This window comes from Aethalodelphis obliquidens, unplaced genomic scaffold (assembly GCF_003676395.1).
Source record: "Aethalodelphis obliquidens isolate GAN/ISIS:26980383/991018 unplaced genomic scaffold, ASM367639v1 scaffold36, whole genome shotgun sequence".
Taxonomy (NCBI): Eukaryota; Metazoa; Chordata; class Mammalia; order Artiodactyla; family Delphinidae; genus Aethalodelphis; species Aethalodelphis obliquidens.
This window is the reverse complement of record NW_020837980.1, coordinates 18,548,647-18,654,509: the sequence shown is the minus strand read 5'-3', so window position 1 is coordinate 18,654,509 and position 105,863 is coordinate 18,548,647. Positions and strand designations below refer to the sequence as shown.

General features: G+C 44.2%; 1 protein-coding gene across 6 annotated transcripts; it reads right to left on the bottom strand.

Moving 5' to 3' along the window:
- Nucleotides 1-2,195: 2,195 nt before the first annotated feature.
- DUSP16 (dual specificity phosphatase 16) lies at nucleotides 2,196-87,206 on the bottom strand. 6 transcript variants are annotated; one of them, XM_027129571.1, is made up of 9 exons: nucleotides 86,566-87,206; nucleotides 79,615-79,734; nucleotides 74,515-74,577; nucleotides 48,548-49,138; nucleotides 47,417-47,555; nucleotides 30,213-30,376; nucleotides 14,955-15,114; nucleotides 9,520-9,643; nucleotides 2,196-5,993 (listed from the first exon to the last, which is right to left on the bottom strand). In XM_027129571.1, exons 4-9 carry the CDS (start codon nucleotides 48,773-48,775, stop codon nucleotides 4,823-4,825), a joined length of 1,986 nt encoding a protein of 661 aa, XP_026985372.1. In that variant the 5' UTR covers nucleotides 48,776-49,138; nucleotides 74,515-74,577; nucleotides 79,615-79,734; nucleotides 86,566-87,206; the 3' UTR covers nucleotides 2,196-4,822. The 6 variants fall into 6 exon arrangements, with proteins under 6 accessions (XP_026985372.1, XP_026985376.1, XP_026985374.1 ...); XM_027129575.1 differs by lacking the exon at nucleotides 86,566-87,206 and adding an exon at nucleotides 86,006-86,280; XM_027129573.1 differs by lacking the exon at nucleotides 86,566-87,206 and adding an exon at nucleotides 85,500-85,996.
- Between the last annotated feature and the right edge of the window lie 18,657 nt (nucleotides 87,207-105,863).

Genomic DNA, 105,863 nt, shown 5'->3' with positions numbered 1-105,863 from the left:
AGCTGTGAACAAACACGTATTAAAATCCTAGAGTAATTGAAAATTTTGTCTTCCTGTTTTGTTTACACCTCAGCTAAACCCAGATATGTAGTATTCAGTCGGAAATTACTTAACATGTTGATACTAAAGATTGAGGGGCAGCATGGAGAGAAGGGAAATGTTTTCTTCTTGTGGAATTTTTAGGTGTATGTTTTTTCTTAATTGTGAGAGAAGTAATTTTGCTTTTCTTTCCCCTACCCTGACTTTCATTCCTTTGTTAAGAGCTACATAGTGCCTCAGAGATGTCATTGTTGTTTATTGGTTTATAATAAGTAACACTGAATTTCTTGCACACACTCAAGGCATGTACCTTCCATTCAACTGTTGTGACTACAGAGGGAAAGGGTAACCAGATAACTTAATTATTCACATGCTTCAAACCATAACATTAAAACTTTTTTGGCAACTAAACCTAGTTGCTTATTAGTATGAGCAGTATCTCACGTGGTGAGCTGCGTGTATGTGTCCATTGCTCTTAGGAATTTGTTCAGGGTCATCAGTGTCAACATAGGACATGATAGAATTGACTGACGATTTGATTAATTTTCTTCACCACATCAAGGCATATTCCTACAGCTACCTGTTCTATATAGTGAAGCATGATTTATGCTAAAAGCTTCTGTGAACCAAGTATTTTTAATTCAGTCTTTGAAACTGTCATACTTCCCCTGACCAGAGAACCCAGGCCACAGCTGAGCTCACCCTCTCCCAGTTATCCTGTTTGCCTACGACACCCTCCTACGAGGTAACATTCTGCATGTCCTATGGGAAAGCATTTCCAACTGACTCTGGTGTGTTAGCCAGAACCAAAGGAATGAAATTTGTTTTTACATAAACCCAGTTTGACATCTGTATGCACAAAAACTGCAACAATATGCTTGACTTGTAAACGTCTTCCAAGATGGTGGTGTCATCCTCTAGTTGATTTTGCAACATTGTAAAGATATAACCAAGTATAATTTTGCTGTACAATGGGCCCCACAGAATGCAAGAAATACCTTGCTTCCCTCTTTCATTGATAGAGGTGGAAGAGTCATATTCAGAGAAAAGCACCTAGACCTAAATTTTGTTTACTAGACCTAAAACATAGCTGCTTAGTGTCAGATAGCGAAAACCACCAGACAGGAGTATCTAAGACAAAATGACGGTGAAGGTTCTGAGGATAACAAGGTCTTGTTCACTTGTCCCCGTATCTATACCTTCCCCGTTTCCCCTTAGCCTGAGCCCTGGTCTGATGATGTCAGACCCAAACTAGTCCTTTGACACCAGCCTGCTGCGGCTGGTGGTCCCCAAGAGGCCCTCAGATCTGTCTGCGTTTAAGTAGTAACTGGCTTGACTTCCGGGCCTTCCAACATCTACAGCTTCCCACCCAAAGCCTCTCACTGAGACACCTGCTCCCTCTTGCCACCTCCCATCTCGAGGCAGATTTATGCCATATGCCCTCTCTTCCTTTATCCCACGCCCACCTCCAGTTTTTGGTAAGGTCCTGGTCAAGACAGCTCTTCTGGTCTTCACTCACCCCGTCCAATCCTTCTTGTTTTTAAATTTCCTTACATCTGACTTCAACTCAGAAGCCTTTCACAACCAACTTAAATGATGTCGCCTGTGATTCTTCTTATCGCCACTATCCCAGCTGCTTGCACTGAAGGTAAATGCTTTATTCCTTTAATGCCTAATTCTTTACTAACAACCTGATGAGGCTGAGCTTCTGTTCTCATAAGTCATCATGCCCAGTGTCACTTACAAGCATTATGCGACACTGGGCATGACGTACACGGCAAGGATGGAGAACAGATCATTAAATAACTACTCTCCCTCAGTTTTTCCTATAAGGATTATAAAACCGTCCACATATTACATTAAAATGCACCACAAATGTTTACCTGGTCTTTTTTCTTCCTACCTTGTACCTATTCTGGTTTCAGTCAGTCACCAAACCTGAGGTCATCGGCGGTTTCTACACCACGGTGTGCGTCTGGCGTACACATTAAAGAATGAAGGCGATGGCCATAGACTGTTAGCGCCTGAGCGTGTTCCCTGTGAATGATGGATCCCGTGACACAGCTGATGCCTCCGGCGGGAGGACAGCAGGTCAGGTCCCACCAAGGCCACCTTCACCACTCGGACATGCTGTAGAGAGAGGTCCTTTCTCATACTTATGTATAAACAGGTACCAGTTTTGATTTTATTTCATCATATTAACATTCATGACACATCAGAATGAGAAATGCACAATTCAACCATTCAACAGCTTGCCTTACTACAAAAGAACACTATATTCATATTAAACGTTTATACAGTCTTCCCACCTAGCTTCACAAATGTCCTAAACCATTTTCCAGCATTTCTCACGTAGAGGTCTAGTTCTGTCGTATAAAATCACCATCCCGTATCATCTGGTAGGCTCCAGGGCTCCCCCTCGGATTCCACGCTGCAAAGAGTCAGCCACCGCCCTGCCCGGCCCTCGGCCACCCACGTGGCTCTGGGGCTGGCCCGAGAGGCTGCCCCTTCGGCAGGGCAGTCTCCATTCCAAGGGCTGATTACTCGACGTTAGTGATCAAGGACCAAAGGGTGTAGTACAGGACCACATTGGTCACAGGAAGGAAGGGGACCATGGCCAAGAGAAATCCCAAATGATGGAAGGCCAATTCTGCCCAAAGATCGCATTAAAACCAAGTCCCACAACCCTCCTGAAACATACAGCATTGGAGCTATTAATTTCATTTCTCAAAAATGTTCCACAGTTGTGACCAGACTCTGGAAGCAGGGAGCTGTTACACATTTGGTGCATGTGTACATAACACATCAGAAATTACTGTGTGAAACCTTGATAATATCTGATTACATCCAAAATGTACATGTATATAGAAAAGCTAAATCACTCTTAACAGAACTTCTCCAGTATGGTAACAACGCACTCCCTACGCAGTTCTCTCTCCATTTAATACCCATATCGTAGCCCATTATTTGTGCATAACCAGTTATGGTCTATGAAGCTCATAATCGCCACAATCAAGTCAGTTTTGAATCGTGTCATCTATGCTGGCTTTAGCATCACCATGGGAAACACGGAGTCACATCCAACTCAAAGGACTGTCCATTTCTCACACGTAGAAAAACCTGAGATATGAGTCAGCAACTAGCTACACTTACAGTAAAGAACAATGCTAACACCCGCCCACCACCCTAAAAAAAAGCTGCTGACGTGAATTAAGGCTTCAAAACAGGACCAGACTGTAGCTGACAAAACTCAAGCCAGGAAGTTTAAAAGCAGGTAAGTGCTGTCACTTGTGGACTTGTTCTAATCACCTCCTATTTTCAGCTGCCGGGATTGATTCCATACAGTGATTGTAGGTCACGGACGGAGACCACTTGGTCCCACTCCACTCTGATATGTCCGTTCTACTAAAAAATGCTGGGGTTAGTTTCTGAGAACAGCTTGGCTGTGTCTTTCCGCTCTGCTCGCAACGAAGCAAAATTCAACCGCCTTCTCCTCACCTTCCTACACTGTTTCTCTCTGAACGTTCGTTGCTTACCAAAGCCTCTCTCAGCCCTATCGGTATGAAAGTCTAATTATAGAAATACCACCTTGGTCGCATGCTAAGGGAAAAAAACCACTGAGAAAATAACAGTTTCCTGCTTCGCCTCAGCAATTCCACCTTCTCTAATCCTTCCGCAGTTTTCTGCCTCTTAGTAGTTTCCTATAAAATTCTGCCTTACCGTTCCATTTTCACAAGATGCATCTGCACGATGAACCCGAAATGGAAGCCGTCTAGCGCGGCTGAGGACGAGACGGTGCTGCTGCCCTGCTACCGAATAAATTCACGTCTGGCTTGAAATTAACCTTCATCGAAAGGGTTGACAGCCCCATCTCGGACAACTCTTTGACTTATAAAGAGGGAGGTAGACTTGTTCAGCCTCCCGGCCTTAGCTTAAATCATGATGCTGCCAGACTCCTGGCTGTTAAGTTGATCCTAGATCGCTTCCTTCCTTCCTTTCTTCACAAAGCTGAGAAGAAGAAGGAACAAATGAACGCCCTCCATCCAGGCCCGACTGGAAATGTGTGCAGAGACCGTCTGAATTGGTCTGAAAGGGGTGACTAGCTACCTGCCTGTTCACAATGCCTAGAAAACGGGCCACCAAACCTGGTAGTGGTGAAAGCCCCGACTTTCCGTCTGAGGTACTGGGGTTGCTCTATAGTAGATCTTGGCAAGGCCCCTAATGGTCGGTCAGCAGAACGATGCGCTCATCGCTCGGCTGTCAGGTGCGCTTGGGTTTGTGAATCAGCTTTGGATGTGGTCATTTCTCTTGGATTTACCATTAGGTTCTGTTCCTAATAGGTTCTCCCCGCCCGACCCACAGGCTGGCTCAGTCTCAGCACTAAGGTGCACTATGGAAGGGACCGGACAGGACTAGTATTTGAGATCTCTTTGTAGCACGACAAGAAAATGGTGGGCGCTTCTGTCCTCTGACACCAAATAGAACTCGATTTAGTAAGAATGATGAGAGGATGTGCAGTCCACTGCATAGAATTGTTTCGTGTGCCTGGGGGGAAAGCTAGCCTCTGCCCTTCTTCCACTTGTGTTGAGAGAAATACTAGCTGCTCTCTCAAGTGCAGATATTAAAAGAGAGCAGCGGTGTTGATCCGTGTTTTGCTTTTACACCATAGCTCCATTTTCCAAAAATATATATGTATGTACATATATATATTTCAGATTTACAGGGAATATTTTTTTGTGAACAAGAAAAAAGCTGTCCATAGAAGTCACAAGTGTCTTTCTTCTCAGGAGACCTCGATGATTTCCATGCTGCCTGAAAAGCTCGACTGGCTGCCCACCTTCCCCAGTTCCTCCCGCGACCGGTTTTCGGACATGATGCTCTCGCCAAACTCCATCTGGCAGCTTCTGCGTTTGAACTGCTTCTCGAAGGGGCTCTCCTCGTGCCAGCTGCGCCGGGAGTCGGCCCTGTCGCTGGGCTTCTGCCGCCGGCGCACGGAGTGGCCTGGGTCGCCGCCGCAGGCGGGCAGCTGGCCGCAGCTGAAGGCGGGGGGGCCGGCGTGGCCTCCGTAGACGGCCGAGGCCGAGTAGAAGTGAGGGGGCTCGGGGGCGAAATACCAGCTCTTGGCCAAGGAGGGGGCGGAGGTCTGGGGGGCCAGGATGTCCGAGTGCCAGCCCTCGAGGCCCAGCCCGGCGGAGGACGGGGCCAGGTGCTGCTGGCTGGCCGAGAGGCCGAAGAGGAAGCGGGGCTGGCAGTGGTCCTCCACGCTGCCGCTGCGGGGCAGGGGCGACAGGAGCGGCCTCCCCGCGCGGGGCCGCGCGCCCTGGCCCTCGGGGGCCCTCGGAGGCTGGGGGCCCCGGGGGGGGCCGGCCTCCTCCCGCTCCGGGCTGGCCTCGGACGTCTGCTCCGACACCTCCCGCACCGGGGAGAACTGGCACGGCTTGCCGGCGCCCTCCAGGGCGGAGGAGGGCTTGTAGGGCTCCGGGGCCGCCTCCGGGGAGGAGAGCCCGCGCAGGGGCGCGGCCGCGCCGGCTGACGGCGACACCGCCTTGATGTCCAGGGAGAAGGAGCGCTTGAGGCGGCCGCTGTCCTCCCGCCGGTCCGCGGGCAGGTGGAGCCCGTTGAGCGCCTGGACCAGGGGGCCGTCGTCGGGAGGCGAGGGCTGGGCGCCGGGCGCACCGGCGTGGGGCACAGGCCGGGGCCCCAACGCCTCGGGGGGAGCGGCGGCGGCGGGACGGGCGCGGGGCGGCCCGAGGGGCGGCTGGCCTCCCTGCCCGCCCTCCGCGGCGGCGACGGCGACCGGGACGGGCTCGCTTGGCTTCTCCAGGTGCAGCAGCTTCAGTTTGCTCTTGGGCCCCGCCGCTCCGGTCTGGCTCTTAATCCTCTTCTCGTAGTCCAGGAGCTGGCCCAGAAAATTGAAGTTCGGAGATATAGTAGGTCTTTTTTCTTTCACAAATCTATGAAAAGAGGAAAAAACCTAAAAGGCTTGAATTTGACGACTACCTGTTATTCTAAGAATGTTACTAAGCTACGGCAAGTGAAGAGCTGCGACAGGGAATCATCAGAGAGACCCTTCCAAGACCTCTGTCAGGTGGCTGGTTTAAAACTTGGGGCAGAGGGCCAAGGAGGAGATGAGGGCCTCTGCGTCGGGGAGCTTTATAGCCCGAGCCCGGAGGTGCTAGAAGGCGGGAGGCCAGGCCCCTAAAGTTCTAGGTTGAGCCTCCTTATTTTCAAGGACCCAAGGCTTCCAGTGCAACTGGTAAGAGATGATTCTTCCCTCACCACCTGGGATGACACCGCCCCTCCCCACCGGCGCTGCCATCAGAAGTACAGCTTAACAGCCATGCGCCACCTTCAGCTTCCCAACATCAAAGGCCCCACAGCCACTTCAAGACGTTGCACATTTTTAATTAACGATCAGAAGAGAGAGTATCAGATGGCCAGGGCATCAAAGCACACACTTCCGAGTTCCTTCCCTTTGGATTCGGTGTGACAGAGTAACCAGCTACACAGTGGGCTCTGTCTGCTAAGCATTATGCGAATGCACTAACGGGAGTATTCTCTCATTCAGCTCTCAAAACTACCCTCTGCCAGGTGGGTGTAATTACCCCCATCACAGAGGTACACACAGTCCTTAGGTGACTTGCCCTAAATCACACAGCTACTAAAGGACGGTGCCGGGATTCAAAACCAGGTCTAGGAACTTCCCTGGTGGCGCAGTGGTTAAGACTCCACGCTCCCAATGCAGGGGACCCAGGTTCAGTCCCTGGTCAGGGAACTAGATCCCGCACACATGCCGCAACTAAGGAGCCAGCAAGCCGCAACTAAGGAGGCCACCTGCGCAGGTAAGACCCAGCGCAACCAAATAAATAAATTAAAATATTAAAAAAGAAAAAAAACAGGTCTGATGTCTGGCTTCATTTCTGTAACCACCTTGTTTAAAAAAGAGTCATCAAGGGATCAAAACTAGTTATAAACAGCTTTTCTGTTTCATTGTAGAAACAGAGACTCTTTAGAAATAGTAGATACATTCTTTAGTGGCCCCTGACCCTTAAGGCCACTTCTCAGAAGATGCAGGAGTGAAACTACACTGAAAATTTATATTTGGATAAGGAAGAAAAGAGAAAAATCAAAAATAAGCTCCTTGGAAATCAGTAACCTAAAGCAAATTAACGAAGCCAGAAACAACTGCCTCAACTGTGACAAGTGTACATGCAGGACCCTCGCGATGAGACCCGGCAACAGGATGGAAGGGCGCCTCTCCTGCTGGTTTCTACTGGGCGCAGGAGGACCTTAGGGAGCAGCCAGACTGCAGGACGCGGCGCGGTGCGGACACAGGGAGGACCCACCGCCTCAGCTCCTTCCTCAAGTGAGGAGCTGTTCAGGTAGCTCATTTCTTTTCTCCAGATTTTCCAATTTGAGAAGAAAGTCCAATTGTTACAGCAGGCCTGGCTCCACGTGCCTGTATTTATCGATCCTTTATCACACGCAAACTAACCACCTCTATCCAACAAGATACACAGGGGACTCCGATTCAGGCGTCCCTGAACACAACCCCAGTCCTTGGTGCTGCTGTCACTGGCTGCCTTCTGTCTGGAGAAAGGCGGGGTGGAGGCAACCCCCTCAAAATTATATACTTAAAAATCTGGGCAACTCTATGCACAGCCACATGCAAATCAGGTTAGAGCACACCCTCACACCACACACAAACAAACTCAAAATGGCTTAGAGACTTAAGTATAAGACATGACACCATAAAACTCCTAGAAGAGAACATAGGCAAAACATTCTCTAACATAAATTGTACCAATGTTTTCTTAGGTCAGTCTCCCAAGGCAATAGAAATAAAAGCAAAAATGAACAAATGGGACCTAATCAAACTTACAAGCTTTTGCACAGCAAAGGAAACCATAAATAAAAAGACAACCTATGGACTGGGAGAAAATATTTGCAAATGACGATGTGACTAAAAAGGGCTTAATTTCCAAAATATACAAATAGCTCGTACAATTCAATAACAACAACAAAAAACCCAATCAAAAAATGGGCAGAAGACCTAAATAGACATTTCACCAAAGGAGACATACAGATGGCCAATAGGTACATGAAAAAGATGCTCACCATCGCTAATTATTAGAGAAATGCAAATCAAAACTACGATGAGCTATCACCTCACACAGGTCAGAATGACCATCATTAAGTCTACAGATAATACGTGTTGGAGAGAGTGTGGAGAAAAGGGAACCCTCCTTCACTGTTGGTGGGAATGTAAATTGGTGCAGCCGCTGTGGAGAACAGTATGGAGGTTCCTCAAGAAAACTAAAACTAGAGTTGCCATGTGACCCTGCAATCCCACTCCTCGGCATATCCCCAGACAAAACCATAATTTGAAAAGCTACATGCACCCCTGTGTTCACAGCAGCAATATTCACAATAGCCAAGACATGGAAACAACCTAAATGTCCATCAACAGACGAATGGATAAAGAAGATGTGGCGCGCACGCACACACGCACACACACACACAATGGAATGTTAACCATAAAAAAAATGCCATTTGCAGCAACATGGATGGACCTGGAGATTATCATACTAACTGAAATAAGTCAGAAAGAGAAAGGCAAATACCATATGATATCACTTATGTGGAATCTTAAATACGACACAAGTGAACATATCTATGAAACAGAAATAGACTCACAGACATACAGAACTGACTTGTGGTTGATGAGGGGGCGGGGAGAGGGAAGGTCTGGGAGTTTGGGGTTAGCAGATGCAAACTAGTATATCTAGGATGGATAAACAACAGGGTCCTACTTTATAGCCCAGGGAACAATATTCAATATCCTGTGATAAACCACATGGAAAAGAGTATGAAAAAGAATATATGTATGTATAAATGAATCACTTTGCTGTATAGCAAACTTAACACAACACCGTAAATCAACTATATACTTCAATAAAATTCTTTACAAAATCTAAGCAACTCTAGATTGCAGGAAATTCTACTCAACGAATGGAGTTTTTGGTTATTATTTGGTTTTATACTTGCATATATTGGGATTTTTCCTCAGTGAAAGAGACACAGAATCTGAAGCACAGTAGGAATTCTACAATGAGTTTCTCCCGGAGCGTTTCTTTCTCGTGTGTAAATTAGAACAAATGATATTTCCCCAACCAGGCAAAGATACAAACTCAAGTAACAGGATGGAGATCTCTGTATTTGCTCTTCCTTAAACTTAAAAAGTAGCTGAGGATGAACTTGATCTATGTGAGGGCAGAATTAGTCCTAAATTATAAAAATGCATTTCTCTCCAATCTTTGAAAAACCATTTAAAAATCCAGTCACCTGTAAAGAGTATAACTAAAATAATCATGATCTGCTTTAACGTGGTCACCACCACCCTCTCCCCCACCCACCATGTCTTCTCATGATTCAGGTCAAAGGAGAAGCCAGTCTCACAGGGCATGTTCCTGTCCTCACCTGTAAGCTTCATCCAAGGACATATCCATCCTCTTCATGATGTAGGCAATGGCGATGGTGGCAGAGCGAGAGATCCCTGCCAAGCAGTGCACTAGGACACATCCATTGGAGGCTTTTGCTTTCTCTATGAGTCAAATTCAGAAAGGGTCACTAATGACAACTTTGTTCAGCAGTGAAATCTTATTTCCATTTACTCACACAATGGCTTTCATCTGGCAACTCGAAGTAAATCCCATCTATTTACCTATTTTTCCTTTCAATATTCTTTTAAGGAGGTAGGGGAAGATGATTTCCCCACAATTTACATATAGAACAATGAAGGTCCACATGTGTTAATAAGCAATGTGTCCCTAACTCAGGTTGCCTCTTATTCAGTACTTTTCACCATGTATTTTTTACATTATTATTTTAATAACTTTCCCTGAGTATAAGTCACACATTGTGATCATGTGATTCTACTTGTTCAGTGTAGAAAACTTCAGAAATACAGAATAGGATAAAGAAAACAACATCCCAAATCCTAAGATTTAGCTAATATTTTGTTTACCTATGTTGTCTGATACTTAAGTTTTTTACGAATTATGTAAGAGATACTACGTTTTTTCCAGCTTTGAGATATAACTGACATATAACATTGTACTTCAGGTGTATGGCCTAATGATTTGATATATATGAGCGATTAAATTAAAAAATTTTTTTTCATTTTAAACATATGTGACACATTAACTGTAAAAAGCAGGGAGGTGGGGATGGGGAGAGACTTAATCACAGTGACACCACATCATGACGCAGGGACGCCAAGTCAAGCAATTTGTAAAACGCCGACTCAGAATCCACCTTCCTATAATTTCTCTATTTTTCTCTGGGAGACTTTTCTGTGTGTCATAAAGTGGCTCACTTTACTTGCTGAATTTAAGAAGCCGCCATGTGTGGGCCATGAATCAATTTCAGGAGGTCACCTTAATGAGGACCAAGGGAACTCTGACCTCTTCCTTGATCTCCAGGAGATACTGTCTGACTGCGTCATGCTAACTCCCCATAACATGGTAGAAGGACTCGTGAACACTGTTAGAACCAAGAACCAAGGAAATTTGATCGCACGGTACTGCCATCTCTCACTGTAGATGAGCTTTAAAAGCTTTCTCGTGGACATGGATGAAGTTATCCCACAGCCTGGAAGCAACTACCATTTTAGCCAGTACAGTGACTACCTTATATCTGAACAATTACGTATGTGCTTACCCTTTACCTACATGCTGCTGCCATGAGCTAAATTCTTCCCTTTTCATCCTTGTTTTCATTGATAACTACCAAAAGTTTACCAAACCTTATGGTAAAGTTCTCGTAATTAACAAGGTATCCAGGGAATCTGCTCTGGCAGCTGAGTAATACAATATACAATAATACTTCAATCTCACCGCCTCTGTTACACATATAATAAATTCCCAACGTATAGGACTTATTGTTTGTTACGTACAAAACACCGTAGAGCTTTAAGGTACTACATGAACAATCAAGCAGCTTCCCTTTAGACAGGGAAATCAAACACAATAAAACAATAACAAACGAACAGAAAACAACATTGAAACAAAGAAAAAAGGACACGCTATACAACCTAACAGTATATAAACACATGTACGTCAAGTCCAAGCCTTCCTGGGCTACACAGCTCTCTTCCTCCTCTCAACTATTCAGTATTTAGCCTATACTGCTCTTAGTATTTCCTCTTTCACCTTGGCTGCTAAGAAGCTCAAAGCTAAGGTGTTCACTCAATTTCACGAGATAACTAATTCCGGTTTTACTGTGCCTTTCCTAGTCCCATATTACCTGGTTCTTGCCCTTCTGTCCTGCTTTAATGGGTACGTGTGTGAATGTGTGTTATCTTTTGATCCCAGCCTCTTACTGTAAGCTGCTTCAAATTCTTCTTGGAAGTAGGCTGGCTTTAAATATTTTTTTAATGTTGACAGTACTCTCTCATCATTTTTAATAATTATCACGAAACTAGACTAGGAGGACCGAGAAGGGTCTTGCTTCTAACACTCCCCCAAAGCGTTTAACACTGAGCACACAGTGTGAACCCAGTAAATACTGGCTGGCTGACCGATACATACTTTAAAAGGTAATCTTTACAAAAAATTTGAAAAAGGCTGGAAGGAAATAAAGCAATGATGATAACCGATGTGTTAGGATGTTGAGGTTACAGGTTTCTTTTTCAAATGTTCTGCGTGGTACTTACACTGTTCTTACAACCGCTTTGATGATATATTTTAAAAATCTAAAGTGATTATACTGAAGTGGGGTTCATTAGAACACATTTCTTGGCAGAACTGAGTGCTAAACTGAGTCTCTTAAGGCAGAGGAAGTAATACCTGTCGACCTGGCGGAGAGGAGAAGGGAAACATTTGAGAAAGACCCACGGTGGGGCTGGACCACCACTCAGAAAACAGCCTTGGCTGGCGCATGCTGGGCGGGAAGTGACCGGAGAGGAGGGTTCGGAGGTGGGAAGCAGGTGTTGGAGAGTCTGGGAATGTTGGGCTAGGGACTCGAGGCAATTAAGGAGCCTCTGCAGGTTCCTGAATAGGGGGCAACAAGAAGGCGCTGACGGGGAAAACTGGAAATAAAAAAAAAGCAGGCTGCCACTACAGCAATCCAGGAATTAAACAAGATGTATCTATTTTTTCAATTTTATCTATTTTTCAGTTTTTTCTATTTTATCAATTCTAGGATTAAAAAGAGAGAGGGGATAACAAATGCAATGGGTTAAGAGGGAGTCAGTGACGGGGAGAAGTTAAAGAGGCTAAAAAGAAGGAAGAAATAACTGAGGTGACAGAGCACAGCTCCAAGGAAAAACAGAAAAGGACTTAGGTAATTTTTAAAACAGTTACTATTTTTTTTTTTGCAGTATGCGGGCCTCTCATTGCCGTGGCCTCTCCCGTTGCGGAGCACAGGCTCCGGTCGCGCAGGCTCAGTGGCCATGGCTCACGGGCCCAGCCGCTCCGCGGCATGTGGGATCTTCCCGGACCGGGGCACGAACCCGCGTCCCCTGCATCGGCAGGCGGACTCTCAACCACGGCGCCACCAGGGAAGCCCCGACAGCTACTATTAGAGCCAATTATGAGTCAGGCACCTTGCAAGGCGTTTTACATGCATTATCTATTTTAATCCGAACAATATCCCTAAAAGGTAGAAACATTATCTTTAGTCTCCAGATCAGGAAACTGAGGCACAGAAGTTTTAGTAACTCACCTGGAGTCACTTAACCGATAATCAAATACAGTTTGGCTCCGAAGTACATGCTCTTAATTACCTCCCTGGATTGCCTACATGAGCCCTGAGTTTGCGCGGGCGAGTGAAGCAGGAGCCCGTGTGAGCGGCCAGCTGGGCCGGGGGCCCTGGTCAGTGACTCGGGGCGCTGACGGGCAAACGCGCCCGCCGCGGCCTGCATCCACTAGAAGTAAAGGCAACACCCCATGAAAACTGCGTCCTTCCAACAAACTCTACTGAACAAACTTACTGAAATTTAACCTGAATAATAAAAAGAAAAAGTATGAGCCTATACGTTATTAAGTCCTGGTATGAGGGTATGTCTTCAAATTATATTCTCTGGCATGATTAACTATAGCTTAAAACAGCCTGGACGAGACTAGCAACTGTAGCGAACATGGGCTGAATTCCACAGTGGGCTGGACGTGTTGCCCTGGATTGTGTGGGTGGGAAAAGGATGGTGGCCCTAACCGTAAACAGGGCCAAGCAAGCGAACTACTGGTAAGTAAAAGTATCTTCAGATATACAATAAATCATGATACGTATTTGGGTGGGTATTTCACCAACCAGCAACATGATAAAATTCCTTTTGCAGGAATTAAAAGTGGCCAAGAGCTCCAATGAAAGAAGAAAGTAAGCTGGGGCAAAGTTATTCATATTCTCTCTTTTCTACCAACCTCCTAAAGCTTAGACATTGCCATGACTTAACAGAATCAGGTTCTATTCTAAATAGATACTGAAATCGCACTTTTAGCTGAAATTAGAGCCAATCATCTCTGGATCAATGTGACATGCAATGGGAACATTATAACTGTCGTCTTTTAAAGAGGCAAACATTGGGCTTCCCTGGTGGCGCAGTGGTTGGGAGTCCACCTGCCGATGCAGGGGACGCGGGTTCGTGCCCCGGTCCGGGAAGATCCCACATGCCGCGGAGCGGCTGGGCCCGTGAGCCATGGCCGCTGAGCCTGCGCGTCCGGAGCCTGTGCTCCGCAACGGGAGAGGCACGGCAGTGAGAGGCCCGCGTACCGCAAAAAAAAAAAAAAAATGGAACTAGTTCTTTACTTTTAAACTTTCAGTAACCAATTCAGAGTATTTAATTGTGGACGAGGGTGCTCAAACTTGTGTGACTAGGGGGAAAAGTAACGAAAACTCCTCCCACGGACGTCAAGAGTCACACCTTCTCGTGCTGGTCACGAGCAAAGAGCACGTCTCCTTGGTTTAGCCACTTCCCACCAAAACCACATTTCAAATACGCACCATCGATCTCCTACCAGCAGATCTGATCCCGGGGCACCAAAATGTCACAACAGCGCCAGAAGCTGGGAGTCGGGGAGGCTCCAGGGCTGACGGGCCCAGTGAGCAGAACAAAGTACGGTATGGACCAGACCCTGTCACAGACAACGCCAAGGAACGACCACACACGTATTAGAGTGTGTGTGTGTGTGTGTCTGTGTGAGAGAGAGAGAGAGTGTGTGTGTGTGTGTGTGTGTGTGTGAGAGAGAGAGAGAGTGTGTGTGTGTGTGTGTGTGTGTGTGTGTGCTGGAATTTCATTAGATCCGATACTACTTGAAATTACCGGCACACGGACTGAGGCTTAGGAATCTTGTGACATAAAGACTTTAAATGTAATGGGATTTGTTTTCACAGGATTTGACTTTTCTCTGGGGAAAACACAGCAGCAAGGCAGAACCAGGTTAAGGAATGCCACCACAGTTTCCAAAAGTCTTTTACAGGATTTGACGAAGTGGGTAAAAAGTTTAATCCCAAAAGTTTAACCGATTTTCAAGCACTTGCCAATACATAATCACAGCTCCCATCAGGCTTAACCCTGGTCGTGTTAAAGTCAGCGAGGATGTCACAAGGCTAGTCCCTAGGGAGGGCATGGCGCGCGCACACACACACACACACACACACACACACACACACACACACACCACCTTGGCCACTAAATGAGATAAGGAGCATCATGTGTTTTCAAACTTTTGAACTGTATGAAATAGGTTCCTTGGCCACTAAATGAGATAAGGAGCATCATGTGTTTTCAAACTTTTGAACTGTATGAAATAGGTTCCTTTTCTCTAATGAAAAAAAAGGGGAGGAAGGGAGGGAGGGATATACCTCTACATGAGACTATAACCCAAAGGGCTTGTAATATTACTTGAGCTACTTACCAATGAAATCTACTGACTTGTCCAACCACGGCAAAATTTTCTCACAGAAGCTATCATTCACAGGCACTCGCAGGAAATGAGATTCAGGGATAAAGTCAGGCTTGGGACAGGTGTTGCTGGCATTTAACACATAACCAATCCCATTCTGTTGCATCAGCTCCTAGGGACGGAAAGAGCAATTAAAGTAACTAATAACATACTAGCATGATCATTTTTAAAGAGAAAAGTTTAGCATGATTAAAATGACTAGTTTCCTTGAAACAATCAGACTACATTCAATCAGTGAAAGCCAATAAACCTAGCAAAATGACATGTAAAGACTTAAGTTTAAAGCAGAATCTAAAACTGAAGTGTAGTTAATTTACCATGTTGTGTTAGTTTCAATTGTATGTCAAAGTGATTCAGTTATACATATATATATATTTAGATTCTTTTCCATTGTAGGTTATTATAAGATACTGAGTAGAGTTCCCTGTGCTATACAGTATGTCCTTGTTGTTTATCTATTTTACATATAGTAGTGTGTATATGTTAATCCCAAATTCCTAATTTATCCCTCCCTACCACTTTTCCCCTTTGGTAACCATAAGTTTGTTTTCTATGCCTGTGAGTCTATTTCCGTTTTGTAAATAAGTTCATTTGTATCCTTTTTTCTTTTGAGATTCCACATATAAGTGATATCATATTTTTCTTTCTCTGACTCACTTCACTTAATATGATAATCTCTAGGTCCAACCGTGTTGCTGCAAATGGCATTATTTCATTCCTTTGTATGGCTAAATAGTATTCCATTATATTATATATTACATTATATTATATTATACTATACTATATACACCACATCTTCTTTAACCATTCATCTGTTGATGGGCATTTAGGTTGCTTCCACGTCTTGGCTATTGTAAATAGTGCTGCAATGAACAGTGGGTTGCGTGTATTTTTTCAAATTATGATTTTCTCCAGATATATGCCCAGGAGTGGGATTGCAGGATCATAAGGTAGCTCTATTTTCAGTTTTTTAAGGAACCACCATACTGTTCTCCGTAGTTGCTGTAACAATTTACCTTCCCACCAACAGTGTAGTAGGGTTCCCTTTTCTCCACACCCTCTCCAGCATTTATTATTTGTAGACTTTATAATGATGACCATTCTGACTAGTGTGAGGTGATACCTCATTGTAGTTTTGATCTGCATCTCTCTAATGATTAGCAATACTGAACATCTTTCCATATGCCTGTTGGCCATCTTTGTGTCTTCTTTGGAGAAACGTCTATTTAGGTCTTCTGCCAACTTTTTGATTGGTTTTTTTTTTTAATTAAGCTGTATGAGCTGTTTATATACTTTGGAAATTAATCCCTTGTCAGTAGCATCGTTTGCAAATATTTTCTCCCATTCTGTAGATTGTCTTTTTGTTTTGTTTATGGTTTCCTTTGATGTTCAAAAGCTTTTAAGTTTAATTAGGTCTCATTTATTTATTTTTGTTTTTATTTCCATTACTCCAGGAGACGGCCCGAAAAAGATACTGCTGCGATTTATGTCAGAGTGTTCCGCCTATGTTTTCCTCTGGGAGTTTTATGGTTTCCAGTCCTACATTTAGGTCTTTAATCCATTTTGAGTTTATTTTGGTATATGTTGTTAGAGAATGTTCTAATTTCATATTTTTATATGCAGCTGTCCAGTATTCCCAGCACCATTTATTGAAGAGACTTCTTCTCCATTGTATATTCTTGCCTCCTTTGTCATAGATTGACCATAAGTGTGTGGGTTTATCTCTGTGCTTTCTATCCCGTTCTGTTGATCCGTGTGTCTGTTTTCGTTCCCAGTACCTTACTGTTTTGATCACTGTAGATTTGTAGTATAGTCTGAAGTCAGGGATACTTATTCCTCCAGCTCCATTCTTCCTTCTCAAGATTGTCTTGGCTATTCGGGGTCTTTGTGTTTCCATACATACAAATTAAAAAAATTTTTTGTTCTAGTTCTGTGAAAAATGCCATTGATAATTTGATAGGAATTGTACTGAATGTGTAGATTGCCTTGGGTAGTATGGTCTTTTAACAATACTGATTCTTCCAATCCAAGAACATATATATATCTTTCCATCATGTTGTGTTCAATTTCTTTCACCAGTGTCTTACAGTTTTCAGAGTACAGGTCTTTTGCCTTCTTAGGTACGTTTATTCCTAGGTATTTTATTCTTTTTGATGTGATGGTAAATGGGACTGTTTCCTTAATTTCTCTTTATGATATTTTGTGGTTAGTGTATAGAAATGCAACATATTTCTGTATATTAATTTCATATCCAGCAACTTTACTAAATTCATGGATGAGCTCTAGTAGTTTTCTGGTAGCGTCTCTAGGATCTTCTATGTATAGTAGCATGTCATCTGCAAACAGTGACAGTTTTACTTCTTTTCCAATTTGGATTCTTTTTATTTCTTTTTCTTCTCTGATTTCTGTGGCTAGGACTTCCAAAACTATGTTGAATAAAAATGGCAACAGTGGGCAGCCTTGTCTTGTTCCTGATCTTAGAGGAAATGCTTTTAGGCCTTAATTATGTGGAGGTACGTTCCCTCTATGCCCACTTTCAGAAGAGGTTTTTTTTTATTATTATAAATGGATGTTGAATTTTATCAAAAGCTTTTTCTGCGTCTACTAAGATAATCATATGATTTTTACTCTTCAATTTGTTAATGTGGTATATATCACGCTGACAGATTTGTGGATACTGAAAAGTCCCTGAGTCCTTGGGATACTTGATCATGATGCATGATGCTTTTCATGTATTGCTGGAGTCGATTTGCTAGTATTTTGTTGAGGATTTTTGCATCTATGTTCATCAGTGATACTGGCCTGTAATTTTTTCTTTTTTGTGTGATATCTTTGTCTGGTTTGGGTATCAGGGTGATGGTAGCCTCATAGAATGAGTTCAGAAGTGATCCCTCCTCTGCAATTTTTTGGAATAGTTTCAGAAGGATGGGTGTTAAGTCTTCTCTAAATGTTTGGTAGAATTCACCTGTGAAACTATCTGGTCCTGGACTTTCGCTTGTTGGGAGTTTTAAAATCACTGATCCAATTTCAGTACTGGTAATTGGTCTGTTCATATTTTCTGTTTCTTCCTAGTTCAGTCTTGGGAGATTGTATTTGTATCTTTCTAAGAATTTGTCCATTTCTTCTAGGTTGTCTACTTTATTGGCATATAGCTGCTCACAGTGGTCTCCTATGATCCTTTGTATTTCTGTGGTGTAGACTGCAACTTCCTTGTCACTTCTGATTTTACTGATTTGGGCCCTCTCCCTTTTTTCCTTGATGAGTCTGGCTAAACGTTTATCAATTTTGCTTATCTTTTCAAAGAACCAGCTTTTAGTTTCATTGATCTTTTCTATTGTTTTTTTTAGTCTCTATTTCATTTATTTCTGCTCTGATTTCTTTCATTCTACTAACTTTGGGCTTTGTTTGTTCTTCTTTCTCTAGTTGCTTTAGGCATAAGGTTTAGGTTGTTTATTTGAGATTTTTCTCGTTTCCTGAGGTAAATTTGTATCACCATAAACCTCCCTCTTAGAACTGCTTTTGTTGCATCCTGTAGGTTTTGGATCGTCGTGTTTTCATTTTCATTTGTCTCAAGGTATTTTCTGATTTCCTCTTTGATTTCTTCAGTTATCCACTGGTTGTTCAGTAGCATATTGTTTAGCCTCCACGTGTTTGTGCTTTTTGCAGTTTTCTCCCTGTAGTTGATTTCTAGCCTTATAGCGTTGTGGTCGGAAAAGATGCCTGATATGATTTCAGTTTTCTTAAATTTATTGAGGCTTTAAAGCAGAATTTTTTAAGGGCAAAATAGGCTGTTTAAAAGATCACACATCACTAATATAGTCAACTCTCTATTATCTTCATTACTAGAGAGAGAAGTGGAACAAAGAACAGAAAATAAAACCGCGACAGTTTACTACGACTTGCCCCTCCTGGGCAACTATGTCAATTTATTATGACCATGTTAGATGTAATCCCCAAAATGCATGAATAAGTGCATTGATTTACAAGATTTGGGAGTATGCTAGAATACTTTTGTTTGTTTGTTTTGTTTATTTTGTGCTATGACTTCAGAATATATGCACACACAATGAGAACATTTTCTTCCTAAACTGAACATGCTGGTTGTTCTCTAAGATACAGTCCTAGGCCATCTTCTGGCTGTAAATACTCTCTCTGAAGGTTGACTCTGTTTCCGTAGTTTCTTTTTGTTTGTTTTTTTGGGGTTTTTTTTTTGCGGTACGCCGGCCTCTCACTGCTGTGGCCTCTCCCGTTGCAGAGCGCAGGCTCCGGATGCGCAGGCTCAGCGGCCATGGCTCACGGGCCCAGCCGCTCCGCGGCACATGGGATCTTCCCAGACGTGGGCATGAACCCGTGTCCCCTGCATCGGCAGGCGGACTCTCAACCACTGCGCCACCAGGGAAGCCCCCTCCGTAGTTTTAATTATCACCTCTACATGCTGATGACTCTTAAATAAATACACACACACACACACACACACACACACACACACACACACACGCCCTCTTTAATTTCTGACGTCATTTCCAGCCGCTTCCTGGTATCTCTATTTGGATGTTCCTCAGGACCTTCAAACTCAAAATGTCAGAAACACAGCACATTCTCTTTCTCCCTTCTCTGCCTCAAATTCTTGTTTCCTCTCTGTAATCCAAAACCGGTTTTTGGTAATAACATCCACCCAGACACTTGAGCTAGAAAATGGGATCATTTCATCCTGTTTTTCTTCCTCACCACCCCCATCCTAATGTTGCCAAACCCTCCTGGTATCGCCCCTCCCGTCCACCCTTTCTCTCTATTCCCAGTCGCTGCTCAGGGGTAAGCCCTCACCATGGTAGCAAAAGAGCCAACAGGGAGCTCTTGAAGTTTGCGGTGTTTTCCTCTCCAAACAACAACCGGAGTAATCTTTCTTGTAATTAAACGCGAGCTACGTGCTTTCTCCACACTTAGTTTCATCATGTCTCACTGCCTGCTCCTGTTCCATAGCATCGCCAAATCCCCATCACAGCGCATCCCCATTCCCCGATGCTGCTCGCACCGTTTCTGAGCTCAGCAGGCCCTGTTCCTCGTCCTGATGACTCTTCCACTTTTCTACTTTAAGTTAACCTTACTATGAAGCCCTCCTACGGGTGCATAATTAACCATTCTGTTCTCTGCCCGTCCGAAGGACTTTGGACATGCTATTAGTAAAGCACCGAGCACATTAGCAGGTTCCCTCGTCTCTCCTATTAAGCAGTGAAGTAGTGAGGTCTTGGCCAGATGCTTGCCTGTTCTTCTCCCTTCAGCACCAGGTACATAGCTGCACTCGGTACGTGTTTGTTCAGCTAACATCCCGTCCACCATCTTCCAGGCAAGCCTATACAACCCACTCCATTTAGTCATCCATTGCTGCCTCTCAGGAAATGTCCCTGGCCTGAAATCATTCTCTTCGAAGCAACTCTGGTCACGTCTTCCTTTTCTTGGAATGCTACCTCCTCTACAGATCTGTTCCAACTCCAACTCCCCGAAGGACAGTTGGTCATTTTCTCCCTATTTTAGCCTCCTGCCAACGTGCTCATCCCTTCATTTACCACATTCAGCGCAATAAATATATTGTTTTACAGAAAAGTAGACTGAGTAAATCCAGATCAGGTGTGCGGCCCTCTCGGCTATCAGATGACAGAGTCAAGAAACAGCTTGTGGAGCTGGGCGAGCTTCTTAGAGTGACTGACCCTCGCCTTCCGAAGGTCTCGTAGGCTCCTGTTAGATCTCAGTGGTGTTTACAACTTTTAAACGTCTGTACACGAGTGAAGGTCACACTGTTTTCTACCACTGTCTGATCACCACAGCGTTTCCCACGCAAGAACGGCAGCATTACTGGAGATAAAAGTCTTTCATGCCTCTCTCATGAACGCTCCTTAAAGAAAGGAACCTTTTTACATTTCCATCTCCTTTCCATCAACAGTGTGACAGAGATTTATTAAATTAAAAGTAGTACGATAATAAAGACACAGGAGTTTCTGAGGAGAGAGGCTGACACGGGCAGCGTTACCTACTCTACACAAAAGACCACAGGCGATGCTCACAAATGACAACACTAACGTGAGACAAGTCAGTAGTGAGCATCAAATGTGATTTCCCCACACAAAGTCTAGAATAATGTACACTTCTGACAATTAGCCTAATAGTCTACATTCTGTAGAAATGACCACTTAAACCTAAATTCAATGAAAAATGTGTTGGGCACCTTTGCTACAGGTGCTATGTTATATTAACAATATACTACTATGGTACACGTTAATAAACAACATCTAACGTTTACCGAGTGCCTACCGTGTACCTGGGACTGTGCTAAGCCTTTAAATGCACCGTCTCATTTAATCCTCACAACCACCCTTTGAGACGGATACTATTCTTCTTCTCATTTTTAAAATGAGGAAACTGAGGCTTAGAGAGTTCATGGAATGTTTCCAAAGTTATACAGCTAACAAGCGGTCCAGAGTAGAAATCCAAATCCAAGCATATTCTCATCTCCAGAATCCGTCCTCTTAACTGCCATTCTCTACTGAAGTTCTTTTTAAAGCAAATTAGATGGAGCAATAAGGTAACTCGCCTACAGACAGACTTTCTTTTTAACCAAATGAAGTAACAGAATATGAAGTTTTAATTGCATCCTTTTTCACCCTTTTTAACTGTAACCGGTTAGGAAATAAAGGAGCACCCCTCTGGGCATGGACATAACTCAGGACACTCGATGGCTACTGGAGGAGACTAATCAGTCCTGTTTTACCTCTTTCTTCCCTGATTGTCACCTCAGTTGCAGCCACGGGCATCACAGCGTGGCCCTGCTGCCGTGTTCACACTGGCATCTGCTGCTCCCGGCTGAGGCCTGGCTGCCCACGTGCACGTCCCCCAGCCTCACGCCACTGCTGCCACGTGCCCAGTGGTCATGGCCCGATGGAAAGGAAACACGAAAAAGGGGCAGTTCTGACCTCACGTAAGAAACATCAGTCATCCAAGCCTACAACGCTGTTTATGTCTCAACAATATTCTCCACGTATAAAACGGTGTGCCACGAAGAGAGGCACTTAAGTAGTAGCTTTATTTTAGACAACTGATGTAAGGGGGGAGGGGACATTAATGTGTTGAAATGGAGTGATAATAAAATAATTTAACCGCAAAATGAAGTGAGAAAAAAATGGTAGTTATACATCAGTGGAAAAAATGAGTTAAAAGAGGAAACCGTTAAAAATGTTACATATATACGTAAAACATTTTAACTCAAAACAAATAAATGTACTTTAATTCACTGATTTCTTGGTGTTTTTTTTAAAATAGGTTGGCTGACTGGAGTTCTTAAGAAAATCACAACCAAATGCATCTACCACTTATACTTTCCATTCTTTAAAGAGCAAGAACTAGTAAAGCAATAAATCAGGACAGAACCTTCTAGATGATGACTGTCCCCTAAATATTCTATGGCTGCCTTCCCCTGCCTAGTAAGACAGAAAAAAACATAGAGCAATCAGTCTTTCCTGAATCTTTTTTTTTTTTTTTTAACATTTATTTATTTATTTGGTTGCACTGGGTCTTAGTTGCGGCAGGCGGGCTCCTTAGTTGCAGCTTGTGGGCTCCTTAATCGTGGCTCGCCGGCTTCACAGTTGAGGCACATGGGCCCCTTAGTTGTGGCGGCATGCATGCGGGATCTAGTTCCCTGACCAGGGATCAAACCCCAGCCCCCTGCACTGGGAGTGCGGAGTCCCAACCACTGCGCCACCAGGGAAGTCCCTTTCCCGAATCTTTTGAAACCATTTAGCTTAGGTCATAGAAAAACAACTCTCTTTCCTCATTCATATTTCATCCGTGTATGCAATATTTTAACTAACGTACGTCGTTATGATAACAAGTACATTGGCCTAAACAGGTCCGAGAACAAACACAATTGCGTCCTGGTGAGTAAACTGTTCAAATGGGGTTAGTAGCCCTGCGACGGCCCGGAGCCCACTGCTGCCAGGAGACAGGCGCCCACCTGCCGAGGGCGGCAGAGCAGAGGGGTGGGTGGGGGCTGCAGTCAGCTAAGGCGTCACGTGACTGTCATGTGACTGTTCTGTTCCCTTCTCTCCTGATGATGTTCACGGCCGGGCATGTAAGTGGCCAAGAGGGCATCTTATGTCAATGCTCCTGACGGCAAGAACTGGGATGGAACCACAAGTATGAAGAACGGGTTTGTTTTATAGAATCATGACTGCTTTTACTCAGAGATGGAGGTCTGTGACTTCCTACCACATTTTAAGGAATTTACGTAATGCGTTCAGCGTTGTTTCAGTGTGTTGTGTAAAGCGTACACAACTCAGTATGACTCTGTCCCATCATTAAACACCGTAATCCTTAGGCCTCCAGAGAGCCTTCACGCTGTTGCATATCTGGCTCAACTTTGTGCTCAGTCGGCTAACACGTGCCTCCTACTGATAACGTAATCTTTCTTCTCTGGCCTTCAAATATCCTTCCGACACTGTGGCCTCTGGGTTCTCTGAGCGCCTCACCTTGAGCACTCCCTCCCGAGGCCCGGTCCGGTCTCTGCCATTACCAGTAACCATAACCTCACACAACGCGCTGCAGGACGCCGCCTCCTTCCTTCCAGCTTACTGCCTTCCACCACCACTCCTGGCGTCCCTCGATCCCCCCAGGACCTCATTCAGCCTCCTCTCTGTCCTTCATCCTCATGACGTCTGTCCTTGCTTCCTGGCCCAGCTTAAATTCTGTGGCCAGTCATTACACGGTTGACCCTTGAACAACTCAGGTTTAAACTGTGCGGGTCCACTTATACGTGCATGCTTTTCAACAGTAAACACTACAGTATTACAGGGTCCACAGCTGGTTGAGTCCGAGGTTGCAGAGGCCCTGCGGAGGGGGAGGGCCGACCATAAACGATACGAGGATTAACCCCCTCACTGTTCGAGGGTCACCTGGAATCCCTCCCTCGCTTTCACCCTCAATTACGGGGTCCCTCCGTCACCTCTTCACACTCACGTGGCAAGATCACAGCCCTGGATGAACCTGGCTCGCCACCGAGTCTGCATCTGCACGCAGGCAGCTGAACGTGGCCCGAGAAGAACACTCAGCAGCGCTGCTGCTGGGCCCCCTTCCAGCCACGCTCCCCAGCGGGCACTCCAGGCCCCTGGTCTTCACCTGGCCTCTAGCCTGGATGCCATTCCAGCCCTTCCCCGTTCTTTTCAAACCCTCCATATGTCCTCCCTCACCCTCTCTCTCTGCTCATGGAAGAAACAGAAACAGTCAGGAGGAAGTTTTGATAAACTTCTACCACCACTTCCCTTTCTGCCAGCACACGTGCCTCTAAACCCTCCTTCCTCCTGTTACTGTGGGTGAACTCAGTGTGCAGGACAAGCACACGGGCACCAGTCCCAGAAAACTGGGAGCCCGGCTCAGCACGTGACTGTCCGCCACCTGAATGACCTTGGAGGGGCTACCTGACCTCCCTCAGCTTTAGTTTCCTTACCTGTAAAACAGGGCTAACGATCTCTATTTTGTAAAGCTGTTATGAGGATAAAGTGGCACATAATATACAAGAAGTTTCAATAAACGTTAGTTCCCTTACTTTACCTTATTTTTAAAATAATAGTTTGTGGGAATGTAAACTGGTACAGCCACTATGGAAAACAGTGTGGCGGTCCCGCAAAAAATTAAAAATAGAGCTGCCGGGCTTCCCTGGTGGCGCAGTGGTTGGGAGTCTGCCTGCCGGTGCAGGGGACACGGGTTCGTGCCCCGGTCCGGGAGGATTCCACATGCCGCGGAGCGGCTGGGCCAGTGAGCCATGGCCTCTGAGCCTGCGCGTCCGGAGCCTGTGCTCCGCAACGGGAGAGGCCACTGCAGTGAGAGGCCCGCGTACTGCAAAAAAAAAAAAAAAAAAAAATAGAGCTGCCATCTGATCCATCAATTCCACTGCTGGGTATTTATCCGAAGGAAACAAAAACACTATCTCCAAAAGACACATGCACCCCCTTGTGCACTGCAGCACTATTTACAGAAGTCGAGACATGGAAACAACCTAAGTGCCCACTGACAGATGAATGGATAAAGACGACGTGGTATTATGTACACAATGGAATATTATTCAGCCTTAGAAAAGAAGGAAATCTTGCCATTTGCGGCAGCAAGGATGAACCTTGAAGGCATTATGCTAAGCGAACTAAGTCAGACAGAGAAGGACAAATACTGTATGATCTCACTTACATGTGGAATCTAAAAAACAAACAGAAACTGAATTCATAGGTACAGAGAACAGAGTGGTGGCTGCCAGAGGTGGTGGAGGGGAGGGGTAAAGGTGGTCGAAAGGTACGAACTTCCAGTCACAAAACAAGTAAGTCATGGAGATGTAATGTACAGCATGCCGGCTATAGATAATAATAGTGTATTGCATATTTGAAAGTGGCTGAGAAATCTTAAAAGTTCTCATCATAGGAAAAAAAAGGAGTCGCTATGTACGGTGGTAGATGTTAACTTAGATTTATTGTGATCATTTAGCAATATATACAAATACTGAATGTTGGATATAATGTTACTTGAAACTAATATACTTGAAATATGTTATATGTCAATTATATAATGACGTATAACATATACGTCATTATATATATGTTATACGTCAATTATATCTCAATTAAAAATAACTTATAAATCACATGGTATATAAATTATATCTCAGTAAAGTTGCTGCCCACCCCCCAGCCTGTAAAGTATATCTTTCACTAATTCAAACTGTCCTTTCTCCTAATTGGCCTCAAGTAGGGAAATTACACTGAATGTAGCAGGCTGGGTATAAAAAAGGGTTCAGCTGTAAAGTAGAAAAGATTACCCCCTAAGAAATTAAAAAATAGATTCTGGTTTCAAAATACAATCAAGAAAGTGTTCAAAAATAATTTTTGTGAGTCAAAAAATAAATCTTAATTTTACTGCTATGATTTGCATTCACTTTTTTTCCCCCTTTGTTTCCTTCTCCTAAACCATGAAACAACTTTGCCCTGTAGTTGGACTAATTTCTAAATATGGGCTCTATGCTCTGTTGATACAGACTGTGGAGTAATATATGGAATACAGCTTTAATACAACGCTCTGTTTGGTCAGGTTGCCCATGTTCATTTAGGCCGAGGACAGAGGTCCCATTAAATCACACAGGCACTGCAAATGTACATAAAGGAGTTGTAATTTTTCTTTCTGAAGTCAATTTAATGAGTGAGTTTGCATTTGCCACTCCCCTTGCCTTCAGAATTGACCTACTTCCTCCAGCCAGCCTTCCTCAGCCAGCCACGCCCAATGTACCCACCACTCACCCCAGACCCTTGTACACCCTACCCGGTGGTGACAATAACAGTGTCCCTATAAACCAGGAACTGCTCTTGGTGCCTGGCGTAAGGCCACGTCACAGGAGCCTCACAAGAACACTAGGGGGCAGGAATCATTTCAGTTTGCAGGTGAAGAAGCTGATTCGGGGCACGTGGCTCCAGCCGGTGAGGCGAAGACCTGGCATGAGAATCCTCCCGGTCCGGAGCCGGCTCTCGCTCCTGCCTGAATCACCTTGTTTGCGAATTACCGTCTCAGGAACAGGTCTTGTCTAACCAGCCTGCACTCTGTATGGCGTTCTACACACCGTGGACCCTGAATAAATACTTTCACTGATCATTTTGACGACATGAGCCTTTGTCTTCCTAGATCACAGAGAAACCTGAAAGCAGTATTTGGCTATACAGTGTCCAGGCTACAGCCTAACTCTCGTACGAAAACACCAGAGAAAGTGGCAGTAGTCCTGGTGACGGGCAGAACAGCAAGGCAGCCCAGGAAAGTCAACTGTGCGTGTTAGAAGACTGAAATAAGAAGCTACCCCCAAAAACACCAGAGAAAGTGGCAGTAGTCCTGGGGACGGGCAGAACAGCAAGGCAGCCCAGGAAAGCCAACTGTGCGTGTTAGAAGACTGAAATAAGAAGCTACCCCCAAAAAGCTGACTGCACCCTGTTTAAAATGGGGAAGGCGCGGGCACGGCAGCTTTAGGGAAGAAGCCGAAGAGGTCCCGGCTCAGGAACGACTCGCAGTAGGGAATCCCATCGTACACCCCGTGTGTAAGTGGGAAACAAAAGTCCATTTGAAATGTTAACTGGTCAAGGAGAAAAAAACATCAGGAACTTGTGTCTGTCCCATTATAACTAGAGATTCTGGTTCAAGTCCCACTCAGTCAGATGTGAACTGTGGGCACCAGCAAACTGCTTTAGTGTAACAGCTGTACAACTCCAGTTCAAAGACCAGAGGAGGACAGATTGTGGGAAACAAAGTACAGATGCGAGGGGAAAGGAAGTGTGTTCTTTTTGCTACCAGTGCCTTCTTACAGTCTTTTACAGAAGAGCTATGTCTTTGAGACCTAAGTAAAAACAATCACATGCTGAGAGTATTGACCTGCACCGTCTGATCTGTGGAAGCACAGGCACATGTGGCATGTCCACAGTGAGAGGTGCAGAGTCCATAAGACACACACCAGATTTCAAAGACCTAGTACCAAAAACTGTAAAGTGCCAATAATTTTTTATATTGATTGCATGTTGAAATGGTAATATTCTAGACATATGGTGATGAACGTCATTAAAATTAATTTCACTTGGGTTTTTTTTTAACTTTTTAAATAAGGTTATCAGAACATTCTAGAGTATATATGTGGCTTGCATGATACTTCTGTGGGATGGTGCTGCTATAGAACATGCTGTAGACAAAGCAGGAGGAAACGAATCTCAGCTGTGATTCAACAGACTGTTAGGACTTGTCAGTCCTTCGTGACAGCCTGTTACAGAGATTTCAATTTCCAGACGATGGGGATTTCTGGTGTTCTACAAACACAGGACTTAGAGCCAGAGTAGTTTGGGTTTGAGGAGGTCTCTGTCACTCACTAGCTTTGAGGTCAATGACTTTCTAGCCACAAAATCTTGGGTAAGTAAGTGACATAACTCAGAGCCAACCTACCTCCAAATCCTATTATGAGGGTTAAATGCAGTGACATAAAGAGCCTAGCATTCTAAATGATAAACACTATTATCCTCCCCAGAAATTTTCCGTGACATGCTTTTAACATGTTTTAGTGGCACTTTATTACAAATAAATAAATAAATAGGAAGATGACTAATAAGATTAGTGGTCTTGTGGTGGTTGTTCTTAGAAACTTCTAAGTTTGACTAAAAAGGAACGTACTATCAGGGGAGATTACAAAATCTTCATCTCTGGAGATCTTCCAGAAGAAGAGAGCACATTATTTCTCCTGGGAAGTTTAAACCAGAGAGTGGAGCAGGGAGATGAGTTTATGCTGTTTTCGAAAGAGAGGCACATCCAGTTCTAAGACCCAGCAGCGGGGTGAGGTGGTGGAATTTATATAACATTTCTGGAATTACGATTTCCTCATTATTGAACGAAGGAGGCTGACTAAATGATCTGTAAGATCCCCTCCAGCACTAGGACTCTTCTCAACAGTGAATCTAGAGGTTACGTACATAGAAATTTCTACTCGCCACCTTGAAAGCACTCTTCTCACCACTCCCTAGTCTGCACGTTGGCAGCTCCCAAAGCAGCTTTCTCACGGTCTTCCCCAATGACTCCTTGCTCAACCTGTTTCCCCGTGAGCTTGCATAAGCCCATTCTCCCCCTACAACCATTTCCTTTCAAGGCATCTGTGTGCCTATCCTGTTTAGCACACAGACATGTAGAAGCCAATTAAAAACAGAAAACTATCAGCCCCCGGCACACCTCAACTTCAGGTTCCAGTTTAACTGCTCTCACCCTGCAGGCCTCACTTAGCTGTTAACTGACACATTTGTTAAACCTGGAAAAGGTATGCAGCAAAGTCAAGGTACCACTGCGCTGAATGTCAGAAGTAACAGAAAGGACCTGTCACGTAACTACTTGTAAATCACCTGCCAGTGACCGGTTACGTTTTACTGGGGGGAATTCTGAACAGGATCCTTAACTAGGAATTTTATTTCATTTTGTTTTATTTGCTGATCTAAGGATTAAATAAAGCACCTCCGGGTTTGCCCCAGGGTTGCATGTGACTTTAGGAAATTAATTTTGCTTTCTGTGACATAGTTTGCTTATCTCTCAAAGAGAACGAATAAAATGCACGTGCTCAAAGACATCGTGACCCCACCAGAAAGGCTCAGTGCAAGCATAAGCTATCAAATTTCAAATACCTCACAGAACGAGCAGACATGTTAGCAAAAATGTCCAGGCAAAATTCTGAAGAGGCAGGAGTTTTGAGGACAAAAAAGAAAAAGAGAGCAAAAAGAATGCCTCCCTGCTGCCCAGTGAGAGGGTGTTTTTGCTCTCCACGTGCTAGAGTAAAGCAAGCCCACCTGGAAGCTTATTTTTACAGTCAGCCCAATGCTTTCAGCTCCTCAAGCAGAAATACCCAAAAAGCAGCACTTGCAGATCACCAGCGGTTGAATTAAGATCTTTGATTGCTTGTTCAATTAGAGGTGATGTAAACAAGAGGTTTTAGAGACAAACCACTTTCCAGGCAGTTAGAGCACTGTTTTCTAGCACCACTTGTTAAGAGCATATAAGCAGTGGAGACAGACGGATCTTAGTTCTGCCGCTGTCATGTGTGTACCGTTATATATAATGGCCTCAAGCAATCAACACGGCTCCTCCGTTGGATACACCTTGTTCAGAACGGCTCACATCCTTTTCATCCAGTTATTTATGGTCCTCCCTCTTCTTTCTCAACCAAACTGCTCCAAGGGGCCTCAGGCGGGGCGCCTGCAGAGCGTCTTCTTAGCGCTGGTCCTCACCATCCTTTTACCCCCCTCCCCGCCCCTCTAGCCAGGAGTCATCGTGAGAGCTTCCTCAGTCCAAGCCAACCCGAGTCCCTTTCTAGTTGCTGCAGTAAATAAATACATCTCTATACGTGAAATCATCTAGGCGGCATGAGCCTTCCTGGGTGTGCCCAACCGCAGGTCTCTTGGACCTGTAAGCACAGCACACTTGACAACGGCTTAGCCTTCCTACAGCGAGCAGAACGTCACAGCAGACGGCACTGGGGAGGATGGTACGGCCGCTGGGCTGCTCACAGGGGAGCTGCACTAAGAACACGGGGTGCGTGTGCCTGAAAGGACAGCCCGCCGGCCGCCCAGTGCTTCTCCAGCCGCTGTCAAGAAACCCTGCAATGAAGGTTATGTTCAAAGCACCCACCTTGTTGAGGACATCTCGCTGGCAGCCAAGATAGAGATTGGGCAGAATTCGGGTTGGCCCAATGTTGGCAACAGGTAAGCAAGGCTGAGAAATGCAGGTGGGGACTAGGGTGGATTTTCCTTCACAGAGGCCAGGGAAACAGCGGGAGAACTCGGCAAACCCACCTAAGGACAGACAGGGTACAGTTACGCCGTGCATAAAGATGAAAACCAGCCTTCTGCTAACTACTCAAATACAGTTGTCTGAAAAGAACAGTCAGATCCCACAGATGGAAGTGGAGCCCCGTCCACAGCTGCTCGGTCTGGGGTACAATCCTGCACCAGCCCCGGCTTTGCAAGCCCACGAAAGTGACCCCAGGCCCTGAAGGCACTTAGTGACTCACCCCCTCGCTCTCACTCCCTTCACCTTCACGCATCCTACGTCTTCCCCCTGCTCCCTGTCCTATTTCGTGTGACTTAAAGAGGACTGAAAGTAGCAGATAACCGAGCCAAGACAGATGCAAAAATGCGGATACAAAAACACATGAACTGAGGCCAGACGTGACTGCTTCAAAATAAAATGGACAGAGTTAAGAGCTCCTTCTAGAATGAACTTTAAATCTTCCTACTGTATAAGTTTTATATTTCAAAGATACCACATACCCCCCTTACTCTTACAAATATTCTCTATATCGAGGGTCGCATAATGACCCCCGATTCCGGGGTCTCCTGTTCACGGGCTGAGCGCTGTGAACAAGGGCCGACAGACCCTAACCGCTCAGGTTACATGGACGCCTCGTGGCAAGATTTCTGGACTCGGAGGAATTCAGTGTTTTCCAGTCCCTTCCTTATAATGACCTACTCTAGGATCTTCATTAGGTCACAATCTCACTGCCTGTTAATGAAGAGAAATCTATTGGCTAAGGAGACACTCTCACCTCCTTTCAGAAAAGAAAAGATGAACAAGGTCTTCCCTGGGTTTTCCAATCTAAATCCTCCTTGCTATCCAAATCCAGACCCAAGAACTGAATACACTCTGATACATGTTCAGATGAGTCCCTCACTATCCAGACCCTCCCTAGTCACTACATCTAAACTCGGAACAAAAGACATTTGGATTATAGGGAATATGTGTATATTTTTAATACTACTAAATTAAAAAACCATTAAGAAGACAGAGCAGCCTCATTTTTACCTCTTTAATCAAGCCTTAAAAAGGACCCTAGTTGGGACTGACATATACACACTACTATGTATAAAACAGATGACTGATGAGAACCTACTGTATAGCACAGGGAACCCTACTCAGTGCTCCGTGGTGACCTAAATGGGAAGGAACTCTCAAAAAGAGTGGACATATGTATACATATGACGGATTCACTTTGCTACACGGCAAGAAACTAACACAACGTTGTAAAGCAACTATACTCCAATAAAAAATAAAATAAAATCTTAAAAAGGACCCTAAAATCTCATTAAATATTTATCTCCATCTCCTTGAGCTACATTCCATTAGCCTTTCCTGCGCTTCCAGAAACATATAAAATATGCCCTCAAAAACTGCAGAAGTGCAGGGAGTTGACGGGGGCGGTGTCACCCGTTTTTATCCCCTGTATTATGTTCAACGCAAGCATGACCGTCGGGACTCCTGCGTCCACTGTCTGCGCTCCGCATGGGGTGCGCGGCGCAGCCAGCTAGGACAGCAGCAAGTCGGTGACGACGACCGCGCCGCCTGCAAATGCTGGTGTGCCCTAGCCTCCAAGCCAAGCGTCTGCACTGTTTCTACCCTTAAGCAGTTTGCTTATTAAAGTTCTTAAGGTAACCTGACAGAAAGAGCAGGGGGTTCCATTACAGAAACCCCACCTTCCTTTGCGGGACCGACGAGGCCCTAGGGACCTGTACCTGTTCAGCGTTAAGGTTGCATTTCTTGCCCTTTCCAAACGCGCTCTCCCGCCACACAAAACTCACTGTCACCTCACACTTTCATGCTGTTCTCTCACCACCACCAGCCCGCCCCGTGCACACACGCAGCATACAAACCACACGCACGTGAGCCCCGCGACCGTACAGCGGAGGGAGGGCGGGCAGAGGCCCCCGTACCTGAGTCTGTGTCCTGGCTTCACCACGCTCTAGCTGTTTGGACAAGTGACTTACGCCCTCTGGCTATCAGTTTCCTGTCCGTAAAATGGGAATAAGGATCACACCCGCCTCACAGAGCTGTCAGAGGACTGAACTAGCTAATATGCGTGAGTGCTTTGTGCCCGCGCAGAGTGAGCCCTCCATGGTACAGTGATCCGACGTTGAGTTCCCAGCTTGATCTGGGGGCCCCCCTCCTCCACCCCTGATCTGCAGCTACACCTCGGTAGGATACACCTGAGACAAAGCGAAAACAGTCATGCTTCTAAGGCTGCCTTTCCCAGAGTCTGCTCCAGGGCGCTGGCGTCCTTGCAGGAAGCTGACAGACGGGATATCGGTCCAAAAAGTAACAGAAACACTGCATATCACGTCTCCCTGGGAGACTCACAGCACACGTATTAAAAGCTCTGAAAAAAAATCTCTAAGGAAACTAGTTTACTTTCATTTAATTTAAGGGTCCCAAACTTATTTGACCATGGAATTTCCCCTCCCATTTCCCCCGCTAAAATCTCTTAAAATCTAAGCTGGTGGAACTCACACTCAAGGAAATGCTGTGCTAGGGCTGTCGCAGCTACTGAAATGAAGTAAATTAGAATCCCTACACCTAAAGTATAAGCCACGGCAATCTCAAAAAAGGGGTCAGTTAATATTGGCATACGTATGTGCCTGTCACTTTAGGATTTATCGTTTTATTTCATTAATGTTTTGTCCTTTTCAGTCTCTTAACTGCATGATGCAGTTATTTAAGGTGAGTTTTCCCCTCAAAGCAGTTCCTGTAATAATAGATGTTAAAGAGTCTATACATTATCTGCCTATGTTACACCTACCCAACGTGACAACTGACGGCCACTATTTTGATTATAATTTAAATTTTAACTTCCATTAACTTTTGTTGTTCTGGTGTTTCTCTAAAGAACTGTTTTCATGTTTTTTCCTATTCTGTTTCCAAAACAGTTCATGGGATGATCTCTCATTTAAATCCAACAGAACGAGAGTCCAGTAAATGTTCTCAGAACAGAGAAACCAAACTCCACTTGAATTCCATCTGAAACTTACGTCATCATATTTATAAATAATGTAAGGACTCCCAGAGTTACTGGACATTTACTCTGTGACAAGCGTTGCTCTAAGCACTTTACAAGGGTTTGTTCAGTCTTTACAACTGCCCCATGAGGTAGGTGCTTCGATTACTCCCATTTTACAGATAAGGAAAGAGAGGTTCAGAAAGACGCCGGGTGATAATCAACAGCTGGACGTGAGCCCAGCTCGAGACTGTACTCTCACTCGCTCTGCTAAGCCGTGTCTCTAAATACCACGGAATTAACTGCAACGCTCTCTAGGATGTGGGGACAGCCTGCTGACATCTCTGGGGTCCTGCCCTCATTTTAGTCTCATTTCACCAGGCTGAAAATGGCCACGGGCCTCTCCCAAACTGACGGAAGAGCCTTGCTTCCCCCAAGCCACATGGTTCAAAAACTTCGATGAGGGAGAGAAAAGGGAAGGAGATCTGACCTGACCAGAGAAACAAGAACTCTGTAAGTGTGAGTCACACGAGACCAGTAACAAAGCTGAGGAAGAACTAGCGGGGGTACGAAAAACACGGTCACGGCCGGCTTACGATCACAGTTTGTGAATCGGTGGTGAGACGGTGGCGGCGTCTCGGTGACTTTCAGCCCGTCCTCCACCGAACTACGCTCAGAGGGGACAGATTCTCCAACTATCGTAAACTGAAGGCGGGCCAGCCTGGGCTGTTTGAAGTGCAGCTCTATTATTCATTTTATCCTAAATCGCTTCTAACTTTGGTGGTCCTAACAAGTAAAATGTGAGTGTGGCTCTAGAAAATTCTAAGAAAACAGAAAAAAAAAAGAGAGAAAGCAGCCACTATTCAGCCTCAAAACAAAGCCCCAAAGCCAAACAAAACAGCAATAACACATTATAAAACAAACAGAAACTTTTTTTCTTCCTTACAAATTTTTTCAACTAATCTCTAGCAGCACAAATCCAAACAGCCTTAAAATACTTCACAGATTTTGCGAAATCAGAGCATTCATCTAGGGCTCAGGCTGGCTTGAAATGTCCCAAACCAGGACTCCTGGTAACTTCCACACAATACTACCTCAGCCAAAGAGTACGTTCTCCCTGATCTTTATCTCTGACAATGTTCCACTCTGCTGACATCCTCCTTTATTGACAGTTTTTTCCATTCGCTGACCTTTCATTCATCGTTGGACTCCAGTGACCCCAGTTTCATTTCATTAATTAACAACAGATGAGACACTGCCTGACTTACCCGAACCCTCGAGAAACTATCTGTAGCCTCATCGGCAACTCAGTTTTGAAATATGTCTGAAATGTCCCTCTTCCTCTTACAAGAAGACAAGTACAATTCATCTACGTAAACTTTCTGTTACAAATGGCTGACAGACACAGAATCAAGAGTCATCTCTGCCCTTGTCCCAACTCTGCTGTCCCCAGACCCTGAGTTAGATCCTATTATGACAAGAAGACACAACCCCAGTTCATGATCTCCGCTTGCTTACTGTGAAAGCAGCACTGAGAAACTGACACGCTTCTTGAAAAAGTTTAAAAATATTTTTTAAAGTCGTTCAAGTATCTGACTCACCGTCCAATCTTGCCAAGTTTCTCCTGTCCCTAGATTTTACGCTGCTTATCATCTAGGAATGGAGAGAATAGAAAGTCGAACAACGCACGTGTGCTTCCCTAAGACAGACCTGAATCTCAGAACGCTGTACCGGCTTTGGCCCCTTGAGCTAGGAGTGTTTGTTTTAAGAGGAAGGAAGACACATATGCAGACACCCTGGCCTGTAGAGAAAGGCGGGTGGGGAGACCAGCAGATAGACATACGGACACCACTGGCCTCTACAGACTTGGATGAACAGGCAGACAAACTGCAATGTTAAAAATCCATATTTCCGTTAGTCTTCCACAAATTTACCTGTAGAATGCATATTTATAAATAAAAACATACATATTACTTTGGACGGAGAAAACGCCTGGTACAGCTTAAAGCCATTCATAATTTGTATATCACTTTCTTCTCATTCAGCCAGGAAATACTTCTTCCCTTAAGAGTACCTCCTTCACAATTCAAACCATAAATATAATTTTCTATAAAAGCCAATGTCAACCACCATTCCATTTTCAGAGGCAAAAAAAGTCTGCCATGTAAAATAAAATACATAAAACGATGCCGCTAAACAATTCTAACTGGTCGGTTTTCTCTTCCCTCTGACCCTTGCAGTTATAAATCACAGAGTTGTTTCTTAAAATAAAGGAATATTCACAAAAGTAGCACTTTACTACAGATTAGCAATGTTAATTTTCAGACGCAAATTCTCAAAATGTATCCATATCCTTTTAGTCAAACCAGAGATAAATGTCAATTCCATGACTCTGAAGACAGTTCCTTGCAGGGAGAAACAGGGCTGCTCACTTATGCTTCAGTTCAAATGGGGAGCAAGTCCTAAGAGCTTTATCAGCTGACAGAGCTGCCTAAGCTGGGAAGGGGGATTAAAGGTAGCCCCTTCCCATACTGGGGATGAGTTCCATGGCTACGTACAGAAATCTATTTACACAAAGCTCTACTTTATGAAAGATATTTTTCTAAAGTCATATGCAAATTTAATTTCTGTACATTAAACCATTTTCACAGTTTATATAATTTCAGCTTTTAAATATAGTTCTCATGCAGCTTAACCCTTTTGTAAAACAAAGACCCCCTTTTGGGGACATAAATACGACCCATTCATTTACTTATTCTAGAATGTATGTGAAGGAATTTTTTGGGTTTTTTTTGCAGTACGCGGGCCTCTCACTGTTGTGGCCTCTCCCGTTGCGGAGCACAGGCTCCGGACGCGCAGGCTCAGCGGCCATGGCTCACGGGCCCAGCCGCTCCGCGGCATATGGGATCTTCCCGGACCGGGGCACGAACCCGTGTCCCCTGCATCGGCAGGCAGACTCTCAACCACTGCGCCACCAGGGAAGCCCTATGTGAAGGATTTAAGTGAAGTATTCCTGCACCTGTAGAGAACAGTTCTCTCCGTACTGAAAATAAAATCTGGGCTTTGCTATTACACAAAGGAGACAATCCTAATATTAAACAATGAAATGCTGAAATGTGTATTTTGCAAGTATTTTAATTGCTCTCATGAATAACTATTTTGCACTTTAGTCTGAAGTGACTGATTCAGGCAACTTTACCCTCTAACCATTTAAAAACACACAAGCATGGTCACAGTTCTCCCAGGGTCAGTGGACTGTATACATGGAAAGCTGAAACTACTGACACGAAAGGCAAAGGAAAGGCAACATAATTTTGTACCTCCGGAGAAAGCAAACAAAAATATGTAACTGTACTTTTCCAATGCACATAGGTTGGTCTGGGTGAGCCCAACCACACAGCCTTGATCGATCATTTCCAGCGGGGTAGAGAGCATGGCGCACTTTCCTCAGCAACAGCAGCAGCAATTATGTCCTAGCTAGTCAACTCTCCGCTGAGCAGCACAGAAGAGAAAAATCCCAAATGACGTGGAACGCTCATTTTACACTCTCATTCCATCTCCTCCATCCACTTGACAGGATGGTGGACAGACATGCATTTCTGTGGAGATCCTCCAGGAAGCCTGAGAAGTAGCCTCCAACTCGTAAAACTTGCCCCATAAATAACACCCCCAAAAAAGCTCACTCCGTATGAGAACAACCTATCCCCTGGCACAGCTGGGGAATGGGACATTCTAGCTAATTTTTTTTTTTAAACAAAACAATCCCATTTCTCTTTTTTTTAAATAAATAAATTAATTAATTTATTTATTTTGGCTGTGTTGGGTCTTCATTGCTGCGCGCGGGCCTTTCTCTAGTTGCGGTGAGCAGCAGGTATTCTTCGTTGTGGCGTGCGGGCTCAGTAGTTGTGGCTCACGGGCTCAGCAGTTGTGGCTCGTGGGCTCTAGAGCGCAGGCTCAGTAGTTGTGGTGCACGGGCTTAGCTGCTCTGCGGCATGTGGGATCTTCCCGGACCAGGGCTCAAACCCGTGTCCCCTGCACTGGCAGGCGGATTCTTAACCACTGCGCCACCAGGGAAGCCCTCTAGCTGATTTTTGGATTAACACAGTTATCAAACACACAATAAATGAATTAAAAATTTTCAAAATACTAGCGTAAAAAAAAGCACTAAATACTAAAATAATGCAACTTACAAGAGTTCTCGTGTCTCATAATGTCTAAATCTTACATTCCTCAAGATAATGTTATCTAGATCAATTCGACTGGCAAAATCCAGAAGTGTTGTTTAGTAAAGAGTTCTCAGAAGATGTCGAGTGGTATTTTTTACTCTTACTGATCTTTCAAATTGGCAATACATAACTATACCCAGAGGCTCTTCTTCAACACACACACACACACGCACACACGCACAGCCAGGCAGCATTCTCAATACCTGCCTTCAAACAAAGGTTGTTCTGAACAGCACAACCAGAACGACCAATCAAAAGGAATTACGGCCAGAATCCACCCTTGGCTAAGCAAAGGCAACAAGCTCTATAAGCAGGAGAGAGGTTCCCAGAGGCCACCCGACTGGTCCTCCAGTGACTTTAAGACGTGAAGCTATAGCCAAGCGAACAGCAGCCTGGGGCTTCCTGAGGAGGAAGGACCTAGAAGGCCTCTGCTTCCATCAGCATGGAAGGAGGAGGTTACTAAGGAGATCACCTTTGCTCATGTTCACCTGAAAATCAAAGATTTCCAAGGTTGCCTTTGGGGGCTTGAGGTCCCAAACTCCAACCTAACATTTTCAATCCTCTTTTGGTCATTTTCACTTGAAAGACTTATCGATACTTCTAAAATAAATTCCAAGCCAATATCTCGCTCTCTTTGGTTCTGTATCCCTGTTCGCATCTGCCCCTTTCTCCCAGTCACCTCAGCAGCAGCCACCTGGTATGCCAACACTCAGATTTGCTTTTGCGATGTCCGTCTGCCTGTCCCCGCCTCCTCCCCCCGCTGCAGCCCACAAGCTCCATGCCACACTGTTAGATAAATTCAGGAACAGCTCTCTCTGATCTGTCCGTCCTTTTCCCAACTTGTTTCCACTCTGCGGCCAGATTAAGGGCCTGAGATAAAGTGTTGATGTATCCTCTGCTCCCAAATACCCACAGAATACAATTCAAAATTCCTGATCAGACACTCAAGCCCTTCATCACCTGATCCCACTCTACTGTCCACCCTCACTGTCCCTATTCTACCCACCACCATGGCCCAGGCCCATTCATCTTCTTACCGTTTTCCCACCACACCTGGCCTTTCTCATCTCCAGCCTCTGGTAACAACCAGGGAAGTCCCTCTAGTTACAATTCTATTCTGTTGCATTTTTTAAAATTCTGCTGTATTAAAAAAAATTCTTCCCTGACCAGTGTATTTAAATATGGTCTTGCCAACTTAGAACTTCTATAAAAGGTATAGCCATGGGAATTCCCTGGTAGTTCAGGGGTCAGGGCTCCGTGCGTCCACTTCAGGAAGCACAGGCTCGATCGCTGGTCAGGGAACTAAGATCCCACAAGCCACGCAGCCAAAAAATACACACACACACACACACAGCCATCACACGGCAGTAAGAATTTACCATTAACCTGGTAATTGTGAATTCTCTTTCCGTGTGTGTGTGTGTGTGTGTGTGTGTGTGTGTGTGTGTGTGTGTGTGTGTGTGTGTGTGGTGACCTCTTACCTCTCCGGCTATAATACCCTGTGAACTGTCTGCATAAGAACTGTGTCTCACACTCCTTTGCAATCACCTCTGCATTTAGCACAGTGCTTGGCACATAATTAAATGTTTATTGAATCCTCCCTTGATACAATGAATAGCTGTTGATGGACATAAGTCTTGTGTATTTTGGGTGTTCAAAAGGACTTCCTGGGGCTTCTCTGGTGGCGCAGTGGTTGAGAGTCCGCCTGCCGATGCAGGGGACATGGGTTCGTGCCTCGGTCCGGGAAGATCCCACATGCCGCGGAGCGGCTGGGCCCGTGAGCCATGGCCGCTGGGCCTGCGCATCTGGAGCCTGTTGCTCCGCAACGGGAGAGGCCACAACAGTAAGAGGCCCGCGTACCACCAAAAAAAAAAAAAAACGACTTCCTGATTCTATTCAGAGCTGAAAGCTCTGCGGGCCTGGGTGTGAGCCCAGAACCTGCTTCCTACTCCTTGACCACAAGGCCCCAGAGGACCCTCAGGGTGAGCAAAGTGGCACAGGGCAAGGAAAACATTTCTCTGCTACAAAAGGTTAAAAGAGGAGACTTGGTCAATTCTGCTTTCATCACCCAGAAGCCCCAGTGAGTCCTCAGGGTGCTTCTATCACGTCCAGGGAACCTTCCACGAGAGGTGGGTTCCCTCGGCGGCTCAGGACGACAGAGTCCGGTACGACATCCAGGGCTCAGGGGACCAGGGGCACAGCTCTCAGGAAACGAACTGGACCAACTATAATCAGATCCCGGCTAAGGATGAAGTGGCTGCCGGATGTGCCCCTGGTGACCGTCGGGGGCAAGGCCTCACAAGACCATCCATCGGGAGACGAAGCTCTGAGTCCCGAGGAAAAGCGAACAGGAGTCTGGTCTCTGGAGGACGACTCTTCGGAGTCCCATCTGCCTGACGTGTGAACTGCGCACGGGTCACCACACAGCTCACTTCTTGGGCCTTTTCCCGTGAAGCTCAGGCTTCCTAATCCACCACGAGCAGGCCCTCCCGGGACCCCCTGGGGTGTGTCCACTCTGGCAGCCGTCCTCCTCCGGGGCCAAGCGCACCGCCTCCCAGCAGATGCGGCGGAGCAGCGGGAAGGAAAGGGTCCCTGTTTGTCAGCCAAACAACCCTGGAGACCACTGGCACCCACAGGAGGGTGCAGAGCCGTGCCGTGGGCGCTGCTGCGAGCCGGACACGGCGCTGGCTGATGGGACAGCCGTGACCACGACAGAGGTCCTCTCTGGAATTGACAGTTCGGTGGGACAAACTTCAACCAAATAATTAGATGAATAATTGGCTAATTATGGTGGGTGGCCAAAGGAGTGCGTGTGACAAGAGGACACCCAACTCTGCCTGGGAGCCGGGGGGGGCTTGACGGCCACCGTGAATCCAGCAGGAGACACCCAGGTACATGGGGAGAGGGGGACACTTGGAGGAGGAGGAGGGTGCCTCTGGGCTGCAGGTCTCGGGCCCCTGAGGCTAAAGTGCTAAAATCTCTCTCACACACACACACACCCTGAGGACGGAGAGGGGCACGAGATGAGGGCACAGAGGCAGGCAGGAGCCGTCACTGCAGGGCTTCAGAGTCGGGGAAGGATTCTGGAATTTTCCCTAAGAGCACTGATGCAGACTAGGCTGGGGAGTGACATAATCACAGTTACGCTGAAAATATCAAAGAGAGACGTAACGTTGGCGAGGGTGCGAGGAAAGGGCAGAGAGGCAGCAAGACAGGGTGAGAGAGCAGGGAGGAGGGTCCCGGGGCAGGTCTGAGGGCTGATGTGGGCCTGAGTTGGAAGCATAGCGCAGGGAGGCCAGAAGAGAGGTCTGGTGGCCAAGAGATGACAGGTGTCACCGAGCCTCCAAAGGCTCCCCAGGCCAGCCCAGCGAAGCACAGACTCGTCCTGCCAGGCTGAAGGGCCCGCGCAGCCTGACTGCACTTCCTCTCAAGTCCCCTTCCTCCCGTCAAAAAAGTCCACTCAGCCTCCTGGCTGCCTCCTAAAATCTGTGTTCATCCTGCCATTTTTAATGATGTCAGTCCACAGAGGACCCTCCCCACCCAAATCTTCCTCATTTTTCAAGGTTCGATTAAAATTCCACCGCCGCCCTCAAACCTTCCCCAACTCCTGCAGGCAACACCGAGTCACCCCTTATCACTCGACGCACTGTCATCTGCTTCCAGACGTGCTGCCCCAAATTAACCGAGGGGTCTCCAGGGCAGGGGCAAGATGTGCACTTTTCCAGTACCCTATCCCCCAGGCCCACCCCGGGGCCCACCCAAGGGAGCCCTCGAACACTGTGAGTGAGACCAGCTGAATGGACAGGACACAAATGACATGGCCAGGGCAGGGGAAGACTGATGTCACCACTGTCACCCAGGGTGCTTCTGTGTAGCTTGTGCCAAATGTCAGGGTGAGGGACTGTCTCGAGCCTGGTCTGCAGTCCATTTGTTAAAGACACAGCCTCAGGCATGATGTCTTAGCCACCGGTAGCTGCGGAGTGACAGGGCTGGCTTGTTACCACACAGGCAGGTAAGAACTGGAGAAAAGACGGGCCAGTTTAGATAACCTCATGCAAACTGAGAAGTAGAGCCAGCAACTACACGGCAGCCAGTGGGCGAAACGGTACCTATTTTTAGTCTGTTTTCAGTGGCTCTCGCCGCAGCTCTTTAAACACAAGAAGAGCCAATTCCTGAACAACTGCAGTACTTTGACTGGAATCCGTTAACGTCCATCTCTTTTACCAGCTACTACAGGATCTGAAACGGGAGGATTGAAGATTTCCCTTCTCTAGACACAAGGACAGAAGAAACGCCACACTGGATGAGAGAACGGATGATGACAACGGCGCGCACAGCAAATCTGTGAGCGGGAGGACCGGGTTCTGCCCTACTTGCATTAGGAAGGTAACTGGCTCCACTGAAGCAAAGCTGCACATTTGCCACACAGAACTGCTGACTGAATCTAGATTCCTGTTAAACTGAAAACGTGTCAAGAGTCAAATACATTTTTATTCACTCCTAGCTCTAACTACAGTAGCAGCTCTAACTCAAAACAAAGAAATACGTATTTGGCCTTTAGCCACAGCAGACATTAATCTAAGACCTTAGCTGTGTTTGGAGACAAAATGTTTCTAAGAGCCCTCAGCACTGCGCCTGACACTAACCCCAATGGTATCTTCCATCATTATCCGGAGTGGTATTTCAGCTCAGGACAGAGTAGACTTTTAGTTGATGATTCCCCCCAGCTGAAAAAATTTAATGCTTAAAAATTTTATATACAGTCTGTTTTCATACATTGCTTCTCCCATAAAATGTGAAGTAAGAATATGACTCTGAAGTCCGCAAAGAGGCTGAGAGATAAAGCAGAAACTAACACACCATTGTAAAGCAATTATACCCCAATAAAGATGCTAAAAAAAGAAAAAAAGAGGCTGAGAGCTACCACAAAAGCACAGGCCTGATCTGAAGTGGGCACCCGATTCTCAGTCTAGCCTCCTGAGGGAATTCCAGACGACTCAGGAATTACTGCAGACAGGGGCCTGGGCGCACAGTGAGAAGAGGGAGAGCTGGGGAGAGTCACGCGAGGGCTCTGTTATTTTCCTCGTCTGTAAATGAAAGGGCTGAGGCCTGTGATTCCGTTAGGGTTTTCTGCTGCAGGGCAATCCTGTGCCTCAACACAGGGTAGAAATGAGTGCTGCAGAGTTAGCAGACTTTCGTGGGTCCCTTTGCTTTTACTCAGAGTTACAACAGCGGGGAAAGAGAAGAAAATAATAGAACAGCAATCTTTGTTTCTACTAAATGAACCCGCTTATTCTGTTTTCTCTGTGTCAGCACACGCAAAAAAAGTCTAGATTCGGTGGTTTTTCTTTTTTTCTAATATATTTGTTTTCAATCTGGCACCCTTAGAAATATACTGATAATAGACAAAGGCAAGTAAAATAAAGTAATATAATGAATAAAGGCCAAGAAACAAGATTCTTTTTTAGAGAGAACTAGTTTTCTGAAGGTTAACAAGACCAAAAAAGTTGATCAGTAAGTCAAGGTTGGCAACTGTTTATATCCATCAACGATGAGGGACAACTTTCCAAAGGGATCCAAGTTCATTCTTTTTGGCTAAGATGAGGCTACAACTCATAGCAAAACCCTTTAATCCCCTGGGGGTGAAACAATGCTATGGTCTAATCTGGCTTGGTTATCGGGAGACTACTGGGAGACTTATTAATGGCTAAGCAGGATAAGCAATTTAATTTTTTTAAAAAATAAAGTTATTCATTTGTTTTTGGCTGCGCTGGGTCTTGGTTTCTGCACGTGGGCCTCCCCTAGTTGCAGCGAGCAGGGGCTACTCTTCACTGCGGTGCACGAGCTTCTCATTGCGGTGGCTTCTCTTATTGCAAACCGTGGCCTCTAGGCGCGCAAGCTTCAGTAGTTGTGGCACCCGGGCTCAGTAGTTGTGGCGCACGGGCTTAGCTGCTCCGCGGCGTGTGGGATCTTCCCGGACCAGGGCTTTAACCCGTGTCCTCTGCACTGGCAGGTGGGTTCCTATCTACTGCGCCATCAGGGAAGTCCCTCAATTTAAAGTACAAAAAAAATGATTTCAACTGTTCTCAATTCAAACGGATTCAAGGGCTTGTATCCTCCTATGAGTGGCACTAGGTTTTCTAGAGCTCGCAGCTCCTCATCAAAGCTCAGGATTTAAGCCCTGTTTAATTGTACTAGAGTTTTGTTTTGTTTTTTGGCCACACCACGTGGCTTGTGGGATCTCAGTTCCCCGACCAGGGATTGAACCCAGGCCCTCAGCAGTGAGAACTCGGAGTCCTAACCACTGGGCCGCCGGGGGATTCCCTGTACTAGCGTATTTATTAGATCTTAAAATCATGTTGAAATCTGCTTAAATAGATGGAAACATTTTCGTATTAGATACTTTTCCCATAGCAGCTACATTTTTGCTCTACCTGAACGAAGACAACTTGCAAATCATTTATGTCAAAATATCCTCGTTTTCGCTACACTTGCAGATTAGTTTCATCGCTGTTTAATCACTTACAAATTAAACTAAATGAATAAAATAAGTCATATGAAACACAAATGGTATAAACCTACACGTAAGCTCGTTTATATTTCAGATACCCATTGAAAACTGAAGAAGTGCTAGGCCTTGTGGGGAACACAGGGATGAACAAGACACAGTCCTCGGCTTGAAAACAGGGAATCCAGGAGGGGGGTTAAGCTAACGAATGAAGAAGATACATGACAACGTAAGTTTAACTAAGATTTTAAGATACTGATCGAAGACTCGCATGTGGCATATGGCTATCACATATTAATCACTTGGTTTAGAATACTGGCTGGGCTTAAAAAGAGGGAAAGTTGATCAGTCAGGGGTCAAGATCGCTGGCTGAGTAGGGCCCGCAGATGTGGCCAGTACAGGCCGAGTCCACTGCAGACCCAGGTTCTAAGTTTCAGGACTGGAAGGCTTGGGACCCCGGTCTCACTGATAATCAGTTGTCGAAGTGGCTTAACAGGACCCCCTTCCCTGGCAGAAGCTGAAGGTTACCAGGCTAGCCTGTCCCGGAGCAGAACCTGCTGCTCCACAGGAAGAACTGAGCCCACTGAGCTCCAGTGCAGCTTCCCCGAGTCCAGCCCTCTCCCGAGACGGAGTCTTCGTTGTTAACGTCCATGTCACTAGGTCCCACAGGTCAGTCTGGGTCTCCTCTTGCTTGAGGAAAAGGGCTTATTAAGATGCTTCCTCTATCAGTTCCTCGGGGAGGTCCTCTCCTTCCCCTTCTCCAGAGTCACTGCTCCCTAGGTAAGGTGGCCCTGAGAAGGTGAATGGAATTCGGGCCACAATTCTTCACTCCATATACTGATATAATGACCATAAAAAAACCATCTGACGTATCTAATACTTTCTTCCTGTCAATCTCAAAGTAACTGAAAGCTCTAAAGTAATGGAGAAATCACTCCAAGAAACCACTTTGTCTTTCTATTATCACATCCCCCCGCCCCCCCCCCCAGGGCCGACAAGCATCTGTAACTGCTGAAAGCATCAGGGGCAGCTTGTAGTGAAACTTGTCTCCAGCAACCCTGTCATTTCCCGTAGCACCTGTGGGACGCTAGCATGCTTTTCCAAGGTCAGTTATTTTCCCCGAAGCAAAATATTTAAGAAACACGTGTTGATATGTCCTTCTACCCCACATCCCTGGGACGTCCTCTAGAGCAGCTGCTGGAACTTGGCAAAAACCAAAAAAACGAAAGCACAAAACATAAAAAACCACACTGCCGAGAACTGATGGTCACGCCTTCCCCAGCACTCTCTTTCTTCTACTAACTCTCTTTTCTGTCCACTCTGAGGAACAGGCTCACTAACCAAGGGAATTTCCAACCGGTCAGAAGCTTTGGGATGGCCGAGAGGCTTTTAATCGTCCGGAACCCTCTCTGAGGTGTCCTAAGAAATCTCGCTGCTCAGAAACTCCCAAACAAGGTCATTCAGTCCTTGAAGCCACCTTCTAAGCTGAAAGAAATACAGGATTCTGGGGTGTGGATGACGAGACGGAGCTGTGAATACGCGTATGTGGTTCTCGGAGCTGCCTCGACGGGCTTTCCTTTAGGCCTAGGACCCACTTCCGGTACAAAGTGGGGATGCCAGGGGTTCTGACCAGCACCATCCCACGTATCCCTAGGGCTGATCTCGATGGTCAGAATGAGTCCTTCTCCTTCCTTACTGCCCAGTGAGCACCCCTCCCAAAGCCGCACATGGCTGGAAGGAACCTTCCACATAACAAGGGAGAGCTCCTCGGGAAAGAGGAGAGACGACTTGAGTAACTAAAACTCGACGTGAGCTCATTCCTCCGGGAGCGTCCGCCTGGCCAAGCCGTCGGGTCAGAGCCCCCGTAGAGAAAAGCGTCTCAAACAAGAGCAAAGAGGGATAATCGCCTTCCCTCTGGGTGCACCCTCTTTAAGAAAAACCCTGGTTCCGTCGATAGTTCCAGTTTACCTTTCCAAGGTAAAGTCCCTCACACTGGCTCCAAGAAGCACGACTGCGCTCCTAAACTCAGCAACCGAGGTGAGCGGGACTCTAGTAACAGTTGTCAGGTGTAACACACTTACACTCCCAGTGAAAGACCATGCCTACCAAGAGACACAGAACCTAATGCTATAATTCTCCATTACAGAGTTCTGAGAGCTCCGTTCTGAGACCAAGCTGGCTTCACTTTAGGACAGAATTGCAGCATAGATGAAACGTGTGCCAACAGACGACCTGAAAGTGACAGGTAACGATGCTTTACTCTTTGAAACCGGGAGCAAGAGCTGACGAGGGAGAAATGAAGACACAGAAGTCTCATTGAAACCTTCAGGGAGTTTAAACGTGGTAACAAACCAACAACTGATTCAGCCTATTCTCTTCCAACTGAAATGTCCACAGTCTAACCATCAGTTGCCAGTAACATCAAGCTCACCGGACTCTCCCTGCAACAAAAGACGAAAGGTGCGAAAGTGACAATATCTGTCAATATTTTGTTTTTCTTAGATCAGATTTTTAAAAGTGATCTTGCCGATCACTGTGGCAGAATCTGCTGGACACAGCGGCTTTGTGGTAAAGGTTACTGCGCATTGTCAAACTGTATTCCCTGCTCTGGGAGCCAGAGTGAGTGAAAGGGCTTCGGTGCTGTCTGCCAAACAGGGAAAGCAAAGGATGAACAGTCTGCTTTGGAATTTGATGAGATGGAACTCCCACACCACCCTCCTTTAGGGCAGATATAAAATAGTTAGTCCTTTCCGTGCGCTTTACAAAGTCAGCTGGTTGCTTAGCATTTGCAAGTTGAGACTTTTCTCAGTTGTGAAAACAAAACAAAAATACGTAAGTTAGTTTTAAAATTTTCCCTCTAATTATTGGAAGAAATATTCCGCACACATTCTCTTTCTATCTCATTGTACATAACGTCCAGGATGGGTGATCTTATTGCTGGAGTCCACTTCAACCAAAAATGTTTAACAGGGGTTCACACCGAATGCTGGGCGGGTCCTCTCCTTGGGGGTGGGCACTGAGAGCGAGCTGAAATGCAGAGCATTCGGTGTTCGTAGATCTACACGGGCGCACAGACCTACACGGCACTTCTGGCTAATAAATACCCGATGAAGAGGCATTTGAGCTAAATCAGAAATACACTGACCAATGGGGAAGAACAACAGCATTCAGGTTAACTAGAATAGTTACGTCAATCAGAAGCTATAAATAAGTCATTCTGCACAGTGACCTCAAAGTTGCGTCCACCTAGTGTACTTCAAGCTCGTTGTGGAACCCTGCTTACTCACAGGCTCAAGGAGGTTGCGAGTCCTCGCAGTTGTACAACAAGCCTTACCTGCTAGCAGGTGAACAGAGCTGAAGCTCTTCTCCAGTTTACCCAGGAGTACAGTGAGAAAACAGTCTGAGGCCAGAGAGGCCACATCTTGGGAGCTTTGATCGTAAACTACAACCTTCTGACTGCAATCAACGTCGACCTAAAATGCAAACGTGAGGCTGTCAGGGAGGAAAGCGAGGAACATGATCCCATACACCTCTGCTGCTGAAGCAAGTAACTGCTTCCTGTTTTCCTTAATAATCTGAATAAAAATGAGATGTGGTCAAATGTACTGGATAAACCAAGCATACGCATGGTTTAAATGTTTGCAAAAATCAACATTTGCAAGGCAAACTTGATGCTATTTCTGTGTAAATGTGCTCAAAACTCCTTAGTTTTAAATCCTTAACACGATAACAGGGTAAAAACATGTACAACAAAATAATACGCAAAATAAACGTATCGATCCCGATCCCCTGAACTAAAGAAACATTTAAAATGGTTTCTACTCAGTAACAAATCAGCTTTTCGTAAGATTAAAGCACAAACTCATTTTTATTCCTGAACAAAACAAACAGCCTTACCTACCACAAAGCTGACAGCCTGGTATCCTAAGAAAAACTCTCCTTGAAGATCCTTAAATTCTGACCATTACCTTAACTTCCCACAAACAAAAAACACTTGTAATATAATTAATTTCTACTTTCTCGTCAAGGCACTTGAAAAGAATGATTTCCTTTCAGTACATTTGTAAACAACATAAAACCATGTATTAGTTATTAATAATATACAGACAATATAATATACTATTATATAATTGCTAACAATTGAGTATTATAATATACTGTATTAGACATAACTTTTTATTTGTGTTAAATTAATAAAACAATTTTTAGCATTAATAGGGAAACACAGCACTGGATCAAATAAAAACAAGTTAAGCTTTCTGTGTAGCTTAGAAACATCCTGAGGTGTGACAGTGTCTACAATTAGTGAATTATTCTGAGGTGGCATAAGGTATCAAAGTTTAGAAAAAGCAACCAAAACTTCCTCAAATTACTTTCTCCCCTTAAAAATGAGGCTTCATTTAAAATGATTCCCCATTCAGCAGGTCCATTTATTTTAAAAAGGAAAAAACAAGCAAGCATGTACCTTATGTTTGGCTGAGTGCTGGATGAGCTCTGTAATTAACACTTTGTCCTGTTGCAACCTTCGCTTCATAAGCTTGGAGCAGTTGATATTAATGGCTTCCAAAATGTGGGACGTATTGTATTCCACAAATGGCCGGCTATCAATTAGCAGCACTTTTTCCGTTCCACTTTCCAGCAGAGCCACCAACCTCTCAGTAACAATTTGAGTTCCAATCATCTCATGGGCCATGACAACAATAAGTCCTCTTTTCCCACCTCCTCCTTTAATTTGCCACGATGATGTAATGGTGGTGTGCTCAAAGGCTCAGCCACTCCATTGTACTGAAATGTATGAGGTCAGGCTGGTGGCGACTGGCAAGAGGAGAGTTAAACCCATTTTCAGCAAGAGCCCTCCAAGTGAATGTCTCTTTCTCTTTCCCGTTGATGTGCTCTCGCAGAGGCCTCCTGCCACAAAGCAGCCCCTCACACTTGATTCATAAAGAGATGACTGGAATAACCATTCCAACAAAAGATGCTTTGGGGCAGCCAGTGCATTACATCATTCTTTACCTCTGTTCCCTCGCGCCAACAGCTTTACATGGGGCTGAAAAGCCTACATGGAGAGAGAATGACAGACGGAAAACAAAACACGGGGGTCAGAAAAAGAAAGAGCATCGGATTAGAGGGAGTGTATGATTCATAATATTTACCCCATTAATCTAATTCCATACTTGATGCACTGTTTCCTTTGAACAAACAAACAAAAAGGACAAGTAGGTATGGCTTCAGGAAACGTACTAATGATGATTCGCTTTCACCGCAAAATATAAAAACTCAAAGATGACAAAACAAGACAGAGTCATGAATTATATATAATCACCTGGGGGCCCAGAACTACTTGACTTACAGTATGAAATGAAAAGAGCTGTAAAAAGCCAATCCAAGCATTTTTATTCCAGATTTTATTTGCTTATTTCTTGAAAATAGCACAAAAAACAACCACCTAAGATCGGGTTAGCAATCTGACGTTGTCAGGACATAAAAACCTTTCCTGATGGCTTGAGAATTACTATGATAAATGGAGTGTGTGTGCTGTGAGCATTCCTTGAAACTACCCTCAGGAAGAAGAGGCGGGAAAATGGGAGGTTCTGTAAATTTCGGCTGCCTTTTAAGGAAGAGGAGGGGCAATGACTGATGTACTTGTCACACCAAGTGCTGAACTAGCTGCTGGGGGCCTGTGAGGCATCCACTCCGCCCCAGGCCGACTCACAGCTAAGATCCTGGCCGGTCCTCCGCTTCCAGTTCGCTTTTTCTTGTACCTCATTTTTAAGAGACTCCCTGATTCCCAGCCTCAGAAAATCTCACACCTTGACCTTGGACTCTAGGTCAGCAACCCAGGCATACGAGAGCCCTTAATACGGGACCTGATGCTTACTTATTCTTGCCAGACTCCTAAGATAGACCATTTCCTAGTTAACGCTAGTCGGAGTTTTGTGCCCAGAGCTTAAGCCCGCACCCGGACCTTCAATATTCTCACGTCCCGATCTCCCCGGTCCATCTCTGCTTATAGGAAATGCCCTACTACATAAAACTAGACGTCCACTGTCGGCATTCGACTTCTGGAGGTTAAACTACCTGATGGCAGACGTTTTGTACTGTATTTCTTCCTTCCACAGTGTTCTGCACATAAGATATTCAATTTACACTGTTACAAGTTAGTAAAATCCTCCTTGTTCCAAAAATGATTTAAGATACTGAATAATTCATATGTGATTAACTGATTTTGGATTAGGATGATAGACCCCCCCAAACATCATGGGGTCCTGTTTCCTAATTTCAGACTTAGAAATTAGAAGCTGAAGCATGGAGAAGTAGGAGTGGACAGGATAGAGAGAGGAGTGGCCTCGCCCTTTACTTGTTACGTAACTTCGGACAAACTATATTAGCCTCTCTGACCACACTTTCCTCATCTCTAAAAGGTACATATAGTATTGGCCTTGTCTCCTCACAAAGTTTGTTTTGAGGATGAAATTATGTCAGTTATCTAAAGAGAGTAAGTCAGAAAGCAACTAGTCATCACACAGAGAAAGGAGGAAAAATGCTGTAAAGATGCCAATGGTGAACAGAGCTGCCTTGCATCTGGAATCTGAAAGGCATCCCTCAGCAGATAAAGACGGGGCAATTCCATCCTGCTACAGTCCGGCTTCAGCCAGGCTGTGCCGCTTCTCACGGAGCCAGACATCCACGGCGTTAGAAGGCACCTGAGAAGCCATCGCGTCTAGCCTCAAGTCTCACGAATCAGCCCCACATAATACATTATTTGTCCATTTCGTATCTTCATTATACGGATGTATTATTTTTAGTACAGCTTAATGGCAATGAAGCACAAAAGTCATCTCTACCTTCGACTGAAGAAACCAGAGCAGAGAATTTGTCCTACTCAATCAACCAATGCACATTCGCACAGCACCTACCCAGGGTATTTCTGACTCAAGTCCTGACTGCCCGGTGACACGATTCACAGCCACGCAAGGTCCTGGGCTCGGATGGCCTGACTCCCTCACCGGGGCTCCCACTCCCAGGTTACCCTGTTTTCCTAAGAACCTGTCCCCACAATGAAGCTGCGCTGAGACAGAGTGACGTGACTTGTCCACGCGGGAGCCCGGGCAGCGCAGAAAGTGGAAACCCGAGAACGGGAGCAAGTGGATGCCAACAATGGCCTGAGTCTCTGGGCCGCATTGGCTCCTCTCAGTGGTGCAACCGGGCAGGACAAAGCAGTTATCTGGGTTAGCAGATCGAGGGACAAAGGGAGGGAGAGGACGGCAAACATGCAAAAGCTGAGTGAGAAAGTTCTCATCTTTGCTTCCCTCCAGCCAACTCTCAGAAGCCCAGATCACTGAAACCCAAGGCAGGCTGCGGCCAACAGGTTCACCGGGAAGAAAACGGTCATTCCTCCCCAGAGAACCAGAGTCGGTCGTTCCGGATAGAAAAAGACCCTTTCCCTGACCAAGAAGAGGTCTGGTCAAAGTGACCCTGACATGAGGATGTAGCTGAAACAAAACAGTGAAGGTGAACTGGGGATAAAGTTACACCTTTCACATTGTCCTGCGGCCAGCTGGAGCCCTCTGACAGCACCTTCATGCGCAACATCTGATGTTCTGAGGTCCCAGGTGACTACAGAGGAGGCCGAGGCTGCCAAGGGGCTGTGGAAGGTGAGGTAACAACAGCCTTAAACCTCGTTCACTTGCAGCTACAGAATTCTGGGGAAGACCGCATCCCAGGCTACAGCTCTAATTTAGAAATTTCTCTCCATTCACTGTTCTTTCCGAAGAAGGTCAACACGCTGAGATCAGGGACGCATCTGTGATAGTTTTGTTCTCGGAATCTCTTGCATCAAGTAAGATTTAAGAGATGACAGGAGAATATTTGATAGTTGGCACCCCAACAAGCTCATCTTACCCCAAAATCTCTTCAAGAAGTCAGAAGGCATACAAATTTTTAGATGGAACACGGGGGCCCAAGTGCATATAGCAAAGCCCAGGGCAGGCCAGCTTTGCTATTTCCCTATTTTCTTAGACAATTTTAAAAGTTTTAATTAATTTCTTTCTATTTTTAATACAGAGTATAGTCACATGGCTCAAAAAAAATAAAAAATAGAAAACTGTATACACACTATGAATACGTATACTTTATCCATCCAATGTTTGTCCACTATATTTCAATAAAGCTGTTAAAACTGCCATTATATTCAAAGTCCAACAAATACATTTAAGTGAAAAAAATGAGCACATTGAAAATCCTTCTCCCGCCCTTGTCCTCCGCCTGCCCAGGTCCTCCCTGGCCCTCTAACTGGTAAACACTGTTAATAGTTTCTTCTGATTTCTTCCAAAGATTTTTTAAAATGAAAATAGAATAAAACACTATATATTCTTTTCCTTTTCCTTCTCTGTTCAACTGGATACACAGTATGTTACACATCTAAATAAAACATGTAGAAATACTTAACCTTAAAAGACAACTCCCAACCATAATTCAAAAAGAGTCATGTACCACAATGTTCACTGCAGCTCTATTTACAATAGCCAGGACATGGAAGCAACCTAAGTGTCCACTGACAGATGAATGGATAAAGAAGATGCGGCACATATATACAGTGGAATATTACTCAGCCATAAAGAGAAACAAAACTAAGTTACCTGTAGTGAGGTGGATGGACCTAGAGTCTGTCATACAGAGTGAAGTAAGTCAGAAGGAGCAAAACAAATACCGTATGCTAACACATATATATGGAATCTAAAAAAAAAAAAAAAAAAAAGGTTCTGAAGAACCTAGGGGCAGGACAGGAATAAAGACACGGACCTACTAGACAATGGACTTGAGGACATGGGGAGGGGGAAGGGTAAGCTGTGACGAAGTGAGAGAGTGGCACTGACATATATACACTATCAAATGTAAAATAGATAGCTAGCGGGAAGCAGCCGCATAGCACAGGGAGATCAGCTCGGTGCTTTGTGACCACCTAGAGGGGTGGGATAGGGAGGGTGGGAGGGAGGGAGACACAAGAGGGAAGAGATATCGGATATACGTATATGTATAGCTGATTCACTTTGTTATAAAGCAGAAACTAACACACCATTGTAAAGCAATCATACTCCAATAAAGATGTTAAAAAAAAAAAAGACAGCTCCCCCTTTCCTCTAGCATTACACCCAATCGGCTGTTTACCTGAGGACCAAAAGGCTGAGGAGTAATTCACGACAATGTGCTTGAAGGGTCAGCAAGCTGCTTTATGGCATCCTAATGGGAGAGTATCCTCTGGAGCTACTCTGACTCAAGGGAAATGTAAACTGTGACACTCATGTTCAAGGAAGCTTGAAATTTATCTCTTAAAGGACAACCTGCTGCAACCTGGGCTGTTCCCACCCAAAGAGAGGGCGGCACCACAAGCTCCCTGTATGGAGGCCATGGGGCCGCTGAAGGTCAAGGCCTTCAGCCGCGTCACTCTGCTGCCACCCCGTCCCTGCAGACCTCAGAGCGCTGTTCAAGGTCTCCCACCTGGGCTGCCCTCTGGGCTGCCTGGGGATCGTGCTGAGGGAGCCCTGGACCACAATGCTACCCAGGAGATGGGGCTGGGGCAGCAGAGACACTCTTCTCAAGAGAAGGGTGATGGGACGCCCTAGTCCACCATCGAGAAAATCTAGGAGGCAGCCAGCCTTCAGAAGACAGTGACATAACCCTTCTATATACATACAAGAGAGTTTTCTATTTAGAAAAAAAAAATAAGGGAAGAGATATGGGGACATATGTATAACTGATTCACTTTGTTATAAAGCAGAAACTAACACACCATTGTAAAGCAATTATACTCCAATAAAGATGTTAAAAAAATAAAAAATTTAATTTAATTTAAAAAAAGGTCAGTATTTATTATACCGAAGACTAGTAACCTTAACCAGGTCCACTAAACAAATATTTACAAAGTATCCTAGTTTCAGAAATAAAGGATTTAAAAGACTTTATTTATGAAAAGATGGAGAGAGGCAGAGGCAATATATTAGTATAACAAAATACACACATCAGGGAACAACATGGGCAGATCCCCTAAAGAAGGGCCAATTGTGGTATATTTTACATTTCAGCAAACAATTTACGTTTCCTATTTTATAACATTTAATACTGACATAAACTGTGTAAGAACCTTTCACCCTAACATACAATATTTGAAGTTTTTCTGTGTAACTTACGTTTGAGATTCCATTCGGTTACCTATGGAAATGCATCTATGACTTTATAATGGAAATTAGGAGAGTGTTATTTGTTCAAACTCACTCTACATCCAACTTCGCAAGAGTATCAATGGACTAAAGAATACCACTGAATTAGTTATGTGGGAGAACTGTTAAGTCTAAGACTATTTTGATGATCAATTTAATTAAAAGAACGAAATAAAGCTCAACTGGCCAAGAACCAGTGTTTGCCATTAGAGTAATCAGCGGAGAGGAAAAGTGTTCTGTTTTGATTGCAGCCTTTACTTGACTTGTAGCCTTTAAACCTAGTGTCCAAACAGCAAATGTTTTAAAGACTGAGGTCGCTTTTAAATGACTGGTAAGCGTCTCCCTCCTCTTCTCAGATGAGGCGTTATTCTTTTCAACTTCCCAGATAGGATCCTGGCTTCTCGGCGGGTCACACTGCACTGGGTCTATCCCACCAGGAAAGAGGTGAGGCCCTTTCTCGCACACGATTCTCCCCCTGGGGCTGTCGCCGGCACAGCTGCCCCGGTGCCCACATCCGGGCCCACAGGCTGCCCCCCATCCCAACCCCCAGTTCCATTTTAAAACCTTCCTTTTTCAAAGGAATTCTCAGGAAAGGGGAAAGGACCCCAAAGCTGAGGACAGTGACCGAGCCTTGTCTGGTTGGGCTTCAGCTCAAGTTCAGATTCTCAGAGAATTTATGGAAAGCATATAATCAGGTGAGAAGTTTAAGACTGGCTTGTAGTTTAGCTATTAAACTACAAGCCAGTCTTAAATTTTTTTTTTCCTCCAGTAAAACTGAAGAAATAGGCAACAGGATACACCAAACAGGCTTTCAGCAGAGGCTTACACACAGACTATTAATAAGAGAAAAACTCAACATACTGAGCTCTGTGCGTCTAGAGCCTGTGCTCCGCAGCAAGAGAGGCCGCGACAGTGAGAGGCCCGCGCACCGCGATGAAGAGTAGCCCCCGCTTGTCACAACTAGAGAAAGCCCTCGCACAGAAACGAAGACCCAACACAGCCAAAAATAAATAAATGAATAAATAAATTAAAAAAAAAAAAAACTCAACAAATCAAAAGGGAAAAAAAGCGGCCATGATGTCCGGAAGCTTGAGCATCTTGGACTCGGACCATTTTAATCCTACGTTGATTAACGCTTCTCTGCCTCACACGCTGCGGGTTAACCCTGACAGAAGTTCTGAGGTCTGGTATTTGGTAAAACGTATGCCATAAAGAAACAAAAACAAACCCCGAAACCATCCTCACCAAAGCCAAGAGGGCTACACGAGCTTAATGCACTTCTCAGTCACCTATTCCTGCCTTGGCCATATTTTCTTACCCCAGCACAGAGGACGCAACCTGACTAGTGGTGGCGATGACGGGATAGAGGTTGCTTGAATCACTGTCTAGGCAGAGCTAGGCATGGAGACAACATTTGTCAGCACTGGAAAAATCCAACAACCGTCTCTCAGCAACTCACAGCACTGCAGGAAGAACCCGCTCTCATCAGAGGCTCAGGCTGTTTACACGCATCTCAAGGGTCCACAAAGGCTGGAAGAGTAGCCATCCTTCAGAGACCCGATACAAGGCCTCTGCTGCAGACACAGACCCAGGCAGAGTCCAGATCTGGGAGAAGCCTTCCCCAGGTTTCTGCTGAGGAAGGGCACTGCGCTCCTGGAACTGGCTCACCGGAAGCCTCCCGTTCATGGTCACCTGTTCTACCAGCTTCCGCCTCCCTGACCCACCTGAGCTCTCCGCCCCACTCCACCCCCTGCCCCCTCCTCGCCTCCTCTTTCCTGCCTCCACGCCAGTTATCCATCCCCGACACGCTCCTGCCCCAGGGCTCCCTCACTTACCCTTCTGCATTTAAAGCTTCCTCCTGGCACCCTGCCTGAAAACGACGGACTCTACACCCCCAGAAGCAGTAGTCTTGAGGGGGTGGGAATGAAGGACCCCCGGATGGAGTGGCTGGCAAGAGGAATGTGGCCAGAGGCTGGTTTAGTCTGAGAGCTGAGGAGAACCCGTTGTGCAAGGATATTTGCAATAAAGCTGGGCTGGAGGCAGGGGAGGAGAGATTCAGAATGTTAGCTGGGGAATAATTGGTACATCCTGGTTTTCCTGAGCATCTGTCAGGCCTAGTGCAGCTCATTCAGTCAACTAACAAATGGTTATCGGGCACCTAATAAGTGTCAGGCACTGCTGCGGAAATGCAACCAAAAAGAACGAGGCAAAATCTCTTGTCCTCCTGGAGTTTCTAACTGAATGACGAGATGCACAATAAACAGCAACAACAACAAAACGTGTCGCGTGAGAGATGGTGATCAGTGCCGTGGAGAAAAAATTAAGCAGGGAAAGAAGAAGGAGAACGGAGGTGGAGGGGTTAAAGTTTTAAACAGAGTAGTCAGAGAAGTCCTTGCTCTGATGGTCAAGTAAAGCCCATGAGGGAGGTGGAAGATGGCTACGTGGACGCCTGGGAGACTAGTTCTCTATGTGAGGGCTTGAGGCCAATGAATATGTTGACCAAGGTAATGCTGAATTGGGCAAATGCCAGGAAAAGATGTGGCAGGTGTTCAGTCTTCCTTCAGAACTATGGTTATATCTTTGGAAATGAAGCAGTTTTAGTCACTTGAACCTTTAACTTAAGCGTAAAATATACACACACACACACACAAACACACAAGAAAGTTTAGTATAGTTTCTTCCTCAAAACTACAAAGGAAGAAGCTGTGGTTCCTATGTTAGTGCATTACTTGGCAAAGAAATAAAAAGAAACACTGTAACAAGAAAGATTACTATTAATGCTAATTTAATACAATTCTTCCAACTCCACAAATGTGTAGTACCTAATAACAGAATCTTGGCTTTATAACACAGAATGTAGGAAAACATCAAAGACATGTTGAACAAGATGCATGCTTGAATAGAGCTATACAACAAGGAAATCATTTAAAGGAGGTTTACGTTAAAATAAAGAAAAATGCTTTCAAGGAGCTCTCCTTGTCAGAAGGTGTATCGAATCCTTACCACAAGGTCTTTGTAAGAGAGATTACTGTATTCAGGGGGGTAGGTAATGCTAATATAAACTTAGCATCTTTATCCATGCACCACAGTTAGCCCACCTACCCCCAAACAGCAAAATTCCACTATCTAACAGGTGTACTTTCCTGACAAAGAGCTAAATTACTAAAGATATTACGACCAAAGTAAACATGACCAATAATGAAAGATAATCATAATATATAGAGTAAAATCAAAGTACAGAACAGTAGGTAAAGCAGAACCTCAAACACCCACGTATATACAAACACACGAACATATATATTCAAAAATGTCGTAATAGTTTTGTCTGGGTAAGGGTAACATTTATTACATTCTTTTCTTTCCCATAATATCGGAAAGTGCAGAAAAAAGTCAGAGAAAGGGCGTGACATCCACGCAGACCCGGTCCTGGGGGCTCTAGCCCTCCTGAACAGCGCGGTCAAGAAAAGTGTGGGCTGGGAATTTCCTGGCAGTTCAGCGGTTAGGACTCGGTGCGTTCACTGCCTTGGGCCCAGGTTCGATCCCTGGTCAGGGAACTAAGATCCCACAAGCCGCGTGGCACGGACAAAAAAAAAAAAAAAAAAAAATGTATACACACACACACACAACGACGACAAAAAAGTGTGGGTTTGGGCAAAGCAAGAATATCAACAAACGCGATATAGGGAAGCTGATGTTTACTCTCAAGGTAAAAAGCTGAACCTCTACTTCACAAAAGGACTTACAAAGGATTATTTGAATAACAATAACGTTTGGGGGGGTGAGAAAAATTAAATTTTAAATTACACACTTGTGGCTATAAACCTGGACTTTTAAAAAGGGTCCGCTGAGGTGTAACTCTTTTAATACCCAAGGGTTTTTTTCCTGTATACAAAGGACTCGTAGCTAGCTTTCTAATATATTCCCTACCACTCTTAAAATGTATTTCAGAGGGAAGAGATATGGGAACATATGTATATGTATAACTGATTCACTTTGTTATAAAGCAGAAACTAACACACCATTGTAAAGTAATTATACCCCAATAAAGATGTTAAAAAAAAATGTATTTCAATTTATAAAGTTTCCAAAACAAACCTACCTAAAGCATCGCAAATGAAACACCGTGTGACTTTTACTCCTCACTGGAAAAGCACAAATTCTTTTCACAGAGTCGCTAAGCGGCCCCGTCACTGTCCTCAGCTCCTAAACAGACGTGCACAAGACTTGAACAGATTCCAGGCGTGGCCTTCAAGCCTGGACCACACCTGCTTCCAAGGCCCTGAGGCTAAAAATAACCCTGGGGCCTCAAAAATGGGACACCAGCCAGGCCAGGGGTAGCTACCGGCCCCCTGCTCCGCTCCACTGACAGTGAAAGCGGCAGCTACGAAGCTCGACAATCACAAAATCCTCCACCACAGGCTCCTGTCTGTCTCTCTGTGCCAACCACCTCCATCCTAGGCCGGCTCAGTTTCTTTTCCCCTTGATGCCAAAACCAACCCTAGGAACTTAGAAACAAGCGAGGTTTTATGGTGTATTGTTTAAACAAAACAAAACAAAACAAAGAAAACCTGTGGACCAAGACTCAGGAGACCTTGTTCCTAAGTTCAGCTCCTCTACGAAGATGCAAAACTGTCACAGCAAGAGTCACATCCTCCAGCCTGTTGTTTCCTCACCTGTGATCACGTAACATCTAAGGATTATCTAAGGATATGATGAGATCGCCGTCAGCGCCATCTCAGGTCTTAGCAACTTGCCCTGACAAGGACAGAGTAGCAGGGCAGATGTGATCATCAGGCAGTCACGTTGAGGAGTCAGTCTGCATCCTCCAACAGACAAGTTAAAACGTAACTCCTGGACGATGGCTCCTCAAAAAGCATGGTGAGCAGACAATTTCCTCTGTGGTGGAGGATTTCCATTGCTCCAAGACAATGACTCCCGCTTCTCTGCCAGCCCAGAATTTGCAGGATTCCCCTCTGGGACTGTTACGCTACCAGGTAAGGAAGAAAGAAAGGGAGGGAGGTCGGAGGAGGGGCAGAGGAAGGGGCAGCGGCAGCAGCAGCATCGCTGTTCCCTCCAGGCTCCCGGGCTAATTTAAGTCACTGCATCTGTCTTCACGCTTCCCCTTCTGAGGCCCGGGGAGTCACTGGTGTCAGGAGGCTGCACCACAGGGCAAAGCGGGTGACAGGGCCAGGACCTGGGCCAAAGAATCATAGCGCCACAAGACAGAAGGAGACGGCAGAGCAGCCCAAGATGCTCCCGAGATGGGAGCCCGACTGTGTCCTGTCCTCACCTGTAGTTACTTTTTCCGTTCTGTCCTTTCCACCTTCTATCTTTGTCCTATAACTTGGCTCTAACACACATCACCAAATGGCAACTTCTGTGCCCTGACCGGTGCTCAGATGCCTTGATGTTTCTTTCTCACTCCCTCTCTCCCTTCATATTCACCTTCATTTCTCTCCTTGGTATTAAAACCGAGCCTCTTCCTTTCTAAGGTTTACCCCTTATCATTAATCATTAATTTTCTTTTTCGGGGGGAACTGCCAAGGCCCTACATGTGTTGCTGTTACAGTGAAGAGTCATCACTGCTCCAGACTGCTTTGACCCACACTTCCGTGGATTCAGGTGTTTTGTCAACCTTTAAAATCTTTTGATTATTTGTTACCTTAGAATAAAAACTTTTATTTCGGAGGAGAGAGGTAAAATTTTCCAGTGAGGTTATTTCATACGTGGTCATACTGAGTAGAGATGATTACGTCGGGATCTTACATTTTCACTAGCCCTCAAATGCCCTGATGATCTAGACACTAAAAGTTAAATCCCTACCTAAACCTCAGAGGAAGACAATTACAGACGCTCAGTGTCTTCCCACCAGATTATTTAGAAACTAACAAGATCTGAATTATTTTGTAACGGAGGGCTTGGGTCTGAAGCAGGAAGCAAGTGCTGCACGTGTGGACAGAGCTGTCTTCATCCGGAGCCTGCCGGCACCTGTGTCAGCAGCATCCCCGCCCACCCTGCCTGTTTCCTCCACCCCCAGCCTCGGGTGAGCACAAACCCCAGCCCGAGGACCTTCCAAGAGAAAGAAGAAAAGGCAGAGAGGAGACCTAAACGACGGCCGGCCTCTTAGCTCTGCTCCCAGTGACTCTATTGGCTAATTTTTAAACAAGGATTTCCCGCACAATTTGAATAGCAAAATAAATAGTAATGGATTATAACCCACAGAATAAAATAAATAACCATGAGTGCCAAAAAAAAAAAAAAAGAAATTTCTCACAAAACACTTGCTCTATGATGAAAGTTGGAGAGGATGGTGTTTCTATTTGCTATTTTTTTTTCTTTTTTAATACGTTGTTCTGTCATCTTAACTCCCTCCATCAACTCTGGCGTGACACCGGTTGGGTTCCGGCATGCCGCACGCAGCAGGGAACACCTTCCTACCAAAGCCTCACTTTCCCTCTCTGAAAAATACCAAAGTCTGTATTGGTTTAAGTTAAATTGACTCAGATGTCTAAACCAATGCAGGGCACTGTGGGAAAAACAGAAGAGATGGCAGGTCCCTGATGTTAACTGGTTGAGTAAATAGTTTTAAAAAATGACATTTGGACAAACACAAAATGATAATGTGCTGGCAGATGTACAGCAGCTCAGAGAGGAAGGCTTCCCGGCGTTCTGAAGGAAAACAGGGACATGAACTGCAAGACAGAAGAGGGAAGAAAACTGCCGGTGAAGGCAATGCAGGAGCAAAGGCAGAGGGAGAGGCCGTGCACAGCTTTTCCCGGCCAGAGCACAGACTGCCTCGGCGAGTAACGGATAAGCTGGTGAAGGAGGAAGGGCCGCTGCTGACACACCTGGACGTCTACAGCCGTCGAAGCCACCGCGAGCTTCAGGAGCAGAACAGGAGAACATCACAGAGGAATGTCTCTGGGAGCCTTGTAGGGATTGAAAGGAGAAAACAGGAGAAAGGAGACTAGCCAGTTATCACCTTTACGGTTCTAGTGATCTGAGGATGGGCTCTGCCTAGGAGGGTGACTGTAAAATCTGACAGGAAAAGAAAGATCCAAGAGGCTGGGAGGGTCAAAATCCAAGGCAGCACGCCGGGCACAAAACACCTTCATGAAATAGCGTACTTCCTGACTGAAAGTGCCCATGCAAAGGGCTGCTGAGACTTCATTATTAAATTATTCCACCATGAGGACATCGTCTGAAAATATCTCAATACCCATTCTGTCCTTGCTTCAGATGAACCGATATCAAGCAGAATGAGCAACATGTACAAGTTCAAGTTTTACTAGTCAGGGCCTGTTGAGAAACCAAAAGAATTAGACATAGTAGAAGGTCAAAATTATGTAAAGCAGAATGTTAGCAGAGGTGAAGTCCGATGTTGGCATTATGGGTGACTTGCTTCTATATACTGAATATTTTTCAGTGATTTCCCAATTTTCCATTATATATGAGTGTATATGTACATAAAACTTTTGCAACAGAAAATTAAAACTATATAGTTTTAATCAGTCATAACTCATGTCATTCTCATGCTGTTCAGAGAAGGAAAGAAGATTTGGAAGTCGAGGTACTGGGGCCTATTCTCTGCATTAGCTAAGTAAAAAATTATTTTGTAGGAATCATTAACCAAAATAAGTTTTAATACAGAATCATGGGATTTATCCAACAGTGACTCAGTAGTCTGAAAAAATTAAAGAGATTTTTAAAATGTAATTACACATCCCTGTGACAACCGTGCTCCAAGGCACACGGCCTGCAAATGCATTCCAGACAAAGCAATATAAGTATATACGGCTTAGTACAGGGCAATGTTCCTTTTCCAAATGTAACCTTCAGTATCAAAGACCATATATTCAAAATTAAAATTAAAAGCAAAATGATTACAAATACAGTATGCCTGCCACAAGTGAACTTAGTGTAAAGCAGACTGCAGGACTGTCTATTAAGTAACTCACTGACTTAAAAACCAAAATATCCAATTTCACCATCTCATCTAAAATGTAGTCCATGGCATAGATCCTAAGAATAATGTTCGTACAGCTCTACTGTTTCATCCTTCTGCCTAGGTTCCCAAATAGGTTTAAAAGAAACCTATCACATTTGCTATCAACACACGTAAGCATCACAGAGCACTAAGTACAGTGCAGCCAATGTTTAGTTTTTTCTCCTGCAAATAGTGTTTGTTTTTCTGAATTCTAGGATTGTGGACTTTAATCTGTAAAACTACAGGAAGAAAAATGAAATGGGTTAGTAGAATAGACATGTGTTCATTTACTGAGTGCCTACTATATTCAATTCCCTAGAGAGCAACTTCCCACTTTTGTTTAATCACAAGAATTACTTAGGAACTTGATAAAAATAATCACCCAGACCCCACCCCTGAAGATCCATTCTTAGGGTATGGAGTGGAGACTGTGAATTTGTATTTTTGACAAACGCTCCAGAAGTTTCTTAGGGTCATTTTTAAGTACATCTTTAAGTTTGAAAAACAATGCCCTCAAGACACAGTTGGGGGACTTCCCTGGTGGTACAGTGGTTAAGAATCCGACTGCCAATGCAGGGGACACGAGTTTGAGCCCTGGGCTGGGAAGATCCCACATGCCGCGGAGCAACTAAGCCTGCGAGCCACAACTACTGAAGCCCAACAGCCACAACTACTGAAGCCCGCGCACCTAGAGCCCGTGCTCCGCAACAAGAGAAGCCACCGCAATGAGAAGCCCGCGCACCACAACAGAGTAGCCCCCGCTCACTGCAACGAGAAAGCCCGCGCGCAGCAACGAGAACCCAACGCAGCCAAAAATAAATAAATTTATTTAAAAAAAAAAAAAGACACGACGGGGTCTCTCAATGTTCACATTCAATGAGTTGTCAAGACCTACTGATCTTCAGTCTCTCTCACCTGGAGGACAGAAAGGTGTGAAAGCTGTGTTTGAACTGAACATAATGGCAACAGGAACTGCCAGTAATGGAGGAATGGGCAGTCGGCCAGAGACCATCCGACTCTCACAGCTGAAGCAGGACGTCCATTTAGTCTAGTGCCTGCCTCCTGGTAGGTTAATAATATCCATTTACAAAATGCGAAGTATTTGCCCAAAGTCACACAATTCGTCAGTGGTGGAACAGAGACTAGAGTTTCTATGAACAGGGCTTTCCATAACCCTACAGAGCTTAACCAAACATTTTGCAAATTTTAATAGGCTCCTGAAAGGCACAGAAAGCAACAGATTTCAAAAGATGAAAAACAACACACCCTTTTAAACGCCTGATGCGTGTGGCTGTGAAGAGGAGGGGCCTCATCAAAAGGCCAGCCCGCCACGCGGTTACAAATAGCCACGAACAAAGCAGAGGACCAAGCGATGAGGCGACAAGCCTTCACAGAACACTCACGAAGACTGAGGAACCCTGGGAGCAGAAGCTGGTCTGCTTCACTGAGTCACTGCGAGAACACAGTTAAGTATGTGGAAGAGCGGTACTTTGTAAACTGGAACATTGACTAAAAAGCTAATAACACAGGATGAATGGGGAAGTATTTTGGCTAATACAGTATTTCTGAACCTTGCCTGCATATGAAGTCACCCGGGGAGCTCTTAAATATCCTGAAGTACCTCAGACCAGACCGACAAATCAGAATCCCTGGCGAGTGGGCCCCAGGCATCAGTATTTTTTACCCGAACAGGTAAAGGTGGATTCTTTACCTCCTCCCAAGGGTCACAAAAGACAGGCCACTTGCAAGGCAGAGTTTAAAAGGGAGCAAAGGAGACATCTGGTGATGCACACGGTGCTGTAACTCATCTGCCCTATTTCTTGAGGTATGTGTTTTACAACATCTGCTGGAAGCCTGGGGTTCTGGATATATTATCAGGTAATGGAGCAAGTTCTCAGTGTCGCAGTTTCTCTAATTCCAATAATAATAAAGGAGCACAATTCACCTATGACACCCAACAGAAGGCCACAAGGATATGCTGGGGCACAGAACCCCACTGCGGCTTAATCAAACAGCTTATGGTTGAAGCAACCCAGTTTCCAATCTGTTTTCACTGTTTTTTAGAGGTAGATGTCTTTAAAAAAAGGCTTTTAAAGGCTGGGAGGAGACAAGGTAGAGCTCAGTTTTCACCTGTGTACAAACAAATGCAAGTTAACTATCTGCGCCCAGGAATTTCCCATTACTAAGGGCAAATCACCACTGCAAGGGCAGACAATCTTTTGTAATTCCTCTCTCTAGTCCAATCCTGTAAAACTTCATTTAATAAGCTGATGACAGAAACGCAGATTTGCGCCTCCAGCCAAACAATCTATATTATATTAAACAAAGGATACCCCCACCCTTCTCAAGGTTCTGCCAGCAATTTCTTAAAAAAAAAGGTGGCATTCAACCAAAGTCAGGAGTTTTTATTCATAATACACCTTATTAACATACAGTAGAAGAAACTAGACTGGGAAGCGTTCACAGGCTGTCTCCTTCGAACAGTGGGTCTCCCCGTGGCTCATTCACTGAACAACCGCTTTTGAACATCCTGTCTGTGCAAGCCTCTTTGCTCAAGTACCTCAGGAGGACGCAATTTAAGACAATACCATAGAAATAAAATCTGTACCCAGGCCATCTGCCAGGCTCAGCAGGACGGGAGGTCTCCAAGAGTAAGAGAAGGGAGGACTTCCAGGGGTGGCGTCTGGAGGTCGGCGAGGGGACACATGTGTCCCTCTGGATGTTCTCCTACCCCAGCTCCGAGGATGCCACACAACCTGTATTCACGAACAACCTCTGGCCAAGGGAAGTCCAGAGGAAGCGGGGACGTCACCAGCCAGCAAAACCTTCTACCAATTCTGGAGGCAACCTCTGTGCATCTGGTCCTTGAAGGGTGGCTGTTTCCTGCCAGGCAACACCTAACACAGACCCGTCTTCAGGAGGCAGACAGGCTGCTGGTTGTCACTGTGGCGCTGACCTAGCAGAGGGGAAGGCGGGGAGGGGGAAGGAGGTTCATCTTCCTTCAGACCCCAGGTACGCACAGTACCCTCCCCCAACACAAATACAAACACAAAAAAGAGAAGAATGAAAGGCAGGTACCCGCTTTACAACTCTGACAGTTATCTGACAAGATTACACTGACTTAACTTCTGCCCAGCAGCATCTCTTGCAAAGCGTAAGCAGGAAGAATACAAAGGAGGAACTCGTTAAAATTAGTCCATTCTATTGGAAGGCCCAGTAAGGCAGGCAAAAGGCACAAGTTCTCAGGAGCCAGGCCATCTAAATAGCTGTAGACAGTAGAAGTCAGCTGTCTAGACCCACGGTCCTCAGGCTTTTTAGTCTACACACCACTTGAGAACGACAAAACTGCCTGGTCCACGTCTCCCTGACAATTGTTTCTCTGACTACAGTCATCCCTCAGTAACCACAGGGATAGATTACAGGAGCCCGCACGGACACCAAAATCCTAGGATGCTCAAGTCCCTTAAATAAAATGACGTAGCACAGTGAATACAGTCAGCCCGCCACGTCTGTGGGTTTTGCACGTGGAAACGGTACTCGTGATCCATTACAAACCCTAGAGGAAGCAATGTCCAAGAAAGTTCTGTAGGGCACTATAGTGAGACATGAAGCCTAGATCAGAATTTAGATATGAGTACTAAAAACATGTACACAAAAACCTGTACAAGAATGTTCATAGCAGCATTATTTATAATGGCCCCGAAGTGCCTCAACTGATGAATGGATATGCAAAATGTGTCTATATCCAGACAACAGAATATTACTCAGCCATTAAAGGGAACGGATTTGATACCAGCGACAACACGGATAAACTCTGAAAACATTAAGCTAAGTGAAAGAAACCCGACACAAAAGGGGGGAGGAGGGAGATGGGGAGTGACTGCTAATGTGTAAAAGGATCGTTTGGGGTGATGGTTCAACAGCGGTGATGTGCACAGTTCTGTAGATACACTAAAACCACTGATTTGTATACTTTAAAAGGATAAATTTTATACTTGTGAGTTTTATCTCGATTTTTTTTAAAGTATAAATTTTATGGTAAGTGAATTATATTTCAGTAATTTTTTAAAAAAAGACAAAGAAAGGCCAAGGAACTACACCAAAGAAAAGGAAACTAGAAAGATATGTGACAAGTAAATGCAATATCTGATCCTCAACTGGATCCTGTACTAGAGGGAAACAATGCTATGAAGACTGTTGTTGGATTGACTGACAAGATGGGAATAAAAATGGTGGACTGAACAGAGGTATTAAATCCAGGCTAGGCTTCCTGGGTTTAACAGCCCTACTGCGGGTAGCAGAATGTCCTTGTTCTTTGGAGACCCACTGACGTGCTTCGGGACAGAGGACCATGATGTGTGCAAGTTATTCTCAAATGGGAAAATAAATCATGTATGTATGTGAAGAGAGAGGGCAAGTGATGAAGCAAAGGGAGAAAACTATTAATAGTAGGTGCTGATCTTTTTTCTCTAAGTGTAAAATTATTTCCAAACAAAAAGTTTAAAATAATTTATACATGCTGTAAGATCCAAAACTTCTACTTTCAATAAATTATCCTATATAAATATACTTGCTCAAATACATTTTATGTGAAATACTGTTCACTGAAACATTGTGTAATTATAAAGTCAGAAACAATCTCAATGTCAATGAATGATAAATGGTCTAAATATATTATATTCCACATGACTCTAAAAAGCAAGATGTCTATCTATATGTACTGATATAGAATGGTTTCCAACAATATATTCTTTCATGAAGGAAAAAAAAAACCCCACAAAACAGGGATACAGGAAGAATGGGTTTATCCCTAGCCACAAAAGCAATAAAATAAAAACTCAAGAAGCCTAGGAATGTCTCGATTTAGTCAGGAAAGAATCTAAACCTGTTCTCTATATTTATTTATGGAGCTAGTTATTTGTATCTGTAGATACAAATAATTTTCTCTCTTACAACACTGATAATATGAACTTTACTAATGAAAACAAATATAATCTTGGATGCCGTTCACTCCTATGGTTAACTCAAAATATTTCTTTTAACAAACTTTTTAAATTCAAATATAACATATATTCCAAAAAGCATACAAATCATGAATGTACAAAGAACTTTTACTAAGTTAACATACTCATATAACTACCATCCTGATCAAGTACTAGAAGATTCCAGAAGTTGGCCTCATATACCATCCCATCAACTAATCTCCCTCCCTAAATGTAACCACTATCCTGACTCCTTACCCATATATTAGTTTTGCTTGTATTTTTAAATAATTAATTAATTAATTAATTTTTTGGCTGCACTGGGTCTTCGTGGCTGAGCACAGGCTCTCTCCAGTTGCGGCGAGTGGGGGGCCACTCTTCATTGCAGTGTGCAGGCCTCTTATTGCGGTGGCTTCTCTTGTTGCAGAGCATGGGCTCCAGGCACGCGAGCTTCAGTAGTTGTGGCTCACAGGCTCTAGAGTGCAGGCTCAGTAGTTGTGGCGCACCGGCTTAGTTGCTCTGTAGCACGTAGGACCTTCCCCGACCAGGGCTCGAATCCGTGTCCCCTGCATTGGCAGGCAGATTCCTAACCACTGCGCCACCAGGGAAATCCTAGTTTCCTTGTTTTTGAACTCTTTTGTGCCTGAACTCTTTTACTCAACATTATATTCGAGCCCATGTTGTTGTCAATAGCAGTAGTTTTTCCTGTTTGCTGGTCTATGGTATTTCACTGAATATACAACGATGTATTATATTTCTCCATTCTTCTATTGATGGACCTTTTGGGTTGTTTCCAGTTCAGAGTTATTATGAATTATACTACGAACATTCTTGTACACGTCTTTTGGTGAACATAAGCACACATGTTTCTGTTGGGTATACAACTAGGACTGGATTTGCTGGGTCAGAGGCACAATGAGTGTGTAGAACTCTAATACTACCAATTTTCCAAAGCGATTGTGCTAATTTACAATCTCACCATCAGTGTTTGAGAGTTCTGGGTGCTCTGCATCCTTGCTGACACTTGATATTGTCAAGTTTTTTGTTGCTGTATTTGTTTTTTAAATTTTAGCTATTCTGGTCAGTGTGCAGGGATAATTCTCTCTAGTTTTATTGAGCATTATTTGATAACTACTGTGTTGAGCACCTCTAGAAGCTTTTTTTATCTTCCTGTATTTAGATCTACAATTGACCTGGAATTCTTTTGTGTGTATGATGCGAGGTAGGGGGAAAAATTAGGTTTTTTCAATATGGATAAGCAATTGATCCAGGATTATTTACTGAACAGACTTTTCTTTCCACATTGCTGTATGATGCCATCTTAATCATAAATTGTGTGTATATGTGTGTGTGTGTATAAAATATATGTATTACTTATAAATACACACATACTTTCATATATTAATTGTGGGTCTGTTTCTGGTTTCTGTTCTATTCCACTGATCTATTTGTTTATTCTACACTGCATATACAATAGTGTAAATTCTGCAATTTGTTTTTCTTCAACATTACCTTGACTAATTGGCCGTTTGTGTTTCCATATAAATTTCAGAATCAGCTTGTATAACGATCTTAGACATTGTTTATTAGATTTAGTCCTAGGTATTTGATATTTTTTGATGCTATTATACATATCATCTTTCTTAAAACTTCATTTTCTGATTACTACTGCTATATGGAAATACAGATTTCACATACTGACCTGGTATCTAAACTTACTTTTTAAAAAATATTACTTTTAATTTATAAAAAGTAAAATTCATGTTTTTTGGTGTATAGTTCTATGAGTTTTGACCAGATGTATAATGTAACCATCACCACAACCAAGACAGAACACTTCCATCGCTCCAGAAAATTTCTTCATGCCACTCCTTTGTAATCAGCACCTTCTCCCCACCCTGAACACTGACTGACCTGTTCTCCATACCTATAGCTTTGCCCTTCTAGAATATGACTTAAATTGAATCATAGAGTGCATCACTTTTTGACAGTGGCTTCTTTTACTCAACATACTGCCTTTAAGAGTCATACCTGTCGTTGCATTTATCAATAGTTTGTAGGAATGTACCACCATTTGTATATTCATTCACCGGTTGTAGGATATTTGGGTTCTTTCTAGTTTTGGGTGATTATTCATAAAACTGAATAAATATTTGAGGACAGGTTTTTGTGTGAACATAATTTCTCATTTTTCTTAAGTAAATACCCAGGAGCAGGACTGACGAGTCATATGGTAAATGTACGTTTATCTTCATAAGAAACTGTTGAACTGTCTTCTGCAATAGCCATACCATTTTGCACTCCCACCAGCAACATATGAAAGTTCCATTTGCTCTGCATCCTCCCCAGAACTTGGTTCACATTTAGGAAGTTCCTATTTTTGTTTGCTAAGAGCTTTTTATCATGAACAGATACCAGATTTTAACAAATAGTTTGCCTGAATCACTGAGACAGTCATTATGATTTTTCTGCCTTTTACAGTTAATGTGGTAAATTATATTAACTGATTTTTTAATACTATCAAAACATTTTTATATGTACATTCCCAATTTAATTAGAAAAGCTTACTTAATGATCAAATCTTGTTACTCTAATAATAGGTTAGAAGGTACATGCATAAATGAAGGCTAATGATATTCTAAAATCCTACCACCTAGCCAAAACTGTATGAGCCCTTCGGTCACATTTCCTAGCAAGTATTTCCCCCCAAATACAAAGCAGATCAGAGGCATGATGACCAAATCACAGTCTGAGAGCCTTATGGACCACTGTGATGTTTAATATTTGGATTCTGAATCACCCAAAAGGAAAAAGAACTCCCATTACAAATGATATTGATGCTGTAATAATAGTAACATCACATACTTTTAGAAACCAGAAACCAAAATGTATAGAAGTTACATTTCCCATGCAACATAAATAAATGGATGAAAAATGGAAACGTGATAGTTTTATATATTATAAAATTTATGAAATGCTACCATTTGGAGGGGAAACCTTACACCCTTTTGACATTGATGAATTCTGGGCTACTAATTACCAACCATAAGTTAGTCTTGCCTTTTCACTTTACCTGTGTTCCGGGGGTTATGTTTTTTCATAATTAAATGACTAACCTATGACCAGAGGGATGGTGACGAGGAGCCCCACAGGGCCTAGATAATCTTTTGCTATGAAATCATCACGTTACCAAATGCATTTTCAGTCCTTGAGTGGACTGTATAATCTAGATGAAGGATGACATCAGGTGGCTCTGAACATTTGGGCAGCTTTTCACGATGTAGCTCTCTGAAGTTGCCTCGGCCCCTGCACTACCCCTCCCCTGCTCACACACTGGCTATATTTAGCATTTTGGCAAAAGAAGGGACTGGCAATATTCCATCAAGACCTGACAACAGGCCAGAAGGCAATGGAGATGCCTCGGATGGCCAAGGACAAAGACACTGCTGGACTAGATAGCCTGGGTTCTATTGCGAGCACGACCAGAAACTCGCTCTTTCTGAGTCATCGTGCATATTCCTCACCTATTCCTATGGGGTTTACTGGATTCTGCTTCTTTACCTTATTACCTCATAGAATACCGTTAGCATCAGAGCGTTTTAAGTCACAGCGCCGTACGGCGATAACGTGACTGCATATAACTAAGATGAGCTCCCTAAAGACCGGTTATCTGTCAGACGGTATCTGTGAGATGCAAAAAATTAAAACTACCAAGTGCTTGAAATCTAAAAGTAATTCTAAGCATGTCCTATCAGAGTCCACGGTAACCTTCAACATCAACCACCACAATCACATTACTTTTTAAAAATTATTACCAAAATATCACTATGAAAGCCATGGACAGGGAGTAAACAAATCAGTGGGGTACGATTTCTTTAAACCTAGCATTTAACACAAAACTATAGCTAGTTTTACAGAAATGAGAATTCACTGAATTTAGTTCTGTTTGTTCTGTGTGTTCAAAACAACAAATACACTCTCCAATGAACTCTGGCTTCTATTTCCCCATGACTGTGAATAGGTTTAAAAAATAACAACTGCTGTATTTCTCCAGGGCGAAGTCCAAGCCCGAGCACTCTACCACGTGTGAGGACTCGTGTGAGGTGGCAGTTAAAGAACTGACCTGTAGGCCCAGGATCTGGAGGTGACACCATACTATAAAGAGCCAAAGGAGTTAAAAGTTAGCAAACCAGGGGCTTCCCTGGCGGCGCGGTGGTTAAGAATCCGCCTGCCAATGCAGGGGACAAGAGTTCCATCCCTGGTCCGGGAAGATCCCACATGCCGCAGAGCAGGAATCCCGTGCGCCACAACTACTGAGCCTGTGCTCTAGAGCTGCAAGCCACAAACACTGAGCCTGCGTGCCACAACTACTGAAGCCCATGCTCCCAGAGCCCATGCTCTGCATCAAGAGAGGCCACGCAACGAGAAGCCCGCGTACCGCAACGAAGTGTAGCTCCCGCTCACGGCAGCTAGAGAAAGCCCACGCACAGCAACGAAGACCCAATGCAGCCAAAAATAAATAAATGCATTTAAAAATTAATAAAATAATATAAAATAAAAAGTTAGCAAACCAAAGATCCAATAGGACTTTGGTGGAGTGCTTCTTACTAGCCATCAACAAAGACTTCTTAGTCTAGGAGTCACATATTACCGAGGTTCCAAGGGAACTTTAGATGTTAGAGGTTAGTTGGTAAAAAGCAATACTCTCAAAACTCGGTATTTTAGATCTGGAAGACACCTCAGTTATCACCTTGTCCACCCCCCTGGTTTTATAGGTAATAAGGAGGAGGAGGGATAGGAAGAGGAGGATGAATGAGGCCTCAAATCCTCTTTGGGAGTAAAGTCCTCAATTAAACAAGCTGCACCGATAGTGGCTGAAGATGGGGGAGTTCCTCCGCGGTTACTGCAGTTCCTCTGCTCCGCTCACTGCATTTCTGTACCCTGCACTATAGCCCACCTGACCTGTGAGCAGTTCTACTCTGCTAATTCATATTTTAATGAGAAAATGGCATCTTACAAGTCAACAACAAAAAATTAAATAACCGATCAAAAGATGGGCAAAGGACTTAGATACTTCCCCAGAGATGATACACAAATGGCCAACTAGGAGATGAAAAGATGCCCAACATTACTAATCACCAGAGAAATGCAAATCAAAACCACAACGAGGTATCACCTCACACCTTCAGAATGGCCATTATTTAAAAAAAAAAAAAACGAAAATCACAAGCGTTGGCAAGGATGTGGAGAAATTAGAACCCTCGTCCACCGTTGGTGGGATTGCGAATTGGTACAACTGCTGTACAAAACAGTATGGCAGTTCCTCAAAAAATTAAAAATAGAATTACCATATGACCCAGGTATTCCACTTCTGGGTATTTAGCCAATAGAATTACAAGCAGGGTCTCCAGGAGATATTTGTACATCCATTATTCACAATAGCCACCCCAATATCAACAGATGAACAAAATGTGATTAAACACACAATAATAATACAATAGTATTCAGCTTTAAAAAGGAAGGAAATCCTGCTACATGTTACAACATGGATGAACCTTGAGGACATTATACTTAGTGAACTAAGTCACAAAAAGATAAACGCCATACGATTCCACTTATACGAGGTATTTAAAATAGTCAAATTCATAGAAACAGAACATAGAACCGTGGTTACCAGAGCTGGGGGAGGGAGAAAAGGGGATCTGTTGTTTGGCGGGTATAGAGTTTCAGATCTGCAAGATGTAAGAAGTTCTAAAGGTCTGTTTCACAACACTGTGGACATTCTTAAGAGTACTGAACTGTAGCTTGAAAATGGTTACAATGAGAAATTTTACATTGTTTTTAACCACATTTTTTTTAAAAAAGAAAAAGAAAATAGTAATAGATCTCTTCCCTCTTTTTTGCTGCGTCCCTCCCAATCTTTCATACCTAAAGGGGCGAGAACTGCTCCAGGACACTGTCTTCCTTCCCCTAAACTAGCCTACGGTAGCAGCCAACAAGCACTCGGCTCCTACATGCAGCGAGCAGGGCTGCTCTGCAGTCACAGGCGAGAGGGGGAAATGGCCAGGAGAGGACTTCAGGTGGACTGACCTCCACTTCTGACTGTGACTTCACCCCTCAGCCTAGGAGAGTGGAGACTGATGTGCTGGACCCCTGGATGAAGAGCCCCTAGGGCAAAGAATAACATGTTTCCTAGTGATTTGCTTAAACCATGAAGAACAGATAATCATTCAAGAGGTGCTAGCAACAAGCATAAACTCCTGGATGACCAAGGTCACAGGCTACACTTCTTTGCATCCCTTCTAATACCTCACTCTCAGACGTCACTCAGTAATACCTGTTCATGCTGATGACAGTGACATGCCGATGACCACTAGCCAAAAGAATGGATCTTTGGTCCAGAAGAAAAGCCTACCAGACTCAGAAGCCCAAGTGCTCATTGTAATAAATGAACTAAGGTCATTTGTACAATAAAAATCTCCACTGATTTCACAGTAACTTTTATTAAGAACTTGTATAAAACTACTTTTTCCTGGCAAGTGGATACGATACTGCCTAACACTTGGTACCTGGAAATCCAACCCCCCACCATATACTGTGTCACCTTAACATCATGTTAATTACATTCTATAATGAGACAGCCACTGGCAGCATCTAAGGTCCTGCCAAACAGGTCATTCGTTTGCCAGAAAAAATTGCTTGAGTTTGTCCTTCAGCTAGGACTGTATTCAAGAGAAGCAGGGGTTTTCCACTGTACATGATTTTTATTGTTGGTTATAAAACCAAGAAGCTATAAAATCAGGCTTCCTGAATATTTACATTAACAAGGCTCTTAGTCACTCACATAATGAAAAATGAAAACAACTGTTTTAATTATATAGTTAAAAGGGTTTCAGTAGAAGGAAAAGTTTCTGTTATTTGGATATTCTACAGTAATGAAATTAGACGCTGCCCCTAAGCTGTTTAAAACAGCTATTAAATATATATACATACCCCCATTTTATTCTTAAAATTACACTCCAAACTGCAGATGTCTTTTGGCCCCTTTGAATGCCAGAGTTAATAATGTTTATCTCCAGGATCTCCCAATACTGATAAAACACAATAAACTGCATTGGGATCCTTCTATAAGATTTTTGTGGGATAGAAGACTAATCCTTTTTAGGTTAACATTTCAACAGCCTCCTTTATAAGCAGTGTAATTGCTTGGTAATTTGTTAGAATTGGGAATATGTTTTCAACTCACTGTATATCCGGATTCATATAATCTTGACGGGATTCTGTGGGAGGAGCCAGATCACCGCTCTCTCTGAAACACAAGTAGAATCCCATTTCAAGTCATTTGAAACATCAAAGGTTCTGCCTCATTCGAGTCAAGTTCAGTTGTTACAACGCATGAAGGGTATCACTCTCCTTTAGCTGTCCTCTAATTTTATCTAAGGCAAATATGCAGTGCAAACACTATTAACAAATAAGAACAAATGCTCCATAAACAAAAGGCGGTGTTCTACCAGGTTTTTTTTTTTTTTTTTTCTTTTCTACCAGGTTTTAACCTACAGTGCTTCAAATGCTTCCTCTGCTGGGTCAGATGGCATTTTCTTAGAACACAGTACTGAGGCTATTTTGATTACAGACTGTACACGTATATGTATATGTTCCCCTATTAAAATAAAAATGCTATTAGCTTTCCACTTTCAATGGAAATCTGGGGCATAAATAATATCATATTACGTAACTGCCAAAAAGCCAAAACCTAATTTTAAGCTTCAACCTTCTATACCATCAAGATCTTTATTAGAGACACTGCCCAGCTATCAAGATGACTATAAAACACCAAACCCTTCTATATCCTCTCTCTAATCCTGTCCACTTTTTTTTCTTTTTTCTTTTGGCCACACCGTGTGGCTTGTGGGATCTTAGTTCCCCAACCAGGGATCAATCCTGGGCCCCCAGCAGTGGAAGTCCAGAGTCCTAACCACTGGACCTCCAGGGAATTCCCCTGTCCACTTTTTTTGATTAAAAAGATAGAAATGTGAACTGATCTCAAAAGACAGGAACAAAAGAAGAGATAAGAATGTTTAAACCGGAAGCTACCTCAGAGATTATCTAATACAATATTCTTATCTCACAGTTGAGGAAGTTGAGACCTAATTGTCTCTAAATTAGCTCTACGACTAACTGGGATTCAGGTCTGTGTAACCTTCCACTAAAATAAGAAAGAAAAGGGAACGTGTAAGAAAGAAGGAAACACATAAAATAGTCTCCGAACTAAAGGAAAGTTGATGTATTGAGCTACTGAATACTCTGTGCTTTCCTTTCTGCATATTTGTGACAGACACACAGCCAGCCACCCAAGAGACATTTCCTCCCCTCTAATGGCTGAGTCCCAGTTTTTCCTGCGCAGCAAGCAATGTGTCTAAGCCTAAGAAATGATACACGATGTGCGTTACACCAAACCTGGTACCCATTCCCCTTGTACCTACACTCATTTGCCCAGTATCTCCTGTGAGGGGAGGCAGTCTTGTGTGAAACAGTTCAAGCAAAAGAGACTTCAGCAAAAACTGGATGGAAGCTTCTGGGAAAGATTTTGTTCTCTGTCAGGCAAGCAGAGGAATAGGGACTGCTTGCTCTACTTCCTCCTTCTTGCCTTGAAAGGGGATGTGATGCCTAGAGCTGAGGCAGCCATTTTGTGACCTGGTGGCAGTAAGGGAACATGCAAAAGACGGCAGAGAACCTGGGGCCCTGAGGACACTGCTGAGCAGCTGGACCTCCTGAGACCACTTACCTCTGAACTTCTGTGAACTGCATAATAATAAATAGCTTATGGTTTAAGCTTCTGCCCATGGCTTTCTGTTAACTACAGCTGAAAGCAGTACTGAATTTAAAAAGATACTTTGTGTGCCCTATGATTCTCTTGCCCAAGCACTCCCATTACAAATGTATACTGTACTTATACATATGCAACTAAAAAGTGACAAGATTATATGTCTCCTGCATAGTTAACAGAGACCAGTTTAATTACTTTATAGTCACAGTACCTCAACTATATGACCCTATTAAAATAAACGTCACCAGTAGATAAAACATAAGGGAAAAAAACATGACTCAGAATCATGTTTGCTCTTGATTACTGACTTTGATCCTTCCTTCTGCCATCTCAAATCCTTTCTGGAAACGAGTACCACATCAAAAACAAACTGATGAATGATACCTATCTGAACTAAATTCTTCTGTCTCCTTTAATCATAATTGCCTGTTAGTAAAAAATTAAATATTAAAATTTCATTCTTGAATTTGCAGCCCCAAACCTGGCCCAGTCAACATTTTCACATACTGATGCCTGTAACCGAAGCTTAGAGACTTACCAGCAGTACACCAAATTCATGGCACTGCTGTTTTCTCCTGCGCAGGTTATAATAATAGAATTTGAATACTGGTAAGACATTCGAAGTCAGACTACCCAGTACAGTTATTTCAATAGTTATTTTAACTGTATTTTGATGGAAATCTTTCAAATACACGTTCATCTCCATGACTCCAGCTGCATCCACCTCTGTATGTCGCTGGGCCCCGTTCTCCCTGTGTTCACCCCACAGTCTTCCTCTGCCCCCCATCATTCATCTCCATCTCTGCCCACAGCCCAGTTCTGCCTGCAGCGCCGCCTGTGATCACTAATGTCTACTCCATTCACAGCCTCCCTGGTTGGAAGAAACGGACAATGGCCGTGAACATCTGTTTTCCTCTCAGGTGTGCTAGCATCTCTCCCCTGCTGTCACTCAAGGAAAAAAATGGCTGAGTACCCTGATTTTGAGCATAGACACAAATGAGTATGAACATATATATGTAGACCCAGTGCTTTTTTAGCTTAAAAAAAAAATACAGAGAGAACAAATGCTCATTTTTTGTTAAGTCGTAAAGCGCTTTTTACCAACTCCACCCTCTGTCTACCCTTTACCCACCACTCTCTGAGGTTACACCACCTTCCACCACTATGATCTCCGGACCACATGGCTCGTCCCACACACTAACATATTTCCCTCTTGCTGACAAATTAATCAGCTAAGATGGAAACATTACTTTATTGATACAGATGTCTATGTTAGACTCCTCTAAAAATATGTTAGGACAGGGCACCAGTTTACATCAGCATTTTCAAAGTGTGATCCAGAGATGCCCCGGTGTGAGGTCCCCAAGACCTTTTCAGGGGATCCACAATGTCAAAACTCTTTTTAGTAATACCAAGATGTTACCTGCCTTTATCACAACAGTGAATCCAGAGAATACACAGTGTGCGATGATAATGTATCATTCTGACAGCTAAGGAAACATATGCTTGTATATTCTTGTGTTTAGAATGTTCTAAGGTAGCAAGTTTAAGGTATAAATATGCATGTTTTCAGTGTGTGCTCAGTACTTTTATGTTCCTAGCAAGAGCAATCTTTGGTTATATCGGCTATAATCTCCACTACCTCATTATCATCCAAAGAATTCACTGAGGGTTTAAAGAAAAAGAAATGGAATGTTTTAAAGTTTGACGTGATGAGGTCTTCAGAAGCAAAAGACTGTTTTCAAATTAGAAGTGAAAAAGCATCATAAAAGTAAATGGTCAGAATGCACGGGTTGGAGCGGCGCACGGGATAGCTGAGAAACTAAGAAAGCTTTGCCCCACTGACACTGCTGAATGTCTGCTGGGCGAAGGGTCAGTAAAAGAAATCACAGCAGTGGCCCTTCCAACGATGCAGCAGCTCATCAAATTAAATGTTAATGTCTACAAGTTAATACCTCTCCTTAAGCACTGTACTTTTGCTTTATAAGTAGACAAATCTGCAGACACGGGTGGACTTAGTTTTGTTTTTATTATTCCAGTATCCATGCCAACTAATCATCGAAGGGCTTCTTTTATGTGAATGCTTGGCAACAGATACGAGTGCTGCTGAATTACTCAAAGTACTAAATAACTTTACGAATCTCATGATTTACCCTCAAACGACCATGTTGGTATCTCCTCTGATGGTACAAAAGCAAATGGGGGGCAAAACCGCTGGCACGTCAGCGTGAATCACGGCAAGGGTACAAAACTCCACCAGTGATAATCACACTCTTCACTATCAATCGTTTCTAAAAAGCCCGTTTCACAGATGCCTTTGATAAAACAGCAAAAGTTATTAATTTTATTACATCTCACTCCTGAGAACGTGGTCTTTTTAATAATCTGTGTGATGACATGTGAGCATTTCATCATACCAAATATGTAGAAAAAGCATTTCTACATGCCTCATACATAGGCCGTCTTGAGGAAAAGCATTTATGCAGTTGAGTTGTGAGCTAAACTATACACTTTCTCCAGAGAATACCATCTTTGCTTTTAGCAAAAGTAACAAACCCCATTCTTTTAGAATGACTGGCAGACAACTTACTGTTATATATAATTATTTAGACTTAGGTACCTGGTATTTTCTCTGAAGTAAATAAAGTGAGCCTGATGCTTCAAGGAAAGAAACTAACAATATCTGCTGCTGACGATAAAATTTGAGCTTTCAGGAAAAAATCAGAATTTTGGAACACTTGAACTGCATACCAAAATCTTGACTGCTTCCCACTTCCTAAAGACTTTTTGGATGAGATTCATGGTCATATTAATGAATGTGATTTGCTAAATATTGTGTAATCAAGTGTGTCAACACTCAGTCAACCGTTATTTTTCAAATGACCAATGTATGATGTCATAAAATCACACACAGGTCAGAGATCCATCCGAAGTGCAAGGTGGACCAACAGATTTTTACATGACAGAGTACGAAAAATTCATTGATAAGGTTTCAGATTCAACGCTGCAACTAACCCTTAAGAATCGACCACTTGCTGAGTTTTGATATACCGAAGAATGTTCACAATTATATGAAAAAGACACTAAGATACCCCACCCTTTTGCTACTCTGTATCTGTGTACAGCGGGGGTTTCTTCATGTACTTCAAACAAAGCAACATGTCACAACAGACAATATAAAAGCAGTTATGAAAATCCAGCTATCTTCTATGTAGCAATGCATTAGAGACAGTCTCACTACATTTTTTGTTTTGGAATACCTTTTTCATTAAAATATGTTATTTATGTTAAACTTTCATGTGTTCATTACTTTTAAGTGAATAAGTATTTTAAACATTTCTCAGATTTCTAATATGCTAAATATTGACAGATATAGTCCACATAAACAAAAGATCTTTGGGGTTCCAGTAATTTTTAAGAATGCAAAAGTGTCCTGACACTAAAATGTAAGAAAACCTCTGGTTTTTAACACCACAAAAAAGAGTGCTTTTAAGTATGTGTACATAACAGGATGGGCACCTGAGAATGAGTCAGAAGGTCTCGGCTCCAGGTTCGCTGCCACTTCTTACTTGCTTTGGGATTTGGATAAATTAGTCTAAGGTCTTAGTTTCCTCATCTGTGAAACAGGTAATTCATGTCCTGTTCAGAGGATAAAAGACAAAATACGTGAAAACAACTTATAAATTACAGGTGTATTATTATTATAAGAGCTCAGAGTTAAGAGTTTTAACCTTGTGACCATATTGCTAAAAAATTATCCCTATTTAAAAATTATTTTTTTACGAAATGCAGAACTTACAGAAAATGCACAGGGGAGAGTTTCTGATTGGTCAATTAGGTCAAACGTCCAACCACATAATTTTACTGTATCAAATTCCGTCCTCCACAGTTATGATTGGTAATGTGTGTTAACTATTATGTATATTTCCAAATACACACAAAAGTACAGAAAATAGTAACAAACCCCGATGTACCCTCAACAATTATCCAAAATTTGTCAATATTGTTTCATTTCCCATTTGTGTGTGTCTGTGCCTATCCTGAAGTTTTTAAAAACAAATAATAGGCGTCATTTCATTTTGCCTGGAAATACTTCCATATGTATCTTTAACAGACGAGAATTTTTTTAACATAAACATAATACCATTAATAGAGATAAAAACTTCATAGTTATAATTCTTAAGTATCATCTAATACACACTCCATGTTCTAATTTCCTGATTGCCTCCAAAAAAAAGAGTCTTTGTTAGTTTTTAGTTGTCTTGTAGCATCAAAATATCATTCTCACCAGTTAACTTACAAGTGAATATAAGATTATCAGCTAAAGCTGAGAAGGAAGAAGAAATAATACTATGCTTTATATACCATGTACAATTTATAAAACAAAGTCAAGAACTACTTTTCCTGAGAAATGTGCTTCTCCTCCAAGAAAACAACAAACAAAAAGAACCAGAGAAACCCACTACAAAATAGGCCAGACTGGGGACACTTGAGTATTCTGAGAAGTGACCAGAAGAGGACATAGCTCAGCTGCTCAGGAAGGGAAGAAATTGTAAGAAACCACCACCTGCCATTTCAGAAAAGAGGAGGTCAGGTCAGCCCCAGGGTCAGGCAGGCTGGAGGTGAGGTCAGGGTCCAGGTCCCAGAGTGAGCATAAAGCTTAAACAAGCCGGGTGCCCAAGGCTGGAAGGCAACCACCTGCAGGCTTCAACTCAACGCTCAAAAATCAGTGCTCTAAGCTAGAGAGAGAATGCAACCACCATCAAAAGTAACTATTGGGCTTCCCTGGTGGCGCAGTGGTTGAGAGTCCGCCTGCCGATGCAGGGGACGCGGGTTCGTGCCCTGGTCCGGGAAGATCCCACATGCCGCAGAGCGGCTGCGCTTGTGAGCCATGGCCGCTGAGCCTGCGCATCCGGAGCCTGTGCTCCGCAACGGGAGAGGCCACAACAGTGGGAGGCCCGCGTACCGCAAAAAAAAAAAAAAAAAAAAAAGTAACTATTTGTGAGAATTCAATTTACTCGGCAAACGTTTGTCAAAAGTGAACTCTGCTAGGCACTATCCTAAGATATGAGTTATATTTTTTGGTCATTTATACAGTTAAACAATAAGCAGTGTATGTCTCTACACATGACTTTCCCTATTAATTTTAAGCGGAAGAATGGAGATATTTGATATTAATTACCTTGCCATATACCATTACAATTTATATTTATATTTTTCTGTAAACTGAAGTTTAGCCCACCCATCACCCAGACATTAAAACAAATCTGATTTCTACTGTCCTTCCCACATGTTTGAAGAGCACACGTCACATTAGCTTTGATCACACACATCACAGACCCCTAGCATTTATCACTACAATTAGTTCTTTTCTAAATGGAGTATCTAGTTTAGAAGGAAATCAAGGAAATGTTAAAGAATCTCCCACTTCCTATGAAAACTGTTTTATTTTCCATAAGCTTATTCCAAGCGTGTCAGAATGTATTGTAGATGAACACTGGTTAGGTGCATACAAATTTTCAAGATGTGGTTCTATAGGCACATACACTTAATAGAAATCCTTTTTGAAAATCCTTTACCGCAGTTCCACCTATATTTTTTTTTTAAGTTTAAAACTACAGAAAGAATGGAGAATGAGAGAACACATTTCTTAAAAAATCCTTGAGAAGTACTTCATAAATGTGTCCAAAAAGATGAAAGAGTCACTAAGAAATTTTTAGCTGACACTACAAAGGACATCTTGTCAACAACAACAGTAAAACCTGGCAGTCAGACAGCTACAGAGTCCAGACTTCCCCATTTCAGAACTGACACTTTTGTATCAGGTCTACTACTTGTAGAAAAACAGTAAAAATCCTAAGTTTAAAATAATATTTCCGGTGAGACCACTAACTCCCCTATCAATCTGTAAGGAGAATGATTAACCACACAGAGCGCAACACAGCCCAAATTTACCATCGGATTCCTGCACCATGTGGATGAGGCCTGGAGGGGGTGTCACCCTTGACCCCATTTTCTGGTAACTGAGCTGAAGAGCTTACTTGTAGTTTCTGTACATCTTTTGTTTTGTGCGCTCTCATACAAGGTACCATCAAAACAAACTGTCCTTGGAGTTTAGCTTCACTTTATAGCACTATTGTGATTATCGTTCTTAATGGAGAATCTTACCTAAGTATATAGTCCAATATATACAACTCTAAGTAAACTGTAAAGAATGACATTAACCTCACTGTAAAAACATGAGGTTCTTAGCAAATAACAGCAGAAGAATTGCATACAAATTGTTAACAAGGAGTTAAAAACTCAAAGCGTGCATGCTTCAATCTACAAAATATTACGTAGGTTTCTTTTTAAAAATTGGTTAAAGATGAAGTCAATTAATGTGTAGACGTCTATTCAAATTGGTTTGGACTGCAAATAAATAAAAAGTTAAATCATTAACATTATTCACCAGGATATCACAGGCAAAATAGGTTATTCACAGAATAAGTGGGGCTATAAAGAACACTGTAAAATTTCCCCTACTCTGTTCATTACTATCTTCACAAGACATCACTCTCTGACATCAGATTTTCCATGTGGCGTTTACTTGTTTACTGCCCTTCCGTCTTCTCCCACTAGAATGTAAATTCCATAAGGGCAGAAACCTTATCTTATTTTCCGCTCTATTCCAGGTTCGGAGAACAGTGTCTAGCACACAGCAGAGGTTCCAAACAAATCCGCTGAATAAAGGGATGGATGGATGAATGGCCTCTCCCTTTCACCTCCCCTACTTCCTTTCCTCCATACTCATGTTAACCATCCTTTGAGACCAGGGTCAAACTCTACTATCCCTATGAAGACTAGGTCCCCAGTTCTCCAGTCTCTTCTTCATACCAGGAATTTGGCACTTCCCAGCTGTCTGGTAACTGTTTATCCTTGCATATGTATATAGCCCCTTTAAAATTCTCATAATCCTCATTCTGGGCAGGGACCCGTGCCCCTAACTTTTGGTATCCACCTCAGGACGTGTAAAGAGTACACCACCAATAAACGTTCTGTTTGACTCATTCATATCTGTAGTCAATCCAGAAATCCATTTAGTTAAGAGTTTCAACATTTTATAACATAGCCCTCCCTTTCCAATAACTCAACTGAAATTGCAGGGGGTCCCCCTCTAGTTTTTAAATTTATCTTTGTCAATTTCAAGCTTTACATTCTCATATACTCAACTATAGCTACTCATAATGCACTTTATCCATCCTCCTCCCCCAAGATTAATTTTTGTATGTAATAAAAAAATCTTGTGACTTTTTGATGATACCTACAATGAGGTATCTAACCCCAATCAAGATGGAGGTAAAGTTTCATCACTCTCTTCCTGTTGCTGAGGTATTGGAGGGTATTTTTTCTTTTTATGCCTTTTTCCTTTCATGTCAAGATGTATCCCATTTCCTTCTTCCCTGATCATAGCCCTGGCAAGCTTTTATTATTTCTTTGTACCTGTCCTTGGTAATCTGCCTCAGATCCTCCTTTTTGAGCCACTCCTGTTTCCTTCAGTCATTTATTTGATTACATTTCAAACTTCTCAGTTTGTGTATGAGACTGGCGTCTTCTTAAAGCCTGAGCCTGCTTCTTTAAATCTGGCCAAACTTTATGAACCCTATATCCTTTCACAAAGCCAACCAACGCTTGGTCATCTGGGCTAAATGAAATGTACAAAAATATCAGATTATCCACAACACAACATAATCAGAAAAAATGTGACATCTGGCTTTGGAATATATCATATGTGGCTTTGGGCAAGATTTACTTTCTTAATTATATTTTTGCTTAAGCCACCGTTAGAAACATTTTCTTTTATGATGGTGGATATCTGTCTTGGTTTTAAATTTTGACACAGTTAATTGTTTTTAAAAAGCCAATCAAACATCAACTGTGGTTTTTCCTATGAAGCCTTTTTAACTAGTTTTTTCAATCTGTTGAAAACTGTCATAAAATCTGGTTTCTGTTTCCCCTGATTTATTTCTTCCCTGTTCTTGGGCTTCTGATCCAAATCAGCTTACCCTATATTAATTTACTTCTTTAATTTAAAGTACCATTTGCTTGAGAACGCAAAGCATTATAAAAACATTACACATCTAGTGAAATTTTCAGCCCAAATAACACTGGATAGAAAACTCTGTTTTTTGTTGTTTTTTTTTTTGATACTCCAGGAAAAGTTGGGTTTCTAGGATATATTACACTGGTAATGCTAGCAAATTATATTTAGTGGGCTATTACGATTGGCTGAAAAATAGAAAAACATTAATTTTGAACAGCTATGTAAGTCAGCTTCATCAATATATAATCCCATAGGCCAAAAACTCTATAGAATTAAATTCCCGATACAGGCATTTATAGAAAAGAGCATCAAAACAAACTCACACATCGACCCTGGCCCTTCTCCTGACCCCAGCCTAAACTGCACCAATCTCAGACTTGATCTCAGCCTCACTGCCGCAAATGAGTTTCTAATGTTTAAGAAAAAGGAAAAGAACTAGGTTAACAGGATCTTCTCTTTTGCCCCCTTTTCAGTTACTGCCATGAAGCTTTTGTTCAAAGAGATCCTTAATCCTTAATTTTACATGACCGTTTTCACTTTACAGCTATTCAATTATTTTACATTCAAACGCGCATTTACAGCACTGGAACCTATTTTTTTTCGTGTTATTCACCATACTACCAGCAGAATTAAGAATAAACTCATTTCTACTTTCTCCCCCCATGTAGAACTTTGATAAGTACAAATTATTTTTACCTAAAAGCCAACTTTTGGGCTGGTGTCTTTTAGGCGAAGTTTTTACATAAGATGTTAAATGTTAACCCCCCAAAAACCTTTCTAACAACAAGCTTTCACACAGTCATCAAACTCAGTTAAATTCCAGAACTTTACTTAAAAAACAAAAACAAAAAACTTTCACAGTGCCTAGTCACATTTTGACTAAAATCCCCATTCAAAGCCCCAAATTTTTAGTTTTTTAATTTACCTTCTCCAGGCTGCTGCCTTCACCAAACACAGAATTCCACAAGTCTCAATTAACTCCGGCCTCCCCAGCTGTTTATCCAATACACATGATTCTCAAGCAAAGGTGAATAATTCACAAGTGACTAATTCAATTGGTAAGAATCCTTTTTTTCTTTTAAAAATTTACCTCGACTTCAAAAATCTCTTTTCAGAATAGCATAAATCCTTTAAGGAAACAGTTGTCACCTATGTGCACTCATAAGATGAGTGGCTTAAAGAGGCATTTTTCTGACAGTCTAAGTTCCCCAAATACTAGTCATAAGGTCTTTCATGGATGGTAAATTTCACACACACACACACACACACACACACACACACACACGCACACACACACCGGAAGGAAAGGAAAGAAACATACCTGGTCATTTTCTAAACAGGTTTGATAGGTTTGGTTCCCTCGTAAGAGCGGAGTATTTACTTACAATCTTTTAAAGCAGAAGTGGCAGCCAGAGCACTGGGTAAATAAAAACTTCACAGAGATTTAAAAACCCTGCATCTTAACTCACTTCCCCCTGATTCAAGGGGACGGCACTGCAAACCCCAGGGCAAATGAGATTATGTAACAGGTTTTTCCTCTCTACTTTATTAATCACAGGCTGGTTGGAGGTGTGCTTTCTCCAAACGATTTGAGGCACCCAGGACTTGATTTAGGATCTCTGCAGCTGACGTCTGATACATTTCCTTAGGCTTTTGCAGGATCCATTCATTTTAAGATCTACTTGCATTTTCTCGAGTTAATTACCGGGCTGCTGCTGTTGTCGTTTTAAGGAAATAAACCCGGCAGCACCTGAAAACTTCAGTTTTGCACCAATATCTTCCTCCCCTGTGTTTCATTCCGTGAAACTACACATGATAAACACAGACCTTCGGTCGTCTCCCTGGGCTTTTTCCTTTCTCACGTTTTACGACTGGTGTAAATAAAGAAGTCACTGGCGCACCGGGCCGGGCCCCCAACACCGGGCCTCAGGGGTCCCAGGAGGAAAAGCGAGTTGACTGAAGAAAGCAACCCCGTCACCACCCCGGTGGCCGCGCGGCTTACGCCAAAGGCGAGCTGGGGATAATGGGAACCGTCAGGCCGGGGCCCCACTTGGCAGGCGTGTTGTGTAACAGTCGCGCCTGGAAGTGAGCAGCTTCTCCCGCGAAGGGACCGCGTCGGCGGCGGCTCCTGGCGGCGGGACTCGGCCGTCCGGCCCGAGGCCCCCGCCCCCCGCCCCCCGCGCCGGCCCCCCCGCAGGGCCCCCCTCCCCCGCTTCCCACGCGCGCGCCGCTCCGGCCCGCGGTCGCCCCCCCACCCCGCCCTGGACCCCGGGCCCGGCCGCTGGGAGGGCAGCGCCGGCGGGGCGCGCGGACGAGCGTCCACGCTACCGGCGCGGCGGGAGCCCGGCCCCGCGCCCTCCCACCCCGCAGTCCGCGCGGCCACTTACTTTCGGGGCCGCCGACCTCCCGGCTCCCTCGGGGGGGGGAACGAAAGTCGTCACGGCGTCTCCCCGCGGGGCCCCCTCGCCTCCCGGACCCGCGAGGCGCCGCGACGGAGCCGGGAGGGCGGCTGCGCTCCCGCTCGCGTCCGTCCCGTCGCGCTCTCCTCCTCCTCTTCTTTTCGCTATATTATCTTCTCCTGCTCGGAGGGGCGGGGGGGGGGCGGGAGGCTCGGGACGCGCGGAGCCGTTTGCAACTTTTCTTCGCTCTTTCTCTCTAACCCCCCACCCCCGATCAGCCTTGAAAAAACACTGTCGAAAGGGGCGAGGAACCTGGGAGGTGGAGGTGGCGGCGGGGACGCGGAGGGGGTTGGGAGAGGTGATGGTGGTCGTTTGAAAACTGCTCAGAGCCCCCCAAACAGGGATACCCAGAAAGAGGGGGAAAGGCGGGGGGCTGGGGGGTGGGGGGTTGGGGGGAAAGAGAAAGAGTCGCTGGTCAGGAAACTTCAAGCGCGGATGAGGTCATTGGTTTAAAAATAAAGAGATGGCGTCACTTGAAACCAATCCCAGTGAATGAACTCAGCGGAGCCCCGGGGAAAGGAGGAGACAGGCGAGGGCAGGGCGGTGGGCGCCGGGCGGGGCCGTGCGCCCGCCGGAGCTCGGAGCGCGGCTCGGCGCCTGGTCGCGGCCTCTCGGGGAGGGGGTCGGGTCCCGTTCAGTTCCGGGGTCCGGCGGCTCCGGGACAGGTTCCGCGGGCGCCGTTGGGAGGAGCCGGGCGGCCCGGGGAGTCGGCCCCGCGGCCTCCTCCTTCTGCGCCCGCGCGCCCGCCTGCCGCCCCCGTGGCCCCTGATCTCCGACCCCCGGCCCCCGTGGCCGGGGCTCGGCCGCGCGCCTTCAGCGCTGCGCCCCAACAGGTATTTCAGGGTGTCCCCCCCCGCCCCTCGGCGCCCCAGCGAGGCGCAGAGCCTTTTCCGCCTCCTTGGGCTGTTTCCAGCTGCCTCCCCAGCGTGAAGAAACGCCAACAATGATTTGAGAGCATTACAATCGCTCTTTAAAAAGTGACGAATCTAAAACGCAGGGCGCTGCCGTCTCTTAAGAAAGAGAAGCTACAGGTACTTTAAGAAAAAAATCACACTCAGGTGGTCAAGCGCTCAGCTCCCTCTGAGTGTTTGTCGTTGAAAGCCCTCACCTGAATGCTCCTAGCATTCATTACTTTACTGTGCTTCTATTTACTTATTATTTCTATTTACATTTGTAAATTAATGAGCACGAGCAGGCTAAAATGCTCTTCACAGGTATGTTCTGTATCGGGCAGCACAGACCAGAGGTTCACCGCCTCTTGCGAAGTGCAAGAGCAAGACCCCGTTGATTTAACTTCACACACTTCGTGCATTTTTTATTTGGATTAATTAAAATAGCTTTGTTTTGAAACTACGTTACAAACTTTGGGAAACTAGAGACCCGAGGTGGTGACAAACCAGGACTTGGAATCACTGAACAGGACAATCGGAGCTTTATTCTAGTGTGCTTTGAGCATTTGAGCATGAAGCTGCTTCTACTGAGAAGTACTCACGTGGATATCACATAACAAAGATGTGATTAATGACGGAAAAGCACACTGCGAGCGGACTGCCCCATGAGCCAGAATTTGTGTGTAGGAATAGTAGCTCCTAAAATATTCCATTTACAATGTACTGGATTTGGGACATTGGTCCCTAAAGGCCAATCTTTGTTGGGGAATGTCCGTTTAGACACTGCCTGGGGCTTTCTGTTGTTCTGTTTTTGTTTTTGATTGGTAAAAGAACTGAGAAGCAGGTTTGGGGTTCATCTAACGAAAGATGAAACATCTCCATTCTCCTTTTCTGCCTTTAAATCCTGTAGCTTAAGTGCATTCGTTATTATAATCATTTAAGGTTAGTATTAGGGTAAGCCTCTAGGAACTTCCGGCCCATCTTTTACAGGAGGAAAAGGAGCCCATCTGGAGAGGGGGAGAGCGCTGAGCACTCGAGGCAGTAAAAGAAGCCTGAAGGCCATGGATGCGGAGCCGACTTTCTGCCTCTGCCTTTGACCTCTTTAAGACTTCTGCAGAGGGGAAGCCATCTCTCCCGCGACGCCCTGCTCTCTGGTGGCCGGGGATTGTTACTGCAGCTCCAATGGGATTTTATGCTCTTAAAGAAAACCTCTAAAAATCGACTGCGCATATAGACCTGCTGTTTCTAGAACGGTTTCAAAGGGGTTGTTGGAGAGGATCTGCATCTCCAGTCTGACTAGCTGGAGGAGTTGGGATTTGGGGGAAGGAAGGAAAAGAGAGAGAATCCTTGTCCTGGAGGTGGAGAGCATGGATCTTGAAGACTTCTTTAGATGCTGCAGCTCCGGGCGCCTTATTCTGACACGTCTTGAAACCTCTCTCGACTTTCTTCATTTAAACAACGATTAAATTGGAGCGCCTTCCATGTATGTGGTGCTATGATAGCTATTATGGGAGTCTCCCAGTGCACATCATCTAACTAGGGAACGAGACATGGATTAAAACTAATGAAAAACTAAATTAATGATTGAGTGGCATACGATATTGGTTAAAAGAGTCCAGTGGAGAAAAGGAGCGATGTCAGCTGGGGTTTGATAGTTAAGATCTAGTTTGGGGTAAGAGGGTTCAGCTGAGGGACGATTCTAGAGGGGAAATGGCAGGAGTGAAGACATGGAGATGGAATGCATAAGGGGTATTCAGGTAAGGGATGAGTAGACCCTTCCAACAGTAGTAGAGATTGGGGTGTAGCAAACAAGAATTAGGCTGAATTTGAGACTTAGAGGCACACTGCAGAGGCACATGAATGGTAGGATACATAGCTTGTTAGTAGTCCAGCAAATAAATATTGAACAAGTTTACTTCACTAAAGGGTACATTCCTCCTTGTTCTACTAAAAGAGCTTCTGTATATGCCAACAACAAACAGGTAGGAACAAATGTAAAACGGTATTTATTGATATAGTTGCTCCAAAGAGTATGAAGTATTTAGGTATAAATCTAACAAATCGTGTACAGGATCTGTATGCTGAAAATTATAAAATACTGATTACAAAAAATTAAAGAAGACCTAAATAATTGGCTTGGAAGCCCCAATATAGTAAATACGTCAGTTTTTCCCAAGTCGATTTATAGATTTAACAGAATTCCTATCAGTAACCCCAGCAAGGTGTTTTTGGTAGGCATAGGCCAGCTTAACCTAAAACTGCTTCCAGTATGTTTAAGGAATTGAGTGAGTGCTAGGTTCCCCAAAAGCAGACAAACGGCTCATGTATTTAGGGCGCCAGCAAAGCAGGGGCTCCAAGGTCCTACAATCAGATCATCTGGAAAGAAGCTATTTTTGTTTCAGTACATGTAAGTGTACGGTTTAGTACTGTTTCTAGTTAGAGTTTAATATGAGAGAGGCGCACCAAATTTTTTGGTCAGAATTAAAGATGGAAGAGGAGCGCCATCTTTAGTGCTGAGATCCCCCTAAGGTGTTTGTTTGTTTTTTAATGTATTTATTTATTTATTTTTGGCTACGTTAGGTCTTTGTTGCTGCTTGCAGGCTTTCTCTAGTTGCGGTGAGCGGGGGCTGCTCTTCGTTGCGGTGTGCGGGCTTCTCATTGCGGTGGCTTCTCTTGTGTGGAGCACGGGTTCTAGGCACACGGGCTCAGTAGCTGTGGCGCACGGGCTTAGTTCCTCTGCGGCATGTGGGATCTTCCCAGACCAGGGCTCGAACCCGTGTCCCCTGCGTTGACAGGTGGATTCCCAACCACTGCGCCACCAGGGAAGTCCCCCTTAAGGTTTTTATCTGTCCCTGGCTCTGGGACTGCGGTTATAACTGAGAGGCAAGGCCCCTTCCCTCATGGAACTAACATTCTCGTGGGGAGAGAAGGCAAAAACAGCCAGGGCCGTAACAAGATCAGTTTTACTGGAGAAAACTGGGTGTTGTGAGAGCGCACGGTTGAGGGTGGGGTGAAGGTGGTTGGCGGAGACATTCCTGAGGAGGGGGCGCTTGAACTGAAGCCTGAATGCGAGCAGGGATGTGGTCTGGGCAGGGGCAGCAGGTCACTCGAGACTGTTCAGCAGAAACAGAGTGACTTGTAGGGAGGGAGTCGGTATGTTCCCAGGGCAAAAGGGAGGCCAGTGGAGCTCAAAAGTATAAAGCGATGGCGAACAGGAGCCAGACCATACAGGACCTTACAATGCACAGTAAGGAATCTGCATTCTCCTCTGCAAGATTTAAGCAGGTTAGCACATGACCTGGTTTATGAAGAAGATATTTACAAGTAAGCATAAGAGTTTAGTTTTGAAGCGGGAGTTTTGATAATATTCTATAAATATTTAATTTAGCAGCTCCCTCTTCCAATGGGAAGTAAGCATTTCTGATAATTTCGTTTTATCTCCAGGGATCCCATTAATGTTCCCAAATCAAATATTCTTAGCCTCGGGTTCATGGCTTCCAGGGAGTACGTGGACGGGCTTCAGACGGTCCAGGAGCCCCCTAAAATTTTGTACGTATATGCTTATGTGTGTTTTCCTGTGAGTGGGTCCCTCGCTTTCAACAGGTTTTCAAAGCATTTTCAATACACACACAAAACGAATAAGACCTACTTTACCTTTAAGTCTTGGCTGTGTTTTTTGGATGGTAGTTGCTGCTACTGTCCTAGGGCTTGTGGTCCCATACAAACGAATCACAGCTCTAGAAGGAACCAAGTTCTGCCTCAAAGAGGTGACACTATGTTGGAAGAGAGCACTCTTCTGGCAGAGTAGGAGGCAATGTTCTAAGAGTTTGTCTCTGAAGGAAGTTTCTGGAAGAAAATCTTACCTCTGTGACGTGAGAACAAGAAGACACCTAAGACATTATCTGATGCCCTCCCACTCACTTTACATAAAAGGGAGCGAAGGTCCAGAGAGGTTAAGTGGCTTGCCCAAGAATGCACAGCTAGTTAGGGACTAAACTGGGATTAGAAACAGTTCTCCCATCTTTCAGTACAATGCTCCATGCTCCTCACTGGAAGGTTTATGAAGAACCTGGACCAAGTATAGTGCTTAAAAGTCTAATGGGAATGAAGTGTTCAATTCCATTCAATTAAATTAAACAAATACATGCTCATTTGTAAGCAAATGGAAGGAAGGAGGGAGGTGAAGGTGTTTGAAAACATACAATCCCCTCTCTGAAAGAGATGAAAAGCCTCAACGTCAAATTAAGATGTACAATCAAGAAAGAATAAATGGCAACAACCCTGTTATCAGTGTATGTCTGATCTTTGTGTGGCAAATATGTAAACAGACACAATAAATTACAAAACCTAGATGACTTTTCACTTATCAATTAGGCAAAGATTTTTAAAACGGGTATGGGACTTCCCTGGTGGCGCAGTGGTCAAGAATCCTACTGCTAATGCAGGGTACACGGGTTCGAGCCCTGGTCCAGGAAGATCCCACATGCCGCGGAGCAACTAAGCCCGTGCACCACAACTACTGAGCCTGCGCTCTAGAGCCCAGGAGCCATGACTACTGAAGCCCGCGCACCTAGATCCCGTGCTCCACAGTAAGAGAAGCCACCACAATGAGAAGCCTGCACACCGCAATGAAGAGTAGCCCCTGCTCGCTGCAACTAGAGAAAGCCCACGCGCAGCAACAAAGACCCAACGCAGCCAAAAATAAATAAATAAATAAATAATTGATTCTTTAAACAAACAAACAAAAAACCAGGTAATCCCAGGATTGAGTCAAGAGTGTGGAGACACAGGTAAGCAGAAAGAAAGGCAGTGGACGTGGCTGTTACAGAATGCTAAGAAAAAAGCGTTTCAAGCAGGGAAGGAGTGTGTTTCAAGTGAACTAATACTCAGAGAAGATAAGGTCTAAAAAGTTTTCCTTGATTTGGCAATTAAGTGGCCGTGAAGAGGGTGGTTTCACCAAAGACAGTCTTGCAAGATTGCAGTGAGTTCACCAGGGAATGAGAAACAGTGGAATAGGAACTATTTTTTCAAGGAGATTGCGTGTCAAGGGGAGAAAAAAATCTCCTGCCCAGCTTCAGGCAAATGTAGGACATTTCAATCCTACAAAGATCCTAAGGACCTGCTAACCAGACTATTTGGTTGTTTTTGTTTGTTTGTTTGTTTGTTTGTTTGCGGTACGCGGGCCTCTCACTGCTGTGGCCTCTCCCGTTGCGGAGCACAGGCTCCGGACACGCAGGCTCAGCGGCCATGGCTCACGGGCCCAGCCGCTCCGCGGCATGCGGGATCCTCCCGGACCGGGGCACGAACCCGCGTCCCCCGCATCGGCAGGCGGACCCCCAACCACTGCACCACCAGGGAAGCCCTGGTTGTTTTATTTTAATCAAACAATTCATAACAAACAGGTATTCGGAAGCGCCCTGAGAAATGAGAATCTCTCAGTCGCAATCTCAGGAGAGTTGCGGGTGGACTTTTGCTATCTACAGCCCAAACTTGATTTCCAATGTTATGTAGAACACACATTTGGGGGTTTTGTCAAGGTTGCTTTGACAAGTCTTTTAATAACTGTGAAATAAAATATTAAGAATAAAAGAATTCTCATATCTAATATCAGATGTATTTATCTTTCAAAAGGCTGAAAAGTTCTTTTATAAATGATAGCGGTCGTAGGGGGGGAAAGTAAATCAAAGCTAAAAACTATTTGTAAATTTCGCTTCTTTTCATCTGACTCTAAAGGAAAATAATTGGAGTGAATGCAGTGATGTCCTTTTCTTCCTCTGATATAAAGAATATGAAAAAGTGGTGTCTGTTTTTGAAGACCAGTGATCTTTAAATGGTTCTTCCATTTTCTGAGTAAGTGTAGCTCTCGAAGTGCTCAGTGGTTTTCTGGACTAAAAATGACAATGTTCAATAATAATTCGTGTTTATAAATGTAAACATTACCTTTGGGAACAGTCTTAAACTAGTAACAGAACCTCTCATTCAACGTTGGTTAAACAGCAAGATAGTATATTCTGACCAAACAGCAAAATACTATTTTGATTAAAAAGTACTTTTTAAAATTTGTGTAAAGTCAGTGTTTTAATGTATTGAAGAAAAACATCTAGTTCTCTTTAGATCACTGAGTTTTTAGGACTATCTCAAGCCACTACTATATGGGAAGCAGCCGCATAGCACAGGGAGATCAGCTCAGTGCTCTGTGACCACCTAGAGGGGTGGGATAGTGAGGGTGGGAGGGAGAAGCAAGAGGGAGGAGATATGGGGATATATGTACATGTATAGCTGATTCACTTTGTATAAAGCAGAAACTAACACACCATTGTAAAGCAAGTATACTCCAATAAAGATGTTAAAAAGAAAAAAACACTACTATAAAGAAACTAGAAATTAAATGAAATTTGAAAATAAACTAATATCACCATGTTAAATCCAACACAGAAACACTCAGCTCTTTGTACAAGGTATATACTGGGTTTTTAACTCTCATAACAAGAAGAGTTAGGTATTATTATTTTCTTTTCTATTTTACAGTGGAGGAAATTGAGGCTGAGAAAGTTTAAGGAGTTGGCTCAGAGACGCAGAACTAGGAAATCGCAAGTTAGAACTCAACCCAAGTTTTCTTACAGGTTTCGTGGAGAAGATCAAGAAAATACAAAATATAAGTAGTTCAAAGTAGTACTACAAGCAATGCCACTCCCTTAGAATGCACTTTTATGATTATGGGTCAAACTTAGATAAATAATGAAGTTGGAAAAAAGCTACAGAAGTTGGAAAAAATGAGGGCTGTCTGAGCTGGGGCAGAACAGCCAGCTCCAGAGTCCAGCTCTGCCGCATACTGGCTACGTAACTTGTGGGAAACTTTGTTTCCTCATCTTCAATATGAAGGTTGTTAACACCAACCGTCCAGAGCTGTTGTGGGTTTCAAATGACTACCAAGGAAAGAGTCAAATATAATGCATAACTCCACACGGTGAATACTCACTACATACTGATTCCTTCCTTTTTAGGAAGGGCTGTATGTAGAACAGACTTAGATAGTGAACAATAGATTGAATTGGGATATTAAAAGAGAAGGGGAAGCTCATTCCAGGAAGAGAAAACACACAGTTGGAGACACAGCAGGGAAAAGGTGTTTAAAATAGTTTAACTGAAGCAGAACATTTGTATTCAACAGTTTATAATAAGCCTGGAAAGTGTTTTGGGGCCAGATTACACAGGGCCTCAGCCAAAAAAACTAGCTTTTCTATTATAAGTAGCAGGGAATGATCGATAATTTGGTTCCTTTTTAAAAATGATGCTTTATTGGTCTTATCTTCTATCATAAAGCAATACATATCTATTGCTAAAAGTCTGTGAATTACAGAAACATGTAAAGTGTAAAGAAGATAATTCAAATCACCTTATTCAATGGTTACCCTTGGGAGAGAGATAAAAGTTTTTTATTGCTATATCCTTTGGTAGTATTTTGACTCAGTTTTTCTTTTACCATATACATTTGTTGTCTTACCACTAGTAATGAAGTTTATAACTATATGGAAACACTAAGCAGATTTACATAACCTTTTTTTTTTTTTTTTTTTTTGGGGTTTGTGGGTTTTGGGCTTTTCTTTTTTTTTCCTTTCCCGTTGCGGGGCGCAGGCTCCGGACGCTCAGGCTCAGCGGCCATGGCTCACGGGCCTAGCCGCTCCGCAGCATGTGGGATCTTCCCGGACGGGGGCACGAACCCCTGTCCCCTGCATCGGCAGGCGGACTCTCAACAACTGCGCCACCAGGGAAGCCCTACATAACCTTTTTTAATGCAAAGATTTGCCTCTAAAAAGTGGAATTGCATATTTGGAATGGTCAGATGACCAATGAGAGCTCCCCAATGCTGGAACAAATGAAGTTTAACCTACAAACTTATAGGGTATAATGTTTGCTTATCTTTATTATGTATCTGGCCCTATAATTTCAACCTATAGTTGGAACAGTTTTTCCTTTTAATTTTAATACAATGAAGTTATTTAATTTTTCAAAAAAATATTGCCACCATCACACTGTCCAAGGATAACCTTTGGGGACATCTGGACGTATCTTCTCTAGTTTAAAGGTTTGAACTCAGAAAACGATGGGATAAAAGTGGGATTTTAGGTGGCTTAGTCTGACCAAAGCATATTAGAAAGATCTGAGGAAGGGGAATCATAGAACAAGAGAGACTGTATTGGGCTCTAGCAATCACTGAGGCATAAGTCAAAAAGAGCCAAGGTTGATACAGTGGCAATGGACACGGAAACAACTGCAAGAAATAGTACAGAGGAGGACTGAGAGAACTTGGTGATTCATGCGCTCTGGAGGGCGGAGGAGATGAGTAATTAAAGATGACGCTGGGCTTCCCTGGTGGTGCAGTGGTTGAGAGTCCGCCTGCCCGTGCAGGGGACACGGGTTCGTGCCCCGGTCTGGGAAGATCCCACATGCCGCGGAGCGGCTGGGCCCGCGAGCCATGGCCGCTGAGCCTGCGCGTCCGGAGCCTGTGCTCCGCAACGGGAGAGGCCACAACTGTGAGAGGTTCGCGTACCGCAAAAAAAAAAAAAAAAAAAAGATGATGCTAAGGTGTCACCTTCGGCAACTTACATAAGCTTCAATTTCCTCAGCTATAAAATAGGGTTAATAATCGTACCTTCCACATAGGGTTGTTGGGAGGATTCAATGGATGACGTCTAAAACACTTAGCACAATAACTGGAATGTATTCCCAATAAGGGTTAGCTGTCACTGTTCTTATAGCTGCTGGATCTAGATGACAGGGTTAATGATGAAATTCTTAAAAGAAATAGCAAAGTCAGGGTGGAGGTCAGACTGAGGCGAGGGAGGTGGGGTTGAGCTATAACTTAGCCATGTGAAATTTACGTTTATGGTGGACAGGGAATTAAAAATGTTCAGCAAGTAGCCACCACTGGCCAGTGATGTTTTTGACAACAGGTACATTCTAGGAAGACTCCACATTCGTAAGAAGCAGACGTATGGAGAGTGGACACCCACTGCAAAGTATTATCTGCACGTCTCCCCACAACCTCCATTTATTAGAGAAATTACCTTAACTAATGAGCAATCTCTGTAAGTATTGACTTCCTAGTTGAACGGCTCTCCGGGCAAGACAGATATCAAAGTAGTGATGCACCTAGAGTTTGGAACCACGTCTGTGAATCTCAACTCTACTACTTACTATTATTTAGAAAAATTAACTCTAGGGAATTCCCTGACGGTCCAGGGGTTAGGACTCTGTGCTGTCACTGCCGAGGGCCCGGGTTTGATCCCTGGTCGGGGAACTAAGATCCCACAAGCCATGCATCGCAGCCAAGAAAACAAAGAAAGAAAGAAAAATTAACTCTCTAAGCTTCAGCTTCCTTGTTTAAAAAATGGAATAATAAAAATTTCCACCTCATAGAACTGATGGGAAGATTAAATGGAAATATTAAGTGAAACTCTTTATAAATTATGTGACATAAATAACAAATATGGCACTCAGTCTCCCCCTGTGTCTCAGTCCCTTTGGGAATTTTGTTGCCAATGATTGCATGAAATCCCAGAATGCCAGACAGAACCTTTGGGGCAAGACGGTCTGTTAACCTTTGTTTGGAGAGACTGTGTTAGTTTTCTATTGCTGCTGTAAACAAATTACCACAAACAGTATCTGAAAACAACACAAGTTTATTCTCTTATAGTTCTAGAATTCTAAAATGGGGGTCATGGGGCTAGAGTCAAGGTGTCAGCCGGGCCGTGTTCTCCTCTGGAGGCTCTAGGGGAAAACGCATCTCCTCGTCCTCTCCAGCTTCTTGAGGTGCCTGCATTCCTTGACTCGTGGTCCCTTCTTCCATCTTCAAAACCAGCAACAGTGGGTTGAGTTCTTCTCACATCACCAACCCTGTCCCTGGTTCTTCTCTGCCCAGTCTTCCCCTATTAAGGATCTTTGTGATTGCACTGAGCCCACCTGGATAACACAGAATACTCCCCTTTTGTTAAATCTGCTAATTTGCAACTGTAATCCTCCCTTGCAGTGTAGCCCAACATTCACAGGTTCTGAGCATTTGGACAAGGACGTTGAAGGACCATTATTCTGCCCACCACACCTTCCACAAAGGAAACTTCAGGGAGGTTTGCCCCTGCTTCGTCCCTCTACCTTGCAGGACCCAAATGATTCACCAAATAATGAGCTGTCAACCACAATTGAAGACTGATAAATAGTCACAATTAGGAGGTATTTCACGCTAAGATTTTTCTTCTGGACGAATCTTGGTTCTGCTCCATACTGAAATATATATTTGCAGCCAAACACAATGAATATTAGCTAACTACAAATTTTCAAAGAAATAATGATCACAGTGAATCTTCTCCAGCGTGGGAAAGAAAGGTTTATCATCAATCCTTAAATTTTACAAGAGATACAAATGTCCGTTTCATTTCTGAGACTAAGCCACCCCACAAGTCCCCCATGATCATTACCAATACACTTTTTTATTTTTTTAAAAGAACTTTAACAGCAGTGTTTTCATTTTAGCTCCAATTGAAGATGAATGGACAGCAGAGTGTGTCTTGAGAAAGACAGGTGAAAAATATCAGGTTGCAAAGCAAAGCATGTACATATATCAGAGACTGGAATTTTTGTTTAAAGGGGTAAAAGGCCATCAGTACTATTTTAGGAGTACCAGGAGTTCAAACACTGTAGTTGGAAATGGCTAAAACCTCAACACCTTTGAATTTCACTCTGAAATTCAGTATTCCTGTCTTTTAAGTTATCTCTGAGGCATATAAATCAGCTCAAAATAAATTGGTCCAAATCCCCAGTGAAAGTAATTTTTATTTAGTTATTTGTAAATATATTATTTTTTGCCTTAAACTGTCCATTTTAAAAAATTAATTAATTTATTTTTGGCTGCGTCAGGTCTTCGTTGCTGCGCGCAGGTTTTCTCTCATTGCAGTGACCGGGGGCAGCTCTTCATTGAGGTGTGCTGCCTTCTCATTGTGGTGGCTTCTCTTGTTGCGGAGCCCTAGGTGAGCGGGCTTCAGTAGTTACGATGCACTGGCTCAGTAGTTGTGGCTCGTGGGCTCTAGAGCGCAGGCTCAGTAGTTGTGGCGCACGGGCTTAGCTGCTCAGCGGCATGTGGGATCTTCCCGGACCAGGGCTCGAACCCGTGTCCCCTGCATTGGCAGGCAGATTCTTAACCACTGCACCACTTGGGAAGTCCTCCCCAGTGAAAGTAATTTTTAAAAATTTTAATGGTTGATCTTAATTTTCTAGTAAGTGGCTAGCCTTAGTATATAACTGAGAGAATATTTAGCTTGAATAACAGGAGAGGCCAGCGCTAAATTGTTTGATGACTTTGGGCAGGACACTCTAGAGAAGCAAAGGAGAGAGAGCCCACAAGTACTGGGCATCTCTATTGCCAAGCACTATATTTACACACATTATTTCACTTAATTCTCACACCAACCCCCATAGGTAGGCACTATTATCCCCATTTTAAAGATGAGGAAACTGAGCCTCCAAGATGTGAAGAGACTCTCCCACAATCACACAGAGAAGAGGGACAGAACTGGGATTCAAGTCCAGTTCCACCTGACTCCAAAGCTTATACATCCTCTCTCCACCACCCTCAACTGCTCGTCTCTGAGCCCCAAGTTTCCTCATCTACAAAATCAAGGAACTGAGTCAGCCAATCTCTGATGCCCCTCGTAGCTCTCACTGTATGGCCTTCATGGTTGGGAGGGGAAAGCGGAATCGGGAAGAGGTCTCGGGCACTGGGTAAAACATCTTTCTCTCCTAGGTGGGAAAGTACAGGAAACGTGTGTCCTGCCCGTACTGTCATGACTCCCTGACCTGAGAAAGGAGGCTGCTGGTACTGACAACGACACTGGAGACGATGGGGCGCCAACACCCACCACTTGAAGAAGAAACAGGCCTTCTAATTCTCCTCTGTGGAGCCGCTTTCTATGCCTTTGAATTGCCAAAAACAAATTCATCAACATTTATTGTTGAGAATCTTATCGTGCCCAGCACTGAGTTAAATCGTATTGAGAGGCTCCACACGGGCTGACAAAGAAGTACAAGAGGACTTCCCTGCTGGCACAGTGGTTAAGAATCTGCCTGCCATTGCAGGCGACATGGGTTCGAGCCCTGGTCCGGGAAGATCCCACATGCCGCGGAGCAACTAAGCCCGTGCACCACAACTACTGACCCTGCGCTCTAGAGCCCAGGAGCCATGACTACTGAAGCCCGCGCACCTAGATCCCGTGCTCCACAGGAAGAGAAGCCACCACAATGAGAAGCCTGCGCACCGCAATGAAGAGTGGCCCCTGCTCACTACAATTAGAGAAAGCTCGCGCGCAGCAACGAAGACCCAATGCAGCCAAAAATAAATAAAATAAAATTAATTAAAAAAAAAGTATAAGAGATAGTCTGTATTCTCAGGGAACTCGCAACTAACACAAAAAGCAGTTTCTAGAAGACAATATACAACCAGGACTGAACTGTGTAGTCTAGACGGTATGGACTACAGGATCCAGAGGCGGGGAGATCAATGTGGCTGCTGTACTCTGAGAAGGCTTCGTGAAAACCGATGTAAAGACAATGTTCTTAACCTTGCCTTCTAGACTTAGTCTTTCCTGGCCTTCTCTGTCATTGTGAAATCCTGGTAGGAACCTTTCACATAGTTCAAAGATTCTCAGTTTTGGAGGCCACAGTGATGTCCTTCAGATCACGTCATCTGAATGCCACTTCACCCTTATTGGCACATAGGGGAGGAGTAAAACCCCAATGGTATGCAAACACCATCATGGATGTTTGCTTCAAGCCATGGGAGGTTTCATGCAAAACCGGTTTCTCAATAGGGCAAATGTTGTGCAAAGATGTAAGAGGCTTGAGAAACTGGGCAAAGGCAAAACCTGTCATAGCAAGAACCAGATTCGAACAGGGACACTTTGCTGTCTGTGTCAGCAGTGGTCTGCCTCACCTGGGCTTAAGCATTTCTCCAAACCTTTGGCCCAGAGGCCATAGGTCCTTGGCCCACCTACTAGGAGACCCTTGCCCCCCCCATCTCCTCACCCTCATGTACCACTCTGTTGATAAGAGATTCTAGGTCTGAAAAGCTGTTTCAGAATTCCAGACCCTTCCTCACCCTCAGACACCCTCTGTCCCTTTCTCCAAATTTCACCCTCAATACAATCTGGAAATGCAAACTATCCCGAGAGATAGTCGGAATTGATAAGGTCGCCTAGTAGTTTAAATATTCACTACGTTTACTGTGTATTCTGAAACAAGGCTAGACTGAGGAATATTTTCCAAACTAGTTGAAGACATAAAACAAATACACAGGAGACAGCATCTAAGTGTACCAGATGCTAAATTGAAGTTAACTGTCTCAGAGAAGTGAGAAATCAATACGTCCCGAAGTGACGAGGGAAGGTTTCATGAAGGCAGGGTGTAGGACGGACCTTAGAGAGTGGGAAGACTTTAGGGCTTCCCTGGTGGCGCAGGTGTTAAGAATCCATCTGCCAATGCAGGGGACATGGGTTTGAGCCCTGGTCCGGGAAGATCCCACATGCCGCAGAGCAGCGAAGCCTGTGAACCACAGGTACTGAGCCTGTGTGCTAGAGCCTGTGAGCCACAACTACTGAGCCCACGTGCCACAACTACTGAGCCCTCGAGCCACAACTACTGAGCTGGTGCACTGTAACTACTGAGTCTGTGCACCATAACTACTGAAGCTCGTGTGCCTAGAGCCCGTGCTCCGCAACAAGAGAAGCCACCGCAATGAGAAGCCCATGCACCACAACAAAGAGTAGCCCCCGCTCACCACAACTAGAGAAAGCCCGCACACAGCAACAAAGACCCAACACAGCCAAAAATAAACAAATTAAAAAAAAAAAAAAGGAGTGGGAAGACTTTGGATAGGCAGGGAAAATAAATTATGACAATCTAGAAAAGAGACATGACATAACCAAAGGCAAGAAAAGTGGGAAATGTATTCACGAAAAGCCAAGGTAGTCAGCCTGTCTGGAGGAAGAGTGGCACAAGAATGTGCATGGCAAGAATTAGTGGGAAATGAGATCACATGGATAAAATGAATTCATCAGCAAACCTAGCAAACAGTTATTAAGTGCTGGTCAGGTATCAAGCACCGTGCTAGGTCTCTTGCACATAATAATAGCTTATGCCCAGTAGAGCTTACATTGTGCCAGGCTCTGTGTTAAGCACTTTACATGCATTACCTCACTGAATCGTCACTACAGACCTATGAGATATGTACTGGTTGTATCTCCATTTTACAGATGCAAGAGATGAGGCCCAGGGAGGTGAAGGAACTTGCTCCAGGTCACACAGTTGCCAGGCGAGAAAGCCTGGATTTGAGCCAAGGCGGTCAGCTCAAATGTGGTTTCTGAGCACAAGGCTAACTTGCCTCCACACACCTCATTAAATCCTGGTGAAATTCCCTATGACACTTTGCAAATGGGGATCCAAGGCTCCAAGAGTCAGTGAGTTCCTCCAGGTGGTTCTGCTGAGGCTAGAGCTGGGATTTGAAAGCAGGTCAACTAATCGCAAATCCATTAAACTTTCCATTACAATATAACTGCCTGGCAGAGGAATTGTCTAGACTGGGATCAAATTAGGGGAAATTTAACAGCCGGATAAGGGCAAGAAGCCTATAGATAGGGTTAGGGAAGAGCTTCAAGTTTCGAACAGGCATGACGTGATGAATGAAGATAGGTCTGGCATCAGCCTGGCACAGGGAGTAGAATCAGATAAGAGTGGACGTGAGCGGTAGATGACATTAGAGGTGGTAATGACCTAGAAATGGGCACGGGCCGTGGGGGGCAGAGGAGGAAAGGAAGAATAGAAACGATCGATATGTGGAAGAAAATCTGATTGTTCTTAGGGACTGAATGGCTGAGAGCAAAGAAAGGAGATTAGATCAGAGAGGACTTTGCTTCTTGTCTAAATGACTTAGGCTATTGACAAGGGCTGAGAGGTTACAGGAACAGCTGGTTTGTGGCCAAAAAAAAAAATGAAGGTTGTTTTTGGACCTGTCACAATCTGCTTGGAAGAACAGTGAGCGTCCCATTCCGGAGGAAATGATGAGTAGGCAGTCAGGGGCGTGGGACTGGAGCTCAGGTAGAGAGCAGAAGCTGAGCATCACATCTGACACAGAAGCAATGCAGGACCCCTGAAGGGACAGGCAAGTCAGATCCCAGGGAGAATAGGTTTTTCATGGCCAGAATAAGCCAGGAGTTTGCAGAGAACAAAAATGTAGCCTAACAAAAGGAAACAGGCCCAAAGGCAAGCCATGGGTCTGGACAAGTTCTTAGGGCCAAGACAGAGATAAAAATAAAAGGGACACAGTAGCAAATGAGATCTCACCCATATCAAGGAGAAATGACCACTGAATAATTTCCCGTCATGTATGTGGTATTTTGGGGTGTTTCCTTATTGCAGGAGCCAGATCCACCTTAACCATTAGGACCCTGCAGTCTGACCCCACAGGCCAACCAAGAACTTTGCCAGCAGAGAGTACACAATCTACCTCAGCACAGGGAGAGAGCTGAAGTCATCAAAATGGGCCTCTCCGCTGAATTATACATTTAAAAGTGGTTACGATGGTTAATGTTAGGTTTTGTATATTGTACCAGAATAAAATAGGAAGGACTCTCCCCTGAAAATATAAATGCCTACAGATCCCACAAAAATCTCCAAAAGCCCATCTAATTTAGCATTTCCTAGACTTACCCTTTTTGTCCAAGGTTTTGATTTCCTTGCCCCAGTTAGTAGCTGTGCTGCCTAGGAGAGGAAAGTACCCAGGCAGCCAGGGATGCCCCTGGCTCCCAGGCCCCTTCCCACCTGGGAAGAGAAGTCAGCTGTGGTCCATTTGTGGGGTTACTCTTCTTCTGGCCTTTCTGCTACCTCTCTCTTTTTACAGAACATGATCTGGTGGCCATAGCCCCCCTCTCTGTGGCCTCAACTGCCAGACAGAATGAAGAAAGTGAGACTTGGACAAACTCAACCACTACCTGGGAGGGACTTACCTGAGGCAGGAACCCGGCAGTCCTGGGATTTCAGTTCTTGCTTATTGCCCTTCAAACACTTCTGTTCTAGGGTCCTTCTAATGGGCTACACGAAGTTCACCTGCAAGCCTATACACAACTCCTTCCCTGCTCAGTATATGACCTGGTCCTCAGTCAGGGGGCCTCCGTGAACCAGGGCCGGCTAAAAGGATTCCTCCACTCTTGAAAGTAGCCAGGTGGGCTTTCTCCTCATTTTACAAGTGAGGAAACAAGGGCTCAGGATTATTGAGTGGCTCGCCCGGAGGCATACACCTGGGTAACTGCAGCACGAGAAGGAGATGCAGGTCTTTTGATCCACTCTCCAAATCTTTTAGCTAGACAAAGATCCCAGCTGAAATATTTGGAATTCTATTTTTATTAAAGCTTGCCTTTCCCCGTGATTGTTCCCTTTTGCTGTCCTTGTCTCCAAAGATGTTTAAAGTGCTGGAAAATGCCAGATGAGGGGGTCCAGATGAGAATGGCAGCCACAGTGATGGAGGGGGCAAGCTCCCTGGTTGCCCACAAAACCATCACAGGCTTCCCGTTACACTGGACTCCATGCCCTCCCTCAGCCCAAAGGCAGGAGAGCCTAGTAAGGGGCCTGCGTCCTAGGGCTCTCTAGTCCTTTCCGTCATGGTCCCCTGTTGACCTTGATCTCTGCATCCCAAATCCTTGACTACCAATGTCACTAGACAGCCAGTCAGCTTGGGAGGGGCCCTCCAAGGCTATGGCAAGATAGGAGAATGACAGTACAGCTCATCATAAACATACTTATCAGGCAAACTTCAGGAAAAACTGGTTGCTCAAGCTTGCCACCTCAAGAGAAGTAGTCTTGTGCAAAGCCTGACCTGGTGCGAAACAGACAGACACAATTTTGCTCCTGTGTCACGTGCGCTTCAGGAGGTCTCCGTGGGGCACATCGGCACACAAAAAGATTTTCCCGCACTGGAGAGAATTCAGGCTAGAGAGTTAAGCAGAGAAATGAATTATCTGCTTTCATCAAGCCTATATATCTTGTCCGTGGTCATTTCCTGAAAATGCAGGAGTTCAAGTTTAGAACTGTAAAGTCAGAGAGTCATAGACTCATAAAATCTCAGAGCTGTATGGGACTCGGAACTCATCTCGTCCAGGCCCTGAATGTGCAGACGAGGAAGCTGAGGTTTCCCATGACTCGGCTATTGTGCTTCTACTGCGCAGCCTGCGATCACACCCGTTTCTCCACAAGCCAAGAATTGCGCTGTTGAGTCCAGGGAGCTGGCAGATCACCTAAAACCCACGGTATCTTTCATATAAAGCGCTTCAGCTGGATTTTCCTCATCCCAGGTTTACTGCACAAATTTCCTAAAATTTCGTTCAGGCACTTACATTTTCCCTTTCTGTGCCATTTTGCTAGTTTTAAACCTCCATGTTCCATTCTATGATTTGGATTTTGGTTCTGCCTTGAGCTCTGTAAGTGTGTTTGGGAAGGGGAAGATCACGCGTTAGGACACACTTTGCCGTGTGCTTGCTAGTGCATATTTAACAGCTAAACTGTTCTAAATAAAACTCTATAAAAAGCATTTAATTTGGAATACCTCCACCCAGTTTTTCAGATCCTCGGGGAAGGTAGATAGCTTTTCTCCCTCGTTACAAGAAGGCGCTCTAGCGTGGGCCTGTCCTCCACAGGGCTTGTCTCCCGCTGGAAGCTGGCGAGCCTGAAGTAATGGGGTGAAAGGCCACCCTCTAAACCACAGAGTCGGGGAGGCTTCTTTATGTCTACTTTGATGGATCATCTTATAGTTTATCCTCCATTAGCCATGAAAGCTAGAGGGGTCAAGAAATGGAGGAGAGGGGAGGAAAGAAAGGAAGGCTTTCCTAATCTCTTTTGTACTCAAAAGGCTATCTGCTGTACGCAGAAGGAGAATTAACTTGAGTGAGATACTTACGATTACTTTATATACTGTAACTAGAAACCTAAGAATCGCCCCTGATTTCTTTCTCTCTTTCATCTCCCATATCTAATAATAAGAATTGCTAACATTTCTCAGGCACTTTTTATGTACCACATACTGTGCTTAGTACTTTATAAGCCTGACTGATTTAATCCTCACAACAAGTATCATGATTTTACAGATGAGAGGACTGACACTTCCAAGAGATTAAATTACTTGGTTGAACTTACATATCTAGGAGTGGTGGGGCCAGATTTGCACAGAGGTTATTGTGAGTCCAGAGCCCCAAAGCTTACCCAGTCAAGGTTCTCTGCGAGAACCGTCGGACCATGCGGTGG

Excerpts from the sequence above, each read along its gene's own strand:
- DUSP16 (XM_027129571.1), bottom strand. The coding sequence starts at position 48,775 with ATGGCCCATGAGATGATTGGAACTCAAATTGTTACTGAGAGGTTGGTG. Across the intron at positions 30,377-47,416 it reads CTCTGTTCACCTGCTAGCAG|GTGGGTTTGCCGAGTTCTCC; the intron begins GTAAGGCTTGTT and ends GTCTGTCCTTAG. Across the intron at positions 15,115-30,212 it reads AGCGAGATGTCCTCAACAAG|GAGCTGATGCAACAGAATGG; the intron begins GTGGGTGCTTTG and ends TTCCGTCCCTAG.